Source organism: Lithobates pipiens, unplaced genomic scaffold (genome assembly GCF_037356315.1).
Source record: "Lithobates pipiens isolate NorthernLeopardFrog02 unplaced genomic scaffold, aLitPip1_a1.2 Scaffold_16, whole genome shotgun sequence".
Classification (NCBI taxonomy): Eukaryota; Metazoa; Chordata; class Amphibia; order Anura; family Ranidae; genus Lithobates; species Lithobates pipiens.
In genome coordinates this window covers 242,876,285-243,020,463 of record NW_027507748.1, presented here as the reverse complement: position 1 = coordinate 243,020,463, position 144,179 = coordinate 242,876,285, and the positions used below count along the sequence as shown (strand labels likewise).

General features: G+C 46.1%; 1 protein-coding gene across 2 annotated transcripts; it reads right to left on the bottom strand.

The window, feature by feature from the left end:
* Nucleotides 1-59,778: 59,778 nt before the first annotated feature.
* SNRPE (small nuclear ribonucleoprotein polypeptide E) lies at nucleotides 59,779-112,230 on the bottom strand. Of its 2 annotated transcripts, none has more exons than XM_077481234.1 (5): nucleotides 112,080-112,230; nucleotides 111,716-111,742; nucleotides 111,546-111,608; nucleotides 74,956-75,034; nucleotides 59,779-59,987 (listed from the first exon to the last, which is right to left on the bottom strand). In XM_077481234.1, the coding sequence occupies exons 1-5, from the start codon at nucleotides 112,131-112,133 to the stop codon at nucleotides 59,932-59,934; spliced, it is 279 nt and encodes a 92-aa protein (XP_077337360.1). In that variant the 5' UTR covers nucleotides 112,134-112,230; the 3' UTR covers nucleotides 59,779-59,931. The 2 variants fall into 2 exon arrangements, with proteins under 2 accessions (XP_077337360.1, XP_077337359.1); XM_077481233.1 differs by lacking the exon at nucleotides 112,080-112,230 and adding an exon at nucleotides 111,931-112,028 and having other exon boundaries at nucleotides 111,716-111,768.
* Between the last annotated feature and the right edge of the window lie 31,949 nt (nucleotides 112,231-144,179).

The window sequence follows — 144,179 nt, the reverse complement described above, 5'->3', positions numbered from 1 at the left end:
GGCCCAGAAGCCTGAACACCTCCGGATGCAACGACCTGTCAGAAACCATGAATCAGGCTGGGACAGAAGTACAATTAAATCACACTTGTTTATTAATAAAAATAAAAAGGTTATTAGAAAAAGCGTAGTTAAGCATAGCCAGAGTCCAGTAACCAGATCAGGTAGTCGGCCTGGCAGAAGTCAGGGATCCAAGTAAAGCACAGCAAGCAGGATAAGGAGCCAAAAGGGATGTCAGCAAGCCAGTCTTTAAACAAACCGCAGGAGATGGTTTCTAGTGATGTGACCAAGGCGAAGGCAGAGGTGAAGTGAGCTGGAAGACTTTAAGTAGGCAGTTCAGACAAGCATCATCAGGAACAGCTGGTAACTGTGGAGAGAGAAGAGAGCTGGCAATTAGCCGACAGCTGAGCGGCCAGCCCAGAGAAGGAAGGGCTAAGCCAGCCCTGACAGTACCCCCTCCTCAATGACCCCTCTCCCTCGGAGGGTCACCGGGCTTGAGGGGAACCGTCTATGGAACTCGTGGAGGAGGACAGTGGCTTGTACTTCAGAGGAGGAAACCCAGGAGCATTCCTCCAGACCGTACCCCTTCCAATGCACCAGGTACTGTATGAGCCCACGGAACCTACGGGAGTCAACAATGGATTGTACCTCATACTCCTCATGGTTTTCAACCTGAATAGGGTGAGGACGTGGCACCGAGGTGGTAAATCGGTTACAGACCAACGGTTTCAATAAGGAGACATGAAACACATTTGAGATGTGCATACTAGGAGGAAGGTCCAACGCGTAAGCCACTGGGTTAATCCTGCGAAGGATACGGAAAGGCCCAATAAACCAAGGTGCAAACTTCAGTGAGGGAACACAAAGCCGGAGGTTGCGAGATGACAGCCAGACCCTGTCCCCAACCTGGTAGGAAGGCGCAGGCAGGCGTCTTCTGTCAGCATGGAGTCTGTACCTATCATTAGCATGACGCAAAGCCTCCTGGACTTGTACCCAAGTGGAACAAAGACCACGGAGGAATACTCTGCGGAACAAACGAGTCAGGCAACATGGAAGGTTGGAAACCATGATTCGCCATAAATGGAGACAATCGGGAGGCAGAATTCAAGGCACTGTTGTGAGCAAACTCTGCCCAAGGTAATAGGTCCGACCAGTTGTTATGATGGTCAGAAATATAGCAACGTAGGAATTGCTCCAAGGACTGATTGGCACGTTCTGCGGCCCCATTAGACTGCGGGTGAAACAGAAGAGAACGCAATCTGGATTCCCAACTGTGCACAAAAGGCTTGCCAGAACCGGGAGAAAAACTGACTGCCCCTGTCCGAGACAATCACCTTGGGTAGCCCATGTAAGTAAAAGATCTCCCGAGCAAAAATGGAAGCCAGTTCCTTAGAGGTGGGCAACTTCTTAAGTGGAATACGATGGCACATCCTTGAGAACCGGTCAACCACCATAAGGATAACAGTGTTGCCTTGGGAGTTGGGCAACTCCACAATGAAATCCATAGACAGGTGAGTCCAGGGCCTCTCTCAATTGGGTATGGGTTGTAGGAGGCCCACTGGAAGGTGTCGTGGATTCTTACTCTGAGCACACACAGGACAGGCAGCTACGAAGGCAGTAACATCAGCCAAAAGACTAGGCCACCAGAATTGTTGGGAAATGGCCCAAATGAGTTGATTCTTCCTAGGATGGCAAGCTGCCTTGGGAGAATGGTAAGTCTGGAGCACAGCAGTACAGAGACTCTCAGGGACAAAGCAGCAGTCACAAGGTTTATCAGGAGGAGCATGGACCTGGGCAGCAAGAATTTTGTCACCCAAAGGAGAAGTAAGACTGGTGCGAACCGTAGCCAAGATACGATCAGGAGGAATCATAGGAACCGGAACCGACTCCGACTTGGAAGTGGAGTAAAATTGTTGTGACAAGGCATCAGCCCTTACATTCTTAGTACCGGGTAAGAATGAGACAATGTAATTAAAGCTCGACAAGAAAAGAGCCCATAGCTCCCTTCTGGGAGAGATTGGCTTAGCCTCAGACAAGAATGGCAGATTCTTATGGTCGGTAAGAATAAGAACAGGCACAGTGGTACCTTCAAGGAAATGTCTCCATTCTTTCAGGGCTAAAATGATCGCCAACAGCTCTCTGTCACCAATCTCATAATTGCACTCAGCAGGTGACAATTTCTTGGAAAAGTAGCCACACGGATGCATAGCGCTCTCAGACCAGCAGTGGAAATGACATAGCCCAGGAATGTAACCTGTTCACGATGGAACTCGCACTTCTCCCGTTTCCATTAGAGATTGTTCTCTCTTAGATTCTGAAGCACACGATAGACATCTGTGTGGTGGCTCTCCAGGGACTTGGAAAATATGAGGATATCATCGAGATAAACCACCACACACAACTGCAACAAATCTCGGAGGACATTGTTAATAAATTCATGGAAAACTGCCGGGTATTACAAAGGCCAAAAGGCATTACCAGGTATTCATAATGGCCTGTTCTGGTATTAAACGCAGTTTTCCCCTCGTCGCCCTCCTTAATGCACACAAGATTGTATGCTCCTCTCAAGTCAAGCTTCGTGAAAACCATTGCTCCCTTGAGGGGGTCAAATAACTCTGTAATCAATGGAATCGGGTAGGCATTCTTAATCTTATTTCACAATTGAGACCCCTATAATCTATACAAGGTCTCAGTTCACCACTCTTCTTTTTCACAAAGAAGAAACCAGCACCAGCAGGAGACAAGGATTTGCGGATGAAACCTGGAGAAAGTGCGCCAGCAACATACTCCATGGCCTTATCCTCCAAGACTGACAAAGGGTAAACCCGGCCACGAGGAGGTATGGCACCAGGATGGAGGTCAATTGTACAATCACAATTCTGGTGTGGAGGCAAACTGCCGGCTTGACCTTTATCAAAGACATCGCTATAATCACGGTACTCCTCCGGCAGGGAGGAGAGTGAAGAGATGCACAGGACCTTGGATACCTTCAGGAAGCATGTCTCACTGCATTGTGGTGACCAGGAGAGAACCTCAGCATGGAGCCAATCAAAAGAGGGGTTGTGCCTCTGGAGGATAAGGAATAACCAGCGGAAACCTGGGTGAGGAAATAACTTGGAATTGGATTATCTCGTGGTGAAGAGCCCCTATGGCCATGGACAACGGAACCGTCTCATGAGTCACATGGGCAGGCTGTAAAGGTCTCTCATCAAGAGCCTCAATGGCAAGTGGAGTGTCACGCAGCTGCAGAGGAATCGAGTGCTGCAAAACAAATGCAGCATCAATGAACAGGCCTGCAGCCCCAGAGTCGATTAGAGCCTGTATCTCGATGGACGACTCAGCCCAAGAAAGGGTGACCAAAACCTGGGGCTTATCCTTCTGGATAACTGGGGATGAAACAACGCCACCTAAGGTATGTCCATGACAGGACCTCAAGGTTCAGGCATTCCCTGGACGGGTAGGACAAGACTTCAAAAAGTGACCTGCCTGGCCACAATAAAGGCACAATCTCTCCCTCCTCCTAAAGGCTCTCTCATGCGCAGAGAGACGCATGAAGCCAGAGTGCATGGGTTCATCTTCACTGACCAACTCGGTACCAGGAGACATGGGAGGTGAGGGAGGCATGGGTGGGACTACAAAGCTCAGAGGCAAACATACAGGAGGCTTCCGCAAGTGCTCTTTAACCTCCCTTGCGGTATGATTCATTCTGGTTTTAGGTGCTGAAAGTGGTACAATTATTTTGCATGGAAATTTGGCGTTTTATATTGTAGTCCTGCAATTCTTAGGAATAACTCTCTTAAATCTGTTCAAACCAGAGTCTAGTAGACATCCCGGGTATGATAACGTTTATAATATAATAAAGAATAATAAAAATTATTCAATAATGTAATCAAATCCTAAAACACTGAAAAAGGCACTTTTTGGTTGCTATGGACAGTCTCCAAATTTCAGGCAGAAAAAAACGTATTTATAATATTTCCGGTTGCCAAGAATGCGGTGACGTAAGCCGCGTACAGCGGCACTAGAAAAAGGAAGTTCAGCACCACGTCCGGCACCCTTTGGGCTCCTTCTGCTGATCTCGTGTCTATCGCGTGTTAGTAGAAGTTTGGTGAGAGACGATTCGCACTTTTCAGATTTGTGATTCAATTCGGTACTGCTCTTCAGTTTCTGCTTGTCCTTGCGTATCTGATAATCAGTGCGTGTAGTCAGTAAGCATTAGTTTCTCATTGTGGACTATATCTTGGTATAGTATGCTTTGATTTGCATTGCTTATTGTCTGCTTGTTTCTGCTATTCAGGTCGTTCTTTCAGGCATTGCGGTTTATCAGTGCTTTCTGTTTTCCGTTCTGACCAGCCGACCATTTTCAAACCATGTTTCGTGTGCGTACTCGTCGTAGAGTTTGTGCTGTGCAGGGGCTTCTTGTTGGGGTTCTTACTTTGATACAAGCCCGGTCCATGAACAGGGAGGGGAGGCGTTTGTGGACCAAGAATTGGTTGCGCCAGCGTGACCAGTTCTTGCACATGCCTTTGCTCCGTGAGATCCGGGAGAATAATCCTGATGATTTCAGGAATTATCTCTGGATGACGGACCCCGTTTTTCACCGTCTGCTGGCTTTGCTGTCCCCTTATATAACCAGGCAGGATACCTGCATGCAGCAAGCCATCACTCCGGATCAGAGGCTCATCGTCACGTTGCGCTGCTTGGCGACAGGGAGAAGCCTTCAGGACCTGAAGTTCTCTACAGGCATCTCCCCCCAGGCTCTGGGGATCATTATTCCAGAGACCTGTTCTGCCATCATTCAGGTCCTGCAGAAGGACTATATGAAGGTAAGTTTTATCCTTTAACATCACATTCTATGTATTTAATGATTGCTAATGTCTTGCATTTTTTCCTCATTCCCTAATTACCATGATTGCAATATGCTCTAATTCATATGCTGTGCCCCTTTGTCCTCATGCATATTTTCCTCACTAAACCCCATCATGCTCTTCTTGGCCCATAAAACTATAGTCTAGTCACTTACCATTGTCTTTTGTCAGCTTCATAGTATTGCTTTCCCCTAAACACCCACTAAAATGTGTACAAATGTTCTGTGTGTGCTTCAATTCACGCAGAGTGACTTTTTTTGGGGGTTATGCCAAACTCATTAGGAACCCCCCTCCCCCCAACAGCTAGGTCAGCTGATAGCAATCCTCTATCTGCTGACTTTACCAAACCCAATACACACTCTACCTACCTTTTTGATGGTCACAGTTATGGAGGAGTTCACCAAAGCATGTAGTGCAAGGGCCTGCCTCAATACTTTCAAATTTTTCCCCTATTATTATCTTGATATGTAATAGCAGAATGTCAAAATGTGATTTCATTTTTTCCAAGTTCTGAGCGAGATGAGGTGACAGTCTCTTCTTCAGATAATCTTATTATGTTGTGGGTCTGCTACACACACACCTTGTTTTTGTTAATTAATGTATGTAGTGCATTACGGACCAAAATCTTGTTCATTTTCAGCACCATGGCAGAAATATGTGGGGTCATGAAAATGGCATGATTGTGAAAATTAACACATCACTGTGGGTGTTATTAACTAAAGGCACATCCACTATGCACTACAAGTGCACTGCAAAAGTGCACCTGAAACTGCACTTGTAGTGCAAAGTGGAGTTGCCTTTAGTAAATAACACCCATTGTCACGAAAACAACAATTTTACTCCAAATACTGCTTTTGGGCATTGAAAAAGGAAGCCACACATGGTTGATTTTTTAATCAATGCACACTCACATGCGCTTTTAGAAAAGGGTTTTACAACAAACCAACATATTGGGTGTATCAAAAGCATTATTTAAGGTCATTTTTGGGTAACTTGGTGTTTTTGTGTAAACAGGCATGTATCAAAGCGTAACATACAGAACACAGGAACTTACAAAGTTCAACTTTGAAAAGTGAAGACAATATCAGACATGAGTATGTACAAACTGGGCTGATATTGCCTTTATCACATGGGGTGTCACCCCAGGATCAATATGATAAAACTTGGACAACATGGAACTCATTTATGCACTCAGAGGAAGGGAAGAATCTGTTAGGGAATATAGTGGAGGATTGAGTCTGCACGTCTTTGAATGTGTCTGAATTCCTACGAGTGCTCAGAAAATACTGAGCCTGTAAAGAGCTTTGGGAATAGTGTTGGAAAGAACCTACCTCCCATATGGGGGTGAGGGATTAGGAAGAGGAGAAGGGAAGAGGGGGGGGGGGGGTTTAGTATAGATTATGAGTTGGGTTAAGGGGTATAAAAAGATAAAACGGAAGGGAGGTTTAAGATAGATCTGGACCTATAGTAGGGGAGGATAAGAATTATAATAGGTAGGGATGGAAAGAGATAGATAAGCAGAGTGGATAAGAAATAAATATATATAAATTGAAGGATACAAGTGAAGGTAGAATAACTATGTTCAATCTATAAAATGTTAAGAGAAGAATGGAACATGTTACATAGGAGAGTCTCTGGAAGTGAGTGTCCCTCACTGATGAGTACTTTGGGCAATGTAGCAGGAAGTGGTCCTCATCCTCCAGGACCCCCTGGTCACATTGCTGGCACAGTCTACTCTCCCTGGGCTTGTAGGTCTGTCTCTGTTGTCCTAACTGGATTTCCAGGCTGTGGGCGCTCAGTCTGTACAGGCTCAGGGTCTGTCTGTCTTTGGGGTCTTGTAGCACCTCCAGGTATGGGGCCAGTTTGTATTCTCTCTGTAAAGACTAGTAAACAGTTAGTTTTTTGGAGTTTGTTATTTCGTTTCTCCATTCTCCAACATATTTTTCTTTGTAGTCATTCATTATGTTTTTTATTTGAGATTTTGTCAGGCCGCATTGTTGAGAGTTTGGAATAGACAAGGTGATGAGTTGTTGCAGAAAACATGGTTTGGACTGGTCCTTACTGTCCAGTAAGGCTTTATGGTGGTATGAGTTGGGACTGCTGTTTTGTAGGTGGTCCCAGTATGATAGCGCTCTCTTCTGTACTGCGAGAGGTAAAGGAAATCTGCCCAACTCAGATCGGCAAGCACTGTTGGAGGTGCTCCGATGGACTTGGAGGAGATGTTTACAGAATTCTATGGCTGGCTTGAAACTTCCTTATTTGTTAATTTCGAGGGTATGTGTAGCTGTTAGTTTCATCAACAGTGCAATTGTTTAATTTAAAGGGAGGGCTCTTTGTTTGTTTTGCATTTTTCTTTTGGAACACCATGATTTTTGTTTTGCTTGAGTTGATTGGTAGTGCCCATGTGGCGCTGTATTTTTCTAGCACTTCCAGGCTGTCTTGTAGGCCTTTCTCTGTTGGTGACAGAAGTAGGAGGTCATCCGCATACAGCAGGAACTTCACCTCAGTGTCATGTAGACTCAGTCCTGGTGCTGGGGAGGACTCTAGGACTGCAGCCAGTTCATTGATGTAGATGTTGAAGAGGGTTGGACTTAGGCTGCAGCCCTGTCTGACTCCTCAGGCCTGCCGGAAATGTTCGGTTCTTTTCCCATTCACCTTTACGCTGCAGCTGTTCTCAGTGTATGAACTCTTAATAACATCATATGTTTTCCCTCCTATTCCACTCTCCAATAGTTTGAGGAACAGGCCTGGGTGCCACACTGAGTTGAATGCCTTCTTAAAGTCCACAAAGCAGGCAAATATCTTTCGCTGTTTTGTATTGTGGACATGGTTCTTGATGAGGCTGTGCAGGGTGTAGATGTGGTCTGTAGTGCGATGGTTTGGCATGAACCCTGCCTGACTTCTGCTGAGGACATTGTGTTGTGTGAGGAAGTTGAGGATCCGTTTGTTGAGGATACTTCTCTCTCGCTCTCTTCTCTCTCACTCTCTTCTCTCTCTCTCCTCCTCTCTCTCTCTCCCCCTTCTCTCCTCTCCGCTCTCGCTCCTCTCTCTCTCTGTCTCTCTCCCTCTTTCTCGCCTCTCTCCCTCTCTTCTCTCTCCCTCTCTTCTGTGTCGCTCTCTTCTCTCTCTCTCTCCTATCTCGCTCTCTCTCTCCTCCTCTCTCCCACTCTCTTCTCTCCCTCCTCTCTCCCTCCCTCTTCTCTCCCCTCTCTTCTCTCTCTCTCTCCCCCCTCTCTCCTCCCCCTTCTCTCCTCTCCGCTCTCGCTCGCTCACTCTCCCCTCTCTCTTTCTCTTCTCTCTCCCTCTCTTTTCTCTCCCTGTCTTGCTCTCTTCTCTCTCGCTCTCTTTACTCTCCCTCTCTCGCTCTCTCTCTCTTCTCTCCCTCTCTTCTCTCTCCCTCTCTTCTCTTCTCTCTCCCTCTCTCCTCTCCCCTCCCCCTCTCCTCTCCGCTCTCTCACTCCTCTCTCTCTCTTCTCTCCCCCTCTCTTGCTCTCTTCTCTCTCTTCTCTTTCGCTCTCTCCTGTCTCGCTCTCTTCTCTCTCCCTCTCTCTCTTCTCTCTCCTCCTCTCTCCCTCTCTTCTCTCTCTCTCCTTCTCTTCTCTCTCCTCTCCCCTCTCTCCCTCTCTTCTCCCTCCCTCTCCTCTCTCTTTCTCTTTTCAAAGACAAGTGTTTTAGTATCTTTTCAAAAACATACAATTCTTTTTTGTAATGTACAGTTTTCATGTGTTTGGAAGTTTGTCTCATGCTCTCTCAATGTCTCCTCCTCTCTCCCTCCCCCTTCTCTCCTCCTCTCTCTCTTCTCTCCCCTCTCTCCTCTCTCTCTCTCCCCCCTCTCTTCTCCCTCTTCTCTCCTCTCCGCTCTCGCTCCTCTCTCTCTCTTCTCTCCCTCTCTTCTCTCTCCCTCCCCCTCTCTCTCCCTTCTCTCCTCTCTCGCTCACTCTCTCTCTCGCTCCTCTCTCTCTATCCCTCTCTTCTCTCCCTCCTCTCTCCCTCTCTTCTCTCCCCTCCCCCCTCTCTCCTCCCCCTTCTCTCCTCTCTCTCTCCCTCTCCCTTTCTCTCCCTCTCCTCTCCCCTCTCTTCTCTCTCTCGCTCTCCCTCTCTCTTCTCTCCCCCTCTCTTCTCTCTCCCTCTCTCTTCTCTCCTCTCTCCCCCTCTCTTCTCTCTCCCTCTCTTCTCTCTCGCCCTCTTCTGTCTCTTCTCTCTCGCCCTCTTCTCTCTCGCTCTCTTCTGTCTCGCTCTCTTCTCTCTCCCTCTCTTCTCTCTCACTCTCTTCTCTCTCCCTCTCGCTCGCTCTCTTCTCTCTCCCTCTCTCTCCTCCTCTCTCTCTTCTCTCCCCTCTCCCTCTCTCTTCTCTCCCCCTCTCTCTCGCTCGCTCGCTCTCCCTCTTCTCTCCCCTCTCTCCTCCCCCCCTCTCTCTCCCCCTTCTCTCCTCTCCTCTCTCGCTCTCTCTTCCGCTCCTCTCTCTCCCTTATCTCTCTCCTCCCCCTCCCTCTCCCCTCTCTCCTCTCCTCTCTCGCTCCTCTCTCCCTCTCCCCTCTCTCTCTCGCTCATCTCTCCCTCTCTTCTCCCCTCTCCCTCGCTCTCTTCTCTCTCCCTCTCTCTCTTCTCTCTCACTCTCTCTCTTCTCCTCTCTCTCCCTCTCTTCTCTCTCCCTCTCCTCTCGCTCTTTTCTCTCTCGCTCTCTTCTCTTCTCTCTCGCTCTCTTCTCTTTCACTCTCTTCTCTCTCCCTCTCTCGCTCGCTCTCTTCTCTCTCCCTCTCTCCTCTCCCTCTCTCTTCTCTAGCTCTCTTCTCTCCCCCTCTCTTCTCTCCCTCTCTTCTCTCCCTCTCTTCTCTCTCCCCTCTCCCTCTCTCGCTGTCTTCTCTTTCGCTCTCTTCTATCTCCCTCTCTCTTCTCTCTCCCTCTCTTCTCTCTCTCGCCCTCTCTTCTCTCTCTCGCCCTCTCTCTCCCTCCCTCCTCTCCCCCTTTCTCTCATCTCCGCTCTCGCTTGCTCTTTCGCTCCTCTCTCCCTCTCTTCTCCCCCTCCCTCTCTCTCCCCCCTCTCTCCTCCCCCTTCTCTCCTCTCTCGCTCCTCTCTCTCCCTTTCTTCTCTCCCTCTCTTCTCTCTCCCTCTCTTTCGCTCGCTCTCTTCTCTCTCCCTCTCTCTCTTCTCTCTCACTCGCTCTCCTCTCTTCTTCTCTCCTCTCTCCCCCTCTCGCTCTCCCTCTCTTCTCTCTCCCTCTCTCGCTCTCTTCTCTTCTCTCTTGCTCTGTTCTCTTTCGCTCTCTTCTCTCTCGCTCTCTTCTCTCTCGCTCTCTTCTCGCTCGCTCTCTTCTCTCTCCCTCGCTCGCTCTCTTCTCTCTCCCTCTCTTCTCTCGCTCTCACGCTCTCTTCTCTCGCTCTCACGCTCTCTTCTCTCGCTCGCTCTCTCTCTTCTCCCTCTCTCCTCTGTTCTCTCTCCCTCTCTCGCTGTCTTCTCTTTCGCTCTCTTCTCTCTTGCTCTCTTCTCTCCCTTCTCTGTCCCTCTCTCTTCTCTCTCCTCCTCTCGCTGTCTTCTCTTTCGCTCTCTTCTCTTTCTCTCTTCTCTCTCTCTCTCGTCTTTTCTCTCTCTCCCCTCCCTCTCCTCTCTCTGTCTCGCTCCTCTCCCCCCTCTCTCTCTCCCTCTCTTCTCTCTCCCTCCCCCTCTCTCTCTTTTCAAAAACAAGTGTTTTTGTATCATTTCAAAAACATCCAAATTATTTTTGTATTGTACAGTTTTCAAATGTTATGAAGTTTGTCTCATGCTCTCTCAATGTCTCCTCTCTCTCTCACTCTCTCCCTGCTTGTTCAAAGACAATTGTTTTTGTATTCTTTCAGAGACAAATTTTTTATAAATGTATAACAATTTTTTTGTACAATCCGTCCATTGTTTGTTCTGCACATATTCATGTTTTATTTCAATTAAATAAAGAATTTAGTGTATTTTTTTGGTCTCTTTGTTTTTTCTTGTCAAATATATAAGATTTTATTTTAAAAATATTATTTAGATAAGTAGTCTCTATAAATAAGTCAATACAAGAGTTTGTGGGAATAGCTTGGTAAAGACTTGGGGTGCTGAAGCCAAGCCAAAGGGGAGAGCCACAAACTGTTAGTGGGCTTCCCCTAATGCAAATCGCAGAAACCTCTGATGCCTGAGGCATATGGGTATGTGTAGGTATGCGTGCTGGATGTCCAAAGAAGCCAGAGAGTCCCCCTGATGGAGTGCAGCAACAACTGAGTAAACTGATTCCATTCAGAACCTCTGTACTTTTACAAAGCAATTGAGGGCTTTCAGGTCCAAGATTGTAGTCCCCAAAAAAGGAAGGGGTATGTCCAAACAGTTTGGAGTAGAACTACTGAAACCTTTCCGATTCCGGAACAGGCACTATCACCCCCGTGGCTTAGCAGGTCCCTTACTGCCCCCAACAGGGCCTCCCTGCGAACTGGGAATAAGGGTATGCCGGAGGGAAAGAATCTGTTTGGTAGCCAAGAGAGAAATTATCTTGTAGCCCGATGAAATCAGTTTGCAGACCCATTGGTCGGACAGCCGAGAGGCCCACCGGGCTGCAAACTCCCAAAGGCATCCCCCCCACCCGAGTGATGGGCTGGGGCAAACCTTCATGCAGAAGCATTTTCGCTTGCTGACTTGTTAGGCTTGTGAGTCCAGGGACGCTTAAGTCCCTCAGTAGTCACCCTGTCGGACTGGAAGCGTTTAGCCGAAGTCCCAGGAGGATGAAAAAGCCTCTTTTGAGCGGAAAAAAAGGGCCATTGCCTGCAGCGTGGCTCCTTACTCTTCCTGGCCTGTGGGAGCAATGCGCTCTTCCCACCTGTGACATTCTTAATAATGTCATCCAATGAGGCTCCAAATTGCCGCTCATCAAAGCTTTTTTGGATGCCTGGTCCGCAGACCAGCATTTTAACCAAATCAGGCGCCACAGCACCACTGCTGACACTGAAGCCCTGGAGAGTAAGGGAAGTGTATCCAGGCCATGTCACAAACGTACTTAAGCACTAACTGGTCTGCTAATCCCACACAGACAGGAGTGGCCTGCTGCTCCTCCAATTCACGGTGCAAAGGTTTTGCCCATTCAGTAAGTGTTTGCGACACTAGTGCTGTGGCCAGTACTGGTCGTATTGCTGACCCCACAAACGTAAACAAGGAACGGGCCACTGCCTCGGCCTTCCTGTCGGTAGGGTCCTTAAATGCAGGAGTCCCCTCTACTGGGATTGTGGTTACTTTGTTTAACCTGGATACTCGGGGGTCCACGAGCCGACCATTTTTTAAGAAGGCTCTCCTCAAAGGAGTAGTGCACCGCCATTCTTTTAGGGACCGAGAAGGTCCGTTACGGGCTTCCCCATTCCTTATATATGAACTTATCTAAATAGGTCAAATACGGAAACACCTTTTTTTTTAAAGATATTTTTATTGGATTTATCACAAACCAACATACATACAAAAAGAAAAACAAAAAACAACAACAGATAGCCATAGAGCACACTCGGTCAGTCACTAGCATATGGCGGCAATCATCAGGCTCATACAATTAAAAATAAATGGTGATAAAGCAATCTAACAATAAGTATCTTAGTAAATAGTTTCAGCTAGCAATCAATTCTTAGTAGCTGCGGCGGCAGTCTAAAATTAGTATGTTGTGCAGTGACACGGCCCATAAGCAATCTGTAGTATGTACTTGTTTATTTGGAGAAGGTCAGGGGGCTAACAACCACCTATCCCAAATTTTATGAAACGTTTTTTTACTTTTCCTAAGCCAAAAAGTTTGTATAGCGGTATAGCATCATTAACCAATTTCAACCAAAGGATTTTTAGAGAGGTCTGTGCACCCTTCCATGATAGCAGTATAGCTTTTCTGACATAGAAATAGAGAATGCGTAGAAGTCTCTTGGCATGTGGGGATAACTGTATGTCACCAAATATGCCCAGAAGCCCGTTCTTAGGATGAACAATGTTAGGGAGGCCTATAGCTGAGGAGATGAAAGAACCTACTTCTACCCAGTAATCCCAAACCACAGGACAGGACCAGAAACAATGTAAAAAGTCGGCATTTTGGCCACAGCCACGAAAGCATCATGCTGTAGGCATTAAACCCATTTTATGTAATCTAGCCAGTGTAATGTGAGATTGATGAAAGATCTTTAGCTGTATGATACAATCCTGTGATGCGATAACTGAGGTCTTGTACGTTTCACTAAACTCTGTCCAGTCGTCCTCTGTTAGCGATATGTCCATGGAGGTCCATCTGGCCTGGGCCTTACTAAATCTGTGATTAAAATCAGTCATTAGAACAATGTAGTAAGCAGAAAAAAGTTTAGTGGGGTCAGGCTGTCTCAGCAGTTTCTCAAGTGGGGGTTGGTCAGTAGGGTCGTTCAGGGAGCCAAACTGAGTTTGGATAGCGTGTCTGAGTTGGTAATAATAGAACAGGTATGAACGTGGTAAGTCAAAGTCAAGTCTCAACTGCTGAAAAGATTTAAAGCCCTGTGCACTGTATAAGTGGCAAAGATATTTTACCCCCTTGGAATACCAGGGGTTAGGGTCAGGTAGGGAGTACAGCTCCCGTAGGGTGGGATTAAACCATATGGGGTTATTAGAGGATGTCGACCATGTATACCGAGAAATTTTTGTAGTGATGTATCGAAAAATTTAAAGGGATGTAGCCTACATGGCGGTGCCTGCCTCTATAGACAATGCTGTGAAGAGTTTCCATGGAAGATGCAATGGCTCCCTCTGTAGTGGTACAGGCATTCGCTGAGACTGGTTGCAGCCAGTCATGAATATGTACCAACTGAGACGCTAAATAGTATAGGAAGAAATTTGGAAACACCAAGCCCACCAAATGTGATGGCAACCTTAGCGTCTCGAGTGGCACTCTAGGGGAACCGCCATTCCACAGAAACGTGGTACAAATTGTGTCTATACGTTAGAAGACAGATTTAGGTATTTTGCAAGGGGAGTTAGGCAGAATATATAGCAATTTTGGTAGGTAGATCATTTTAAGTACATTTGCCCTCCCCATAAGCTCTAGAGGCAAGTCCATCCATTGTTTAGTCTGCTCCTGTAAGCAAATCAATAGTGGGTCTAGGTTATTGGTGGTATATGTGGATAGGGGCATTTGTACTAGAACCCCAAAGTATCTGAAGGAGCACACCACCTGTAGTCTGGAGTCTGGATGAATCTGAGAAATCGCAGACGAGTCCAAGGGAAAAAGACTGGACTTGTCCCAATTCACCCGGAAGCCTGAGAAATCCCTGAATTTATATAAAAAAATAAAAAAAAACTGGGCATAAAGCTCAGAACAACTAAGAAAGAATCTCGAAAAAGAGAATTTCCTAATAGTTCAGTGGGAACAGGGACTATTGCGGTATCATATGTTAGTCAGAGAGATCAATAAAATTCAATCATATTTTATTATAAATTAATCCACATAGAAAAATGACAAACAAACATTTACATAACAAAACCAAGATATATTCAATCCAATAAAAGGACGGAATAGGTTCAAAAATAATTTTAACATTAATTTCCAAACAAAGGGATTTTTTATGGGAGTGCAGAGTTGACGTATAAATCCGACCGGTTTCGCGGCACTAGAAACGCCGCTTCCTCAGGGAACGTCACTTTACAAATCTAATATATGCAAAGAAATATAATTTTTAATAAATACAATAGATAAAGAATTTTGTAGCCATAAATACAAAAAAAAACAGTACAATAAAGAAACAAAATTGATAATCATAATCCAGACATAATAGTTCATTAATAAAAACAATGATAGATCATGACTCACCCCTGGAGCTCCCAACCCCTCAACAACCAAGCGACCAACTTCGAGACCCCCTCAATTCAGGGTGCCCCATCTGGGGGCGGACACGGGGGGTATGTAATAGGTAGAGAGACTCTAGACAGCAAATAAGGGGACTAGAAAAAAATGGATAAAATAGTCCATTTAAAAAATATACAATATGTGAAAAATATGTCAAAGACCATGGGCTGAAGAGAAAGAGTTAAACTTATTAATAGATAGATAGATAGATGGAATCTATCACACCAAAGAAAGCACCCAGTGGTCCATGGTCTGTACAGCTAAGTGCAACTCAAAAAGGTATGGCCATTAAGCAAAACCTACCCCCACTCTGTCTGGTTGCTAGACAATGAATTGTATAGTATGGGCCCCGGCAAGTCTTCAATAAGAAGTACCAACAAGTTCAGTAGTAGATTTACTCTGGTTAAAAGTTTAAAAAATATAAAGACAATCAGCAAAGGACCTAACTCTATAGTTGGAAAATGACAAAAGGCAACACAGGGGTGTAGTGGGAGCTTTACCTTTAAGTCAGTAGCCATGAGCGTGTGTCCCATCAATACCGGCGTCGCTCTAAGAATCAAAATTCCAAGCGCGCCTTTTATACCCCCAACCCGGAAGTAGTCAGAGCGCAGATGTGCGCTCCTTATCCATGTCCCTCCATCACAGCGCAGGCGCGAGATCGCTCGTGCGCGGAGAAAAAGGGTCCCCCATTTCCCTGAGGAAGCGGCGTTTCTAGTGCCGCGAAACCGGTCGGATTTATACGTCAACTCTGCACTCCCGTAAAAAATCCCTTTGTTTGGAAATTAATGTTAAAATTATTTTTGAACCTATTCCGTCCTTTTATTGGATTGAATATATCTTGGTTTTGTTATGTAAATGTTTGTTTGTCATTTTTCTATATGGATTAATTTATAATAAAATATGATTGAATTTTATTGATCTCTTTGACTAACATATGATACCGCAATAGTCCCTGTTCCCACTGAACTATTAGGAAATTCTCTTTTTCGAGTTTCTTTCTTAGTTGTTCTGAGCTTTATGCCCAGTTTTTTTTTTTTATATATACATTATTTGGGACGATGGTATCTCGGTGAATTTTGAGGCTGTCATACTATCTACAAATCCCCAAATTTATTAATCTCAGCTAACAATGACTGGAGTGACACGTTGGTGTCAGCAAGGTACACGAAGGTGTCATCCGCATAAAGTGAAACTCGCTCCTCTATGGAGGCAACAGGGAGACCTTTAATGGTTGTAGAGAAATGGATGCGATCTGCTAATGGCTTCATGGCCAGGGCAAACAGGAGTGGGGACAGTGGGCACCCCTGCCTTGTGCCCCTAGTTATTGAGAGAGGAGGAAGGGGGCTCTCAGTGGATCAAAAGATTCTAGTGTGGTGGTCTCATCCCTGATACATTTTGAACAAAAAAATCCCCCTATATAAATGGGATTATAAGTGACCACCAACACCACACACAAATCAAAAACATGAATATTTTATTAACAAATACAGAACAAAAGATACACATAAATACATTAAAACCAGAGGGACTACTAAGCAAACAGTGTCCCAATGGTGTAGCAAAATGTTATAAACACATAATTACATTAAAAAAAACAACCAATAAATATTAATCATACTCTAAGCTGATGACCCCACATCCGACGCATTTCTAGTTGCTGAAAACTTTCCTCAGGGGCGAAGAGCAAAAAGTTGGGTGGTAAGTTGATAATTCTGAGATATTAAATCAAAGATAGATGTATTGGGACCATTACATACAAATTCCTGTCATTGGTTTGTGTGGCTTTGTCCCAGACTGGTATTTGGCCATGGCTACTCCCCTTTTGGTCCACCCTTCCCAATCTACTGTGTAAAGAAAGAACGGGTTGCACAAATCTGTAGGTGCCTCAATCCTCATATACAAAAGGTTTTACTCAAAATAAGCAAAAAGCCTCAATAGGCTCAAGATTTGCAAAGAGAATGTGCCCGCAGGAGAGACTGAAGGCAGGGGCTCGGCAATGCGGCCCATAGATTAATTGACAAGTCACAGAGTATTTCCATGTATGTGGCAAAGGGATGTGACTTGTCAATCTCTTCAACCGTGATAGGTGCCTCCAACTCAGTGCTCCGTTCAATCGAGAGAGACGGAAGAGAAATGTCCACTAGGTAGTCATTCAGTTGAGGTTCGGTGTAGTCAGCTCTGGAGGTGTATAAATCTTTATAGAAGTTTAAAAAAGCCTCCATGATATCCCCAGGGGTGTCACGGACTTGGCCCTGTATAGTAAGTATACGTGGGATAGATATGGGGGGGTTGGCCCGGTCTGGTTAGATATGCCAAGAGACGTCCAGCTTTGTTACCGTGCTCAAATGATTTCTGAGCAGCATGTAACGGATGGGTCCACTGTTCCCAGATTGTCTTTCCAGTAGCCCGTGATACCCTTCCTGCACTCTCCCTGCACCACCTCATCCTCCAGCCAGTAAGAATTCAAATGCCAGATAGCAGGGCCCGAGCCCGGGTGGATGGCAAGGTCCACAGAAAGAGGAGCGTGATCCGAGACACCCCTGGGCAGGTATGAAACTGCAGAAACAACGGGAAGAGTGTCTGCCGGGGCAAAGGCCAAATCAATCTGAGACATGGTGCGGAAGGAGTCTGAGTGACAAGAGTACTGGCTCCCGTCTGGGTGCTTCCAGTGCCACACCTCTGTAAGGTCATAAACCTGCATCAGATCTAGAAAAGAGGGAAATGGCCTTCCCCCACCCACCAAGCGGTGCCTAGCTGGGTCCAGTATGGCATTAAAGTCACCCACATAAAGTAGAGGCCCAGGGGTCTAGTCAGCAATTGAAGTGACAATTTGGATAAAATTTCCACTGAAAAAGGGGGAGGAATATAAACGTTTATGAGAGTAAATGTCACAGAGGAGATTTGTAAGGTAAGTATAATAAATCTCCCACCTGGATCTGACATGACTTGTAGGGTTTCATCTGGGAGGGATGTAGCTAGTAATATGGAGACCCCCCTGGAATAATTTGTAGGGGTGGTGTGATATGATTGAGCCAGTCATGAGCGTTTAAGAGCTCTCACCTTAGTACCAGTGAGGTGGGTCTCTTGGAGGTATATAATATGGGGATGACTTTTTTTAGGACTGAGAAAATCATGGACCGCTTCTGGGGTGCGTTCATACCTCTAGTGTTCCATGACACTATCCTTAACTTGATGCTGACCGCCGGCTGTCAAATGACGGCCAGGCGGCGCACCTATTGCGGCGGGAGGCTGTCATATGACGGCCTCCCGTTTAAACAGGGAATGCGCGCGATCGTGCGCGCGCATCCCTGTTTCTTTGGTGGCGGCGTGTCACGGAGACACCGCTCGCCAACGAAGGGGGTGAACAGCCATTGGGTATGGCTGTTTACCACGTGATCGGCCGTGATGAAGTCACGGCCGATCACAGATGGTCACACCCCCACTGTGCACGGCGCATGCGTATCTGTCACGGTCCATCAGAGTATCCGAGTATCTGTCACGGTCCATCAGAGTACCCGAGTACCTGTCACAGCCCATCTGAGTACCCGAGTACCTGTCACAGCCCATCTGAGTACCCGAGTACCTGTCACAGCCCATCTGAGTATCCGAGTACCTGTCACAGCCCATCTGAGTACCCGAGTACCTGTCACAGCCCATCTGAGTATCCGAGTACCTGTCACAGCCCATCTGAGTACCCGAGTACCTGTCCCAGTCCATCTGAGTACCCGAGTACCTGTCCCAGTCCATCTGAGTACCCGAGTACCTGTCCCAGTCCATCTGAGTACCCGAGTACCTGTCCCAGTCCATCTGAGTACCCGAGTACCTGTCACAGTTCATCTGAGTACCCGTCACAGTTCATCTTAGTACCCGAGTACCTGTCACAGTCCATATGAGTACCTGTCACCGCCCTTCAGAGTACCCAAATACCAGTCACCAAGCCATCAGAGTACCTGTCACCAGGCCATCAGAGTACCCGAGTACCTGTCACCAGGCCATCAGAGTACCCGAGTACCTGTCACCAGGCCATCAGAGTACCTGTCACCAGGCCATCAGAGTACCAGAGGACCTATTTGCAGCCCATGTCTCATAGAATACACGTTGGGGTGTTTGCTTTCCAAAATGGGGTCATTTTGTGGGTAATTTCACTGTCCTGGTGGTCCAGGACCTTCAAAAGTGTGATGGGTAGGAATGAAATGAGATGTGTCATTTATGCTCCTAGAACACCTGAACATACTACTTCAATGTTCGGCCTCTCTATGTGACCAGGCTGTGTAAAAGTCCTACACATGTGGTATCGCCATACTCGGGAGGAGTAGCAGAATATATTTTGGGGTGTAATTTTTGCTATATACATGCTATGTGTTAGAAATATCTTATAAATAGACAATTTTGTGTAAAAGAAAAATGCGTTAATTTTTTTCCACATATTCCAAAAACTTCTGGAAAAGAATTAACCATTCAAAAGACTCATTATGCCTCACAGATTATACGTTGGGGTGTTTGCTTTCCAAAATGGGGTCATTTTATGGCAAATTCCATTTTCCTGGTACTCCAGGGCCTTCAAAAGTGTAATAGGTGGTTGAGAAATGAGATGCGTCATTTTTGCTCGTAGAACGTCTGAAGGTACTACATCAATGTTGGTGCTCTGTATGTGGCCAGGCTGTATAAAAGTCTCATACATGTGGTATCGCCGTACTCAGGAAGAGTAGCAGAATGTATTTTGGGGTGTAATTTGTTGTATGCATATGCTGTGTGTGAGAAATAACCTGATAATATGACAATTTTGTAAAAAAAAAAAATAATAAAAAAAAATCTTCATTTTGCAAAGAATTGTGGGAAAAAATGACAACTTTAAAAAACTCACCATGCTACTTAATACCTTGGAATGTCTACTTTGTAAAAAGGGGTCATTTGGGTGGTATTTGTACTTTCCTGACTTGTTAGTGTCTCAAGAAATGAGATACACCTGATGTACTGAAGGCCTGATCAGAAGTGATCAATTTTCAGCGATTGGCACCATAGTTTGTAGACTCGATAACTTTCACAAAGACCAAATAATATACACTAATGTGGGTTATTTTTACCAAAGATATGTAGCAGTATAAATTTTGGCCAAAATTTATGAAGAAAAATTACTAATTAGCAAAAAATTATGACAGAAACAAAGAAAAAGGCATTTTTTTTCACAAAATTTACGTTTTATTTTATTTATAGCACAAAGAATAAAAAACCCACTAGTGATTAAATACCACTAAAAGAAAGCTCTATTTGTGTGGAAAAAAGGACGCAAGTTTAATATGGATACAGTGTTGGATGACCGAGTAATTGTCATTCAAACTGTGAGAGCGCTGAAAGCTGAAAATTGGTCTGGTCAGGAAGGGGGTGTAACTGCACTGTACTGAAGTGGTTAAGGGTTTCGCCATTCTAAGTTATACATTGCATCATAGTCATATAGAAGTATAAGTGCAATCATGTCTAAAACCTGGTCGTATCACCCTGAACATATTCAAGCAAATCTACAGTATATTGCATATGATTGTCTCCATATAGGTATAAGCTGTTAATGAATATGACAGAGCAAACCAATAGACCGCCCTGTGCAGAAACTTTGAAAAATACAGAAAATGAAAAAATAGTTAGTAAAAAATATAAAAAAGAAGCAAAAATTGAACCCCTGTAGAAAACCTCTAGCCCCCCACCCCACTCGGCCATCCCCAACTTAGTGAACCTTGGATCCCTGAACCTAGAAAACCCCTCTAATGTCAAAGGGGGTCCAAACTGTTCCGTGGCCTCGCCACTAACTGGTGAGGGGGTAACGTGGAGAGCTGTGCGGCTCCCAACTGGAAGCTAAAAGAAAAGGGAGAAAAGACATCATGTCCTGGTCCAGGATGTGTTTCACACGGATACAGGGGTATATGAATCAGTTGGCCAAAAAAGAAAAGCAGGTACATTGAAGGATAGTTCTGGGTTCAGGAGAAGGTCTGGAACACATATAAACTGTGTCTCCTGTTGCTCAGGGGAGATGTCCGGATAATCACTGAGTATATGTGCAGGGTGGTAAAGGCGACCAATTATAGTGGTATAGTCACAGCACAACGTAGTTTCATAGTTTCATAGTTAGGTTGAATAAAGACACCAGTCCATCCAGTTCAACCTCAGTGTCTACAATTGTCCCTATCCCTGTACATTGCACACTCGCATTGGTCCCTACCCTCAAGGAGCCCACAATCCAAGGCCCCCATTCATATACTAGGGCCAATTTTGGACAGAAGCCAATTAACCTACCTGCATGTCTTTGGATTGTGCGAGGAAACCGGAGTATCTGGAGGAAACCCACGCAGGCACAGGGAGAACATGCAAACTCCAGGCAGGTAGTGTCGTGGTTGGGATTTGAACCAGCGACCTTCTTACTGCTAGGTGAGAGTGCTAACCACTACACCACTGTGCTGCCCACTAGAGAGAAGAGTTTAGATTCATAGTAGGAATGCAGTCAGTAAGCTGGATTTAAGGAACAAGTGTTGCTGTCAGTTACCTCTGCGTCTGGATGTGGGTCCATAGCGGTCGTTCAGCCACACCATGGCTTCCTTAGGGTTAGTGTAAAAGTGGGCTTTACCTTCGTGGATAATGCGCAGCTTGGCTGGGAAAAGCATGGCGTATGACAGTCCCTCAGTACGTAGACGGGAATTCATGGCTGAGAAGGAGATACGTTGGCGCTGGACTTCAGCTGAGAAATCAGGATAAATCGATATGTTGTTACCATTATATTTGAGCGGGCCCTTCTCCCTTGCCAGGTGTAGAATGGCTACCTTGTCCTGGAAGTCGAGGATGCATGCAATAATGGAGCGTGGAGGGGTTCCCTCTGGAGGAGGCCAGGGAGGGGTGCGGTGTGCCCGTTCAATCTCATAAGAGAACGAAGGTGTGTCAGAGCCGAAAATGTCTCTCAGTAAATACATTTTTCAGGGTGGGAGCCTTCCGCTCGTTCTGGGAACCCGACAAAACAAAGATTGTTCCTGTGCGAACGATTCTCTAAATCATCGATTTTGGCACGAAGGGCTGCCATTTCCCCAGAAGTATCATGCATATTAACTGAGAGTGGGTGCACAGTGTCTTCTAGGGAGCTAATGCGTTCCTCCATGTCACCAGTTCTATCACGTAGGTTCTGGACATCCTGCTTCAGGAGTGAGAAATCCATACGTATAGAGGCTATTTGATTAGAGAGTGAGGCCTTGCAATCCTGTATAGCCAGCATAATGGTGGCCAGTGTAGGTTCATTAGGGGGAGAAACCTCTTCCTGGCCATTTTCAACAAGTTGCTGGGAATCCTGTGATAGCTCATTGTCCTGCAATAGCTGGGGGTCCTGTGCTAGCTTGGAGTTGGTTTGTGAGTAAGAAATAGCTGAATGTGGAGCACTCAACCCCTTAGCTGAACTCCGTTTTGCAGAGGATGCCTGCAGCATGTCCGGCCTGTGAGCCGGCGCCATCTTCCGGCCATTCGGTCCGCCGTGGATGGGGGCCAGGGCGGCCCTATTTTACCATCGCAGCCAGCCTGCTGTGTGCCCACCACGGTGGGGAATATTTTGAGACGTTTGGTGAGATCGGACACAGGATAACAGTAGGATGGCAGTTGGGAGCCGGAGCGGTGTTTCTATGCAGCCGCTCGCTCCACCATCAGGCCACGCCCCCATACGGAAACACCTTAAGTGCAGGGGCTGGCTTGCGGGACCCAAAAGGGGCCGCTACTTCAGCAGAGGATCTTGCTGTATCCTGAATTTTCAGGGTATCATGCACAGCTGTGATAAGTGCTCCAACTAAAGCTTTGTCTTGCGCGGACCCGGACAGGGAATCATCCTCACTGTTCGATTGGTCCTGGTCAGCATCATCTGATAGTTACATAGTTAGTCAGGTTGAAAAAAAGACACAAGTCTATCCAGTTCAACCTTAAAAACAAATAAATAAAATAAAAAATTATCGTACAATCCAATATACACAATTTTATGCCCACAATTGATCCAGAGGAAGGCAAAAAAAAAAAAAACAGCAGAGCATGCTCCAATTTGCTACAGCAGGGGAAAAAAATTCCTTCCTGATCCCAGAAGAGGCAATCGAATTTTCCCTGGATCAACTTTACCTATAAATGTTAGTACCCAGTTATATTATGTATATTCAGGAAAGTATCCAGGCCTTTCTTAACCACTTCAATACAGGGCACTTAAACACCTTCCTGCCCAGACCAATTTTGAGCTTTCAGCGCTGTCGCACTTTGAATGACAATTGCGCGGTCATGCTACACTGTACCCAAATGAAATTTTTATAATCTTTTTCCCACAAATAGAGCTTTCTTTTGGTGGTATTTGATCACCTCTACGGTTTTTATTTTTTGCGCTACAAATAAAAAAATACCGAAAATTTTGAAAAAAAAATGTTTTTTTTTGTTTCAGTTTCAAAACTTTGTAAATAAGTACGTTTTCTCCTTCACTGATGGGCACTGATGGGGCTACACTGATGGGCACTGATAAGGCGGCACTGATGGGCGACATGGACGGACACTGATAGGTGGCACAAATTGGCACTGATAGCTGGCACGGATGGGCGGCACGGATAGGCGGCACAGGTGGGCACTCATAGGCGGCACAGGTGGGCACTCATAGGCGGCACAGGTGGGCACTCATAGGCGGCATCGGTGTTATACTATAGTAATGGATGCCAATCAGTGCCAAACAATAATGCATGCCAATCAGTGATGCCCATTGTGGGCACTGATTGGCACCCATTGTGCTGACTGGCATCCCTGGTGGTCTAGGGAGGATTATGACCTTTATTACCTTTTCCTTGGTGGTCTGGTGGCGTCCCTGGTGGTCCAGTGTGGGCATCCTCGGGGGGGCTGTGCTGATAATCGATCAGCACAGACCCCCCTGTCAGAGGAGCAGCCGATCGGCTCTCCTCTACTCGCGTCTGACAGACGCGAGTGAGGGAAAGCCGATCACCGGCTCTTTCCATTTACACTGTGATCAGCCATGATTGGACACGGCTGATCACATGGTAAACAGTCTCCGTCGGAGACTCTTTACCGAGATCGTAGTTGCCGGGTGTCAGACTGACACCCCGCAACAACGATCGCCGCGATGCGCGCCCCCGGGGGCGCACAGCGGCTCATAATCCTGATCATGTCATATGACGTCCGGTCAGGATTATGAAACCACTTTGCAGCCGTCAATTGCCTATAGGGCGGGCGGCAAGTGGTTAAAGCAATCTACCGAGCTGGCCAGAACCACCTCTGGTGGGAGTCTATTCCACATATTCACAGCTTACTGTGAAGAAACCTTTCCGTATTTGAAGATTAAATCTCTTTTCCTCTAGACGTAAAGAGTGCCCCGGGTCCTCTGAGTTGACCGTACAGAGAATAACTCAACGCCAAGTTCACTATATGGACCCCTTATATATTTGAACATGTTGATCATATCCCCCTTATTCTCCTCTTCTCAAGAGTGAATAAATGTAGTTCCTCTAATCTTTCCTCATATCTGAGCTCATCTATGCCTCTTATCAGTTTGGTTACCCTTCTATGCACTTTCTCCAGTTCCCCGATATCCTTTTTGAGAACTGGTGCCCAAAACTGAACTGCATATTCCAGGTGAGGTCTTACTAATGATTTGAACAGGGGCAAAATTACATCTCTCTCTCTGGAGTCCATACCTCTCTTAATACAAGAAAGGACTTTGCTCGCTTTGGAAACCCCCAGATCCTTCCCCCAGTTGTACTCACCCTAGCATGTATGATGCATGCATATTCTTAGCCCCCAAGTGCATAACTTTACATTTATCAACATTAAACCTCATCTGCCACAGTCGCCCAATTAGACAGTGTATTAAGGTCGGCTTGTAAATTGCAGACATCCTGTAAGGACGTTATTCCACCGCATATCTTGGTGTCATCTGCAAAGACAGAAATGTTACTTTTGATCCCAGACCCAATATCATTTATAAAGATGTTAAAAAGTAAGGGTCCCAACACTGAACCTTGGGGTACACCACTGATAACCTTAGACCATTCAGAGTAAGAATCATTCATCCCTACTCTCTGAATTCTGTCTTTTAGCCAATTTTCTATCCATTTACAAACTGATATTTCCAAACCTGTAGACTTTCCCTTACACATGAGCCGTGTGTGGGGAACTGTATCGAACGCTTTTGCAAAATCCAAGTATACCACGTCCACCGCCACCCCTCTGTCCAAGGTTTTACTTACCTCCTCATATAAAGAAATCAGGTTTGTCTGACAACTTCTGTCTTTCATGAATCCATGCTGTCTGTTGCTTAAAGTGTTTTTGTTCAGCAAAAACTCGTCGATGTGGTCTTTTATTAAACGCGCTAGTATCTTCCCAGCTATAGAAGTTAAGCTAACAGGTCTATAGTTACTTGGTAAAGACTTTGATCCCTTTTTAAATATAGGCACCACGTTCGCCCTGCGCCAATCCAGTGGGACTATTCCCGTCATTAATGAGTCCCTAAAAATTAGATACAATGGCTCTGAAATTACAGAGCTCAATTCTTTTAGGATCCGTGGGTGGATTCCATCAGGGCCAGGTGCTTTATCCACCTTTATTCTGTCTAAATATTTCTGGACCATATCACTTTTGAGCCATTGTGGATCATTTGGGGCTGTGTCACTATCACCCCCATTATGGACATGCGCTCCCCCATGCTCTTCTCATCTGATCTATCACAGCAGGGGCCTCCAGTCCTTGCGGGGCCCGAACCTGAGTCAGAGCTCTCCCCGGAGGACGGGGGCAGGGGCCGCTTTTTACCACTTTTGTGCCCCGCACACCACCTCCATCCTGGCAAGGAACGTTTCAAGGAGGGCGGTCCCTCAGGCTACAGGCTACAATCCCCCACACTCTGCACTAGCAGCCTCAGTACGTCAACAAGCAGTACAACATAAAGAGAAAAAGGAGGGGTGGGTGCTGTGACGGTCAGTGAATTACAGAGAAAAGGATTTTACGGCGAGTACAAAAAATCCTATTTTCTATTATATTCACTGACCGACACAGCTCCTCTGTAACAAAATGGGACGTCCCTAAGCAGTGCCAAATGAGGGGTGGGAAAAAAACAGCATAAAACTTCATACACCATGGCAAGTGGGAACTAGGGAAACTATACCCACACAAAAAAACAGCAGTGCGTGAAAAAAAAAAACACCACACACAACAGGGTACCCTCGACAGGCGTGATCCCCAAGACCGCAGCGAATGCGGAAGTAATGCAAACAGTGCCTTAAAGTAACAGTACTGTGTTTTTATCAAAAACTAGGAAAAAACATGAATTGCATAGTCAATTGCAACTACACGGCCACCTGCAAAACTTTGCGGCCAAAACAGGCATCACCCGATGCACCGACGTCTACCTTGTAGAACTTGGTAAATGTATAGAATCTGTTCGCCGCTTTACACACTTGAGCAACAAATGCTTGGTGTCGGAAAGCCCAAGACGTTCCTATTGCCCTTGTGGAGTGGGCCGTGACTGGAAAGGGGGGCACCTGCCCCTTCAAGGCGTAGGCTTGTACTACAATCTGTCTGATCCACCTGGAAATGGTGACCGACAAGACCGGCATGCCCTTATTTGGACCAGCCACCGAAACAAACAGTGAGTCTGACTTCCGAAAGGGAGCCGTGGCAGACAAATACACCTTCAGAGCTCTAACCACATCTAGAGTGTGAAGGGCCACGTCCTTAGGGTGCTTCGGCTTAGGACACAGAGAAGGTAATACAATGTCCTCATTGATATGAAAAACCAAGACCACTTTCTGTAGGAAGGACGGTTGCAGACGCACCACCACCTTATCCCTGTGTATAACCAGATAGGGCGAATTGCAGGACAAGGTCGCCAGTTCCGAAACCCTCCTGCCACTAGGAATACCACTTTCTGGGAAAGAGTCAACAAGGGATATTTTCAAAATAGTGGTCTTTGAAGCGCCGACAACACCAGGTTCAAATCGCAGGGGGGTAATGGTGGACGCACTGGAGGGAATACGTGTCGTACCCCCTAGACAAAGGTACTCACTAAGGAGTGCGATGCCAGGGGTCGTTGAAAAAAAGACAGCTAAGGCTTAAATTTGTCCTTTGATGGTGGTTAATGCCAATCTCTGGTCAACTCCTTGCTGAAGAAAAAGCAGAATCCTGGATATGGCAAAGGAGCGCAGATACCATCCTTTCTCCTCACACATGGAGATGTAGGCCTTCCAGGTACGATGGTATATCTTCCGAGAAGAAAATTTCCATGCCCTTAACATAGTTGGAATCACCGAGTCCGACAGACCCCGGTTCCTCAACACCTGGCTCTCAATAGCCACGCTGTTAAAACCAGCGATGGTAAAGCAGGATAGAGAATTGGAAATTGACACAGGAGGTCCTCTCACAAAGGCAGTCGCCAGGGAGCGTCTGCCACCAGACGCACCAGGTCTGCATACCAAGAAGGCTGAGGCCAATCTGGGGCAACCAGTATTACCTGCATCTCCTCAGCTTCAAGTCTGCGAAGCAGACGTGGTAACAGTTTCAGTGGAGGAAAGGCGTAGATCAGCTGGTACTGATCCCACGGAGCCACCAGTGTGTCTGACACGTCTGCCCATGGTTCTCTTGACCTGGACACGAATCTTGGCACCTTCCTATTGAGATGGGAGGCCAGTAGATCCACATCTGGTGTGCCCCACTTCAGGCACAGCAGCCTGAACATCTCCGGATGCAATGCCCATTCTCCTGGGTCCAGCATCTGTTGACTCAGATAGTCCGCCTGCCAGTTCTCCACTCCCGGGATGTAAATGGCCGATAGGGCTGGTATGTGTCGCTCTGCCCACTGAAGTATGTGAGCGACCTCCCGTACAGCGGCTGAGCTTCTTGTTCCCCCTTGGGGATTTACGTACGCCACAGCCGTGGTGTTGTGTGACTGTATCCTGATTGGATGTCCCTGAAGTCTCATCGACCATGTGTGGAGACACAGCCTGATCGCTCTCAGTTCGAGCAGATTGATCGGCAACTCGGATTCTTCCGTCGACCAGAGGCCCTGAGCCGACTGAACCCCCATTACTCCACCCCAGCCGGATAGACTGACGTCCGTTGTGATCACCGTTCATTTCAGAGGAAGGAACGATTTTCCGGACTGAATCACCGGGGAAGCGGGGACCTCAACCCCCAGATCAGTGAATCCCTGACTGACTGGCTCACCTGGATCTGTCGATTTAGGGACAACTGAGATTTGTCCCATTTTGACAAGATCTCCTTCTGCAGAACTCTGGTGTGGAACTGGGCGTAAGATACTGCCTCGAAGGGGGCTATTATGAGTCCCAGTACTCGCATACAAAACCGGAGCGATGACCACTTGCGGTTCATCAGTAGTTTGACAGCGGATCTGAGAGTCTGCAATTTGTCTGAAGGGAGAAAAACTCTTGCTTCCCTGGAGGCCAACAGCAAACCTAGGTACTCCAGACGCTAGGTTGGCATGAGCACTGACTTTTTTAGGTTCAACAGCCACCCAAAATCTTGCAGGGTCTGCATGGTGATTGCCATATTCTCCTCTAATTCTGAGGCAGAAGATGCCCTCAGGAGGAGATCGTCTAGGTATCCCATGATCGCGATCCCACGTTGCAGTGATGCCAAAACTGGAGCCAGAACCTTGGTAAAGACTCGGGGGGCTGATGCCAGACCAAAAGGAAGAGCCACAACTTGGTAATGGGCTTCCCCGACTGCAAAACGCAGAAAATTTTGATGCCGGAGGCATATGGGTATGTGCAGGTACGCATCCTGGATGTCTAAGGATGCCAGGGAGTCCCCTTGATGGAGCGCAGCGACTACTGAGCGAACGGATTCCATTCTGAACCTCTGCACTTTTACAAAGTGTTCGAGGGCTTTTATGTCCAAGATTGGACGTACCCCTTCCTTCTTGGGAACCACAAACAGATTTGAGTAGAATCCCTGGAAGCGTTCCGAGTCCGGAACCGGTACAATCACCCCGCCATTCAGCAAATCCCTTACCGCCCTCAACAGGGCCTCCCGGCAAACCGGGGATACGGGTATGCTGGAGGGGAAGAATCTGTTTAGCGGCCAAGAGAGAAACTCTATCTTGTAGCCTGTGGAAATCAGATCGCAGACCCATTGGTCGGATAACCAGGAGGACCACCGGGCTGCAAATTCCCTGATGGCGACCCCCCACCCAGAGACATGGGTGGGGGCAAACCTTCATGCGGTAGCACTTTTGTTCGCAGGCTTATTAGGCTTGCGGTTCCAAGGACGTTTTTGACCGTCCATGGGCATCCTGTCGGGCTGGGGACGTTTTGTCGAAGCTCCTGTCGGACGAAAAAGCCGTTTGTGAGCGGAGAAAGAGGGCCCTTGTCTACGGCGTGGCTCTTTAGCTTTCTTGGCCTGTGGGAGCAGTGTACTCTAACCACCCATGGCATTTTTAATAAGGTCATCTAGCGAGGCTCCAAAGAGCCGGTCGCCAAGGAAAGGAAGATCCGTCAGGGCTTTTTTAGATGCCTGGTCAGCATTAAGCACCTCAGCACCACGGCTGACACTGAAGCCCTGGATAACAGTGGGAGAGTATCCAGGGCCGCGTCAGACGTACTTAAGGCCTTGCACTAGTTGGTCTGCTAGTTCCACGCAGACAGGGGAAGCCTGTTGCTCTCCCAATTCGCGGTGCAAAAGTTTTGTCCACTCAGTCAGTGTCTGTGACACAAGTGCGGATGCCAGTACAGGTCGCACTGCTGACCCCACAACCGTAAACATGGAACGTGTCACTGCCTCAGCCTTCCTGTCCGTGTAATCCTTGAATGCAGGAGTCCCCTCAACCGGGATCGTGGTTACTTTATCCTGGATACTGGGGGGGGGGGGGGGTCCATGACCGGAGGAGCCGAATATTTCTTGAGAAGGCTTTCCTCAAAGGGGTAATGCACTGCCATGTATTTGGGGGCCGAAAAGGTCCGTTGCGGACGACCCCATTCCTTGTAAATGAACTTGTCAAAATAAGTCAGATGAACATGCTGGCTTGCAGGACCCAAAAGGTACAGGTACATCAGCAGAGGGATCTGCTGGCTCCTGAATCTTCAGGGTATCACACACAGCTGTGATAAGTGCTCCAACAAGCGCTTTGTCACGCACGGACCCAGACGGGGACTCATCCTCACTGTCCAGACGGTCCTGGTCAGCGTCATCTGTCAAGACAGAGCAGGGGTCACCGGCCTCAGCAGGACCCGAGTCTGTGTCAGAACTCTCCCCAGAGGACAGGGGGGGGGCAGGGGCCGCTTTTTAGCACCTTTCTTCCCATGCACCACATATCTTGGCAACGAACAAATTGAGGACAGCCGTCAGGGTGGCCATGGGACTGCGCCATCCGCAGGTGACCCAGTTGCAATTGCCTGGATTTCCGGGGAAGAAACACCAGTTTCTGAAGCCATGCTGACCCTACCCTGTCTGCCACCCGAAGGGGACTTAGGACAGTGACAGTCCCACCCTCCTTGCTGCCGCTGACTGAGGGTTTCTAGCCCGCCGGACTCACCACCCTGAGGAGTTCTGCGCTGTTTACAGCAGTGCCTGTAGACCCCTAGTGCTCCCAGATGCAGAGGGACCAAAGCTGTGTCGTGGCAGTCCGTCAGAACGATCGATGAAAGATCGCTGAGCGATCTGAAAAACTTGCTCAGACTACATAGAAGGCTGTCCACCTCTCTGTAATAACAAACAGGAAGCTGAGGGCACATGAAGCTGCTGCTAGAGCACAAAAAACATAGTCCGGCTTCAAGAAAATGCCCGCCAGTGTTCTGAATAGGGAATCACCGGGAAAATGGCCGCTTGAAGCCCAGAAGCATGCTGTCCTTTGCCCACACTGAAAATGGCCACCAGCCAGTGCCATGAGAGACAGAAATAAACATGTGGCAGAGACACAGAGCTGAACCGACAAGGGGCAAACCTCACAGGCACCTCCAGGGAGTTTAAGCACTCAGGATCCAGGCACCCACAGTCAGCCAGAACCCAGGTGAGAGCCCAGGGGCACACACACACCGCTCAGTAGCCATGCACAGCCCCCCTCCGTGAGGGGGGGAAGGAGGGGAGATAGGGACAGGGGAGAGAAGAGAGGGGGATGAGGGGGCCCCCGAATCGACCTCCCAGGGAATGCCCAGCTGCTCAACCCTGCCGAGACCGGGAGAGCTGTACTTACCAGTCCTGAAGAGCTGGGAGACATTCCATTACAGCCAACGCCTGATCAGTACATGGAAGGTTACTGGCCCGGCGTACTGTGACGCAGACATCAGTAGCCCGGTCATATGTATGCCACGGAACATAAAAGCTCACGACCACCTCTGGAGCTGAGGTATGTTGTGGCCTGCCGAGCCGTAGCTGCAACCTGCACATGCTCGATGGCCGGACTGGGGAGACTACAAGGATAAGTGAACCAGCCTGTTCCCCAGCCAGCTGTTGATAGAAGATCACAGGATCATTCATCTTGTGCAAAAAGCCAAGCTTCTGCATTAAAAAAACACGGACCTATGGGCCCGCAGGGTTCCTAGGTCTATCACTAGGCAAAATAAAACTGAGGCTGTTAGTGTAGAGCAGGGATATGCAATTAGCGGACCTCCAGCTGTTGCAGAACTATAAATCCCATGAGGCATAGCAAGACTTTGACAGCCACAAGCATAACACTCAGAGGCAGAGGCATGATGGGACTTGTAGTTTTGCAACAGCTGGAGGTCCGCTAATTGCATATCCCTGGTGTAGAGTGTGGGGGATTGTATTTAAAAGAGAAAAACAATCAGCGCACACATGTATAATACGATAAACAAATTTGCAAGCTGAGCACCAAAAGGAGCAATACCAAGAACACCTTAATCAAAAGTCAATAAATATAAATAGTGCAGCGCAAAAATACAAAAGTCCACGTGTATTGATCTTATATGACACCACAAAGAACATGTAGAGTGAGAACACCACGTGGAACAGCCGCTGATTACTTGTATGTGACAAACAGCACAAACAGCACCAGGAGTCAGATATTCTAATCTGTCCAATAAATCAGTTTTTAACCCACCCAAAAACGATCATAGGCATGTAGAGGTATTTAAAAATATGGTGGCCAGTGACCTTGATACCATGAAAATTAAAAAGACACTTGATCCTTTATTTCTCAAAAAAGGCATTGCTTCCTTGGAAAAAAACAAGGATCTGGTCGTTCGCCCTGCCGATAAGGGGGGTGGACTGGTAGTCATGAACAAAGTATTTTACAAGGAAGAAATGGATAGGTTACTTGCGGATCGCTCTACCTATCAAGTCCTTAATAAGGATCCAGTTTTTCAATATAAAAATGAACTACATGCCCTATTACAGCATGGGAAGGGTACCGGGGTTCTGAATAAAAAAGAATCTCTCTACCTGGACCCAAGTGCTTGCAGAAGACCAATTGTTTATTTCTTACCCAAAATCCATAAGGATGCTCAGAAGCCTCAGGGCCGACCCATAGTCAATGGTATAGACTCAGTTACTGCCCGTTTGGGTCAGTATATTGACCTCTTTCTGAAACCACTAGTATGTAAAACTGTAGCATGCCTTAAGGACACCAAACATGCCATACAGATTATTGAGTCGACGCCTGCTAGTGACAGGTGTCTTCTGGTTACAGCCGACGTCGGCTCCCTGTATTCCATTATCAGCCATCAAGAGGCTATTCTTGCAGCTAGATGGGCCCTGGAAGGGTCTGACTTAGTGGCATCACAGAGGGAATTTCTCCTAGAAGCCCTGGATTTTTGTTTAACTAAAAACTATTTTTGGTATGATCATAAATTTTATGCACAAGTCCAGGGAGTTGCTATGGGTGCTCGTTTTGCGCCCAGTGTCGCAAATCTCTTTATGGCGTTGTGGGAGGAAGACACTATTTTTAAGAATAGACCCTCACAATTGAAATGTTACCAACGGTATATAGACGATCTGATTATGGTGTGGGAAGGTGACCTTTTGAGCCTGGAAATGTTTATGTCCAGGCTCAATGGGAACACCAAGAATATTAAACTCACCTGGAATGCAGATCCCTTAAGTATTACTTTTTTTCGATTTGAAAATCTTCAAGGAAGGCCCTTGCTTCAGAACCAAAAATTACTTTAAACCGACGGACAGGAATGGATACATACCAACAGACAGTTGTCATCATCGCTCTTGGCTATGTAACATTCCTAGGGGTCAGTTTATCCGGTTGAGGCGGAATTGTTCTCGTTTGGAGGACTATTCCGCACAATCGAACATCCTGGCCAAACGTTTTTTGCAGAAGGGATACAATCCAGAAATCATAGATAATCAAAAACGTGATATAGGTGGCCTAGACAGAGCGGCTTTGGTCGCTGATCTCCCTAAAATTAGCGATGAGTGTCGCAAAAAACCTATGAACAATGACTTTAGGTTGATCCTGGATTATAATATTCAACACAGAAAATTTGAGAAAATCATCATGAAACACTGGGATATTTTAAAGAAAGACCGTATTTTAGGCCCAGTTCTACCACCCCGACCGAGATTTATTTATAAAAAAGCTCCCACTTTGAGGAATATACTGGCACCGAGTGTAGTTGACCCGCCTGTCACGAAGGAAAATGGGATTTTTTCCTTTCTCACAGGGTTCTATGCATGTGGCAAATGTCCTGCCTGTAAACACTGTAAATTCAATATAAAGAGACGCAAGCAATTTATGGCTTCTGCCACAGAGACAACGTATCCAATTAAAAGTCTTATCACCTGTAACACTGAAGGGGTTGTTTACATGCTTGAATGTGATTGTGGTCTCCAATATATAGGGAGGACCTCTAGGTCCCTTGGAGTCCGCGTCGCAGAGCATGTAAACAACATCAAAAAAGGCTTACGTTCCCACAATGTTTCCAAACATTTCAGATATTCCCATGATAGAGACCCCCGATGCCTCAAGTTCTGGGGTGTTGAAAAAGTGAAGAAACATTGGAGGGGAGGTAATTTCATTCGAAGCCTGAGTCAACGCGAATCTTTTTGGATCCACGAGACCAGGGTTCTTATTCCGGGAGGACTGAACGTCGATTTCGACTTAAATTGTTTTATTTCTGATAAATGATTATGTTAAGTTCTGATGTATGATTTTTGACGGCGGGTGAAATGTCCATTGGTTTTTTTATTAAAGAAATATGGTATTTTTATTAAAGAAATATGGTATTTTTATTAAAGAAATATGGTATTTTTATTAAAGAAATATGCTATTTTTCTTTAAAAAAATTGGCATTTTTATGAAAATGGTATATATTTGCCTAAAATATATATATAATATTATATATTATATAATTTTTAATGCATATAGATTACATTAACCATTTGGTAATGGTAATTCTTTAGTAAGTTACACGCAATGGGTTGTTCCTGCTGCGTTGTCCTTTTTGTTTTTTAGTAATTTTTTAGTTTTATTATGGGAGTGTTTTGTGTGTGGATGCTTGGCTTTAAGTGTCCCCATATGCAAAGTAAGTTTTTTCTGGCTACAATATGGCGGCGGTCTTCCGTTTCCGGCCACCGCCGTCTGATTAGGCTGCAGGCTTACCATGGCAACGGATCACTACATAAATACGAGGGTGACGCTGTATAGCTCCACCCACCGCTGACGAAGTCCGTGATAGGACGTAACGTCACCCGCCGTCTAATCTATGTTGTTGCTTTCTGCTTCATACAATTTTTTCCTTTTAATGTATCTGGTGCTGTACCTGTTCCAGCCATTGACCTGATATCATTTGTGGAACACTACTGACATCTAGTGGTGTTAAGTCGTACTGTCAGCCAGTTATTGGTATTTAGCTAATTCATTTGACCATATTGTGGACCTTGATACTGAAGGATTTTTTCACATTTTGTCTGTGTTATATAAAAAATCCTTTTTACTTTTTTAATAAAGGGATCTATTTACTGCTACACTTAGATCGCCTTCTTGTACGTTTTCCTTTTTTGCTCCCGGATTTTTGTTTATGCAAACGCACCCACCGACATCTGGAGTGAATTCATTTTTCGTCCCCGGAGTTGGCTGCAAGTAACCTAAAGATCTGGCGTACTGCTGTATCTGTATGTGGAAATATCGAACCCTGCACACGGGGAGTGTGAACATGCGCATTTGACCATCTGAACACTCAGAGGTCCAACTGAGCTGGTAAGCGTTCACTACTACTGGGGGAAGGAGTGTCACATACAAGTAATCAGCGGCTGTGTCCACGTGGTGTTCTCACTCTACATGTTCTTTGTGGTGTCATATAAGATCAATACACGTGGACTTTTGTATTTTTGCGCTGCACTATTTATATTTATTGACTTGTGGGGGATTGTAGCCTGAGGGACCACCCCCCTGGGCAGAACTAAGTGTTCTGAAGTGTTGTATTACAACTTTGCCTAGAATCTCCTAGCAATAAGGGCTAACAACCCATTTTGTTACAGAATGGAGCTGTGTCGGTCGGTGAATATAAGAAAAATTTTGTTTGATTTAAATAGTTTTATTAGTGATTTTTAGGTCTTAACCTCTCCCGTATTAATAAAGAGATTGTTATGTTTTTTTTCCTCTCTCTCTTGCCTATGATAATATGTACATATGGAATTTACGATATTGCGACATCATTTCCAGAGTCCAATATATAGTTATTTTTTTTAGATTTTTTTAATATATGGTAAGCAGTTTTTCCCTTATTTTTAATAACCCAGTAATTTTATGGATTTATTATATATTGCCTATTTTAGAATGTTTAATTAAGTCGGACATAAAATAATTTTTTCTAGTAAACTAGATTATATCCCTGCTGGTATATATAACCTATGTATATTTTCCAACATCGAGATGTCCAGATAACTATAAAAGACTGTTTTCTTGTGACATCCTCTGCTGACACCAGCAATATAGAAGACTTTGTAATCATTTCATATGAATTTTGTACCAAATGTTGTATGTATTTCCATTTATCTAGTTTCAATAATGTACACCAGAGCTTGAATTTTAAAATCATTGTGGTTACAATGCTTTTTGGGTTAATAAAGTAATCTTATTTTTATCTAACATTGTCTCTCATTGCTGTTCTAAACTTATATATCTTATATTGTAAAGCGCTGCGTAAATTGCTGGCGCTATATAAATCCTGAATAATAATAATAATACCCCAAGGGGAATTTATTGTATATTTTGTATAATTCTATTCGGGGTGTGCAGCCAGCTCAAAATTAGTATTCCTTATGCACTTTCTCTTTACATGGTTTTGTATATATGTGGGTGCTGTAGACACCGAAGGATCACCAACACTTTGAACTACTTATCTGGTTGCTGTGATCACTGTTTGCTTTGTTGAAGCACTTCGTTTGCACACTGCACTTTGACTGATCAATTGTTCACCGTTGTGTGTTTTGAATTTTTTTTTTTATCATTTTACTTTATTTTTATCACCACATGCTTTATTTATTTTTTTATTTAATATTTGTTTTAATTTGGGATTAGTAGCATATTGATTCTTTCAACTTTATCACATCATCACGTGTTTATATGTCAGTATTGGTTTACACTGGCTTTGTTTGTAGTATTGATATATTACTAATTAATTGATTGAATATTTGTCTATATATTGATCATTGATTTATTTAATATTGAGTTGCACACTGGAAATCTATTTACTCATCTAATATTTATTAGCACATTGGCACTTTAAACTTGATTAGTATATTGTAGCATTTTTTGCACATATCACCTTACAAGTGATTTTTTTTAATTATTGGGAGCGCAACACCATCACTTTTTAAATTTTATTATCACTTAGTGGTTTAAGGTGGCAAGGAATTACATTTTAATTATTTTTTTCAGTTTTTTTATCACTTTATGATTATATGAGTAAAGTAAAATTCAGAGATTTAAGGTTTCCCCCTAAGACAGGATAATGTGGCGAGAATATCACATAGGCAAAAAGTCACTCTATACTTATAGCACAAAATAAGATACAATACAATATGACACAGGGGTTAAGGGAGGAGTTGTAGTTAATTACAAAATTCCCCCTAATTTTTTCTATTATAAAAGTTCTTTTTTTTTTTACCCCCCCCCCCCCCCCCTCCTCTAGGATAAGCTCACATGTATGTGGAAGTAGATCTATAGGGCATAGAGGTTGGGTCTTTAGTAGAGATAAAGATTTGAGGAAACCCCCATTGATAGACCAAAGTAGGAGAAATGGAGGAAGTGGAAGAAGTTTTTATTTAGAGGTATTTTGACCCTCACATGTTAAACTATATATTTTATTGAATCCAGATTGCTTCTTGTTCCTCTCCTATATCCACAACTTCCATTTTTTTTCTTAAATTTTTCCTCTCCTATGTATTTCAGATATAAATGAAATAAGAGCAACAATGATGTTGATATTGAAATTGTGTTAAACTGGTAAAAGATACTTTATTTTTTATTTTTGCTGGAGGGCAAAAGTAGGGACCCTCACAGCTCGGACATCTCAGACCACTCTCCCAGTTAGGCCTTCGCCTATATGGTCCAGTAAGACCAGAAGATGGTGCTTTCCTGAGGGTAATTAGTGGAGAATAGTTCCCTTCCCCCCCCCCTCCCCCCCTTTTTTAATCTCCCTCCCCTTATTCCTAAAATGGCGCTGGATAGTATAGTAGTGATATCCCTGAATGCTAAGGGTCTTAACATACCCGAGAAACGACGTATGCTACTACATGATCTGAAACATATCCGTGTTGATATAGCTTTTATTCAAGAGACACATTTCAAGACAGACAGACTTCAATATCTCCACAACAGATTTTACCCGTTGACATACCATGCTACTAATTTGATGGCTAAATCAAAAGGGGTCTCGATATTAATTTCTAGTAAAATACACTGGCACCATCAAATATTGATAGACCCTACGGGACAATATATTTATATAAAGGGCCTCCTGGGGAACAAGCAGATAACACTGGCAACAACCTATACTCCCAATGAAAAGCAGGCCTCTTTTCTAGATGAGGCATTAGAGAAGCTTTTACATTTTGCAAAGGGGCAGTTGATACTAGGAGGGGATTTTAATACACTTTTGATACCATCAACAGATACCTCCACAGGGGTATCATCTATCCCTCCTAGCCAACTGAAACATACTGCAAAATAATTTCACAAAGTTCAATTGATTGACCTATTGCAACATTCTGGGGAACGAGATTACTCATTTTATTCACCCGCACATAAAATCTATACCAGGATAGATTTTTTGATTCCCCATACTTGTTTACATGCAGTCTGGGCTACATCCATAGGAAATATTATATGGTCAGACCATGCCCCTGCATTCCTGACTTATTATCTGGCAGGAACTCAAACATCGCTATTGGTGACTTAACGAAAGTCTTTTACAGATACCAGAAGTCTTAGAGGATGTGACTAGAGCCGACATTGTACTTTCAGATAAATGTCCTACCAAACTGTGACCCAGGAATTTTATGGGAAGCACAAAAGTTCTTAGAGGTGTTTTTATTAAGCATGGGGCTCGTATTAAACGAGAACAAATGAAACAGCTGACTGAATTACTAGATAAATTAGCGATTGTGGAATATAGTCATAAACGTGCTCCTAATAAGACTCTGGAAACAGACTTGGTGGTACTGAGGAAACAAATTACCGACTTGCTTCACTACAAGGCGAAAGCAGTGTTACAGTTTTGCCGTAAGGTGAATTATGAATCGAGTGATAAATGTGGGAAAGTATTGACAAGAAAAGTGAGAGAACAAACAGTCAACATATATCCCCCAAGTTGTGAATGGGAACAGGCAAAAAGTAAATTTTACCAACGCATATCTCCCAGGAATATAAAGAATTCTATTTACACCTATATGATCTAGCATTACCTACTGTATATAGCCTCAATCTGCTATAGATGAATATATTTAAACATCTCAAATGCTGTGCTTAGCCCATGTGATATGTATGAAACTAGATGCCCCCATAACATTGTTGGAACGTCAACAAACATTGGGGTCTATGAAATCAGGGAAGGTCCCGGGCCAGTTTACTGTACAATACTATAAAATGCTATTTGAAATATTAGGTCCACGCTTGATTAATTTATTTAGTTCGATCAACTCTGGATCTTCATTTGCTAGGGATACTCTGGGAGCCCACATTACTGTAAAATATATAAAGACCCTACTGTATGCTGTAGCTATAGGCCTATCTCACTTTTGAACGTAGACCTAAAGCTCTCTACTAAAATCTTGGCTACCTGGCTGTCAAACCATTTAAAAAAAATTAATCCACTTAGATCAGGTTGGATTCATCCCGACATGTGGAGCGAGGGAAAGAACTTAAGTGCTGAATAGGGATAAGCCGAACACCCCCCGGTTCGGTTCGCACCAGAACTTTCAGACGGACTGAAAATTTGTGCGAACTTTAGAACTCCATTGAAGTCTATTGGACTCGAACGTTCGAAATAAAAAGTGCAAATTTTTTTGGCTAATATGCAAGATATTGTCCTAAAAAGGGTTTGGGGACCTGGGTCAATGGCAAAATTGTTTTTAAAAAAAGGAAGTTTTTTTCAGGAACACTGATTTTAATGACGATTAAAGTGAAAAAAACTTGAAATATTCCTTTAACCACTTAACAACCGGCCCATAGCCGAATGATGGCTACAGGGCGGTTGTTTAACTCTGAGAGGCCTTCATATGACATCCTCCCAGAATTCCACTCTCAAGCGCACACTCAAGAGCATCCATGACCATCGGGTCCGCAGGACCCGGCACATCGCGGCCGTTTACAACGTGATCGCTCCGTCAAATGACAGACCGATCATTTGTAAACAAACCTGTTATGGCGCCGGTTCCTCCCACCCCTCTCTGTACCGATCGGTACAGCGGAGGGGGAAGAAATCAGTGTTAGCAGCGCTGTGGCCTGCATCTGCAGTGCCCACAGTGCTGCTCACCGAAAATTAATTCCTCAATTCCCTGCCAATACTCTGCAATACCCAATACCCTGCCAATACTCTGCAATACCCTGCCAATACTCTGCCATTTTTTTTATTTTATTTCAGGCTTCCCAGCCTAGAGGTGAGATGCGGGGTCTTATTGACCCCATATCTCACTGTAAAAAGGACCTGTCATGCCATATTCCTATTACAAGGGAGGTTTACATTCCTTGTAATAGGAATAAAAGTGATCAAAAAATGTATTTTTGGGGAAAATATGTCAAACCCAAATAAATAACGTAAAATGAACAAAAAAATAATAATATTTAAAGCGCCCCTGTCCCCATGTGCTCGCATGCAGAAGCGAACACATACGTAAGTCCCGCCCACATATGAAAACGGTGTTCAAACCATACATGTGAGGTATCGCTGTGAACGTTAGAGCGAGAGCAATAATTTTGGCCCTAGACCTCCTCTGTAACTCAAAACATGTAACCAGTAAAAAAATGTAAAGCGTTGCCTATGGGGATTTTTAAGTAGCGACGTTTGGCGCCATTCCATGAGCGTGTGCAATTTTGAAGAGTGACATGTTAGGTATCTATTTACTCAGTGTAACTTCATCTTTCACATTATGCAAAAAATTGGGCTAATTTTACTGTTTTTTTAAGCACAAAACTGCTTTTTTTCCCCCCCAAAAAAAAATTGCTGGGCAAACACCGTGCGTGATAAAAAGTTGCAACGACCACCAATGTATTCTCTAGGGTCTTTGCTAAAAAAAAAAAAAAAACATATATAATGTTTTGGGGTTCTATGTAATTTTCTAGCAAATAAATGATGATTTTTATATGTAGGAGAGAAATGTCAAATGTTATTTTATTTTTTTTAATGGGATATTTATTATGACAAAAAGTAAAAAATATAGTTTTTTTCAAAATTGTCGCTTTTTTTATAGCGCAAAAAATAAAAACCGCAGGTGTGATCAAATACCACCAAAATAAAGCTCTATTTGTAGGAAAATAAAGGACATCAATTTTGTTTGGGTGCAACGTCGCACGACCGCGCAATTGTCAGTTAAAGCGACGCAAGGTGCCAAACCGCAAAAAGTGCTCTGGTATGGAACGGGGTAGAATCCTCCGGGCCTGAAGTGGTTAAATATCGTGCCTGGGGGGTGTCTATAGTATGCCTGTGAAGTGGCACATGCTTGCCATGTTTAGAACAGTCCCTGCACAAATTGACATTTAACGGAAAAAAAGTCACTTAAAACTGCTTGTGGTTTTAATGTAATATCTGGTTTCGGCAATATGGATGAAAATCATTGAGAAAAAAGGCATGGGTAGCCCCCCGCCCATTACCAGCCCCTTTGGGTCTTGTATGGATATTAAGGAGAACCCCGTACCCAAATTAAAAAACGGAAAGGCGTGGGGACCCTAGGCCCTATATACTCAGAACAGCAGTATACAGGCGGTGCAAACAATGTGTTTGCTGTGTTAAGTAGAAACTGTTTGTAATTTTGAACTGGTACATTTTAAAAGTGTAGCTCCAATCAAAAAATCTATTTTTAAGATTCTTGGAAAACATAGGGAAGGGTTATCACCCCTGTATAATTTTTTGGGCCACCCATCTTTTTCAGCTCACTTCCTGTTGTCTCCTTCCGTTTGCAAGTAGGAGACATTTGTAATTTGGATGTTTGAAAGTAGGGGCCTGCCCTGTATGCTCTGCAGAAATGGCGGAACAAGGTGTTGGTGTTGCCACAACACTGTAAGCCCTCAAAGTGACTCTTGGTGGGCGCTGGAGCGTCCTGCTGTGAACAATTATATCAAGAATTGTAATAACATGCCATTGTTGAACAGTGGTAAAAAAATTGGGCCTTTGGTGGTGGTGCTGATGCCAAAACACTATAAGTACTCACAGTTACTATTGGTGGGCACAGTAACGGGCCCTGCTGTGAAATATTATATCAAGGGGGCTGAAAAATTGGGCCTTAGGCACTGCTTGCTGGTGCCACAAAACTGCAACCTCTCCCATATGCTCTATTTGGAGTGCAGGAATGAGCCCTGCTGCAAAGCATTGCATCAAAAATTGTAATTACATGCCCCTGTTAAGCAGGGGCTGAAAAATTGGGCTGGTGGCATCACCCAGAACGAAAAATGTTCTTCCAAGATATCAGCGGGATCATTAAGGAAGAAGAGGATAGTCAGTCAACATAACAGGACAGTCAGTCAGCATCAGCATAGGCAGTCTTGAAGGGATGTGACATTTCCCCAAAAAAATGATGTAGTTACATCAGCTTCAGGTGCTTGGTAGCTGGTGGTGATCTAAGACCGATTCATCTTTATGAAGGTCAGCCAATCAACTGACAGGCGCGCCCTGTGATCGGTAACAAAGCCACCAGCAGCACTGAAGGTGCGGTCGGAAAGAACGCTGGATGCAGGACCGGCCAGTAGCTCAATTGCATACTGTGCAAGCTCTGGCCAGTGATTCATCCTCAAGATCCAGTAAGCCAGAGGATTTTCGGTGGGAAAGGTGTCCAAGTCTGACCTTGCCCCTAGGTATTCCTGCACCATGTAAATTAGACGCTGGCGATGGTTGCTGAAACCGATCATACCTTGGGGCTGCGGACTAAAAAAATTGTCTGAACGCATCGGTCAGACGGCCACCTTCTCCACCGCTCCTTCTGTGACTGACTGAAGCCTCAGCAACACGTTGTCCAGGACCAGTTTGTAACCTCCCAGTCTCTGGAAACGTGTCGCACAGACCTTTCTGCAAGGCCTCCAAGAGATGTGTCATCCTCTGCAACCTTACCCTTGTACCGTGGATCAAGGAGAGTGGCCAGCCAGTAATGGTCCCTCTCCTTGATCTGAAGAGTACGAGGATCCTTCCGCAGGCTTTGCAGGATCACGGAGGCCATGTAGCATAGGTTAGCTGAGGCATTCGGTGCGGAGCCCTCAGGGTCACTAAGGACAACATGATCCGCAGACACCTCCTCCCACCAACATACAAGTCCACGGGTTTCTTGGGACTGTAAATCATCCCTACAAGACTGCTGCTGCTGATGCGGAGTGCCAGGCTCCACCTCCATGCTGACACAATCCTCCTCCTCCTGTGTGATGGGTGGGACAGCAGGGACACTGTCTGGATAAAGGGGGCCTTGAGAGGCAAGGAAGTCTTCCTCTTCCTGCCTCTGTTCTGCATCAAGTGCCCTGGCCGTTATTCCATGCAGCGTATGCTCCAACACTGATGCATGCACTGTCACTGCTCACCATCCTTGTGGCCTCCTCAAACAGTGACAGGACAGTGCATGCATCCCTGATCATGTCCCACTGGTGTGGTGAGAAAAAAAACTGAGCTCCCCTGACCCTGTCCTGGTGCCGTAGTTGCACAGGTACTCATTGATGGCCCACTGCTGCATGTGCAGCCGCTGCAGCATGGCCAACGTTGAGTTCCACCTGGTGGGCATGTCACATTTAAGGCGGTTCTTGGGCAGGTTCAACTCCTTTTGGAGCTCAGTCAGCCGAGGACTGGCATTAAATGATCAAAGGAAATTCACACAGACTTTCCTGGCTTGCTGCAGGACATCCTGTAAGCCCGGGTACCTGCCCAAGAACCGCTGCACCACAAGGTTAAGGACGTGAGGCACACAGGGAACATGGGTGAGTTGTCCCTGGCAGAGGGCGGAGAGGAGGTTGGTGCCATTGTCGCAAACCACCATTCCTGGCTTAAGCTGGCGTGGCGTCAACCACCTCTCGGCCTGCCCCTGCAGAGATGGCAAAATATCTGCCCCAGTGTGGCTCCTGTCCCCCAAGCAAACCAGTGCAAGCACGGCATGGCATCTTTTTGCCTGCGTACTTGCGTAGCCCCTTGAATGCCTATGGAGCACCACTGGTTCCAAGGACAGAGCACTGGAAGAGGCCATGGAGGAAGAAGAGGAGGGGGTGGAGGAGAGAGGTGTGTCACAACCAGTAGTAGCATTTTGGAGGTGTGGTGGTGCAACAACCTCCAACACTACTGCACCTTGTCCTGCATCCTTCCCAGCTGCCAGAAGAGTGAGCCAATGGGCTGTGAAAGACAGGTAACGTCCCTGTCCATGCCTGCTGGACCATGAGTCAGCAGTAATATGCACCTTACCCGCTGACCGCCCTGTCCAGCGAGGCAAGGACATTGCCTTCCACAATCTGGTAGAGAGCCGGAATCGCCTTCCGTGAGAAAGTGGCGTTTGGGGACCTGCCACTGAGGAACCGCACATTGCACAAACTCACAGAAGGGGGCAGAGTCTACCAACTGAAAAGGCAGCAGTTGAAGTGCTAGCAATTTAGCCAAGCTAGCATTCAACCACTGGGCATGTGGATGGCTAGGAGTGAACTTCTTTCGACAGTCCAGCAGCTGGGGCAGGGAAATTTGCCTGCTACAATCGGACGCGGGTGTACTGCTAGCAAAGTGCCCGCAAGCACTTGGCTGTGACACACCTAATTCTACACCTTCGTTCCTCTCAGTGCAGGTTTCAGAGAGGACTGAAGGTCTAATGGGGTTGGAGATCCGAACGGATGATGAGCAATGAGAGGTCCACTTTGTTCTTTGGTGTGCCAACGAGCTGCATGGCAGGTCAACATATGTCTGGTCAAGCATGTGGTGCCCAAGCGGCTAATGTTTTGGCCACGTGAGATACGCTTGAGAAATATGTTACAAATAGCAGCGGTGCGATCTGATGCACTCGTCTCAAAAAAGGTCCACACCAAAGAACTTTTGGAATAACGCACAGAGGCAGCGCCCTGCACAGGCGGAGCTCTGCGGTGTAATTCAGTTGGTGTGCTGCCCCTAAGCTGACCCCCGGAGGGCATCCTGTCTCGGAGATGCGCCTCCCCCTCTCTCCTATCAGGCATCCACATGGAGTCAGTGACCTCATCATCCCCTCCCTCTTCATCACTGGAGCAAACCTGGCAGTATGCTGTAGCTGGTGGAACATGACTGCCAGATTGCTGTTCTTCTTGCGCATCCCCTCTCCCTGCGCTGACGCTACTGCCTTCCTCTAGCTGAATATCATCAGAGCCTTCAAAACACTGGGCATCTTCCTGAAGCATGTACCCAACACTGTGCTCAAACAGTTTGGGGGACTCCTCAGGGGGACATGGTGGGTCTAGGGAAGGAGTCACTGATGATGACATTGAGACGAGGGAAGAGGATGCATTGGCAGCTGCTTTGCTAGTACCCTGAGCCTGGGTGAGAAAGGATGAGGAAGATGAAGGGGGCTTGGTCATCCACTCTACCAAGTCTTTGGCATAATGCGCCTCAACACATCCAGCTGCCGAAAATAAGGACAAGCGTGTCCCATGGCCACGTGCTGATGACGATGCACCGCGTCCACAACCAGCAACTTTGTCTCTAGACACAGCCTGCTTGCCCTTGTATTGGCTTGTGACTGTCTGCCTCTCCTTGTTGGCCTTTCAGACATAGTAATGGCCTGCAGGGAGATGGGAAAACCAGTAGTTGGGTAGTGTATATTGTACTGGAGGCACACAACACCCACTAACTCCTGCAGATGCCTGTATGATAGAACACCAGCAATAAAGGGTATATACACAGGTGTATGCTGCGCAGGAGGCACACAACACCCACTAATTCCTGCAGATGGCTGTATTAGAGAACAGCAGCAATAAACGGTAGATACAGGTGTATACTGTGCTGGAGGCACACAACACCCACTAACTCCTGCAGACACCAGAACACACTACACAAGGCCGTCACGCTGGCGGCCTTATATAGTGTGGGGCATGTACTAAACCCCCTGAGATATAATTACCCACAGGCATCCTGCCTGTGGCAAATTATGGCTCTCCTCACTGCCGGCGCTGTGATTGGCCAAGCATGCGGGGTTACAGTGCATGCTTGGCCAATCATGAGCCAGCAATGCACTGCGGTTGGTATTCGCCGAACGTGCAAACAGCCGACGTTCGAATCGAACACCAAGCTCATTCCTAGTGCTGAACCTACTTCACGTGACCAAAGCCACGAAAACTGTCTTTTTAAATAAAGATGCTGAGAAAGCATTTGACCGAGTAAGTTGGCCATTTACACTCTCCGTACTCAGACATATTGGACTAGGGGAGGTGATAAGCCATATAGCCAAGATATATTTAAATCCGACCGCACAGGTTAAGGCGAATAGGGTGCTCTCAGTTTTATAATTAGGAATGGTACCAGGCAGGGATACCCACTGTCCCCTCTTATATGCCCTTTCCTTGGAGCCTTTTCTCTCTATGATCAGGATATACAGGGAGTGACAGTGTGCAATACATAACAAGGTCTCGGGTTATGCCGATGACCTATTTTCTTTAACGAATCCAGCAGTATCTCTACCAAATCTCCATAAACGATTTGATTTATATGGTGCCTTATCAAACTTCGAAATACATTTTTCTAAATCAGAGGCAATGGGGATTGCACTGCCAGTACGAAATCTTACACAAATCCGACGAGGCTTTCACTTTAAGTGGACTACAACTGCCCTGAAATTTAGGCACAAAAATGCCAGCAGATTTAACCCGTACGTATGAGCTTAATTTTCCACCATTACTTAGAGTCCAGACTGCTATTAGATAAGGGGCACGCTAATTTACATTCTTGGATCGGTAGGTTTAACCCCTTCCCGCCGAGCGTACACAGATGTGCGTACTCGGCTTCCGGGGGGTATACCGTGATGATGCCCGCACCTGCAGGCATCATCCCGGTACCGTTTTGTTCAGCTGGCGATTGGCTATCCAGGCATAACAACCAATGCGGCTAAAAGCCGCTCGGCTGTTATGCCGGAGGAGCCGTCCCCCCCCTCCCGCCGCCTCCCGCCGCTGTTACCGGTGCTCCCGCTCGATCGGGAGCACTGATTCAAATTCTGCTGCCTTCGGCTGCTGGGCAGGGACTGGAATGAAGCCGTAATCGGCTTCGTTCCAGTCTCCTCATCGTAAACACGGAAGCGACGTCATGACGTCACTTGCCGTTTACTCGGCTACCAATGGCGCCGGTTTTAAAAAAATATCCGGTATTCAGAATCGCCGTTTTCGGCGATCTGAATACATTGAAGTGTAAAGGAGGGGTGGGGGGGTCTTTTAGACCCCAGATCCCTCCATAAAGAGTACCTGTCACCACCTATTACTGTCACAAGGGATGTTTACATTCCTTGTGACAGCAATAAAAGTGATACATTTTTTTTTTTAAAACAATTTAGTCATTTTAAAATAAATAAAAAAATAAAAAAAAATTTAAAGCGCCCGCCGTCCCCACGAGCTCGCGAAGCAAAGAAAACGCATACGGAAGTCGCGCCTGCGTATGTAAACGGTGTTCAAATCACACATGTGAGGTATCGCCGCGATCGTCAGAGCGAGAGCAATAATTCTAGCACTAGACCTCTGTAACGCTAACCTGGTAACCGTAAAAAAAATTTAAAGCGTCGCCTATTGAGATTTTTAGGTACCGTACTTTGTCGTCAATCCACAAGTGCGCACAATTATAAAGTGTGACATGTTTGGTATCCATTTACTCGGCGTAACATTATCTTTCACATTACGCAAAAAAAATTGGACTAATTTTACTGTTTTTTTTTTTTGTTTTTTTTTATTCATGAAAGTGTCCCTTTTCCCAAAAAGTTGCGTTTAAAACACCGCTGCGCAAATACCGTGTGACATAAAATATTGCAACAAGCGCCGTTTTATTCTCTAGAGTCTCTGCTAAAAATATATATATATATATATATAAATAAATACATATAAAATGTTTGGGAGTTCCAAGTAATTTTCTAGCAAAAAATATGGATTTTAGCTTGTAAACACCAAATGTCAAAGATAGGCTTAGTCATGAAAGGGTTAACTTAATAAGGATGTGCATTTTGCCAAAACTTTTATACTTATTTCAGGCCCTTCCGATACAGATACTGCTTTCTTATTTTAAGCAGGTGCAGGCATTGTTTACAAGGTTTGTCTGGGCGCATAAGAAACCACATCTTTCACGCACCTTATTAACCCTACCAAAAACAATATGGTGGCTTGGCATTGCCAGATGTCAGGCGATATTACCAAGTAGTTCAACTTGGTAGAGTAATCGATTGGCAACACCATAGTGACCTGAAGCTGTGGGTGCAAGTAGAATAGTGCCAATCCCCAATAACGCTGAGGGCGCTGTGGTGTTGGGATTTTGTACCGTCAGATCTAAAATCTCATCCCTTGATCGGGAACACTTTGAAACAATGCCTACACGCTATTACATACGCGGAACAAATGACAAAGACATCTTCACTGACAACGATAATTGGGAACCCCAAAATGTATTCCAGGCCTTTCAACCATGCAATTTTTGACTCCATGGGAGATTGAGTAACCTATTGCATCACCGTTTGTGACGGTAGATAGATGGCCTATGGAGGAGCTGACTAATCCCGAGGGCCCCTACCAACTTGCGTTCTGAAATGCAGCTCAATTATATTATTTTCGTCAGACTATACCAGACCCGCAGGCATATAATAGACAATTGACAAAATTTGAGAAGCATTGCACGGAAACCATTGTCTCACGTCCTCTCGGAGATGTAGAAGTTACTTAACTCCCCTAGGGAGCAACCAGAACTGGCCTGTGTTAAAATGGAGTACAGATCTGCATCGCACATTTACTGATTTACAAATTCAAAATATGATTGATCTCTCTCATTAATCTTCAATCCGTACCAAAATACAGGAAATTATAAGATATTTACAAGATGGTATATGACACCTAGTCGACTTCATGCTATCTTTTCAGATGCGTCAGAGCATTGCTGGCGATATGGTACAGATAAAAGGGACGATTTTGCATATATTTTGGACGGGTCCTATGTTGACTTCTTTCTGGGCAATGGTTCAAACGATTAGTACAATCCAGTACTAATCTTGAAATCCCGAATTACCCGGCTTTTTTTTTTTTTTTTGGAATAGTGGTAATATGTAAAAAAAATAAAAAAATAAATAAATAAAAAAAAGTCCTATGTGATTTACTAAACGCAGCTAAATCCTGTATACCTTTGATGTGGAAACAGAAGAATTCACCGACCACAGCATTATGGCCGAGGAAGGTGGAAGATATTAGAAAGATGGAAGACCCGATATTGACAGCGACTGATAGACAGGCGATATATAAAAAGGCATGGACCTCTAGGAATTTTTTTTATTAATTCAGAAGAGGGCTGTGAAACACGGATAAGTCTGAGTTAAGAGATATGATGGATGTGCGATCAAAGAGACATCAGATGCGATACCAAGCGTCATTTTTGGAATCCGTCCATTCCCCCCCCCCCTCCCTTTTTTTTTTTAATCTCCTCTTGTCCTCTATTTAGATTTTTTTTTTAAGTTATAGTATACAGAATGAAGCAGAGGTGCTTTGTCACATATGGTGATAAGAAGCAGGAACTTAGATTACAGTAGCAGTGAGATACTTACATTTTTGAGTTCTTGTATGTATAAATCTATTATATGTTAAATTTCTTTTGTAATATATGCTTATTTTAGGAGACTATGATCTCCCATTCTGTAAACACTGTTAGCCCTTGTACACACGGTCAGAGAATCCGTCGGAATGTGTCCTATCGGACCGTGTTGTCGGATAATCCGACTGTGTGGTATGCATCGGACTGATTTAGTCGGACCCAATTTTCCAACTTGTTGGAAATTTTTCCTGACCAACTGGGCCGATCGGCCATACTTCGATCATGTGTAGAGAATTTTGATCGGACCAAGTGTCACGCATGCTCAGATCAAATTCCTACATCAAAGCTATTGTCTACTAGCCTTAATGTAGTCCCATCGTAACGAAATTAGGTCATCACGTTCTGAAAGATCGGATTTTGACAACTTTGTCTGACCGCGTGTATGCAACAGTTTCGTACAAAATCCGACGGATTTGGTTGTCGAAATCTCCAACCGTGTGTACAGGGGCTTAGAGTATATATATGCAATTCATTCTTTATTTTTTTTTATAAAATCATATTTGGAAAAAAAAAAAAAAAAAAAAAAAAAAAAACACCTTCAGGAGCAGGGGATCCTTGAGGAAACCCACAATCCTGGACCTGCAACAGCACCCTGCCAGTAAAAACTTTATGGCTTTACTACCAAAAATACTGGATTCCAGGGTCCAGCTCTCTAAAAAGAAGCATTCACAGGCAAAACCTTGTTTCTTCGTGTACAAGGCCCGGGTATCATTCAATCTGGCCAAAAATAAGACACTTTGAATGGACCCGGTCAGCATGGCTAGCCCCAGCAAGGATTGCTCCAGTGGAGCTCAGCACAGCACATCTTTACTCGTGACCAACACAGACACTGGCAAAAAAAACTGAGGTACTTCCAGTGGTGGGAGGGGTTATATAGGGAGTGCACTTTTTGTCCTAGTCTTTGCCAGTGTCCGTCACCTGAAGGTGGCCTATAAACCACATAGCAACTGCAATGGCTCTGTGTCCCCTGATGTATGAAAAGAAAATAATGATTTGATATGCTTCTGGATGCATAGAATGCTCTTTTTGGTTAAGTTGTATTGGCAGATAAAATTAGACATGCTATTTGTTTTCTCTTAATGCACAATTGAAAAAAATTTTGGCGAATAATACTTGGCTATGTATTTTACTTCAAATTAGTTTGGGGAGGAGGGGGCGGGGTGTGGAGATGAGACGCGCTGTGTGAGCGCGCGGTGAACCTCCGGGCTCTAGGGAAACTGAGCCGAGCAGTACGGAGCTGTAGTGAGATGCGAGACGGACCTCCCACTTCCTGGACCCGGGCTCCTCCGAGACTCCACCCCCGAGACTGAAGCCATGGCGACATGCCGGCGCACCGCTCCGCAGTCTTGCGGTAAGGGGAAGCCTCAGACGGGACAGCAGACTGGCGGCCTGAGAGCATATTTGCCCCCACAGAGCGCGGAACAAGGAAAAGCAGCCCGGAAAGGATTAGAGCCAGGCGTGAAAGTCATCGGGTCTCCTGAATGCAAGATTAACCAAGTAAGGCACAGGTATGAAAAAGAAATGCAAATGAAGGGTCAAGGCCCACCAGGATTTGAAAGAAGAAGTTTAACAAGTCTAACAGTGGCTGGAGATAGACTGATTGGAGAGCTGGGGATGGAGGAGCAAGACAGCATGGCCGGGAGGGAAAAGCATATGAATGCAGCTGGGGACTGTAAAATAACTTATCAAGGTATAGAGACTGAGTTTAATAAAGGAGCCCAGGGGCAGTATGGGATACAGGACACCCCGGGAGAAGGGACTAGAGGGTTGAGAAATGTGGACCCCTTAAAAGAAAATATTCAAGGGATGGACTGTGAAGGGAGAACCCCCAATGGGGGAGCGGGAGGTGTGAGCCCCGATAAGTCCCCAGAAGGAACCCCAGGAAGGGACATAAGAAAACAAACATCACAACCTATATTACAACCCATACCACTGACAAAGTCCCTCATTAGCGCAAATAGTGTTCCAACCAGAGGCAATAGGTGCGACAATGGATAAAGAGTTACGCGAACTATTGAGAGCCCTCCCCACAAAAACTGATATACAATCACTAATTGCAGCAGTGGAGCTATCATGTAAACAAATGAGACGGCCTGAAAGAGGATATAGTAGCCTTGGGGCATAGAGTGGAAGAGGTGGAGACAAGCCAAGATGGGATTAAACTGGCAGTGGCGGACACACAGGAGATGGGAAAACACCATGAAGGAATAATAAACTCACTATTAGATCAATTGAATGATCAAGAAAATAGGGATCAAAGGCAAAATATTCGTACAAGAGGTCTGGCTGAGGCAAATGTGGGTATGGACTGATTACAGACAGTGACAAAACTGTTTAATCAGATTCTGGGGCCTCAGACAACAGAAAAGGTGGAAATAGACAGGATACATCGGCCCCTGTCTCAACCCTCCCAGAGTACGGACAGACCTCGAGACATTATATGCAAATTGCACAAGTATACTATGAAGGAGGCAATTATGAAAGCAGCCCGCAACAATCCTAATATAGAGTTTGAAGGTTGCCAGATATCCCTATTCCCAGATCTATCATACTGCACATTAATGCAACGTAGGACTGTCCGGCCTTTATTGGAGGTGATGCGTACTGCAGAGGTTTATTTATTTTTTTCGCTCTTGCCCCTTCTCCTGCCCTTTTTCTCCCGACTTCGGATATAGCCAGAAGAAATCAACAAAAAAGCAAAAGGGCAGGAGGAAATAAGTAATGGAAGAGGTTAGGATAATATCCTATAATGTAAGGGGACTGGGTTCTCCATGTAGAAGGGGTTGGCTCTGGTGCGAACTGCGTACCCTGGGAGCAGAGATAGTGTTCCTTCAGGAGACACACTTTGAAACAAGGGCAACCCCACGGTTGCCATGTTCATTGTTTAACCAGTGGCATCATGCAACCTCCCCTATTAAGGGAGCGAGAGGAGTCTCAATAGCGTTCCATAGACAATGCCCCTTTTTCTGTATGGAAGTAGAAGCAGACCCAGAGGGACGTTATTTGTTTGTGAAGGGGAAAATCTATGGGCAGTGCTGTACATTTGCGACAATTTACACCCCTAATAATCGCACGGTGGACTTTATATCAAAAACATTGAAAAAATTAGGGAAGTTCAGGGAGGGGATTATAATGCTAGGGGGATATTTAATCTCACACTAGATCCCGAGATGGATACCTCATCTGGTAAAACACCATTATCATTTAGAGCACAGACACTTTTAAGAGTCTGAGAATGTTACATTTGGTAGATAGTTGGCGGACACTACACGCACGAGAGAAAGATTTCAGTTATTATTCTAAGACACATAACACATATTCACGGATTGACCTATTTATGCTAGATCAGTTCGATTTACACAGGGTGCAATCCTCTAAAATTAGATCACAATTTCAGATCACGCTCCAATAGAATTGAGCATGAGGATGAGAATGGTAGGTAGTAAAGGGAAAACGTGGCGTTTAAATTAAAATATATTGGATGACAAGAGCTTTTGAAAAATTATATAATAATAATAGGTTCGTTGTTTATTTTGAAGATAACGCAACAGGTGAGGCGTCCGACCAGGCGGTGTGGGAGGCCCATAAGGTAGTAATGAGGGGGGGAATTGATTGCGCAGGGCTCACACATTAGAAAGGAACGGCAAAAGGAAATGGAGCTCTTAGATGAAATACACAAACTAGAAATTAAACATAAAAATTGCCTACAACTTGTAGAGGCGAATAGATTGGAGGAACTACGACTGAAATTGGCCCAATGTTTAGATCAAAAAGTGAAAAATAAGCAAAGGTATTATGCACATCGCTTCTATGAGCAAGGTAGTAAAGGAGGAAAGTTATTGGCCAGACAGTTAAAAGACAAGAACTAAAGCATGTCCATAATTTGGTAGTGAATAAGAAACAAATAAGACACCCAAAAAATTGCAGCAGAGTTTCAAAAGTATTATAAATCATTGTATAATATAGAATCGAGTCCAGTGAGGAACGGGGAGGGGAGATTAGAGGAAAAGAAAAAAAAAATTGGAGAATATTTAAGGGAATTGCCTACTATCCCGAAACAAGCACTTGAGGAAATGGAACAAATAATTACGGAGGAAGAACTAAACAGGGTGAGAACGAGTTTAGCGTTAGGTAAGTGTCCAGTACCGGATGGCTTTACAAATGTATACTATAAAAGATTTCTGCCAGTTTTAAGTCTCCCCTTATGTAACTATTTTAATTTGATTAAAACTTCTAATCCCCTACCACCTGAGGCACTATTGGCATACATAACAGTGTTGCCAAAGGGGGGGGGGGGGGGGGGGGAAGGACCCCCAATACTGTGCAAATTATAGGCCCATCTCCGTTTAACTCGGACACGAAGAGCCTATCTAAAATACTGGCCCTTCGGATACAAGACCAGGTAGCAAAAATAGTCCATCTGGATCAGACAGGATTTATAAAAGGTCGTGAAACCAGAGACAATACCATAAGAGCCTTACACATTTTGCACTGGGAGCAAAATGGACCGGATAAAATGCCGAGGGTGGTATTGTCGATGGACGCCAAGAAAGCTTTGATCTAGTTAATTGGATCTTTATGTCCGAGGTCCTGAGGGAGGTGGGCCTGGAAGAACGTATGATGGGATGGCGTTATATACTAGCCCCAAAGCAAGGATTAAGGTGAATGGGGGGTTGTCAGAGTATGTGAACATAAATAATGGGATCAGACAAGGGTGTCTCCTTTCACCTATGTTTGCTCTAGTTCTGGAACCCTTCTCATGTCTGATTAGGAGGAATGGGGGTGTCACAGGGATTCGGATTGGGCAGTGAAGCACAAGGTCTCTGCATATAAATATTGGGAAATCACTCGCGAGATCCTATATACAACTAAATTTTCCCTTTATCTGGAGTCCAGAATCACTGGTATATTTGGGGATACATACAACGCCTAACTTAAAGAAGCTATATGAATTAAACTAGGACCCCTTTTTAAAAAAAGTAATAAAAGACTTACAAAACTGGAAGGGCCTTGCTTTGACGTGGTTTGGAAGAGTGAATGTTATTAAAATGAATGTGCTGCCAAGAGTTATTTATGTATTATCAACAGTACCTGTGACACTCCCACAATTTTTTTTTTTTTTAGGGAAGTGAGAAAGGCCCTTTCAAATTTTATGTGGGGGGATAAACATCCTCGGGTATCATATGACACCCTAAAGGAGATCAAAATTGGAGGGGGGGGGGGGGGGGGCTTGGATTACCAGACATAATTATAAAGCGGTAGCTCTGGCAATAATGAATTGGCGTCATGACTCCTCAAATAGGCTATGGGTGAATTTAGAGAAAATGATAGCAGGTAGGAAGTTAGAGGGAGCCCTGTGGATACCAACTGCGAATAGAGGGTTATCAGAGTGGACATCACCGCTAACTAAGTCAACATTATCAATATGGGATAAGTTGAATGCCCAGGGCCAATTTACCCCCTATGATATCCCCTTTAACACCAATAGAAGGATACCCTTGGTTTTACCCAGGGGAGGATGGGAGGAATCTAGGGAGTAGGAACAGAGAGGGAGGGGCTACATGTGCTAGAATCGCCCCAAAGGGTGTCGTGGTACCCATAACAGAATTAGTATCGATATGGGGGGGGGGATATCCCAATGGCTACCTGGAGATATTTTCAAATAGATTTTTGTTAATAAAAAGGAAAAATTTGATGAGGTCACCACGTTTAAATCATGGTGTATAAATAATCCTGAGGCTAAACATGTACTATCTAGGATGTATAAATTGATATTTAAGATGATGAACATGGCAACACCTTATTATATAAGAGAATGGGAAAGAGAAATTGGGCAGAAGTTTACGACTGCACAAATACAAAGGATGATAAAAAAAATAACACATGGCTCTTCTATTAGCTCCCAAACTCAGGAGATGGCATACCGTATATACTCGAGTATAAGCCGAGATTTTCAGCCTCTTTTTTGAGGCTGAAAGTGCCCCCCTCGGCTTATACTTGAGTCATCGCCGTCTGCCTGCCCCGATCAGCGTGTCGAGCAGACAGACGGCGGCCATTCTACTATTCAAAAGCCGCGCCTCCCTGTCTGTGATAGGCGGAACACTCAATTTCCCAGCAGTCAGTGGTCCGCCTATCACGGACATCCGCTCATCCTCATACTACGGACGAGGATGAGAGGATGTCCGTGATAGGCGGAACACAGACTGCTGGGAAATTGAGTGTTACGCCTATCACAGACGGAGGCTCGGCTTTTGAACAGTGGAATGGCCGCCGAGGCGCCGACGCCGTCTGTCAGACGAGAAGAGCGGCGATCCCGGCATGGCAGAAGCACACAGGCTCGGGACGCAGGTAGGCTGGACACACAAGGCTGCACACACAGGGATGGACGGACACACAGGGATGGACAGGCATGTCTCACCCTCGGCTTATACACGAGTCAATAAGTTTCCCAGTTTTTTTGTGGTAAATTGGGGGCCTCGGCTTATATTCGGGTCGGCCTATACGGTATACATTTTTAATTAGATGGTATCGTACCCCAGCACGTTTAATACAGATGTTCCCGAAAGCAGATGCAAGATGCTTGAGGGGGATGTGTGCAGAAAGGCACGTATCTCCATATATGGTGGACGTGCCCCAAGATTAAAAAATTTTGGGAGGCAGTGGCTCCGTGAGTCAGGAGGTTGACCCTGAAACCTATAGAATTCTCGATCGTTCACGTTCTGTTCCACGGGATGCCATCAGCAAGTAAAGTATATAAAAGCATCATCACACCACATCTATTGACCGAGGCAAAGGTACTGATACCATGATATTGGAAGCAGACCAATTGCCCTACATTATTAGAATGGAAAAAGGAAGTAGATAAAATAATGGAAGCCGAAAAATGGTTACATGTGATCAGAAATAAACAAGATGAGTTTAACACTATTTGGGAAGGTTGGAAATATTATTCAACGGAGATAATACAGGGATTAAATTAAATTGGATTAGAGGGGGAGGGGGGGCAAAGGTGGGGTTTATTTTTTTTTTTCCTTCTTGGATGTACATGGGTAAATATAGGGGATAAAAAACGGAATGTATGTATATTGTATAAATGAATATGATTAAAGAAAATAAAATGTGTAACGGCACCCCTAATATAATGTGGGTTAACGCCGTTTACGATGTTCCCTCTCCTAGACACACATCCACTCGCTACCAATATCCACAGCTAAACGACCCTTTCCTATAGGAGCCGACCCCTCTGGCAAAAGGACGAGACGCACTGTCTCTTCTGTAGTAGGAATGACCTTATTAATGAGAAACATTGTAACTTTATACACAATTCAAGGCACATGCTTTAACATGAACAAGGGCCCAGCTCCACCCACGCATCCCAAGACTCAACACCTCATCCTGACGTCTGCTAGGCTTCAAACGATCCCACCCAATACACATCTTTTCACAAAGGGTTGGCAGCCAGTCTGTCTGGCACTTTACAATACACACAAGGACAGACTTAAATGAACAATAGAAATGCAAAACAACTTAATTCCTCACAGCAATGATACTTAACCCCCATATACAGTATACATCCAATCTATATACAATGTATATACAGCCTTGAATATGGCTATCACAGACCATATCGGGGGTTTCTTTTATTCACCCTGTGTCCAAAGTGACCCCACTGTCACAAAATGTTATTAAAAAAATAAAAATTACAGTTTGGGAGTAGGCAGTTGCACACAAAAATTTTTTTTAACAAGGGACACCAACATAGTTGTGTAATCTAATCTTAAAAAAACGATGGGATAATGGTGATGTCGTAACTTGCAAATAAAAAAAAAAAGCGTAACATTGATATCACTAGAAAAAAAAAAAAGCCTTTGAAAATGTGTTTGCCATAACTCATTGGTATCACCAGCACAGCAGCTTATTATCCCATTAAAGAAGAGAAGGGGTGCTGCATTTCGAGATTTCATAATTTGCCAGGTCGCAAATTTTAATTCTGCATTACAAACGCTAGTTTACAAGACAGACCCCTTCTGGCCCGTCCTTCCTTCCGAGCATGCATTTTTGTACTTTGGACTTTTGTACACATGATTGGAAAATCCGACAACAGACATTTGTCCAAGGAAAATTTATAAGCCTGACATCCAACATTTGTCCGCAGAAAATCCGACAATTGTCCAATGGAGCATACAAAACAGTCGGATTTTCCACCAACAGTCTGTCATTACAAAATTTCCGTTGTGTGTACGAAGCTTAAAGGGGAGGGCCACCCTGAAAAACAAAAAAAAAATGTTAAAAATTACAAAAAATCTAAAAAAAAAAAAAAAAAAAAAATGAAAAAAACATTTTTTTTTTTTTTACTTAGCAGAAATGCCTGTTGCTAGGCACTTTCTCCTAATCTTCCTCCTCCGCGGAGATCTTCTGTCTTCTCTCTTCGTCGCGGCGCCTTCTGGGTAATGAGTCGCGCTGTGTTCTGGGAACTGTGTGTTCCAGAACACAGCGCGTCCCATTCAGAAAGCGCTGCGGGACTCGCGCATGCACAGTAGCTGCGGGACTCGCGCATGCGCAGTAGGAAACGGGCAGTGAAGCCATAAGGCTCCGCTGCCTGTTTCCCTTACAAGGGATGGCGGCGCCGGGACCCGAGAGCCGAGGGACGGGTCGGCCTCGGGCGGCCGACATCGCGGGCGCCCTGGACAGGTGAGTGTGTTTATTAAGTCAGCAGCTGCAGTGTTTGCAGCTGCTGACCTTTTTTTTTTTTTATAACCGGCCCTCCGCTTTAAGGAGACAACTGTGCTGGTGATCTTTGACTTCTCCCATGTTGTTCAGGTAGAACTCCACCTCTTTAAGGTTGCTTACCCCTGCCCTACAGTCAAACCTGTGGTTGTAGGAAAGAAATTTGCTTCATGTATAGCCGGCCTTAAAGTAGAACTATAGACACTTTATTTTTTTGGATTGAGAAAGAGGGTTTTAAATCTTTGATTTTTTTTTTTCCCCACCGTGTCCCATTGCAGAGATTTCCTTTCACTTCCTGTGCCATAGCCAGACAGGAAGTGAGATGAAATCACTGCAAATTAAGGGAATTTCTTGAGGACCCCTATATCACCAGAACTAGTGTACCCATTAGAAGATCTCCCTTTCTATTACATTTCTTGGAACAACTTTTACTTTCAATGATAATAGTAAACAGGACAAAGGAGGATGAATCTCCTTAACCCTTTCATGACTAAGCCTATTTTTGACATTTGGTGTTTACAAGCTAAAATCCATATTTTTTGCTAGAAAATTACTTAGAACTCCCAAACATTATATATATTATATATATATATATATATATATATATATATATATATATATATATATATATATATATATATATATATATATATATATATATATATAGCAGAGACTCTAGAGAATAAAACGGCGATTGTTGCAATATTTTATGTCACGCGGTATTTGCGCAGCGGTGTTTTAAACGCAACTTTTTGGGGAAAGGGACATTTTCATGAATTAAAAAAAAAAAAAAAATGTAATTAGCCCAATTTTTTGCATAATGTGAAAGATACTGTTATGCCGAGTAAATAGATACCAAACATGTCACACTTTATAATTGCACACACTCGTGGTATGACGACAAACTACGGTACCTAAAAATCTCAATAGGCGACGCTTTAAAAAAAAAAAATTCCGGTTACCAGGTTAGCGTTACAGAGGTCTAGTGCTAGAATTATTGCTCTCGCTCTTGACGATCGCGGCGATACCTCACATGTGTGATTTGAACACAGTTTACATATGCGGGCGCGACTTCCGTATGAGTTTGCTGCGCGAGCTCGTGCCGAGGGGGGCCTTTTAAAAAATTCTTATTTTATTAATTTTTAAATTAATAAATTGTTTTAAAAAAAAAATGTATCACTTTTATTGCTGTCGCAAGGAATGTAAACATCCCTTGTGACAGTAATAGGTGGTGACAAGTACTCTTTATGGAGGGATCGGGGGTCTAAAAGACCCTCGATCCCTCCTTTACACTTAAACGTATTCAGATTGCCGAAAACTGTGATTCTGAATACTGTAAAAAATTTTAAAACCCGCGCCATTGGCAGCCGAGTAAACAGGAAGTGACGTCATGACGCCGCTTCCGTGTTTACAATTAGGAGACTGGAATGACGCCACTTATGGCATCATTCCAGTTCCTCCCTAGCTGCTGGAAGCGGCGGACGTGAGATCACCGGGGGGCGTCCCCTCCCGCTCCTCAGGCATAACAGCCGAGCGCCTTTTAGCCGCATCGGTTGTTATGGCTGGAAAGCCAACCATCTGCTCTAAAAAAATGGTACTGGGACGATGCCTGCAGGTGCAGGCATCATCCCGGTATACCCCCCGGAAGCCGAGTACGCACATCTGCGTACGCTCGGCGGGAAGGGGTTAACAGGGGCTCAGACGGCAATAAAAACCGACAGGTGTTCTAGGCCATCTGCACTCTATCCAAAACTAAAAAAAAAATTGTTTTGCCTTTAGTTATAATTTAAGGTGAACATTTTCATGCAGTTTGCGCTTTGGTCTTTTTCATTGACTTTCAAAAGGAAACGGCAAAGTTAGTCTGAAACAATGGAATCAGCAGAGGTGATAAAACAAGCACTGAACACAGATAAGAGTACAAGATGACAGTTTGAAAATCTTTATCAAAAACAAGTTTGTACATGCAACTACAAAAAACAGTCTACAATGTTTTTGTTTTGTTTTTTTAAAACCAGATAACTATTTCTTTATACATAATGAAAAAAAAAAAAGTTAGGGGAAAGAAACTTCATTCCATTAATTCACAACACTTTGTAACAATGTGATGTTGTCTCCTTTCAGCATGATGCGACCTATAAAAGCAAAAAACAAAGCATAAGTACTTAGTGTATACAGTTTTAAGAAATCTGAAACTACATTATGTAAAGTAGTTTTTACCTGACCTGCATTGACTCAAAAAAAGGTCAAATGCATTACTTGCCTTGAAGAAAAGAAAAAAAACCCTCACCTGATTCCAATATTACATCAATTACAGTTGAAACATAATAAAATCAAGAAATAAGTCTGACCACGACCCTAAAAAAAGGAAATAGACTTGGCTGTAAAGTCGGTATCTTGAAGTACGGTACAGGACAGACTGGATATTCATAAAGGCTACCATCTTCAAGTGCTGGACACTGGCAAAGCTTTGGGTGCGTCTCTTCCAGTTTTTAGCAAACAATGCAGAGTAACACAGGAACAGAGACAAGGGGAGTCTGTACTGTACAAGATAAAAGGAATTGCATATTCCTAGACCCTGGGATGTTACCAAACAATAAATCAGAAGGGTGGCCAACGACAAGGAAAACACTGTGCCAACGGGTCTAACCGATGAGGGGGCATTGATAGGCGGTGCTGATGGGTACTTATGAGTGGCACCGATAGATTTAACCGATAGGCATCACTGGTGGCACTGCCAGGCATTTTGGTTTGGCACCGACTGGCAGCTGCCTGGCACTGATTGGAATCCCTTATGGTCCAGTGTGGTGGCCATCCCCGGTGGTCCTGGGCGGTCATCCAAGGGGGACTGCACTGAAACAATCAGCACAAACCCCCCCCCCTCCTGTCAGGAGAGAAGCCGATCAGCTCTCCTGTAATCGAGTCTGATAGACGTGAGGAAAAGCTGATCAACGGCTCTTCCTGTTTACCACGTGATCAGCCGTGTCCAATCATGGCTGATCACGATGTAAAGAGTCTGTCAGACTGACACGCCACAACAACAATTGCCACGATGCGCGCCCCCCCGGGCTTGATATCCTGAAACTTTTCATATAACGTCTGGTCAGGATATCGCAAATCACTTTGCCGCCATCATTCTGCTATATGGTGGGCGCCAAGTGGTTAAAGAAATAATTGACATGTATAAAACAAGACACTCAATTTATAGATTGAGCGTCTTTGTTTTATACATGTCAATTGAATATGCCAGCTGCATGGTGCTTCTGAGCTGTATTGCTTCAATGTTGTTAATGCAGTGCAAGCATGAGAGTGCCTGTAAAGTGGCCCTAATGGGCTCAAAGGGTGTTTTTTGCAGGACAGGACAAAATTAAGATCAAGGAAAGCGCATGGTCTGATTCTTGAGGCACCTTGAATATTTCACAAGAGATGAGCCAAAAGCTCAGGTTTCAGCCTTATCCATCCTATGCCAAGAGTACGGCACTTACAGCTAAGTTTTTGGCTTAGCCAATATACGAGGTACCAAGTAATCTCTTGGGTTAAAATGCTTGTTTACACAAGGTGGGAAAAGGGGCTCCAGGTATGGTGGTAGATATTTTCATAGTTTCATAGTTTGTTAGGTTGAATAAAGACACCAGTCCATCCAGTTCAACCTGAGCGAGTGTCTACAATTGTCCCTATGCCTGTACACACTCATTTCTGTCCCTACCCTCAAGGAGCCCACAATCCTAGGTCCTCATTCATATACTAGGGCCAATTTTTGACAGAAGCCAATTAACCTACCTGCATGTCTTTGGATTGTGGGAGGAAACCGGAGTACCCGGAGGAAACCCACGCAGGCACAGGGAGAACATGCAAACTCCAGGCAGGTAGTGTCGTGGTTGGGATTTGAACCAGCGACCCTTCTTACTGCTAGGTTAGAGTGCTAACCACTACACCACTGTGCTCACCATTTTCTTGAAGTGGCTTTTATGGCTTGAATTCAGGAATAGGAGGGTCAGATATACATATGCCGTTGAAGACCTGGTTTCAACAGCCACGCCGTTAAGCCAGTGACTAAACGCTATAATACAAGGGGCCTTGGGACAGCAGGATTGACCAGTTTTCGGCAATCAGAATCCCTATATAAAAACGTAAAAAAAAAAAAAAAAAAAATTACACAAACTTTCCTCACTACCCACTCCTACTGGCTGTACACATCAAAACCATAGCTCATAGCATGGCGTCAATCATATAGGAGAAAAAAAAAATAGTGCAAAGCGCTTGTAAAAAGTATTTCCATATAAAAATCCACTCACATTTCAGAAGTAAAAAAATAGGCATACAATCCTCGGCACGATTACATCACCACCCACCTCATGCGTATCACCCAGTGGGCTTTCTTCAGTAGCCTGAACCTTTGAGAAAGCCCATTCATGTTTAAATGGGAGGTGACATAATTGTGCTGTGACTAGGTGAAGCCGTGTATGCCCAGGATTGTATTGAGAAATTCGTTTTTTACTCCTGAAACGGGAGTGGATTTTTATATGGAAATACTTTCTATTGGCGATATTCACTCCCTGATATGTAAACGGTGTTCAAATCACGCATGTGAGGCATCGCTGCGATTGTCAGAGCGAGAGCAATAATTCTAGCACTAGACCTCCTCTAATTCTAACCTGGTTACCGTGAAAAAAAATAATTTAAAGTGTCTACGGAGATTTTTTCGTTTAATTATATAAAACCAATAATAAATATAAGACCAATATTGCATACCGTATTTATCAGCGTATAACACACCCTAATTTTAAGAGGGGGGGAACCCTTTCCACAGCCCCCTGCACAGCACACAGACTCCTTCCATTATAAAGCCCCCCTGCACTCCCAGGAGACTGCCAGCATAGTCTAAAGTTGAGAAATCATCACTGCCAGCCCATACACACACCTCTCTCCTTTGTAACTGACTCATTGTAAATCATTACTGACAGACCTTTCTCATACAACGTTCCTCCTGTGTCACTCTCAATGTAAATGGCTGCTCTTGTGGACCTGTTTATGCGACTCTACCGTTTCATTGGTCACATGACCGCTCTCCTCCAATCAAAAAGGTACACTCTAGGAGAGCGGCCAGAACGAGCGACGTTACTTGAGATATTACAGGCTTCCATTTACATTGAGTGACACAGGAGGAATGTTGTATGAGAAGTGGCTGTCAGTAAGGTTTTTCTTATCTTTAAAGTATGGCAGTGCTGTCCCAGGTCCAGGAAAGGCGGGGCAGCTGGCCTGACACCCCCCCCAATGGGTGGCACCTGGGCATCAATAGCGTCCATGTAGGTATATATCCAACCATGGATCCCATCACACCGCGTGTGAAATTTCGTCTGATAATAAACGCACCAGATAGACCCAGAATATGAGCCTGTATTGATTTGTTCTTTACATGCGAGAATATGCCATTTAGATGTCACTCGCAACTAAAAGATGTGAACATATCGTAATTCCATAACAAAAGTTTTATTAAATCCAATCCCCCCATACAAATGTGCACTTACAATTGTACAAAATCATTAAAACACATAAAATGACAATCCTGTCTCACTTGCCTGTCTCTCACCACTCCACAGATCTCTGAGAAAGGTGTACCCAGGTTGAGATGACCACTGACAGTGTAGGTAGCTGTGTTTTGTCATCACTTCGTCAGACAACGTGTCCACACAGCACAGCTCCTTCCATTTATAACGGCTAGTGCCAGGTATTAGCCCTGTAATGGGTCGCTAGCTCTATTTAAACCAAAGTACTGTGGGAGCACATCTGTTTACACAACATCTCTGCATATAACAAAGATATATAACTTATTATAGAATACCCATCAGTGTTCTTTCTTGGTCACCCTCAGATCTAAACTTAATGTTTTAACATCGCTGCTAACCCCAGATCGGCTATTACAGCTCTAATTGCCCAACTGAGTTCTGATCGATATCACTCAATCATATCATGTATGAACTCATTGTTAAATAAACTACATTTAAAATGAAAAAATAGAGTTATGAGGTATTCTTGTGCCAAAAATATGTATTAAAATTTAAATTAAGCTATGGTTGCAGCAAACCACCGACAGGGGTACAAACCCTCCCCAAGTGTGTAAGTGAAAAATAAATCAATATATGGTGTTGCGCTCCAAATATGTAGCCAATATCACTACTAAGTAAACATATCAATACTCTGTAAATATAATTTATATAAAATTATATCGTGCCTATATCCTAAATAATACCATATATATATATATATATATATATATATATATATATATATATATATATATATATATATATATATATATATATATATATATATATATATATATATATATATATATTGCAAATTGTGCTACAATACTAATTACGACTGCTTCGTATATATTACTCTTCTAAAGTGCATAAGTGCCTTATTAAAAACATCCAATAAAGTGCATAACCAAAACTAATTGATACAACACATTGTTCGGACACTGTGGCTGATAATCGTATACCATAAAGTGCATAAGTGACAACTTAAATAAAATAAAAATGTCCAATTAGAATTTGAGGTGTCTAAATCCACAGCAGCAAACTATATACATCAAATCATGCAGTCTGAGTCCGCACAGTGCCAAAACTAGGAAACTCCGGGAAAGGTAAGCGATTCCAAAAGGTGATCTTGCAATTCCTCAGTGTGCACACAATGGGTGCAGTGGCCACCTTACCTTACTGCTGTAAGGTAAACAGCATTATTAACTCCAGGGATATGGGCTTGATAGTGCTGACAACTGCTGCAAACAATGCAGATAAATCCCCACTAGATGCTCAGGCAGCATAGCGTGGTTACCATAAAAGGAAGAGGGAACTCCAATAGTGAAGTATGCAATAATATATACATTTATTCATAAGGACAAAATCCTGGGTACTCAAATTTAGCAACAAAAAGCATAACTAAATACAAAACTAGCACCGCGCTCATGCTCCGGACGTCACTTCCAGTGTCCTCCTAGGAGGACGTGACGTGGGGATCCTAGTTTTGGCACTGTGTGGACTCACAGATTGCATGATTTGATGTATATAGTTTGCTGCTGTGGATTTAGACACATCAAATTCTAATTGGACATTTTTATTTTAAGTTGTCACTTATGTACTTTATGGTATATGATCAGCAACAGTGTCCGAACAATGTGTTGTATCAATTAGTTTTGTTTATGCACTTGGTTATGCACTTTATTGAATGTTTTTAATAAGGCACTTATGCACTTTAGAAGAGTAATATTTACAAAGCAGTCGTAATTAGTATTGTAGCACAATATATATTTTTTAAAGGGTATTATTTAGGATAAGGCACGATATAATTTTATATAAATTATATTTACTGAGTATTGATGTTTACTTAGTAGCGATATTGGCTACACATTTGGAGCGCAGCACCATATATTGATTTCTTTTACATTTAAAATAAATAAATCAGTCCCGCTATATCAGTTCCTCAATTATTAAAATAAGTAGAAACATGAGCTCATGAAAATCTATAAACCACATTAACGGTACATTTAACATTGCTAGCAGCATAAATTTTAATTAAAAAAATTCATTCAGCATGATAAATAAAACCATGTCCATGCAGCCTGATGTTTATCGACTAAAAGATTGACACGTCGCTGTTTCCGTCACCTGGTATGGACTAAAGGGAGAAGCCCCATGCCGTGGGGGTCCCCCCCTAGGTCCATATCAGACCCTTATCCGAGCACGCAACCCGGCCGGTCAGGAAAGGGGATGGGGACGAGCGAGCGCAATCAATGTACCCCTACCCATTCACCTGTGAAAAAAAATTTAAATAAAACACAACACAACACACCACACAAGGGTTAAAAATAATTTATTGCACAGCTCCAGGGATCTTCTTCCGTCTTGGAGGGGGGGGGGGGTCTTCTCGCCGGACTCTTCCGCTATCTTCTGCTCTTTTGCTAGCAGAGGAGCCCGGCTTTCTTCGTCGCAATTCAGGGGTCTAGTCCCCCCTCTTCGGTTCTTCTTGCCGGGCCTCCGCGCCTTCTTCCAGCTCTTTTGCAAGCGGTGGCCCGGTCTTCTATTGCCGCCGCCTTCTCATTCTTCTTGAGATGTTGACTCGCTGTCTCTGGCCGCAATGACAGGGACGCGGCATGCTGCAACTTATATAAGGACATCGCCTGGTGATGTCGCTGCCCATTATGATGTCAAAGTCCCACAGTCTGGGACCGTGACATCACCCGACGATGTCCCTATACAAGTTGACGCATCCCTATCAATACGGCCAGAGACAGCAACGAGTCAACATCTCAAGAAGAGAAGAAGAAAAGAACAGAAGGCGGCGAAGACAGCGGCGACAGAAGACCGGGCCACCGCCAGTAAAAGCTGGAAGAAGGAGTAGAGGCCCGGAAAGAAGAACTGAAGATGGGGACAAGACCCCTGAAGTCGGAAGAAGACCCCCAGGCGGCGGCGAAGAAGGCCGGGCTCCTCCGCTAGTAAAAGAGCTAACAAAAGAGCAGAAGATAGCGGAGGAGTACGGCGAGAAGAACCCCCCCCCCCCCCCCCCCCAAGACGGAAGAAGACCCCCGGAGCTGTGCAATAAATTATTTTTAACCCTTGTGTGTTGTGTTTTATTTAAAAAAATTTTCACAGGTGAATGGGTAGGGGTGCATTGTACCCCGTACTCATTCACATAGGGTGGGGGGCCGGTATTCCGAGGGCCCCCTTATTAAAGGGAGCGCCCGGATTCCGATAAGCCCCCCGCCCGCAGACCTCGACAACCAATGGCCAGGGTTGTCGGCAAGAGGCCCTTGTCCTCATCAACATGGGGAGGACATGCGGCCTGGTACGGCTCGGCGGGGGGGGGGGGGGTGGCGCTCGCTCGTCCCCACCCCCTTTCCTGACCAGCCAGGTTGCGTGCTCGGATAAGGGTCTGATGTGGACCCCCCGCCACCCCCCCCCCCCGGTTTTTTTTGGCATAGGGCTTCCCCTTTAAGTCCTTATAGGTGACAGGACCAGGGACGTGTCAATCTCGCCACTGAAGGCGGTGACATTGACTTCCTTCTCTAGTCCCGGCTACCTGGAGCCGTGTTCAAAATGAACGGACTTTCCTCAGTGAGTGGGCAAGTCCTTTCATTTCAAAAGTCCGGCGGATAGTCCTACGTGTGGGCAGGTCCGCTCGTTTGGACAGTCCAGCGGACATTACGGCGGTTTGTCTGGCAGACTAAGTCCGCCGGATAGTCTGACCCATGTGTACGCAGCATTAGCGAACTGTGGGGAAAAGGGTATTTGAACATAAATATTAAAATAGAGTATAAAAAAGCACAGCATGTCAATGCATTTTTAAACACACAACAGGTACCTTTCAGGATTTAAAAAAAAACGAATTTATCCATTTAACTGACACTTTAGGTCCTAAAGGAATGAATGTAGTATTGGACCTTAACTGTTATTAGTGACTATTAAAGAGGAGGTCCGCCCACCGCTGAAAAAATTAAAAGCCAGCAGCTGCTGACTTAATAAATTTGGACACTTGCCTGTCCTGGAGTCCAGTGATGTCAGCATCGTAGCCAGGGCCGCCATCAGAAATTTTGGGGCCCCTTACACAGTTTTAGTACTGCCCCCCCACCCCCGGACCTGACCATCAACATTCCATGGGGCCCGCCCACTGGCAATCCCACTGAGTCCCATCCCATGTCCTCCTCCTCCAGTCCCATCTCCTTCATCCCACATCCTTATCCTCCTCCAGAACAAAATTATTACAGTGCACACATGCAAAAGACATTTACCTCCTGCAAGGCTATTTAAAACACCTAGGCATTTTCAAAAAACATGAAAAAATATGGGGATTTGGTCACACTATATTGCTATATGGTGCTTAAGCCCACTTACTGCAACAAAGTACCCTATAATTATTGGGTCCTAAGCTATCCATAGACTGGGAGATGCTGCTTTTCTGAACCATGGGAGCCATACACTCCTCTATATGAGAGAAATAGAGGTCTCCACCTATGACACAGGTGGACACTAATGATCCCATGGTTCAGAGAAGCAGGATCGCCCAGTCTATGGATAGCGTAGGACCTACCTACCATGGGGTACTTTGTTGCAGTAAGTGGGCTTAAGCACCGTATAGCAATATGGTGTGACCAAATCCCCATATTTTTTGAAAATGTCTGTTTTAAATAGCCTTGAAGGAGGTAAATGTCTTTTTTGCATATGTGCGCTATATTTTGTTCTGTTGTATGGTCTTTTATGGGGAAAAAAAAAAAATGGCTTACTTTATATACGCTTTTTTTTATACATAACTAGAACATCTAATAGGGTTATATCATTGCATGATATTTCCCCTCGCTTTCTGTCTTGGTGTCACCAGAACAGGAAGTGGGGGAATTGCTTGCAATTGTTGCCTTATAATGTCCAAATTAGAAATGTATATTAGATGTTCTAGTTATGTATAAAAAGTATATATAAAGTAAGCACTTTTTTCCCCCATTTTGGCCAAATTATGATTTCTTCCGGAGACTGCCGAACGGGCGAAGCAGTGTATGGAGGTGGTCGGCAGCACTCAGAAGTACACGGGAATAGTCGAGAAGAACCGAGGAGAGCCGAGTACAGACCGCAACTCACAAGTGGACCGGACAGTCCTGCACTATACACTGCACTGAGGATTGGACTCACCCTACTCTAAATCGGCTCAGAAAAGTAACAGCCTATACAATATTACAACTGAAATAGTTTATACTGAGATTGCCTTGCTTTTGAAGCTGCGGTGGAGCTAGCTAAAGAAATCATTGAATTGAGGGTGGAGAAGATGAGACAGTGACACTAAGATTAAAGAGCTCATAGAGGGAAAGAAAGTAAAGATACTGAGGAAAAGGCTGCTCCATTCTGTGAAGAGAGAGAAGAGGAGAGTTTGTTATGTTTTCTGCCCCCAATATTTTTTCTTAAGACATAGTCCAAGGTAGTTTGATTAAAGTAAAAAAAGGGGACATATAGGTAAATGAAACAATTGGACTAACAGAAACTAACTGCACATAATACTTCAACCGGCAGGGTTTTTTTTTTTTTTTTTTTTTTTTAAGATGAGAGGAAAAACAAGGAGGGGGAACAACTAAGTCGCCACGGACTAGCCTGGGACCCAGCCTAAGCCCAGGCCCTATGGGAAGATACCTACTGCAGGGAGAAGGAGAAAAACATCAGAGTGCGAAGGGACGGCAGCAGGAAACTAGAGAAAAGAAGGAAAAAAAAGGGTCAAAATAAGATAATAGTAGATAGCAGTTTACCCCCAGAAGTAAGAATGGAACAAGATTTGGAAGAGTTGGAGAGGGAGCCTCTAGAGGAGCTGAGGTCCTACACCCATACCAGTTCCCAACAAAAGGGGACATGGAAAAGATGTTTGAAGCCCTGGAAATTTCACTGAAAGCAGAAATGACAAATCCATAAAAACTTTGGGTTTTTGCTCACAAGATTTGAAGAAATAGAAACGTCGTCGCTTGCCCATACAGAACAATTAAGGAACTGAGAGGCGAATTAAATAAAAATAAAAACGAACAGGAACAAACGTATAAAATGGAAGATCGAGAAAATAGAGATCGGAGGAAAAAATAAAAAATAAATCCCCTAATCCGTGGCTTGTCAGAATCGGTACAAGACGACAAACTGGCAGAAACAATAACAAATTTATTAAATCCAATGTTGGGTAATGACGGAACCAACATAATAGAATTAAAAGGAATATACAGACTAAGAAAACCGCCAGGACTTCCCAAGGAAAAACCTAGGGACGCAATTGTACATTTCAGAAAATGGGAGGATAAGAACTCAATCTGGAAAAATTTAAGGAGGAACCCACCAGTTGAATATAGGGGCAATACTATACAATTTTTTCAGGATTTGGCACCAGAGACTCTAAGAAGGCTCCTTCTAAAAACACTTCAAGAACAAGAAATACAGTATAACTGGCGGTTTCCTGCTAGCCTGAATGTGATAAGAAATGGAATTAGTACTAGTCTGAGATTTATTGAAGAAATCCCAGACTTCTGCAGAAAATTGGAAATCCCAGTGCTGGGGGGTGGGGAGGGAGTGGTGACTGCGGGGGGGCTAGGGCAGAATGGTGAGAACGTGCAGGTGATGGGGGGGGGGGGGGGCGGTTGTTCACCGTGCAGGTAAGGCCACGCTCCTTGACAACTACAAATGGTATTTTAACCCTAAGGTGGAAATCTAACAGGGGGGTGGGGGTGGGAGGGCAAGAGGTCCTATTGTTCGACCTTAAAAGAAAAGTGGAACTCCTTGCCAAAAATAGGAATAGGAATAGCTCAGTGTGGCTCCGTGTGGGGATCCAGCCCGAACCTCCAAATGGGGGTGGGGAGGCCCACTGGGAGACGCGTGGGGACTTAAACAGAAATGGAGGATAAGGATAGTATCAAAGCTGTGTCATCATGTACTAAACTCACCAAGGAAAAGACATAATTTTGAGAGAATTCGAAAGCTATGCAGCTGAAATAGTATTTTTACAAGAGACGCATATTACACAAGATTCAAGTACTAAAATATGTTTAAGAGCCTTACCAACATGGTTCTACGGAGATTCACGATAAAGATAAGACCAACTGCTCCAGCTACAGACCCATTGCCCTCCTAAATGTGGACATAAAAATGTATGCAAAGATCTTATCTACCAGATTGAAAAAGCTAAATACCATACTGGATAAACCCAGATTAGACTGGGTTTGTCCCGGGTAGAGAGGGAAGAGATAATAGCCTCAAAACAATCCTGATGTTAGGGAAAAGTAGTATGAGTGGAGCAGCTCTACTCCTGTCATTAGATGCGGAAAAGGCATTTGACAGGGTAGACTGGGGATTCATGATGGAAACATTAAGATACCTGGGAATAGAACCAAGGTATATGCAATGGATTAAGAACTTATACAATGGGCCAACTGCTATGGTAAGGGATAATGGGAGATGGTCTCCCAGCTTCGAGATGGGCAATGGTACACGTCAGGGCTGCTCGCTCTCAACTCTCCTATATGTTCCATCAATGGAACCCTTTTTGGCGACCCTAACAACCGGGATATAGGAGGGGTGAGAGTGGGAGAAAAGGTATATAAAATAGCGGCATATGCAGATGTGTTGATGTATGTGACAAACTCAAAAGGTGACTTTGCCAAATATATTGAAATAAGTTAAATATGGGGAACTTTCAAATTTTAAAATAAATCCTATCAAAACAGAAATATTAAATATAGGAGTGGAGGAAAAGGAGGCCAGATTCTTCAAAATACACTTCTGTTTACCTGGGTTAAGGAAGAGCTAAAATACCTAAAAATTAAAATAACTCCTACTGTTGACAAATTATATGTCGCAAACTATATCCCATCAACGAGGTAAAGTCGGACCTGGCGAGAACAGGCCCACGGACACTGTTGTGGATAGGCAGACTTGTTCAAAATGGTTACTCTTCCAAAATTAATGTATGTATTTCAGATGCTACCAATAGGGATACTGCAGAGCTTTTTCAAGATAATGAAAAAACTGCTGATAAAATTCATATGGCAGAATAGGAAGCCTAGAATAAACTACTTATCACTTATCACTAGGAAATGGGAAAATGGTGGACTGACAACCCCAGACATACATAGATATTATAAAGCAGTAATACTGGCACGGTTGATAGAATGGACGAAAGAAAATGGTGAAAAAAACATGGGTCGAGATAGAAGACACATTAAAGCGGGAGTCCACCGGGACTCCGCGTTTTTTTTTTTAAAAGCCAGCAACTACAAATACTGCAGCTGCTGACTTTTAAAATAGTGACACTTACCTGTCCAGCGCGCCGGCGATGTCGGCACCCGAAGCCGATCTCTAGGTCGCCTGTCGGGTCCTGCCGCCGCCATCTTGGGTATGGGAATCAGGAAATGGAGCCTTTCGGCTTCATTTCCCGGTTCCCTACTGCGCATGCGCGAATCGCGCTGCGCAATAAGGACGCTCCCCGCTGCCTCTGGGATCTGTGCGTTTCCCAGCAGGGAGCGGGGCACTTGCGGGAAGGGGCGGGCACTTGCGGAAAGGGGCGTAAGTTACGCCCCTTTCCGCAGAGAGCTATCCCGGAAGTGGGTGCAGTTACCTGGATTATCCAGGTAACTGCACCCCCTTCCCCCCTGAAAGGTGCCGATTGTGGCACCGGAGGGGGGGGGGGGGGGGGGAGGGTTCCGATGAGCGGAAGGTCCACTTTAGGGTGGACCTCCGCTTTAAGTAGGAGTACGCTACACAAAAATATCTGGGTATCTAGGACACTGGATCAAGATACACACTGACCGAAAACTTGTTTAAAATTTGGGACACAATATGTCCGAAAGAGAATTGGAAATACAATTCCCCGTTAATGGCACTCACGGGAACTAACTTTTTTGCACTGGGGAACGAGAAATTCAATGTACAGAAAACAAAAAACCCACAATAGAAAGAGGTGGTCACGAAGGGAAAAGTCAAAATACGATATGAAGAGATATGAATACCATCGAGATGAATTATAAACTGCTGGCCAGATGGTACTGGACACCAGTGAGAATAAACCAATGTCAGTCGGAGAGTTCCCCTTTATGCTGGAGGAAATGTAGTCAAAGGGCAACAATGGCACATCTGGTGGGAGTGCCCGAAGATAAAGGAGTATTGGCAAGAGATTGTGAATAGTATAAAAGAAATAACAAAAGGAGAACATAGAATGTAACTTTCAGACGTGTCTGTTTCAGAACTTTGAAAAATCTATGAATCAGATAAGGAAAACAATTATTCCAATACTCTTTAACACGGCAAAAGGGGTGATCCCGAAAAATTGGTTAAACAGTGAAAAAACAGAAGAGCCTGGTATGATAAAATAGAGTATCATAATAAAATGGCACAGTTAGAGACGATCTCGGACCTACATTGAAAAAGTTGGGAGAAATTCAAATCCTCAGAAAAAGAAGATAGTAGGCAGAGGAAGGTAACCTACGAGAGAACACAACGAACAGGGACGGGGGGGAGGGAAGGGTTGGGAGGGGTAGGGGGCTAAATTAGGGAGTAAAGACCCCTGTTTAATTAAAGTTTAATTCAAATTTAATTAATTTAAATTTTAATTAAAAAAGAGGGAAGAAAGGAAAAAGGGAAAAAAAAAAAAGTTTGAAAAGTAAATATATTAAAGTACAAAAAACGAACCCACGATGATGTGAAAACGATTAGAGAGAAGAGACAAAAACCTGAACTGGGAAAGTTGAGATAAGTCTCTCTGGGAATTTCGCTGAAGTGGTAAAAAATAATCGGCCAACTGATTATGGCAATAATCATTAGCTGCAGCCCTAGATGAGTAAATAATTCCTTCAGAGTATCATACAAACATTGAACAGGTGAGAGAGGGTGGGTTATGATTTGCCACTTTTTCACATTGTCCCCCCCCCCTCCCCAAATCACTAACACTTACCTGAAGCCTCAACTGTCCACTCATTTCCTGGTTTCACAGGAAAAAACGGAGGGCAACGGGAGCCATATGCTCCTGTCAGTCAAAGTCCTGTGAGGAGGCAGTAGGGGCATGGCTTACCAACTCTGTGCGCATCTGAATGCACACACCACAGCTCAGGAACACGCATGCAGAGATGCTCACAGAACATACCACTTGGTAGAGGAGCCACCTGGAGCAGGGAGAAGCAGGCAGCTACAGCGAGGGGACTTCAATAAGAGGTGTGAAGGGGCCACTATGCCAGAGTGTTGCACAGTATGGGGGGGCAGAACTGCTTTGATTTCATTAATAACCCTTTCATGACTAAGCCTATTTTTGGCATTTGGGGTTTACAAGTTAAAATCCAGATTTTTTTGCTAGAAAATTACTTGAAACCCCCAAACATTATATATTTTTTTTAGCAGAGACTCTAGAGAATAAAATGGCGATTGTTGCAATATTTTGTCACACGGTATTTGCGCATTGGTGTTTTAAAAGCAACTTTTTGGGAAAAGGGACACTTTCATGAATAAAAAAAAAAAAAAAAAACGAAACAGTAAAATTAGCCCAATTTTTTGACATAATGTGAAAGATAATGTTAGGCCGAGTAGATAGATACCAAACATGTCACACTTTAGAATTGCACGCACTCGTGGAATGACGACAAAGTACGGTACCTAAAAATCTGAATAGGAGACGCTTTAAAATTTTTTTTTTTTTTTACGGTTACCAGGTTAGTGTTACAGAGGTGGTCTAGTGTTAGAATTATTTCTCTCGCTCTGACGATCGCAGCGATAACTCACGTGTGATTTGAACACCGTTAACATATGCGGGCGTGACTTCCGTATGCGTTTTCTTTGCTTCGCGAGCTCGCGGGGACAGTGGGTGATTTAAAAAAATTTATTATATATTCATTTAAAATATAATTTATTTTAAATGAATTTTTTATTTTTTTTTAATTGATCACTTTTATTGCTGTCACAAGGAATGTAAACATCCCTTGTGACAGTAATAGGTGGTGACAGGTACTCTTTATGGAGGGATCGGGGGTCTAAAAGACCCCCGATCCCTCCTTTACACTTCAAAGTATTCAGATCACCGAAAACTGCGATTCTAAATAGTGTATATATATTTTTTTTTAAACCAACACCATTGGCAGCCGAGTAAACGGGAAGTGATGTCATGACGTCGCTTCCGTGTTTACCATTAGGAGACTGGAATGAAGCCGCTTAATGCTTCATTCCAGTCCCTGCCCAGCAGCGGCGGATGTGAGATCATTAACAGCTGCGGGGGACATCCCCTCCCGCTCCTCCGGCATAACAGCCAAGCGGCTTTTAGCTGCATCGGTTGTTATGGCTGGATAGCCAATCGCCCGCTGTAAAAAACAGTGCCGGGAAGATGCCTGCGGATGCGGGCATCATCCCGGTATTAAACCCGGAAGCAGAGTACGCACATCTGCGTACGCTCCGCGGGAAGGGGTCAAGTTAATATCGCTTTATGGCTATATAAAAAATAAAAAAAAATAAAAAAAAAAAGATACCCCTTTATTCAAAAAAAGTTATCCTTTATATATCAAATCTTCTAATTTCACCCTATACAGTACTTCATAGAACAAAAACACCTTACCAAGTTGTTTACGAGACTTTGTTTTTAGATGGATTTCTTCTGCATCATCCAACACCAAGTTCATATATTCATCAAATCCCTGGATATGAAAAAAAAAAAAAAAAAAAAAAGAGATAGATACAAAAATGTAACAAGCTATTGTGTAACATTTAAAAGTTAGCTTTTCTTTTTAAACAGCAACTGTTTTTGTTCAAATGGTATTTTGGAAGTACTTTGCATACTGTCTCAGGAACTAAAAACGACAAAATAGGATTTTTGTACTCGCCGTAAAATCCTTTTCTCTGAAATTCATTGACTGACAGCTCCTTTAAATCTTGACCGTAGGGTTATAACGCCACCTTCAGGAGAGGACTAGGCAGAACATGTAAAAACAGCAAGACTGCATAGCTCCGGGTCCCTCTGGCTATAACCCCCTCAGCCTGCTTCCTGAATCCAAGTACGTCAACAAGCAGTACAACATAAAATAGGAGGGGTGGGTGCTGCGTCTGTCAATGAACGTCAGAGAAAAGGATTTTACGGCGAGTACAAAAATCCTAGTTTCTCTTTCATTCATTGGACACAGCTCCTTTAACCACTTGCTTACTGGGCACTTAAACCCCCCTCATGCCCAGACCAATTTTCAGCTTTCAGTGCTCACACTTTGAATGACAATTACTCAGTCATGCAACACTAACCAAATGATTTTTTTGTCCTTTTCTTCATACCAATAGAGCTTTCTTTTGGTGGTATTTGATCACCTCTCGTTTTTTTATTTTCTGCGCTATAAATGAAAAAAAGACCGAAAATTTTCAAAAAAAAATGAATTTCTGCGTTTCTGTGATAAAATTTTGCAAATTAGCAATTTTTCTTCATAAATTTTGGCCACAATTTATACTACTACACATCTTTGGTAAAAATAACCCAAATGATTGCATATTATATGATCTGTGTGAAATTTATAGAGTCTACAAGCTATGGTGCAAATCAAAGATTTGCAAAAAAAGATCACATCTGATGTACTAAGGCCTATCTCCATTCTTGAGACCCTAACAAGCCAGGAAAGTACAAATGCCCCCCCAAATGACCCCTTTTTGGAAAGTAAACATTCCAATGTATTTAGTAAGAGGCATGGTGAGTTATTTTAAGCTGTCATTTTTTCCCACAATTCTTTGCAAAAGATATTTTTATTTTATTTATTTTTTTCCACAAAATTTTCATTGTAATAGCTTATTTCTCCCACACGGAATGTGCATACCACAAATACCGTATATACTCGAGTATAGGTCGACTCGAATATAAGCCGAGGCCCCTAATTTACCACAAAAAAACTGGGAAAACTTATTGACTCGTGTATAAGCCGAGGGTGAGACATGCAGCAGCTACTGTTACAGCTTAAAAGAGTGGAAAAGAGGGTCAACAATGCCCATCTGCAGCTGTGTCCATCCCTGTGACCATTGCATGCCTCCGTGTGCCAATCTGCAGCCTCTGTGCCATTTTGCACCGATCTGCATGAATAAAAAACATACGGCGGCAATGCCATTCAAAAGCCGCACCTCTCCTCCTCGTCTGACAGACGGCGGCCATTCCACTGTTCAGAAGCCGCGCCTCCGTCTGTGATAGGCGGAACACTCAATTTCCCAGCAGTCAGTGGTCCGCCTATCATGGACATCCTCTCATCCTCGTCCGTAGTATGAGGATGAGCGGATGTCCGTGATAGGAGGACCACTGACTGCTGGGAAATTGAGTGTTCCGCCTATCACAGACAGGGAGGCGCGGCTTTTGAATAGTGAAATGGCCGCCGTCTGTCTGCACGACACGCTGATCGGGTAGGCAGACGGCAGTGACTCGAGTATAAGCCGAGGGGGGGCACTTTCAGCCTAAAAAAAAAGGGGCTGAAAAACTTACTCAAGTATATACGGTAACACCCCAAAATACATACTCCTACTCCTCCTGAGTATAACGATACCACATGTGTGAGACTTTTACAGAGCCTGACCACATACAGAGGCCTAATTTTGAAGTAGCACCTTCAGGCATTCTAGGAGCATAAATTACACATTTCATTTCTCAACCACCTATTAGTTTTGAAGGCCCTGGAACACCAGGGCAATGGAAACGTCCAGAAAATGACCCCATTTTGGAAAGCTAACACCCCAACGTATAATCTATGAGGCATAGTGAGTCTTTTCAATGGTTCATTTTTTTCCAGAAGTTTTTGGAAAATGTGGAAAAAAAAAAATGAACCCATTTTTTTTTTTTTTTTTTTTTTTTTACACAAAGTTGTCCGTTTGGAAATATCTTATAAACGCATAGCATTTACATAGCAAAAATAACACCCCAAAAATACATTCTACTACTCCTCCTGAGTATGGCAATACCACGTGTGAGACGTTTACACAGCCTGGCCACATACAGAGGCGCAACATGCAAGGAACACCGCCGGCGTTCCAGGGACACATAGCCTGCACATACCAAGAATTACACCCCCAAATACATTATGCTGAGCAAAGGGTAAAGAAAAGATTACCTGTGGTTTTAGAAGCGCAGTTGTCCACAGGAGGATATCACTGGTCCAGGCAGCAGGCAGGGACTTGGTCAGCAACAGCGAACACAATTTGTCAGGCAGGGATACTGTCCATATACAGTCCAGGGTCAGTGCAGAGATATTGTCAGCAGTGCCAAAAATATTGGTCCTGGTAGTAGGCAGGTCCATGTGGTGTGGTCAGTGCGGCATGACGGCAGTAAGTCCTATAGGCAGCAGACAGAAGTAGAGCCTCGTTCAGGACAGAATGGGGATAGGGGTAGAGGCTTCTCCCTCCCAAATCTCTTTGAAGCCTCTGAGTCTCCAGACCCTAATCTAGGAATAAGAAAAGAAAATTGTTTTCTTCATCCAGAAAAACTATACTGGAGCCCCTCATGTGTGTGAGACCCCGTGTTGAATACCACTAGTCCAGTTGCAGAATACAAGATCAGTCCAAGAGGCAGGCAAATATCGTGGTCAAACAGTCCAAGGTCAGTTCCAGATCAGGCAGAGGTATGTACAGGATCGGCAGGCATAAGAGTGGTCAAATAACAAGCCAGGATCAGTTACAGAGCAGGCAGTGGCATAAGGGGTGTGATGGTGTATGAAGGCAGGAACTGAGGATTATGCTTACCATACTTCACTAAAAATTTATTGAAGTATGGTAACGCCGAAAACAGTCACCTATGCAGAGGCCTGGTTGGGAAGGACATTGTGCACAATAAGATGCGTCTCTTCTGACTCTTGCTCTGGTACACACCTTACATTTTTTGATGTCTTTGGCCTGTTGGTTTGGGAGGGATTTTAATCGGGAAAGTAGCGCTCGGAGAGTCGACTAAACATCTGATCGGATATTTTCTGGTGGGCCGTTTGGGAAAATAAGGGCAGTGAAAACTTCCTCCTGGTAGCCAAAGAAACGTTTGGGGTTTTGGGTGGAGTTGCGGTAAATGACATAGGAATTGTAAATGGCCAATTGAAAAAAATTGCTACTTTTTTGTACCAATGGTATGTCCGTCTTGTGGCAAGATATGGTTCCATCATTTGGTTGTTGAAGTCGACTCCCCCCCATGAACAAATTGTATTCATAAATGCATTTTTTTTACGGGGCCATTCCTTCTGGGGATTTCCACGAACGTATCATTGTGGATAGAAGACAACATATACACATCCATTCTGTCCCTCACTTCACTGCCAGAACCTCCTTGTTTCTCAGACTTGCGGTTTCTCCTTATTCACAAGACTGAGGAAAGCCCTTCCGATTCCTTTTTACGGTGCCACATGCTGGCGTCTTCTTCCGGTGAAGGTTGTGGAACAGGGGCAGAGATGTGTAGAAGTTAACTACATACAGGTGGTAGCCTTTATCCAATAGGGGGTATATGAGGTCCCAAACAACTTTTCCTCTGGATCCCAAGTAGTCCGGACAATTAGGGGGCTGCAGCTGGGTGTCCTTCCCTTCGTACACCATGAATGAATATGTGTACCCTGTGGCTCAGTCGCATAATTTGTAGATCTTCTCCCCATAGCGGGCCCTTTTGCTGGGCATAAATTGCTTAATTTTAAGCCTACCACTAAATTTAATAAAGGGACTCATCCACATAGGTGTTGGTCCAGGGTAAACAATTTGGGGAATGTTTGTGAAAAATAAGTATTGGACGAATTTTGTAAAGCCTGTCGTAATTTGGGTCATTTCGTGGAAGGCACTGGGTATTGTCGCTGAAATGTAAGAACCTCAGGATCATCTGATACCTGGTTCTGGGCATTACTATGGAGAAGAGCGGTGTGTGGTGACCAATAAGTACGCAATTGATTTTTTTTTTTTTTTTTGAGTCCCATGTTAAATGTGAGGCCTAAAAAAAAAAAAAAAAAAAAAAAAAAAAAAAACATTGAACTCCTCCACCGTTAGGTCTCTCCATTCGTAGGGACGGGCATAATAAGATGACGGATTTTTCAAAATTGTTGTGCATACAGGTTGCACTGGGCCACAATTGACGACAACATATCCTCCGTAAAAATTAAATTAAAAAAAATCTATTGGGGTAAAATTCTCCGTGTCCACCTGGACTCCTGGCTGGGCAGTGAAAGGGGGAACATTGGCCTCTCCTGAATTAGGAGGAAGCCACAAGGGGTTCTGAAGGGCATAGGGAAGGCCGGCATGGGTCCTAACCCTTTGGGGCTGAGATGACACCCCACTGGTACTTGGTCTTTCTTGCCGGGGCACTGCGGTGCTGGTGGAGGGCACTGCGATGCTGGTGGACGGCACTGCCTCACTAGAAAGCCTTCATTTGATGGGCCGGATATCTTCCTCCTCGGATTCAGTCAGTGTTTCACTGCTGAGGACTGGCTCATAATTTATGTCAGCTTCAGAATCCGAAAGAATCTGAAGAGGAGAGCTCCCCGTTGCTCTCGTCGGCCGTGGAAAGAATACGCCTTCTCCTGGGCGGAAAAGACTCGTTTAGACATGGTTGCTGGTGTTAAGCCGGCACAGATGCGCACTGATGAGTCGGCACAGATGCGCGCTGATTGTACAGATGCGCGCTGCTGAGTCGGCACAGATGCGCACTGATTGTACAGATGGGCGCTGCTGAGTCGGCACAGATGCGCACTGCTGAGGCGGCACAGATGGCACAAAAAACACTTTTTTAACTCACAGAATCTCTCTCCTCACACGTTGTCTGTGTGAGGAGACAGATTCGGCAATGGGAGATGATCTCATTTGTTGACATTTGAGATCACCCATTGGAGGCGGCGATCGCGCTGTAAACGGCCGCTGTGATTGGCCGTTTACAGCGATCTGTGATTGCCTGTGTCCAGGGGACACGGCCAACACAGATTTTCCCCGATGCGCGCTCCCGGGAGCGCGCAGGGAGCCATTAAAGGGGACGACGTCAATAGACGTCATCCCGGCATTCGAGATCCGCGCTGTAGCCGTCATTTGACTATAGTGTGGATCTCAAGTGGTTAAATCTTGACCGTAGGGACCTTCCGAAGCAGTGTCAAAACAGCAAAACAACTTCCCCCACAACCAGAGGAACGCATCAACAGAGGAGTTGGCATCTGAAACGGCCGCACCAGAACTTGCGGCCAACATATGCATCAAAAATGTGTTTACAACAAAATTGGTAGTCTTTAAAAAAAAGTTACAAAGTGTAAATTACAACTTTACACAGCCGCCTGCAAAACTTTGTAGCCAAAGCAAGCATCCAAAGATGCGCTTGCATCAACGTTGTAGCATTTTGTGAAAGTGTGAACGGACGACCAAGTCGCTGCCTTACACACCTGGGAGACAGACGATTGATGTCAGAATGCCCAGGAGGTCCCAATTGCCCTGGTGGAATGGGCCCTGAGAGGAAAGGGGGGCACCTGCCCCTTCAAGGCATAAGCCTGGACCACGATCTGTCTGATCCACCAGGAAATGGTGGTCGAGACCGTCAGACCTTTTTTTCGGACCAGTCAAAGAAAAACAGAGTTTGGCTCCGGGAAGGGAGCCGTAGTGGACAAATATACCCTCAGATTCCAGACCACGTCCAGGGAATGTAGGGCAACTTCTTTTGGATGTGAAAGCTTAGGACAAGGGGATGGTAATACAATGTCCTCATTGAGATGGAATGCAGAAAACACCGGAAGAAAAAAGGCTTGGGGACGTAGCACCGCCTTATCCTTGTGGATAACCAGACAGGGCGACTTGCAAGACAGGGCAGCAACTCAGAAACCCTCCTGGCAGATGTAACGGCCACTAGAAAGACAACTTTCTGAGAAAGAGTCAACAAGGGAATCTCCCTCATGTTCTCAAATGGCGGTTTCTGAAGCACCAATAGCATCAGGTTCTGATCCCATGGGAGGTAGGGATGGTCGAACCGAAGGGACTACATGCCGAACCCCTTGTACAAAAGGTGCTTGCCAATGAGTAAGACGCCAAGGGGCATTGGAAAAAAAAGACAGCCAAGGCTGATATCGGTCCCCTGATGGTGCTTAAGGCAAGTTTCTGATCCACTCCTTGCTGTAAAATCAGCAGGATCCTGGAAACTGAATAAGTGCACGGATGCCAGCCCATCTCCTCACACATGGAGATGTAGGCCCTTCCACGTATGATGGTAAATCTTCCAAGAAGGATGTGAGTAACCTCCTGTGCTGTGGCTGAGCTTCTTGTTCCTCCTTGATGGTTGGCCTATGCCACTGCTGTGGCGTTGTCTAACTGGATCCTAATCGGATTCCCTTGTAGCCTCGTTGACCATGTGGAGAGGCACAGTCCAAATGCCTGAAGTTCGAGCACACTGATCGGCAGCTGGGATTCTTCCCACAACCAAAGGCCCTGTGTTGACTGTACCCCCAGCACTCCACCCCAAATGGTCAGGCTGGCATCTGTTGTGATAACCATTCAATGGAGAGGAAGAAACGATCTCCCAGACCTTAGGGTCAGAGACCTCAGCCACCAGGGAAGGGAATCCCTGACTAACTGACTCACCCAGATCTGACGATCCAGGGATAATGGAGATTTGTTCCATTTGGACAGGATCATCTCCTGCAAGACTCGGGTGTGAAATTGGGCGTACAGTACTGCAGAAGCACAGCGAAGACCACCTGCGGTTCATCAACATCTTCACCGCTCGGAGAGTCTGCAGTTTGTCTGGAGGGAAAAAAAAAAACACAACTCACTTCCACGGAGTCCAGCAGTAAGTCCAGGTACTCCAGGTGTTGAGTCAGCACGAACACCGACTTCTTTAGGTTCAGCACCCAAACTCCTGTAGCGTTTGCATGGTGATCGCCACATCCTCCCTTAATTCTGAGGCGGAAGCTGCTCTCAGGAGGTCGTTTAGGTAACCCATGATTGTGATCTCACATTGCCTTAACAGCGCCAGAATTGGAGCTAACACTTTGGTAAATACTCGGGGTGCTGATGCCAGGCTAAAAAGGGAGAGCTACGAATTGGTAGTGCTCTTGCCCAACTGTAAATCGCAGAAACCTCTGATGCCTGAGGCATATGGGTATATGCAAGTACGTGTCCTGGATACCCAGAGGCGCCAGGAAGTGCAGCGACCACAGAGCAAACAGATTCCATCCTGAACCTTTGTACTTTCAGAAAGCAGTTGAGGGCTTTTAGGTCCAGGATTGGACGTACCTCTCCCTTTTTGGACACTACAGATTGGAGTAGAATCCCTGAAACCTTTCCAGCTTCAGAACAGGCACTATCACCCTGCTTCCTTTACGGCCCCTTACAGGGCTTCCTGGTGAGTCGCGAGTAAAGGTATGCTGGAGGGAAAAAAAAATAAAAATCAGTTTTTCCTGTCCACCAAACAATCTTGTAGCCCGATGAAACCAGTTCACAGACCCATTGGTCAGACAGCAGTGAGGTCCACCGAGCTGCAAACTCCCGAAGGCGACCCCCCACCTGTGTCAGGTGAGGGTAAACCTTGATGCGGTAGCATTTTTGCTCAGACTTGTTTGGATTCCGAAACCAGGGGCACTTTTGTCCTTCAGCAGATGCTCTGTCGGACTGGGAACACTTACCTGTCAACCGTGGCAGGCAAAAAGATGTTAGAGCAGAAAAGGAGGGCCCTTGCCTACAGCGTGGCCCCTTACCCTTCCTGGACTGCGAGAGTAACATGCTCTTCCTACCTGTAACATTCTTAATAATGTATAATCTTAATTGTGGGCTCCTTGAGGGTAGGGAATGATGAGAGTGTGCAACTTACAGGGATAGGGACAATTATAAACACTCACTCAGGTTGAACTGGACAGACTGGTGTCTTTATTCAACCTTACTAACTATGCAATGTCATCCAGCAAAGCCCCAAACAGCTTCTCACCAAGGAAGGGCCGCAGACCAGCATTTCAGTCAAATCAGGCGCCGTAGCACCACTACTGATACCGATGCTCTAGACAGCAGGGGAACTGTATCCAGGGCTGCATCAAAGACATACTTAAGTCCATGCACTAACTGATCTGCCAATTCTATGCAGACCAGGGGAGACTGTTGCTTCTCCGATTCATGGTGCAATAACTTTGCCCACTCAGTAAGTGTCTGCAACACAAAGGTCGTGGCCAGTACAGGTCAGGCTGCTGACCCCACTGCCTCGGCTCTCCTGTTGGTAGGGTCCTTGAATGCAGGCGCTCCTTCTACCGGAGGGGTCAACGACCAGAGGAGCCTCTCCTCAAAGGGTTAATGCACCGCTATCGTTCTTGGGACCGAAAAGGCCAGTTGCGACCTTCCTTGTACAACTTATGAAAATAAGTTAAAATACGGAAACACCTTTAGGTGCATCGGTCGGTTTACGGGACCCAAAAGGGACCGACACCTCAGTAGAAGATCCTGCTTCATCCTGTATCTTCAGGGTATCCCGCACAGTGATAAGTGCTCCTACTAGCGCTTTTTCCTGCGCTGACCCGGACACGGAATCATACTTTCCAAATGGTCCTGGTCTGCATCCTCTGACTTGTCAGAACAGGGGCCACCAATCACTGCAGGGCCCAAGTCCGAATCAGAGCTTTCCCCAGAGGACGGGGGGGGGGGACGACTTGTTTACCCCTCTTGCGTCCCCACGCCACCTCCACTCTGGCAAACGTTTCCAGGACGGCCGACAAAGCGTCCATAGGCACTGCATTGTTGTTAGCAGCTAAGCCGGTTGCAACTAAAGGGATGTCTGGGGAAAAAGCGACAGCTTCTGACGCCATGCTGACCCACCTCACCTGCCACACTTGGGGACTTAGGACAAGGTACACAATCCCACCCGCCTAGCTGCTAACAGACAGAGGGGCCCTACTGCAGTACTCCCCACCCTGACTGAGTGCTGCCGCTGACCACTGTTGTGTCCATTCACAGGTGCCCAGAGTGGAGGGGAGTGCTGTTCTGACGTAAAACTGCGCTGAGGCTACAAGAAAATGGCCACCGGTCGTTTTTGTAAAAAAACACCAAGAAGGTGGCTGTCAGACCTCTAGAAAATGGCTGACAGCCATGCTCTGCATAAAAATATTACAGGAAAATGGTGGCTGCACATTCGGAGGTCAATTTTACACAGGCACCTCACATGCAGAGAAAAGGAGCAGAAAGACAAAAACTGACCCAGACAGCATAGCCTCTGCCAAGGTTCAGAGACCCCCAGAGGATCCCCGGCCCAGATACATACACTGCACCTCATGCTCAGTGATGCAGCAGCCCCCGCAGGGGGAGGAGGGAAAAAAGGGATAGGGAGAGCAAGAGACCCCCTAATCGAGCTCCCAGGGAATGCCCAGCTGCTCTATCCTGCTGAGGCAGGGAGAGCTGTACTTGCCCATCCGGTCGGAATAGCTGGACGCATTCCACCACAGACCCATCACCCGAGCAGTACAGGGTGGCTGCTGGCCATGGCATACTGACACAGACAGCAATAGACCGGTCATGTGTGACCCAGAGCATATAGCTCACCGGCCGTCCCTGGAGCAGAAGGGGCATGTCATGGCCAACCCAGCTCGTAGCTAGGGCCTGTTCACGCTAGATGACCAGGCTGGAGAGACTACAAGGATCTATATTATCCAGCCTTTCACCCAGCCGGCTGTTGATAGATTACAGGATCAAAATCTTGTGGAAAAAAAAATAAAAAATTAAATCCCCAGGACCAATGATCCCCTCAGGGAGCCAGGTCCTTCTTCAGTAGACAGAAAAAAACTGAGCTGCAGGAAGCAGGCTGAGGGGTTATAGCCAAAGGGACCGCTCCCTGGGCGGACCTATGCAGTCTTGCCATTTTAAGTGTTACATGTTCTGCCTAGTCCTCTCCTGAAGGTGGCTCCTACGGTCAAGATTGAAAGAAGGGAAAAAAAAAAAAAAAAAAAAAGGAGAAAGTTGAGCAAAAACTTTTTTACGTGTTCTTGTTGCTGATCTCCTACCTTCACCAAATATGGAATCCATCTTCTTGATATTTCAGTTTTACTAATAGCCTGAAGATTTTTAAGTAAAACCACTACTTCCCAGGGGTTTCTGGTTCGCAAGACCGGTGACTGGTATTCCTCCTGTACCTCTAGCCACTGGTCTTGGCACTTACCTTGTCTACAGCAAGCAGGGATTTACTGCCGTCCCTGCTTACTGTAGTGGGTGGAGGGGTCTCACAGACCTTCCGGTCTGCACAGACCACCATAGAGTCCAGCCAAAAACTGTATTGCCCCGTCAGCCTCCTCTCCCGCACCAGTTAACTCCTCGTCTAGTCATTCCCCTTTTGCAACCTGTCACTGCCACCCAATATCTTCCTCTCCACCTGTGGTTCTGGATGTTCCCCCTCATTTCTTATGCTGCCAATTTTGGGCCTGTGTCTATAGTTCGGTAGTAATTAAATAAAGCATGCAGGGGCAAATTAAGTTTATCTGCTGTTGTGGCTGAAGGGAGAGACACGACGTGAAAATTGCAGGCAGTAACAAAAAAACCTAGAGAAGGGAAAATTCAATATTTGATGAAAGTAGACTACATAGAATGAACTAAACATTGTGCAAATGCATTCTTTACATTTATCAGACTTATCTGTGTGCTGAGCAGTGTGGCTGTGTGATTTATGTTGAAGTGGGCTAGTTCACATTTAACATGTACAGGCCTGGTGTACCCACCCACATTTACTGCAATTCCCAAAAGGGTCATGGTAAAATGACCAGTTACACTAAACAACAGTATTTCTGGGAAGCCTTCCAGGACAGCACCCTGAGGGATGACTGGTCCCAATCAAGATAGAAGTTAAAAACCCCCACCCCTCCCTGTGCTCCTCAGTTGTAAAAAAGTACTGACCCACACCAGTGCATGAGAGTGAAAACACCTCCAATGGTCAACTAATTAAACAAAAAAGGGTGTGAAGTAGGCCTGCCATCCTGGAAAACTTCCCAGAAACACTGTTATGACAGTGTAACTGGTCATTTTCTCAAGTAGTCTTCCAGGACAACACCCTGAGAGAAGAGCAAGTAGCTCAGGCCTACCTTAGAGCGGGACAACAGCCTGTAGGACCCATTTGCCGAAAGCCAGATACTGAGGTGACAGAAGTTACACTCTGTAACGTCTCAGAAATGTGTTCTGATTTGACCATGTTGCTGCTCTGCAGATCTGATCTACCGATGCTCCAGCCCTTTCTGCCCAAGAGGTTACCAGAGACTGTGTAGAATGGGCTTCGAGATTGGCTGGGACTGATCTCTCTTGTTCATAAGCTATGGAAATGGCTTGTCTGACCCATCTAGCTATCGTTTTAGAAGCCTGCTCACCCTTCTTTGCGCCACAAAAACTAACAGATGATATGAGATCTTCTGAACTCCTTTACCCTGTCTAAGTAAAGGAGCAGACACCTAACGTCTAGTGAAAGTGGTGTTCCGCAAAAAAAAAAAAAATTTTAAATTTTTTTAAAAATGTATGCTTAAAAATTCCTAAAAAAATTTGATCTCACCTTTAAATGCTTGTTGCTCAGGGGTCCCTCGTAGTCTGCCTCCTCAAGTGCCTGGGCTCCTGACGTCACTTCCCCTCGGCGCAGGAAGGGCTCAGCTCCGCCCCCTCCAGTCAGTCATCTGGGACACGTGACAGGTCCCAGATCACTGCTCGGCGCCGCTTGCGCATGCGCAGTGGGTGCCTGGCTGGGAAGCCACAGCCGGGTGCCCACAGTTGCAATGCCGGCGCCGCCGAGAGGAGCGGGGGGACAAGCAGGGCTTCGTTCCCCCACATTGCTGGACCCAGGGACAGGTAAGTGTTCGATTATTAAAAAAGTCAGCAGCTGCAGTCAGCAGGGTTGATGACCACTGCGTTAAACGGCTGTCATCTGAGAGATTATTCCAAAAGTTGCTGCTGCTGTGGTATGCCTTCTACTGGCTAGCCACTGTATGTCAGAAAGTATAGGCTTGCGAGATGACTGCTGGTACAAAATTAATGTGCAAGCACTGCCGAAGATCGAGGAGGATCGTTTTTCTCCAGAAGACATCGGCTCTGTGTGGGATTTCCCGTGCTGTCCACACACGAGGACGCTCTACCGCCTCGAGGGACCTTGGTGGAGTGCGCACCTAGGAAAGACACGCTTATCCCCGCAGAGGGTTATATCTGCCAACATTACCGACTCCAATTGTTTGGGAGTCCATCAGCTGCAGTAAGGGTCCACATTTACTCATGTTGCTTGGAAGTTAATGGTTCAAGACTTGGGAGCTTCATTTTAATTTAACCCGGAGAAAGATTGAATACAATTTTTTGGGACTTTTACGTGTTTTGCATATTTGTCTATCACTTTTTGAATTATATGCACAGGTTCATCTTTTGTTTCACTTTAGCACTTGATATTCAATATGGACCCTATATAGTATTCTGGTGTATTCACTTTTCATTATAATTTTTTTAAGTTCAATTTTGATTGCTTCACAGCACTTGTATATCTAGCGCAACATTATATATTTTCAGATTTTTTTCTCCATAGTGATATTTGATGGTGTTTTAGTTGCAGCTTTTTTCAACTCTCTAGCGCGATATTCTTTTATTTTTTAATCCCTGTAAGTGCAGGCAAGAGAGGACCTCTGCGAGAATCCTTTGTAAAGACTCGTCGGGCTGGCTGCCAGTCCGAAGGACAAATCCCAGATCCGCCAGTGCTGGGTACCCTGATCTGTGTGAATTGCAAAGTGCAGAAATTCCTGATGCTCCGGGGAAATGGGGACATGAAGATATGCATCCTTTAGGCCTATGGTGACCATAAAGACCTCCTTCAACAGATGCTTCCTGACCGTGTTCAACTCCATACGAAACTATTGTAGGAATGTGTTTAGCTTTCTTAGATTTAAAATCATGTGGCATTTCCTGGAGGGCTTCGGGACCATGAAGAAATGGGAGTGAAATCCCCATCCACATTGACTTGCTGGTACTAGGAGGATGACCCCCTGGTCTGCCAACTCTCTAGCATTCTCCAAGAGTCCTAAATATTTTGGTCTGTCCCTGGATAGGTGGGTTAGAAGAAAAGATTGGAGAGGTCTGGAAACAAACTCCAGTCTGTAGCCTTCTCTTATACACTGAAGGATAATAGGATTTTAAAACCAGCTTACCTGTAAAATCCTTTTCTTTGATGTACATCAGGGGACAAAGAGCCATAGTACTATGTGGGTTATAGGGCCACTGATGGACACTGCCACGCCCCATCAGTGGCCCTATAACCCCACAGACAGTACTATGGCGCTGTGTCCCCTGATGTACATCAAAGGGTTTTACAGGTAAACCATTTTAAAAATCCCATTTTCTTTTCTTACATCAGGGGACACAGAGCCATAGTACTTACTATGTGGGATGTACCATAGCAATGGCAACTGAAGGCAGGGAGACACCAAAAAACAGGAGGCCAGAGGACTCATACTGCAGCATAATGCGCCAAAAGACAATATCCGCATGACCTTTAATATCAACAAGAGGTTTTTTCTTCTACCATTTGTAATTTGGAAAGAAGCTTCATGCTATGTCTCCCCATATTGGGGCTAAACATAGCAGATTCCCATCAAGTGTTCAGGACCCTCTTATTGAGGTGCAGGAGGCTGGGGATCAGGTAGATCTTCACAAATATTTGGAACATACTTACTATCCTCTTCTGAGGATCCTAATATGGAAGGAGTAGCATCATAAGACAGGTTGCTTGTGTACTCCCTTACTCAACCTTTTTGCTGCCTACAGCGCAGGCTCTTGAAGAACCCGCCTCTAATTGGATTCATTATAACCTCCCTCATCTAGGGATTTTTTTCCTATTCATGCATGGCTTAAAAAAAGCTTGTGTTTTTGAATGGGGACATCCGGATGAACAAGATTATCCTCCCAAGAAATTCTCCACACTTTATCCTATGGAAGAGGATTTCTATGCAATTGAGGCCGCAATCGCCTCAATGAGCAAGAATCTCACATGTCCGGTGGATAATGCACTGATGTTAAAGGATCCAACCGATAAAAAGTTGGAACTTCTTTCTAAAAACAATGTCTTTTGCAAGTTCAGTAGCGCAGCCGATTCTTGCTGCAATTGCTGTATCTCAGTCCATTAACCTCCCTAGCGGTGATCCTGAGTCTGGCTCGGGCTGGGATTTCAGTACCACGAGCAGTAACCCCGAGCCAGACTCTGGATCGCATCGCTGGATACAGGGAGATGTTACTTACCTTGTCCCCTGGATCCAGCGATGTCCTCCACTCTGTGAGCGATTCTCACAGTGCCAGAGTGCTGCCGAGCTCCGTTCCCTGTGACGTTACAACGCACAGGAGCGGAGATCGGCGCCAAATTCAAAAAAGTAAAAACACACAACGCATACAGAACTGTAAAACAGTACTGTGTAAAAAAAAAAAAAAAAAAAAAAAAATACACACCCCCTTTGTCCCTAGTGGTCTGTCCAGTGACCTGCATGCACTTTTATATTATAAATACTATTTTTTTTTTTTTTATGCTTGGAATTTGGAGATTGTCCATAGCAACCAAAAACTGTCCCTTTTTTATGTCAAGTGATTCAACTAGAAAATGGCGATAATAAATTAGAATCACTTGCAGAATTGAGCGGATTTGTGGGGAAATTAGTCATCAAAACACTAAATCTAATGACCGCAACAATTCTGCAAATTAGAAAATTTCTGTGTTTTTGGATTTGATTACATTATTGAATCATTTTTATTTATTATTAATTATATTATAAAAGTTATACCTGAGATGTCCTACTAGACTCTTGTTTGAACAGGTTTAAGAGTTATTTCTAAGAATTGCAGGCCTACAATATAAAACGCCAAACTTCCATGCAAAATAATTGTACCGCTTTCAGCACCTAAAATCAGAACTACTCATACCACCAGGGAGGTTAAGAAACAGTTTGTGGAGATACTTAAAATTCTGCCTGATCAGCAGGCCCAGCAATGGGCTGGTGTATCAGACGCAGGTAGATGCTATGAAAGACTTATCTTTTAAGCCTCATGGCTTATGCTTGGACTAGTGCATTCTCGCGGAATTCTGTGGCTGAAAAATTGGTCAGCCGAAGCACTGTGTAAAAAGCTCTTAGCCAGTTTCCCTTTCATGGTGAGCGGCTATTTAGAGACTATCTGGATAAGTACATCCAAAGGATCTTTAACCACTTCACGACCAGCGCACGGCGATGTACGTCGACAGAATGGCACGGGCAGGCATATTGGCATACATGTACGTCCAATATTCGTTGCCGCCGTGCCATCGGGAGCGCGCCGCCGGCGGCGCGCTCCCGCGCTGGTCGGGACCCCCGTGAGTCCGGTCGCGGGACCCGCGGACTCTATCGCCGCGGGCATCCCCGCGATCGTCTCACGGAGCGGCCGAATGGAGGAAATGCTGTATAAACAACATTTTTCCATTCTGCCTAGCAACTAGTGACGCTGATCTCTGCTCCAGAATCTTTTAAGTCGCGCTGTACTTCTTCCTACTGCGGGTGAAACGTGGCGGATAATCCAAAAATTCTGTGATTCCAAGCCCCTCTCCATTAACGCCAGTGATTGTCAATCCGGCCTTTAGCCCGGGTGTTAGCGACCCCAATTTCCAGAATCTAAAAGGAGGTGGGCAGATGTCAACTTCGCCACTTCATCAGTCACAGTAAGTGGATGACCAGGGAGAGCATCATGCTGGATCCCCTTTTTGTGAAACTCACATTCTGGCAGAAGCTCCAGTTGGCTCACGGCCCACCCCACCCCACCCCCTACGGGAGGGCCCTGACGCCCTTTGAACTTGTGCTCAGAACAGGGAGCAATCCGCCATACCAAGTCCTCGTTACACCTCCAGAGGGTTACAGACCCCCCCTACATAGCCAAGTGGGAATGTGACTTGGATATACAGTTAAATGAGAGACAGGTGGAGAGGCTGTTCCTCTTCTCAAGTAAGACCTCGGTATGTGCCCAACAGCAGGAATCGGGGTACAAGATATTGTCTAGAAGGTATTACATCCCTCTCCCTCATAAAGCTCAGCTATTTTCTCAACACCCCTTTAACGAACGGATGACCCGCGGGTTATCCCTACCCCTAGGTGAAAACTAGTGGACTAAAGAGTCACCGCTAACAGGATACAGTGTGCCCTTGGGCCAAACTTGAGTACCACCCTATCTGGCAGATCATAAAAACACAGGTAGTTACGATTTAGCCACTGCCAATGGTGTTATGTTAACTCTGTATAAATGGGTGACATCCCCGGTATTAAGGATTGTGCGGCGATTCCTGTAAATGCATATGCTTATGTTTGTATCTGCAATTTATCTCAAAGAAAAATAAAGGAATTGTGAGAAAAAAAAACCCTTTAAAAGCCTCACCATGCCTCTTACTAAAGACCTTGGAATGTCCACTTTCCAAAAAGGGGTCATGGGGGGTATTTGTACTTTCCTGGCTTGTTCAGGTCGCAAGAAATGATAGGCCACCAGTACATCAGGTCTGATCAATTTTTTATGATTTGCACCATAGCTTCTAGACTTTCTAACCTTTCACAAAGACCAAATAATATCCACTCATATGGGTTATTTTTTTTAGCAAAGATATGTAGCAGTATAAAATTGTGGCCGAAATTTTAAAGAAAAATAATTAGCAAAATTTTAATCACAGAAACAAAGAAAAATGCATTTTTTTTCAAAACATTTCGGTCTTATTTATAGCGCAAAAAAAAAAAAAATAGGATTTTTGTACTCCCGTAAAATCATTTTCTCTAATTCACCAACGGACACAGCTCCTCTCTGTAACTAAATGACTATGTTAGCCTGCCATTAGGAGAACTAGGCAAAAATTGTAACAATACACAGAATTTTAGTCCCGCCCCGGGGGGGCGGACCCTGTGCCAACAACCCTCCCTGCTGCCCCAGCAGCCTCAGTACATCAACAAGCAGTATAACGTAGAGAAAAGGAGAAGGGGTGGGTGCTGTGCCGGCCGGTGAATTACAAAGAAAAGGATTTTACGGCAAGTACAAAAATGCCATTTTCTCTTATATTCATGGACCAACACAGCTCCTCTCTAACTAAATGGGACGTCCCCAAGCAGTGCCAAAACGAGGGGTGGGGGAAAAAAAAAGGTGTACGGAAAAACACCGCCATATAACCGGGCATTCTCAAAAGGAGAGATCCAACACCGCAACCTTTTTGCGGAAGTAATGCAACAGGGCATTAACAAACAGTACTGCGTTTTTAATCGAAAAACCAGGAAAAAAAAAATCTCAATTGCAACTACACGGCCGTCTGCAAAACTTTGTGGCCAAAACAGGCATCAGCCGATGCACTGACATCTACCTTGTAGAACTTGGCAAACATATGGACAGACGACCAGGTCGCCGCCTTACACACCTGAGCGACAGACGATTATTGTTGGAAGGCCCAAGGACGTTCCGATTGCTCTTGTAGAGTGGGCCGTGACTGGAAAAGGTGGGCACCTGCCCCTTCAAGGCATAGGCTTGGACTACAAATCGGTCTGATCCACCTGGAAAATGGTGGCCGACGAGACCACCATGCCTTTCTTTGGACCAGCCACCGAAACAAACAAACAGTGAGTGGCAGACAAGTACACCTTCAGAGCGTGAAGGGCCACCTCTTTGGGGTGCTTAGAACAACGATGGTAATACAATGTCCTCATTGATATGAAAAGCCAAAACCACCTTTGGTAGAAAGGACGGTTGCGGACGCAACACCACTTTATCCCAGTGGATGACCAGATAAGGCGACTTGCATGACAAGTTCACCAATGCCGAAACCCTCCTGCCTGATGTGATGGCCCCTAGAAAGGCCACCTTCTGTAAAAGGGTCAACAGGGGAATTTCCCCAATATTCTCAAACGGCGGTTTCTGAAGCGCCAACACCAGGTTTAAATCCCATGGGGGCAACGGTGGACGCACTGGAGGGACTACATGGTGAATCCCCGGAGCAAAAAAAGTACTCACTAATGAGTGAGACACCGGGGGGGGGGGGGGGGGGGTCGCAAAATAATAAATACATTTCTGGTCTACACCTTGCTGAAGAAACAGCAGGATCCTGGATGCCACCCTTTCTCCTCACACATGGAGATGTAGGACTTCCAGGTACGATGGTATATCTTCCGTGAAGAAGATTTCCACGCCCGCAGCATATAGTTGGAATCACCGAGTCCGACAGACCCCACTTCCTCAGCACCTGGCTCTCAATAGCAATGCCGTTAAAGCCAGCGATGGTAAAGCAGGGTGAAAGATTGGACCTTGAGATAGGAGGTCCTCTCGCAGCGGCAGTCGCCAGGGAGCGTCTGCCACCAGACGCACCAGGTCTGCCTACCAGGGCCGCTGGGGCAACCAGGATTACTGGGATCCCCTTGGCTTCCGCTCTGCAAAGCAGACGTGGCAACAGTTTTAGTGGAGGAAAGGTGTAGATCAGCTGGTACTGATCCCACAGAGCCACCAGCGCGTCTGAAGCGTATGCCCACGGATCTCTTGTCCTCGACACAAATCTCAGCACCTTCCGATTGAGATGAGAGGCCAATAGATCCACATCTGGTATACCCTATTTCAGGCACAGCAGCCTGAATATCTCTGGATGCAACGCCCATTCTCCTGGGTCCAGCCTCTGACGACTCAGTTCGCTTGCCAATTTTCCACCGCCGGGATGTAAATGGCTGACAAAGCCGGAATGTGTCGCTAAGTATGTGAGCAATCTCCTGAGCAGCGGCTGAGCTTCTTGTTCCCCCTTGGCGATTTATGTACGCCACAGCCATGGCGTTGTCTGACTGTATCCTGGTCGGATATCCTTGAAGACAAGTCAACCACGCCTGGAGGCACAGCCTGATCAGCAACCTGGATTCGTTCGTCGTCCAGAGGCCCTGAGCCGACTGAATCCCCATCACTCCACCGCAGCCTGAGAGACTGGCGTCCGTAGTGATCACCGTCCATTTCAGAAGAAGAAACAATTTTCCAGAATGAATCACCAGGGACCTCAACCACCATATCAGAGAGTCCCTGACTGGCTGGCTCACCTGGACCTGTCGATCCAGGGACAATGGAGATTTGTCCCATTTTGTCAAAATCTCCTTCTGCAGGACTCGTTTGGAGCTGGGCATAAGGTACTGCCTCAAAGGAGGCTACCATGAGCCCCAGCACTGGCATGCAAAAACGGAGCGACGACCACTTGCGGTTCCTCAGTAGTTTGACCGCAGATCTGAGAGTCTGCAATGTGTCTGAGGGGAGAAGGACCCTTGCTTCCCTGGAGTCCAATAGTAAACCCAGGTACTCCAGATGCTGGGTCGGCACAATCACTGACTTCTTTAGATTCAACAGCAACCCAAATTCTCGCAGAGTCTGCATGGTGAACGCCACATCCTCCTCTAATTGTGAGGCGGGCTCTCAGGAAATAGTCTAGGTAACTCACGATCGCGATCCCGCATTGTCACAGTAACGCCAATACTGGAGGCAGTACTTTGGTAAAGACTCGGGGGCTAATGCCAGGGCAAGCGGAAGAGCCGCAAACTGGTAATGGGCTTCCCCGACTGCCAAACACAGACATTTTTGATGCCAAAGGCATATGGGTATGTGCAGGTACGCATCCTGGATGTCCCCTTGGAGTGCAGCGACTACTGAGCGAACGGATTCCATTCTGAACTTTGCACTTTTACAAAGTGATTGAGGGCTTTTAAGAACAAGATTGGACATATCCCTTCCTTCTTGGGAACCACAAACAGATTTGAGTAGAACCCCTGGAAGCGCTCCGATTGCGGAACTGGTACAATCACCCCGATTCAGCAAGTCCCTTACTGCCCCTAGCAGGGCCTCCCGGCGAACCGGGTATGCTGGTGGGAAGAGAAACCATCTTGTAGCCTGTGGAAATCAGGTTGCAGACCCATTGGTCAGATAACCGGGAGGCGCACCGGGGCTGCAAAACTCCCGAAGGCGACCCCCCCACCCAATACGTGGGGGGGGGGGGGGCAAACCTTCATGCAGTAGCACTTTTGTTCACAGGCTTGTTAGGCTTCTGGTTTCAGGACGCTTTTGACCGTCTGTGGACGTCCTGTCGAAGAAAAGGAGGGCCCTTGCCTGCGGCGTGACGCCTTAGCCTTCCTGGCCCGTGGGAGTAGTGTACTCTTACCACCTGTAGTATACTCTTACCACCCGTGGCATTTTTAATAATGTCATCCAAGGAAGCTCCAAAGAGCTGGTCGCCAAGGAAGGAAAAATTCCGTCAGGGCTTTTTTGGATGCCTGGCCAGCAGACCAGCATTTAAGCCAAATCAGGCGCCTCAGCACCACAGCTGACACTGAAGCCCTGGATAACAGGGGAGAGCATCCAGGGCCACGTCACAAACATACTTAAGGCCTTGCACTAGTTGGTCTGCTAGTTCCACGCAGACAGGGGAGGCGTTTTGCTCTCCCAATTCGCAGTGCAAAAGTTTTGCCCACTCAGTGTCTGACACCAGTGCAGATGCCAGTACTGGTTGCACGGCTGACCCCACAACCGTAAACCAGGAACGAGCCACTGCCTCGGCCTTCCTGTCCGTGGGATCCTTGAATGCAGGAGTCCCCTCTACCGGGATCATGGTTACTTTATTTAACCTGGATACTGGGGGGTCCACGACCAGAGGAGCCGACCATTTCTTGAGAAAGCTTTCCTCAAAGGGGTAACGCACCACCATGTTTTTGGGGACCGAAAGGGTCCTTTGCGGCCAACCCCATTCTCTGTAGATGAACTTGTCAAAATAAGTCAAATACGGGAACACCTTAGGTGAACGTGCTGGCTTGCGGTACCCAAAAGGGATCGATACATCACCAGAGGGATCCGCTGGTTCCTGTATCTTCAGGGTATCACGCACAGCTGTGATAAGTGCTCCAACAAGAGCTGTCGCACCCGGACCGGGAATCATTCTCACTGTCCGAATGGGTCCTGGTCAGCCTCGTCTGATAGGTCAGAGCAGGGGTCACCAGCCGCAGCAGGGCCGAGTCTGCATCAGAGCTCTCCCCTGAGGAGGGGGGGGGGGGGGGGTGTAGGGGCCTTTTACATGCACCTTTCCTTCCACGCACCGCCTCTATTTTAGCAAAAAAAGAGTTAAAGACCACCATCAGGGGTCCATGGGCACAGCGCTAGCCGCAGGTGACCCGGTTGCAATAGCCTGGATTTCAGGGGAAGAAACCAGTTTCTGAAGCCCTTCTGACCCTACCCTGTCTGCCACCTGCAAGGGGACTTAGGACAGTGAAGGTCCCACCCTTCTGCTTCCGCCACGTGGGGGGGTTGGGGTAACTTGCGCCAGAATCACCACCCTGTGGCGTTCTGTGAATGTTACTAGCCATGCCTATAGTCCCTAGGTGGTTACCTAGTTGCCGAGTGAAGAAACTGTCGGCAGCAGCTGTATAGAATAGCGGTGAAACGATCTGCAGAGCTTGCAGCAGCGTTCAGGGAAGACTCATCCAGCGTTCTGTGGACACAGGTAACAGCATGTGAGAGCACATGTAAAGCTGTCACAAGACAACTGCGGTGAAAAGAGCGCTCAGGCAAAAAAAAAAAGCCTATAGAAAATGGCCGCTGAGGCTCACAAGGGGAACCTGCTTTGCCCACAGTCAAAATGGCCGCCGACAGCGCCATGCACTGAGAGGAAAAAAATAAAATAAAAATTATCACAGAACAGTGCTGCCTGGCTTCAGCCAGAACACCTCCAGACACCTTTTGGGACCCCCCGGACCAGGACAAACACTAGCCGCACAGAGCCTCCTACAGGTGGGAGACCCAGCAAACCACACACACCGCCCGCAGCACATGGGGGGGGGGGGGGGGGGGAATAGGGACGTGGGAGAGAAGAGGTGGTGAGGTAGCCTCCAAAATCGACCTCCTAGGGCAGTGATGGCGAACCTTGGCACCCCAGATGTTTTGGAACTACATTTCACATGATGCTCATGCACTCTGCAGTGTTGTGGAGCATCATGGGAAATGTAGTTCCAAAACATCTGGGGTGCCAAGGTTCGCCATCACTGTCCTAGGGAATGCCCAGCTGCTCACCCCACCGAAGCAGGGAGAGCCGCACCTACCAGTCCTAAAGAGCTGGGAGACATTCCATCACAGACCTACTCCTGCGCAGTTACAGGGTGGCTGCTGGCCTCGGTATACTGTGATCCAGACATCAGTAGCCCGGTCATATGTATACCCCGGAGCACTGAAGCTCACGACCACCTCTGGAGCTGAGGTATGTTGTGGCCTGCCGAGCCTTAGCTGCGGCCTGCACACGGTCGATGGCCGGACTGGGGAGACTACAAGGATAACTTAACTAGCCTGTCACCCAGCCGGCAGTTGATGAAAGATCTTGAGATCTTCTATCTTGGGCAAAAAACAAACCTGCATCAGAAAAAGTTGACTTAAGGGCCCGCAGGGTTCCTAGGTCATTCTCGTTCACTAGGCAAAATAAAACGGAGGTGAAAAGGGAAATAGACTTGGCGCTATACCTTTATGTTTAAATACTAAATGGTGAAAAAACGAAATCAGAATTGTGAAAAAGAAACTATCATTTAACTAGGGTATACATTTTCAGCATGCTGGTAAATAAAAAAAACAAAAAAATTATTTTGTAACAAACGTTGGTGTCTAGTGTTGTTGGAAAATTCCATATAAAATCACATGCCTCTTTGTTAATACCATAAAAGTGCAAGCCTTATTATAAAAAATGTACAGTAAGCGAGTATACAATTGCAAAAAACTGATAACTGAAATACAAGTGACAACCGTGCAAATCCCAAGTGAGATTTGAGCATAAGAGAGAAAATGAAAGGATAATCTTGGAAAAAAAATAAAAAATTTTTTTAACAAAACAATATCAAACCATATTAAGAATATTAATCTGTGAAAGTCCCACGTTTATAAAAATCAGTGTGCTAAGTGACATCATAAACAGCAGGTGAATGATAATAGTGAGAAATAAACAGTGCAAATCCTCCGTGAACATCTGGCAGCTCCAGATGACGGTGTGATGAAACGCCCAGTTCACACTGGTTAGACATTGAGAGCACAAGTCGCATTACATGACAATATCAATAGTTCCCTACGAGAGCCATCTTAACTGGTCCGACTTGTGTCCGTCGGACTTTAAAAAAAGGTTTCTGCACTACTTTTGTCCAACTTGGGCATGATTTCAGCCCTTTGATTTGAATGCAAGTCACATCCAAGTCGTATCACCTTAACTGATCCAACTTGTGCTCTGAGGATTTTGAACGGGAATCCCATGCCAAAAAAAAAAAAAAAAAAAAAAAAAAAAAAAAAACCTGCTGTGCCTCCCTGAAGTTGCAGGGTAAAGTCAGATCGGAATTAGTGCAACTTCCGTGTTGGGGCAGTGTGAACCCAGCCCAACAGATTAAAAAGCAAACAAGTGAGATGGGAACATCTTCATTTAGTTACATAATTCTGCACACAGATATTCTTCTAAAAGCAAAAACTTTTACTTTCTTAAATATTCAGGTTTGAGGTTTACCATTTTGGATTGAGAGAGAGTACGGCAGTTGTTCAACAATAAATCGAATCCTCAAAAAACTGGGGAAAACTGGAGTTAGTACTCACCGGTAACTCCTTTTCCAGTGGTCTTCCAGGACAGCCCTCGAGAGATGGAGTCCCTCCCATCGACACAGGAAACACATTGCCAATCAGTTCAAAAGGCGGACCTTCAGGTCCCTGGTCAGTCATTTACCAAAAACCGAAGGATGGAACTGTAAAAAAACAACAACAACCACAACAAGCAATATCGTTATTGTATTAAAACGTATGAAAAAAATAAAAATAAAGGGTGGGATCGTGCTGTCCTGGAAGACCACTGGAAAAGGAGTTACCGGTGAGTACTAACTCCAGTTTTCCCCAGTTGTCTTCCAGGACAGCCCTTGAGAGGATCCAAGTACTCACCAGATTAGGGTGGGACCAAGGCCTGGAGGACTTTCCTCCCAAAAGCCTGATCCTGACTGGACATTAGATCCAGTCGATAAAGTTTTGTAAAGGTGGAAAAGCTTGACCACGTGGCTGCTTTACAAATTTGCTCCGGGGAAGCACCAGCCTTTTCTGCCCAGGAAGCCACCAATGCTCTTGTGGAATGGGCCCCAATACCCCCAGGAGGGTCTTTGTTCATTACTCTATAACCTTCTGCTATAGCTAACCTGATCCACCTAGCTATGGTGGCTTTTGAGGCCTTCTGTCCTTGGCGTTGACCTGAAAAAGAGGACGAAGAGGGAATCTGAGATTCTAAACGGACTTGTTCCTTTAAGGTATTCTAAAATGCAACGTTTTACATCCAATGAAAGGTTTCCTCCTTATTTGATGCATTCTGACAGAAAGAAGGAAGGACAATATCCTGCGACCTGTGAAATTTAGATGCCACTTTTGGAAAGAACCCAGGGTCTGTCTTTAAAATAACTCTATCTTCCAAAATCTGTAGGAACGGTTCGCTTATAGAAAAAGCTTGCATCTCACTAATCCTACGGGCTGAAGTGATTGGTCACATTCAAGACAGTCCTGTTGGTAGCAGTCTTAGAGAGGACTCCGATATAGGTTCGAAAGGAGATCCTAAGAAAGCTTTCAGTACGACAGCTAAATCCCAGGAAGTTTTGTTGACTGACTGGTTTACGTCTAGAGATTGCTTTACAAAACCTAGAAATGAAAGGATCTTCCTACAAACGTTTTTCTAAGTACACACTTAGAGCAGCTATCTGAACCTTGATAGTACTAGGGGTTAACCCCTTGTCTACCCCCTCTTGTAAAAACTGAAGGATATCAGCTGTGTCCATGCCCTACCTCCTACAGCTGTCCGACTATTGAATTTTCTCCAGACTTTCCTATATATAGCCCTGGTAGTTGGCTTTCTACTCTAACAGGGTCTGACGGACAGGGTGATTCAGACCCTTACTTCTCAAGATTTCCTCCTCAGTAACAACGCTGAGAGGTTCAACAAGGTTACCCGAGGGTGAAAAAGAGGTCCCTGCAACAGGAGATCTCATCTGCAGGGAAGTCTCAGTGGAGGCTGGTCCAACAACTGCAGCAGCGTTGTAAACCATGGCCTTTTGGGCCAAAATGGTGCCACAAGGATTAAGCAAGTTTCCTCCGCAAGGAACTTTGCTAGAACCCTTGGGATAAGGTGGAGTGGCGGAAACGCATATGCCAGGCTGAAAGTCCATGGAGTTTGTAAAGCATCTACTGACTAAGGGCGATCCCCTGGGCATAGAGAGCAAAAATTTTGAACTTTTGCATTCGACCTGTTTGCAAAAAGATCCACTACTGGCCTTCCCCAGTGAGTTACTATCAGATTGAAAACTTCTGGATGTAGCAACCATTCTTGATTTGAAACTTGTTGTCGACTCAAGATGTCTGCAGTGCTGTTCATCTCCCCCTCCAAACGAATCACAGAAATGGATTTTAGATTGGACCCTGCCCACCAAAAAATGTGCCTGGCCACTGACATTAAACGAGGACTTCTGGTACCTCCTTGTTTGTTTAGATATGCTACAGCCGTCATATTGTCTGAGCGGACCTGTAGATGACCCTGTAGCAAGTCTGGAAAGCCACTATAGCTCCAAAGATTGCCGCCAACTCCTTCCAATTGGAAGAGAGAAGCCTCTCTTCCTGAGTCCACCGGCCCTGGGCCCAGTCTGAGTTGAGATTAGCTCCTCAACCCCAACTGCTCAAATCTGTGGTCAGAGTAGAGGTGATGGGCAAGACCCAGAGAACCCCTTTGTTTAGGTTCCCTGCGTCCTTCCACCACCAGAGGGACTGCTTTACTCTTCTGGGGATTGATACCTCTTCCTCCAATTCCTTGCCCTTTATGTGTTCTAGCAAGAAACCCTGGAGGTCTCTTTGATGGAACCTGGCCCATTGCACAGCTGGAATGGCTGCAGTCATGAGGCCTAGCACCGACATGATCTCTCTTACTGTGCACTTGGAAGAGGTTTGGAGAAAAGAGATTCTGTACCATAGGTTCAAAATCTTTTCCTCCGGTAGTAGTATCGTCTGCTCCACTGAGCTGACTTTGTAGCCTAGGTATAGGATCTCCTGAGTAGGAACAGTCTTGGATTTTTCCCGATTGATAATCCATCCCAGCTGACCTAGACTGAGCTGTGTTAACTCTAAGTCCTGAGAGAGCTTTTTCTCTGAGTGGGCCATCAGCAGTAAGTCGTCTAGATATGGAATGATCGAGACCGACTGAAGCCTTAACGGAACTAGTGCTTCTCCGAGAACTTTGGTAAAGATTCTCGGGGAGGCCAACAGTCCGAATGGAAGAGCTCTGCACTGAAAATGATGCAAAAATGTATCTGAATAGCCATGCGAAGAAATTTCTGGCATTCCTTCCTTATAGGTATATGCAGATAGGCGTCCCTTAAATCCAGGGTAGCCATAAATACCTCCTTTTGGAGGAGATTCTTTACTGAATAGATCGACTCCATCCGAAACTTCTTGTACCGGATGGATAGATTCAGAGGGTGGAGGTTCATAATCAGTCTGAACTTCCCGGACGGCTTTTTTACCACAAATATATATGAGTGTAAAAACCGTCCCCCTGCTTCTGAATGGGGACTGGTGTCAATACCTCTTGATCCACCATTTTCCCTATCAACAAAGGTAAAGCCCTGGCCTTCTCTGAATGGCTCGGGAGCTGTTACAAGAAATCTTGAGGGTGGGCAGCTGTGAAACTAGCGCATACCCTCTTTTTATCATGTTTAAAACAAACTTGTTTGAGGTTTTCTCCCATTGTGGAAGAAAGCTTGATAATCTTCCCCCCCACAGGGAGCCTGATGTCACTGGGGCTTAGGGGTCTGACTGGGGCGGCTAAAAAGTAAGCCCCCCTTTTCCCTTCCCTTTTTGACCCGTCCAGTGCTTTTTAGGCATGAACTCCTCCCCTTTTGTGGGTTCCTTAAAGGTACAAAAAAATTATTTTTGATGGGAAAAGTCTTCTTCCTGTCTGCCGTCCTTTCTAAGGCGGTATCTAATTCAGGGCCAAAGACCAAATCCCCTGTAAAAAGGGACACTACACAAGCGAGTTTTGGACGCCATGTCACCACCCCATGTTTTCATCCATACCGCTCCTGGCTGCCACTGAAAGTGTGGCCGTTTTAGCCGTAAATTTCACTGAATCAGAGGAGGCATCAGAGATAAAACTCATGGCCTTAAAGAGCATAGGAAAGGTCTTTAATAGCTCAGCCCTAGGAGTGCCTGCTTTCAGATGCTCCTGCAGTTGTGATAGCCAGAATTCCAAATTTCTAGCCACACAAGATGTGGCTAGAGCTGGTTTTAAACCGGCCATGGAGGCATCCCAGGCCCTCTTTAGGGCCACATCTGCCCTTCTATCCATTGGATCCTTCAGGTGACCCATGTCCTCGAAGGCTAAGTCAGACTGCTTTGAGACCTTGGAAAGAGGTGCGTCTAGTTTTGGAATCTTATTCCAGACCGCCTCTGGGCTCTCGTTAAAAGGGAATCTTCTTTTTAAGGAATTGGGAAAGAAGACTGTCTGGTTCAGACCACTCCATAACCACTACAATACAGGGCACTTTCACCCCCTTCCTTCCCAGCCCAATTTTCAGCTTTCAGCGCTCTAGCGCTTTCAGTGACAATTGCGCGGTCATGCTACACTGTACCCAAATGAAATTGTTATCATTTTTTTCGCACAAATAGCTTTGTTTTGGTGTTATTTATTCACGACTCCGTTTTTTTTGCGATATAAGCGCAAAAATAGCGGAAATTTGGAAAAAAAACAATATTTTCTTTTTTCTATTTGAAAAGAAATCCAATAAAATCAAATTTTGTCATAAATTTAAGCCAAAATGTATTCTGCTACATGTGTTTGGTAAAAAAAATTCCGTTAAGTGTATAATTGGTTTGTGTGATCACGGACATATGTACGCAAATGATCATGTACATATGTGTGCAGGTGATCACGTACATATGTGTGCAGATAATCATTGGGACATGTGATTTTAGTGGGACATATGTGGGGGACATGTTTTTATTATTAGGGACATGCGTTTTTATTATTTGGGGACATGTGTGGGGACTGTGTTTGTACTGTGTGGTGTGTTGTGTGTTTACACTACACTGATGATCAGTGAGTAAAAAGCTGTAAAAAGCAGCCCATACTCACTGATCATCAGCCGGCTGCAGCGTTCTGCTCTCCTCTCCTCAGCGGTGACTTCCGTGTGAGGAGAGGAGAGCCGATTGCCTAGCAACCGGCTGTTTGTTTACATCACATGACGGCCAATCACAGAGCCCTCCTGCCGATCTGAGATGTGCCGTGTCCGGGAGACACGAGCACATCGGGATCGCGCCGCTGCGCGAGCGCGCGATCCCGCTACTCCTGAAGGACGTTCCTGAACGGCCTATCAGGAGTAGACGGCTCCCACCCGGCCGTATATATGCACTGGCCGGGTGGGAAGTGGTTAAAGACCAGATCAGAAAGTACCTTATGTATGGGAAAAACTTTCGCCTTGATTTTCCCCAGAGCCTCATACATTAAATAATGCCTGGATAATCAAGTCTTTTTCATCAATTTTCAGCGTATCAAATGGCACTTAATAGCTCCTCTACCTCCTCAAGAGAAAGCTTATACCTTGCGCCTTTGTTAGCTACAGCCTGATCCGAATCAATGTCAGAGGATTCAGGACTAACGCTGGGCTATGCTCCCCAACTATACGGGGCTCCCCGGAACTAGGTGTTGTAAGGCATGGTGAGGAGGAGATTGTGGTTGCCTTAGTGGTGGAAACAGCTGTACCTACGTCCGTAATTAAATCACGAAGGGATTTAAAAGTTGAAGCCATCTCTTCTTTAACCACTTGCCAACCAGCGCACGACGATGTACGTCAACAGAATGGCACGGGCAGGCAAAAGGGCGTACATGTACGTCCCTTTAAATTTGCCGCCCTGCGCCATCGGGACCCCCGTGAGTCCGGTCGCGGGACCCGCGGACTCGATCCCCGCGATCGTCTCACGGAGCGGCCGAATGGAGAAGTGCCGTTGTAAACAACATTTCTCCATTCTGCCTAGCAACTAGGGACGCTGATCTCTGCTCCATGTGATTGGAGCAGAGATCAGTGTTCACTAAATGAAAGCCCAAACCCCCACAGTTAGTAACACGCCCCTAGAAACACTTAACCCCTACACTGCCACCCACTGGTTAACCCCTTCACTGCCAGTGTCATTTACACAGGAATCACTGCATTTATATAGCAGTGATTACTGTATAAATGACAATGGTCCCAAAAATGTGTCAAAAATGTCCGATGGGTCCCCCACAATGTCGCAGTCACAATAAAAAAAATAAAATAAAATTCGCTGCCATTACTAGTAAAAAAAAAAAAAAAAAAAAAAAAAAAAAATTTAATAAAAATGCTCTAAAACTATCCCTATTTTGTAAACGCTATAACTTTTGCGCAAACCAATCAATACTCGCTTATTGCGATTTTTTTACCAAAAATATGTAGAAGAATACGTATCGGCCTAAACTGAGGGGAAATTTTTTTTTTTTTTTTTTTTATATATATTTTTGGGGGATATTTATTATAACAAAAAGTAAAATAATGCGTTTTCTTCAAAATTGTCGCTCTATTTTTGTTTATAGCACAAAAAATAAAAACCGCAGGGGTGATCAAATACCACCAAAAGAAAGCTCTATTTGTGGGAAAAAAAGGACGTCAATTTTGTTTTGGGAGCCACGTCGCACGACCGCGCAATTGTCAGTTAAAGCGACGCAGTGCGGAATCGCAAAAAGTGGTCTGGTCTTTGACCAGCAAATTGGTCCGGTCTGAAAGTGGTTAAAGGAGCCAAGAAACTTAGCCAAGGGGGAATCTGCCTCTGTTTTAAGAATGCCTGCAAATACACTGTTTGCATAAAACTTTACCAGAGCCTGAAGATAACCTATTTCCAGTTAGGGCATTTTTTGCGGCCCGACTTATCTTCCCTTGGGGCTTCCTTAGTCCGAAACAAGAAAGAGGGCATCCTTAGTAATTAAACTTAATACCCAGGGAACACCTGTGCTGAACCACCACCGCAAACAATCACCCGACCTGTTAAGTGAACACCGCCCTGGTGTACTACAAGTCCCAGCCTTAATACCACCACCAACCACCAGTGTAATTTGACTGGTGCCTGCGTCCTGGGGATTAGCCTCCATGGTCCCCTTGAGATCCGGATCCTGCCGCTAGTCTGGTGCAGCTGGACGCTGGCGGGATCGTACAGGCACAGCATGGGCTTCCCTCTTCCTCCCTGTGCCTTCAGAGACATGGAAGTCTCGGCACACAGGGATGACGCAGTTCCGCCGGAAATGACATGACGGCGTCACCGACCATCAACCGCCATCAGCGCAGAGGACACAGACTGCCACACTGCTCTCAGGGGGAACTAACGCCATCCTGACGCTGGCCACCTCGGCACTGGAGAGAGAAAGGGAGGGGGTCTGCTCCTACAACGCCGGACGGTACCCGAGCCCCTAATAAATAGCATATGGACTAGTAGAGAACCTGCCAGACAGGACCCGGTCCCCCAGCGCAGGTTCACACTCTTCAGGCAGCCCCTGAGAGATGTAGTCCTCCTGGTTCCTGGCAACATGTTCCTCTGGAGAAGGAAACACAAATGACTGACCAGGGACCTGAAGGTCTGCCTTTTGTACTGATTGGCAATGTGTTTCCTGTGGCGATGGGAGGGACTCCATCTCTCAAGGGCTGTCCTGGAAGACAACTGGGGAAATACAACCTGACTAATAATTGTGCATACAGTGTATATAAACCCTCAGGCCGCAGACCAGTGCCAATCCTTGGCCTGTTGATGACCGGACCACACAGCAGGTGGTGAGCGACACAAGATTTAAAGACTCACCTTCTGCTGTGCAGCCATGCCCATGTGCCCTCACGTGACTCCTCCAGGCAGCCAATGATGTCAACCTATTGGCAGGGGGCCAGAGGAACTGCAGATCGGAATAGAGAGCTCCTTCCACCCTCTGTCCTGCTAATAGGATGAAATTGTCGGCTGGACTGGTGGGAGCCGACACACAGACTGGCAACAGGTAAAAGTCCTGTGCAAGAGATGCAGAGTCTGGAATGGGGAAATGTGTTAGAGAGGAGGTGACAGACTGCAGGGGCACTGTGATGGAGAAGGCTGTGCTTGCTAGGGGTACTGTAAGATAAAGGGGACTGCACTGTAATGTATAGGGGTCTGTGATGCGAAGGGGAAATGAGGACACTGTAGGACTGCTTCAAAAGGTGGAACTGCTATTTAAAGGGGGTTGTAGTGTGAATGGGGCCCGAGGACAGACTCCATGAATATCCCAACTCCTGACCCATTCACCACAACCCCCCCCCCCCCCTCCCCCACCGGGAACATTGGCTGCCACAAAACCAGTCCTTGGTGCCAAAAAGGTTACAGGGCCGCTTCCTTAACCACTTTCAGACCGGACCATTTTGCTGGTAAATGACCAGAGGTCTTTTTACACTTTGGCACTGCGCTGCTTTAACTGGTAATTGCGCGGTCATGCAATGTTGTACCCAAACAAAATTTGCGTCCTTTTCTTCCCACAAATAGAGCTTTCTTTTGATGGTATTTGATTGCCTCTGCGATTTTTATTTTTTGCGATATAAACGTAAAAACACCGCAAATTTTGAAAAAAAAATGATATTTTCTACTTTTTGTTATTAGAAAAATCCAATAAACTCAATTTTAGTCATACATTTAGGCCAAAATGTATTCAGCCACATGTCTTTGGTAAAAAAAAAGTCAATAATTGTATATTTATTGGTTTGCGCAAAAGTTGTCACATCTACAAACTAAGGTACGTTTTCTGGAATTTACGCAGCTTTTAGTTTACGACTGCCTATCTCATTTCTTGAGGTGCTAAAATGGCAGGGCAGTACAAAACCCCCCCAAATGACCCCATTTTGGAAAGTAGACCCCCTAAGGAAATTGATAAGAGGCATGTTGAGCCCATTGAATATTTTATTTTTTTGCCTCAAGCGATTGAATGACAAAAAAAAAATATATATTTTTTTTTTTCACAAAGTTGTCACTAAATGATATATTGCTCATGCATGCCATGGGCATATGTGAAATGACACCCCAAAATAAATTCTGCTGCTTCTCCTGAGTACGGGGATACCACATATGTGGGACTTTTTGGGAGCCTAGCCGCATACGGGGCCCCGAAAACCAAGCACCGCCTTCAGGCTTTCTAAGGGCGTAAATTTTTGAGTTCACTTCTCACTACCTATTACAGTTTTGAAGGCCATAAAATGCCAAGATGGCACAAAACCCCCACAAATGACCCCATTTTAGAAAGTAGACACCCCAAGCTATTTGCTGAGAGGCATGTTGAGTCCATGGAATATTTTAAATTTTGCCACAAGTTGCGGGAAAATTACAAACTTTTTTTTTTTTTTTCACAAAGTTGTCACTAAATGATATATTGCTCACGCATGCCATGGGCATATGTGAAATGACACCCCAAAATAAATTCTGCTGCTTCTCCTGAGTACGGGGATACCACATATGTGGGACTTTTTGGGAGCCTAGCCGCGTACGGGGCCCCGAAAACCAAGCACCGCCTTCAGGCTTTCTAAGGGCGTTACAGTTTTGAAGGCCATAAAATGCCAAGATGGCACAAACCCCCCCCAAATGACCCCATTTTGGAAAGTAGACACCCCTAAATCTAGGGGTACACTAGTGAGACTAGGTAATAAATGGCGGGTGCCCTGAAACTATAAAAAAATAACTAACCAACCAGCGTCACCTGTAACAGTTATATGGTGATCACTGGTGAAAGGGTTAACTAGGGGGCAATCAGGGGGCTTTATGCGGTAGTATATGGGGGTCCCTGGCGCTATAAAAAGCTGCGGCCAACCTAAATACCTACCTGCCTAACTAGCGTCACCTGTGACACTAATACAGCGAACAGAAAAACGATCGCTTATTAGGCTGGGTTCACACTGGAGCGATGCGGGAACGCCACGAATGCGCGGCAGGTTCCCGCATCGCATGCCTCCCGGCGGCAGTTCACACTGCCCTATGCGAACTGCTGGGAGTGTCAGTGAAATGTTAATGACACCCCCAGATCAGTTCGCATATCGCAGTGCGATCTGCAAACTTGGATCGCATGGTGTGAACACCCATGCGATCCGATTCTGCTGCGGACCAAAAAAAGGGTCCCGTGCGAGTTTGCGGCGGGTGCGACACGAATTCAGCCATACTATCTGTATAGCTGAACTCGAATCGCACAGAGATCGGATGTGATTTGCACTGCAGTGCGGTGCGAATCACATCCGTTCTCATAAACCGCTGCAATGTGAACCCAGCCTTAGTGACACTGGCGACGGGGGTGATCACGAGGTTAAACCTTTATTGGGGGGGTTAGGGGGTACCTTAGAACTAAAGGGGGCTAACCCTAACTGCCCTAACAGTTATTAGTCACAAATGACACCCGCCGGGTGATCAGGGGGTTAAACCTTTATTAGGTAATAAATGGCGGGTGCTCTGAAACTATAAAAAAATAACTAACCAACCAGCGTCACCTGTAACAGTTATATGGTGATCACTGGTGAAAGGGTTAACTAGGGGGCAATCAGGGGGCTTTATGCGGTAGTATATGGGGGTCCCTGGCGCTATAAAAAGCTGCGGCGAACCTAAATACCTACCTGCCTAACTAGCGTCACCTGTGACACTAATACGGCGATCAGAAAAATGATCGCTTATTAGGCTGGGTTCACACTGGAGCGATGCGGAAACGCTGCGAATCCGCGGCGGGTTCCCGCATCGCATGCCTCCCGGCGGCAGTTCACACTGCCCTATGCGGACTGCTGGGAGTGTCAGTGAAATGTTACTGACACCCCCAGATCAGTTCGCATATCGCAGTGCGATCTGCAAACTCGGATCGCATGGTGTGAACACCCATGCGATCCGATTCTGCTGCGGGCCAAAAAAAGGGTCCCGTGCGAATTTGCGGCGGGTGTGGCGAATGGCTGAACTCGAATCGCACAGAGATCGGATGTGATTTGCACTGCAGTGCGGTGCGAATCACATTCGTTCTCAAAAAACCGCTGCAATGTGAACCCAGCCTTAGTGACACTGGCGACGGGGGGTGATCACGGGGTTAAACCTTTATTGGGGGGGTTAGGGGGGTACATTAGAACTAAAGGGGGCTAACCCTAACTGCCCTAACAGTTATTACAGTCACAAATGACACCAATGCAAAAAAAAATAAAAAAATGACATTGGTGTCACTGTGACTGGGGGGCAGGGGTAATTGGGGGGGTTATCGGGGGGGTGTGAGTGTGCCTGGCATGTTCTACTGTGTGTGTAGAGTGTTGGTGCAACTCACCGATCCGCTCTCCTCCGTGTCGGAACGAAAAATACCGACACGGAGGAGAGAATACATCACTTCCTCTCCTGTGTTTACATTACAGGAGAGGAAGTGATGTCACGGGGGATTCCTATTCGTCGGGAGCGATCGCGAGGGGGTGGCCATGAATGAATGGCCGCCCCCTCGTCCCGGATCGCTCCCAGACGAAAACCGACCGCCGCAGGCACCGGGCGGGGGCCCGATCGGGCCCCCGACCCGCGGGAGGCAAGGGACGTACATGTACGCCAATATGCCTGCCCGTGCCATGCTGTCGACGTACATCGTCGTGCGGCGGTCGGCAACTGGTTAAAGTGGTTGTAAACCCTTACAAACCACTTTGACCTACAGGTAAGCCTAGATTAAGGCTTACCTGTAGGTCCAAGCAATATCTCCTAAACCTATATGGTTTAGGAGATATTTGCCCGAAAACGGGCACCGCTATCTACAGCGCATGCGCCGTAGACAGCGCGCAGGCACACTGAGCGCGGCATTTCCAAGAATGGAGCTGCCGCGCGTGTCGACTCCCGTGCGCATGCGCGGGAGTGACGTCATCTCGGCTTCCCCAAATGACAGCGGCGGAGCTGCGCGACCCCACCAATAAGATGGATGCGGCGGACTACAGGGGACAGCGGCGACTTCGCTGGCTCCTGTGTCAGGTAAGTGACACATAATGGGCTACTATGCGATGCATAGTAGTCCATTATGCTTTGCAGGGAATGAAAGAGGAAGTAAACTCATCAGGGTTTACTTCCTCTTTAAGGTATATGTGACTGCAACATAAAGTGCCTAGTACAGTAAATTGACCAATCATGTGATCTTGTGAACAATGGAAACTCCCCAAATTAGTAGTGTTCCTTTTAAAAATAATTGACATACACACACACACACACACACACTCTGTCACCAGTAAGCATCCTCGATCACTGCCACACCAGTCATATGACGACGCTTGTACTGCACTGGTGACAGTAAGTGGAAAAACAACACACACACACACACCCTGGCTCTTACTACATACCTTGGACAGTCTACTTTTCAAAAAGGAGTTTGGGGGGGGGGGGGGGGGAGTAGGGAAGAGAGAATTTTTGTACTGACCTGGTATTTTAGGGTCAAGTACAGACATGAGTACATCAGGATTGATCAATTGTAGACTCTAGAACTTGCACATATACTACTATACACGGATTCTATTACTTTTACCAAAGAAATTTAGCAGATAACATTTTGGCAGAGCAACAGCCAGTTAAAAGCAGAACAGCGTTAAACAGTAAAAAAAATTAAAAATAAAAACACCCTGGTCATGAAGGGGGTAAAAACAGTCTGAATATCAAGTCGTTTAGAAGATCTTGTATATACATAAAAAAAAACAAAAAAAAAAAAAAAAAAAACACCGCAAACACCAAAAGCACATTTATTTTTTAAAAGGGGGGGGTGACATTAAAGGCTTTTTTTATTTTAAATAATAAACATGTCATTCTTACCTCAGTGCAGCTAGTTTTGCACAGAGTGGCCCCCGATCCTCAACTTCTGGGGTCCCCTGGCGGCTCTTGCAGCTCCTCTGCAACAAATAACCCCCTAGGAGATTTGATTGGCTCCCGCTGCTGTCAATAGCTGAGGTGTTGTAATCTAATCAAGAACCAGGACCCTGTGCAGAGACAGACAGCACGTCTCCGCTATGGGAAATACAGGGCTCATGTAGGTAAAACAGCGGTGGGGCGGGGGGGGTTGGTCACTGCCAGAAGGTTTTTTTTTACCTTAATGCATATGAAAAACCACAAGGTTTTACAACCCCTTTAAAATAGGGGGGGGGGGGGGGGGGGGGAGAAATGGAAGAAACAAAACCACACACTTACAATGATGCAACCTTCTATGCGCATGCTCACTTGCTCGTAAAGCCACACTTGGATACGTGATCTCTGGAAGAATGCAGAGAAAAATATTTACCATAAGATTAAAAACACACAAAAAAAAAAAAAAAAAAAAAAATACTAGATCAGGGAGGAAAAAAATAAAATATACCCACATTTTGAAGATATCTGAAGATCAGGTTCTGGTAAAATTTAGGATTAAGGAAAACTGAAGAAAATAAAAAAAAAGAGGGTGGGGGAGTGTGTCGACTGCAGCACATATATTTAAAAAAAAAAAAAATAAATAAAAAAAACTCAATCTGGATCAATAGTAAAAAGGTACTGCAAAAACTCAAACCCACACATCAACTATCTCTCATGAATTATTTACCAAATAGAAGCACTGGCAAGACACAAAAGCCGCAAAAACACGTGCACTCGAACATTCTTCCTTCACTTGCAAAGTCATTTTCCTAACAACGTTAAAAAATCCGCCATTACAACATCACGACAGAGACACACATAAAAAAAAAAAGATACGATGGGCTGAACCATCACTTTCTGCACTTTTTGTCCCTGTCCACGGTAAGCCATTCTCGTCGAGAGGTTTGAAACTGTTCTAATGGCCGCAATCCTTGACTCACACAGGAAACGGAAGAACAGGAATATGCGAAATGATTCGTCAGATTTGGCGACCCGTCTGCCGGAAGTGACGTTTCGTCGCCGCCAACTTGCTACACCCCGCACTTGTCCCCGATAAAGGCAGTGAGAAGGCGGCAAGCGGCCATCTTATTACACCCACCGGAGTCTTGCATTACAAATACAAACTTATTTTTAACTTAGCTCATTTAGTGAAAATCAGTATTTTCAAATCCATCAGACTGGTTTTATGTTGATTTTTCAAAGCAGCGGTGTTGTGTGATATTAGCAAACCTGTGGGATCAGCAGGCTCGCCGCTGCTTTTAAAATGCAATATTTAAACAGTCAGACGGATATTTAAATACTGTATTTTACTATATAAACTGACGGGTCTCCTAATCTGACGAAACACCTGTTTTCTGTCAAAATAGCCAATTCAGCAAGCTCTCTAAGTACGTCACTTCATGTTACTGTAAACCATCATTAATTGGGGATTTTGATAGCTTGCCATTTTGACACAACACTGGCAAGCATGTACAGTGTGGAGCATACAGTGCTACAGTGTGGTCCTATGTTATATACCGAACAGTGCAGTCTTTATAGTGTCAAACTCGATGGCTCTATAATGTACTGTGGAGTACAAATGAGATGAGAGTTTGAGACAATGCTGGGTTCCAGGAGATAACTGTCACTTGCCCAATGTTATCATATAGGGAGCTTGTTAGCTCCCTGTGATGGCAATAAAGTTACATTAAAGTGGTTGTATCCCCCCTACTTGGACATTTTTACCTACAGTAAGTATAATAAGGCTTACCTGTAGGTGAAAATATTATCTCCTAAACCTGCACAGTTTAGGAGATATTGAGCCTGCATGCAGCCCCTGTCGTCAGCGGTGCATGCGCTCTGCAGGTTCAGCGCATCCCGCCGGAACAGCGTATATCGCAGTCGGCAGCAATCCCGTAAGAAATGCTAAGGGAACATGTCAGCTCCCTTAGCGATGACTGCCCGGGAGCCGCTGCAGCAGGGTTGCCAACTGCTAGTAAATTTACTGACAGTTCGTAAAAATCAGTGATTTTTTTTACAACTATCAATAAATATCAGGGGCAAGGTATGCTGGACCTTCAGAGCACATGCGCCGGTGACGTTACTGGCTGCATCCAAGGTGAGTAACTCCTAAATTGTGCACATTTAGGAGATATTTATTTTACTTACAGGTAAGCCTTATATGTAGAAAAATCACAAAGTGGCCTTTACTACCGCTTTAACCACCTCAATACAGTGCACTTACACCCCCTTCCTGTCCAGACCAATTTTCAGCTTTCAGCGCTCTCACAGTTTGAATGACAATTACTCAGTCATGTAACACTGTACCCATATATAACTTGCGTCCTTTTTTCCACACAAATAGAGCTTTCTTTTAGTGGTATTTAATCACTAGTGTTTTTTTTTATTTTTTGTGCTATAAATAAAAAAAGCATACATTTTGTGAAAAAAATGCCCTTTTCTTTGTTTCTGTCATAATATTTTGCTAATTAGTAATTTTTCTTCATAAATTTTGGCCAAAATTTATACTGATACATATCTTTGGTAAAAAAATAACCCAAATTAGTGTGTATTATTTGGTCTTTGTGAAAGTTATAGAGTCTACAAACTATGGTGCCAATCACTGAAAATTGATCACATCTGATCAGGCCTTCAGTACATCAGGTGTATCTCATTTCTTGAGACACTAAGGCCCCTTTCACACATGGGGACAGTATGTCCGTATTTCATCCATCCGTATGCGGATGAAATACGGACATAAATGCTTCCCCGTGGGATAGCGGGTGTCTGTGGATGCACATCCGCAGACACCCACTATTGTCCGCCTCCTCTATGGTCCGATTCTGCAGACGGAGGAAAAAACTATTTTTCTATCCGTCTGCAAAGCGGATCGGATGAACACGGACAGACGGTTCGTGCTCATCCGATCCCCATAGAGGAGAGCGGAGAGCTGACAGGGCGGTCCCTGCACAGTGTGCGGAGACCGCCTTGTCTGCCGCCGGCTCACCGGGGACAACGGAGCGATCCCCGCTGAGCGAGCGGATCATCATGGGACGGATCATTACTGATCAGTTCCGTGTGAAAGGGGCCGCCTAACAAGTCAGCAAAGTACAAATACCCCCCAAATGACCCCTGTTAGAAAGTAGACATTCCAAGGTATTAAGTAAGTAGTATGGTGAGTTTTTTTAAGTTGTCATTGTTTTCCCACAATTCTTTGCAAAATGAAGATTTTTTTAACATTTTTTTTTTTTTTTTTTTTACAAAATTGTCATATTATCAGGTTATTTCTCACACACAGCATATGCATACAACAAATTACACCCCAAAATACATTCTGCTACTCTTCCTGAGTATGGCAATACATGTGTGAAACTTTTACACAGCCTGGCCACATACAGAGGACCAAAATTGAAGTAGCACCTTCAGGCGTTCTACAAGCAAAAATGACACATCTCATTTCACAACCACCCACGTGCACACTTTTGAAGGCCCTGGAGCGCCAGGACAATGGAATTGCCCACAAAATGACCCAATTTTGGAAAACAAACACTCCAAAGTATAATTTATGAGGCATAAGGAGTCTTTTGAACGGTTAATTTTTTTCCAGAAGTGTTTGGAAAATGTAGAAAAAAAATGAAAACGCATTGTTTATGTCAATGTTTATGTCAATTCCTTTATTCAAAATGTCTTCTTCTTTCCCCGCTTCTTCCTCCATCTTCCTCTACTTTTTCCTCCATTCTTCTCCAGCTTCCTCCGGCTTCTTCTTCCTTTGGTCCGTCCTCAGGTCTATCTCCTCCACCTCTCCCGCCAACACTCCCATTGAACATTCAAAAAATGAGCCTCCTCCAATGCTGCTGATGATGTCACTCCAAAGACCCCGTCCCTTGTGACTTTACCGTATGGGGCATGATGGGTCAGTGATGTTACTAGGGGGCGGGGTCTCCCCCGATGACGTCATCCAGCTTCCATGCCCCATAGTTACATATGATATGTGCGCTATGGAAGTGGACAGATCGGCTGGCTGCAGCGTTGGAGGAAGTTCGTTGTTTTCATATTCACCAGGTCGGTGCCGGGAGCAGCGGAGGAGAAAGACCGGAGAACGAAGCGGGGGAAGAAGAAGCCAGAGGAAGATGGAGAAAAATCGGCTATTGTCACGGGGGCCACGTACCTGATGTGGGACCGAAGGAGTGGGGAGGCCTCCATTACCCCTCTGGTCCATTAAGCTTCTGGAGATGGAGGCAGAGACTTGGTAGACACCCAGTGGCAAGGGTGCGGACCAGCATGCAAGCCTTAGTCCATGATCCGAGCCGAGGTCAAGTCCAGTGTCAGGGCTGGCTTAGCCCTTCCTCCTCTGGGCTGGCCGCTCAGCTGTTGGCTAATTGCCAGCTCTCTTCTATTAACAGCTGTTTCTGATGATGCTCGTCTGGTCTGCCTATATATAAGTCTTCCAGCTCATTTCTCCTTTGCCTTCACGTTTGGTCACATCACTAGAAACCATCTCCTGCTGTTGTTTCAAGACTGGCTTGCTAACATCCCTCCTGGCTTCTATCCTGCTTGCAGTTGCTCTCCGTAGATCCCTGACGTCTGGACTGATTACTAGTGATAGCCGAACAGTTCGCCCGGCGGTCATTTCGTGGCGAATTTCGGCTGTTCGCGGTCCACCCGATCGGCGGACTATTGCCGCCGTTGGCCCGGCGGACTTCCGTGTTTACTGTGTAAAAGAACTTTGACCTATGATGACACATCCATCATGGGGTACAGGACAGCCAATTGAGACATTACAGCACATGGACACTTGGACATTCCCCCTAACTTATGAATAGACCCGATCCGGCAGCCATTTTACATTCTTTCTTCTGTCACTATAGGGAGAGGTTGCTGTGTGGAGCAGGGAGAGATTGCAGTGACCCAAATCGCTAGCTATTTGGTACACAAAAGTTCTTTTCAGGACTGGTATAGGTGTTAGGTGTAGTTCAGGATATAGGTTTGAGGCACTGCTGTGCTACTGATTGTTGCAGCAGCCTGTCTCTTGTCAGTGTAGAGAGAGTGACAGGACGCTCTGTGCTGCAGGGACAGTCAGTTTAATCATTAGCTGTTACTATTAGGTCCACAATAGTGCTATTCAAGTTATTGTTCCAGCAGCCTCTGTTTTGTCAGTTTATATAGGGACAGGCAGGAAGCTGTGTGTGAGGCAGTGAGGGTCAGTTTAATCAGTAGCTGTTACTATTAGGTCCACAAAGGTTCTTTTCAGGACTGGTATGGTAATAGGCTTGTACACGTATAATATTCTTTCTTCCAAATATAGAAAGAATATTATACTTGACTGCTGCCCTTCTGCTGCAGTCTGCTAATCATTCACAACCTACTTGTTCCACAAAGGTCCTTATAAGGACTGGTAACTTGGTCTAGGGTGCTGCAGTACATAGGGTTGAGTGAGGTACAGTCTGCTATTCCATAAGGACTGGTATAGGTCCACAATATATAGGGTTGAGGTGCACTACTGCTGACCGCTGCCCTATACTGCAGCAGTCCTTCATCAGTATAGGGACTGACATACAGTCTGCTAATCAGTCACAACCTAGTTGTTCCACAAAGGTCCTTATAAGGACTGGTAACTTGGTCTAGGGTGCTACAGTACATAGGGTTGAGTGAGGTACAGTCTGCTATTCCATAAGGACTGGTATAGGTCCACAATACATAGGGTTGAGATGCACTACTGCTGACCACTGCCCTATACTGCAGCAGTCCTTCATCAGTATAGGGACTGACGTACAGTCTGCTAATCAGTCACAACCTACTTGTTCCACAAAGGTCCTTATAAGGACTGGTAACTTGGTCTAGGGTGCTACAGTACATAGGGTTGAGTGAGGTACAGTCTGCTATTCCTTAAGGACTGGTATAGGTCCACAATACATAGGGTTGAGGTGCACTAATGCTGACCACTTCCCTATCCTGCAGCAGTCCTTCATCAGTATAGGGACTGACGTACAGTCTGCTAATCAGTCACAACCTACTTGTTCCACAAAGGTCCTTATAAGGACTGGTAACTTGGTCTAGGGTGCTACAGTACATAGGGTTGAGTGAGGTACAGTCTGCTATTCCATAAGGACTGGTATAGGTCCACAATACATAGGGTTGAGGTGCACTACTGCTGACCGCTGCACAATACTGCAGCAGTCCTTCATCAGTATAGGGACTGACGTACAGTCTGCTAATCAGTCACAACCTACTTGTTCCACAAAGGTCCTTATAAGGACTGGTAACTTGGTCTAGGGTGCTGCAGTACATAGGGTTGAGTGAGGTACAGTCTGCTATTCCGTAAGGACTGGTATAGGTCCACAATACATAGGGTTGAGGTGCACTACTGCTGACCGCTGCCCTATACTGCAGCAGTCCTTTATCAGTATAGGGACTGAGAGTTTTGTCACAGGGTCATTTAAAAAATGACAGGCAGAGGAAGAGGCAGGCCCTTCCGCAGGGGTGGTAGGGGTAGGGCAGGAGCAACAGGCTTGAGCCAAAGTGGGAAGTTGCAGAAGGTGCGTTCAATTACTTTAAAGGACGCACCAGACTTGGTTGAGTGGCTCACTCAGCCTTACTCTTCTGCACCCTCCTCATCCTCTCGATCTGCACCCTCTTCTTCACTCTCTGCCATGTGCACCCCCAAAGACACTACCACCAACAACACCACCACCACCACATACCTTCCGCTTGAGTCACAGGAATTATTTTCCGATCCATATTAAGACATTTCTGATGCGCAGCCACTCTTGGTATTGGATCAGGAAGAGGAGGTAGCAACAACCGCTACTCAGCAGTCTGACGACAGTACCCAGATCAGCCCAAGGAGGAGGTTGGTCCCCGGTGTTGCTGCCTACTCCGAGATCTCTACTTATAGCGGTGGGGAAGGTGACGTTGATGATGACGTGTCTAGTGATGTCACGTGGGTGCCCACAAGAGAGGAAGAGGAGGGGAGTTCAGAGGGAGATATGGACCAGCAGATAGGGAGGAGAAGCAGGAATAACTTACATTGCACAGGAGGGACAAAGCAGACTGCTAATGTATCAGGAGCGAGTCATCGACCATGTACGGTCACATCCGGCGCTCCCAGGACACCGGCACATGGCTCCGCAGTGTGGGCTTTTTTTAACGTGTCCGCTGCTGACAATAGCGTTGCCATCTGCAATCTTTGCAGTCAACGCATTAGTCACAGTAAGCCCAACACTCACCTAGGGATGACCGCCTTAAGAAGGCACATGAGCAGCCATCACCAAGCCCAGTGGGAGCAACGGAACACACAAAGCCACACTCCAGGCTCTCACCGTCCAGCCTCGTCTTCTACTTCTCCTTCTCCTCTCTCCTCACAATTGTCCTCCACTTCACCTTCCATCACGCCAAGCTCACATTTTTCTGCAAAAAGGCAGGCTTCCGTGGGCCTAATGTTCGAGCGTAAAAAAATGATAACCCTCTTGCCCAACGGTTGACGGCTGGCTTGTCAGAACTCATAGCCCGCCAACTACTGCCATATAAACTGGTGGACTCGGAGGCCTTTCGAAAATTTGTGGCCATTGGAACACCACAATGGAAGGTCCCAGGAAGGAAGTATTTCTCAGAGAAGGGCATCCCAGAGCTATATGGCCATGTTCAGCGGCAAGTGAATGTATCTCTGGCACACAGTGTCGGTGCCAAGATACATCTGACCACAGACACGTGGTCTAGCAAACACGGGCAGGGAAGGTATATCACTTTTACTGCCCACTGGGTGAACCTTCTGATGGCCGTCAAGCATGTAACTCGTGGCACCCGTGTAGATTTGGTTTTACCGCCACGGATTGCATGCAGGCCTGGCCCTTCTTCTCCTCCTCCTCCATCCTCCTCCCTCTCCTCCTCGGCTGACTCCTCCTTTTCCGCTGCTAGCGTCTCTTCCGCTGCGCCGCCCAAGCTCCCCAGAACCTATTCGACATGCCAGGTGAGACGTTGCCATGCCGTGCTGCGTCTGTTGTGCCTGGAAGCAAAGAGCCACACTGGCCCGGCACTCCTTTCAGCTTTGCGTTCACAGGCAGATCAGTGGCTAACACCGCTCAATTTGACAGTTGGTAAAGTGGTGTGTGACAACGGTGCCAATCCGCATTGAAACAGGGCAAAATCACGCACGTGCCATGCATGGCACACGTCTTAAACTTGGTCGTGCAGCGATTCGTTGTCAAATACCCTGGGGTCCAGGACATCTTGCGGCAGGCAAAGAAAATCTCGGACCATTTCAGAAGATCTTACACGGCCATGGCTCGCCTTGCTGACATTCAGCGGCGACACAATCTGCCGGTCAGACGTCTTATTTGCGATTGCCCGACGCGATGGAACTCAACCTTCTATATGCTTGATAGGCTGCTTCAGCAGAAACGTGCAGTTAACGTCTACCTGTATGAACTCTGCGGTAGAACAGGTTCTGGGGAGCTTGGTTTTTTTTCACCGCGCCAGTGGCTGCTCATGCGTGACGCATGCAGACTTCTGCGGCCATTTGAGGAGATCACCAAACTGGTCAGTCGCAGCCATGGCGCCATCAGTGACATGGTACCTTATGCCTTCTTTATGGAGCGTGCATTGCCTCGTGTCATTGATCAAGCTGTGGAGGAGCAGGAGCGGGAAGATGAGGAAGTCGCAATGCTGGATGAATTCCCAGGGGGGGGGGCTACTCTATCTGAGACAAGTGAACAACAGGAGTCTGAAGAGGAGTCAGAGGAGGATGGTGCCGGGGCGGATGAGGAAGAGCAAGAAGAGCATGCTTTAAACCTTTCTGGGATCCCTGTTGTTGTGCGTGGATGGGGAGAGGAGAATGAAGAGGACGACATTATCCTGGATGATGAGCAGGAGCCAGGCCACCACACCGCTTCCAGTTTAGTGCAAATGGGGGCCTTCATGCTCCAGTGTTTTAACAGGGACCCCCGTATAAAAAGCATAAGGGTCAAGGACCAGTACTGGGTGGCAACGTACTTAGACCCCCGGTACAAACACAAAATGGCGGAAATGTTACCACCGTCACAGAGGGCTGTCAGAATGGAGCACTTCCAGGCCTTGCTTCGAGAAATGCTGCATTCTGCTTTTGCGTGCGCTGGCAGAGGAGCAATTCCCACTACCAGAGAAGGAGTTGCGGGTACCAATCCAACAGCGCCTGCAAGAAGAGGCCGGTTTGAAGATGTGTTGGTGACTTCGGATATGAGATCATTCTTTCAGCCGACCCATCGACAGGTGTCATCCGAATCCAGAATCAGGGAACGCCTAGACCGTCAGGTGTCCGACTACATCGGGTTAACGGCCGATGTGGACGTTCTGAGGAGTGATGAACCCCTGGACTACTGGGTGGGCAGGCTTGACCTCTGGCCAGAGCTTGCCCAATTTGCAATCAAACTGTTGGCTTGCCAGTGTCCTGTCCGAAAGGACGTTCAGCGCAGCAGGGGGGATCGTGACCGATAAGCGTACTCGCCTAGCTCATGACAGTGTTAACTACCTCACATTTCGAAAAATGAATGAGGCATGGATCTCGGAGGAATTCAACACATGTGACCATTAGACCATGTATATGTCTATAAACAATTTTTTTAATTGAGCACACAGACCTTCTTTCTTCATTTGGCTCACTTCCTTGTCCAAAAAAAGCACACCGTACTATATGCCCGTACCCTCCTCTTTGAAGAGGTTGAGCGGTGTCATATTTCTACTGGGGCTGCTTATTATGAGAGGCTCCCACCATCCCTGTGCTGTGCTGACTTCCTCCTGGGGCTGCTTATTATGAGGGGCTCCCACCATCCCTGTGCTGTGCTGACTTCCTCCTGGGGCTGTACCTCTGCTGTGCATATTATGAGGGGCTCCCACCATCCCTGTGCTATGCTTATTATGAGGGGCTCCCACCATCCCTTTGCTGTGCTGACTTCCTCCTGGGGCTGCTTATTATGAGGGGCTCCCACCATCCCTGTGCTATGCTGACATCCTCCTGGGGTTGCTTATTATGAGGGGCTCCCACCATCCCTGTGCTGTGCTGACTTTCTCTTGGGGCTGTACCTCTGCTGTGCATATTATGAGGGGCTCCCACCATCCCTGTGCTATGATCATTATGAGGGGCTCCCACCATCCATGTGCTATGCTCATTATGAGGGGCTCCCACCATCCCTGTGCTATGCTCATTATGAGGGGCTCCCACCATCCCTGTGCTATGCTCATTATGAGGGGCTCCCACCATCCCTGTGCCATGCTGACTTCCTCCTGGGGCTGCTTACGGTGCAGGTGTCAGTACTCTCTATCACGGTGCTGCTGTCAGTGCTGTATATCACGGTGCTGGTGTTAGTGCTTTATGTCACGCTGCTGATGTCAGTGCTCTCTATCACGGTGCTGGTGTCAGATCACTCTATCACGGTGCAGGTGTCATTGCTGTATGTCACGCTGCGGATGTCAGTGCTCTCTATCACGGTGCTGCTGTTAGTGCTGTATATCACGGTGCTGGTGTTAGTGCTTTATGTCACGCTGCTGATGTCAGTGCTCTCTATCACTGTGCTGGTGTCAGATCACTCTATCACGGTGCAGGTGTCATTGCTGTATGTCACGCTGCTGATGTCAGTGCTCTCTATCACGGTGACATAGTCCATGTTGCCTGACTCGTTTGTTCCACAGAGTATTCCTGCATCTCCGGGGTCTTCGTTCCACTGGGGTACAAGTCCAGGAGGCTTTGTGTCATGCTAATGATAGGTACAGACTCCATGCTGACCGCAGACGCTTGCCAGCGCCTTCCTATCAGGTTGGGGACAGGGTCTGGCTGTCATCTCGCAACCTCCGGCTCCATGTTCCCTTGCTGAAGTTTGCACCTCGGTTTATTGGGCCTTTCCGTATCCTTCGCAGGATTAACCCAGTAGCTTACGCGTTGGAACTTCCTCCTAGTATGCGCATCTCAAATGTGTTTCATGTCTCCTTATTGAAACCGTTGGTCCGTAACCGATTTACCACCTCGGTGCCACGTCCTCACCCTATTCAGGTTGAGAACGATGAGGAGTATGAGGTACAATCCATTGTTGACTCCCGTAGGTTCCGTGGGCGTATACAGTACCTGGTGCATTGGAAGGGGTACGGTCCGGAGGAACGCTCCTGGGTTTCTTCCTCTGATGTACATGCCCCTGCCCTCCTCCGCGAGTTCCATAGATGGTATCCCCTCAAGCCCCTGTCAGGGCTGGCTTAGCCCTTCCTCCTCTGGGCTGGCCGCTCAGCTGTCGGCTAATTGCCAGCTCTCTTCTGTTACGAGCTGTTTCCGATGATGCTCGTCTGGTCTGCCAATATATAAGTCTTCCAGCTCATTTTTCCTTTTCCTTCACGTTTGGTCACATCACTAGGAACCATCTCCTGCTGTTGTTTCAAGGCTGGCTTGCTAACATCCCTCCTGCTTGCAGTTACTCTCTGTGGATCCCTGACATCTGGACTGGCTGATTACCCAATCTGGTTTATGAACTTTGGACTGGCTGGCTACCCGATCTGGTTACTGGACTCTGGCTTGCTTGACTACGCTTTTCCCTATTTATCTTTTTATTTTTATTAATAAACAAGTGTGAATAGATTGTACTTCTGTCTCTGTCTGTTTCATGGTTCCTGACATCCAGTTGGGCAATGAAGCATAAAAGAGTTAATCCGAAGAAAAATGGTCGAGATCCAAGCCGGGTCAGTTCCAATCTGGCAGTACAAAAGGGGCAAGCCGGACTAATGTACAGCTTTTAATGCAATTTTGCAGGATTTTTGTTTGCAAGATGGAGCGGTTTGCTATTATGGACATGGAAAGCCCCAGCAACCTTTCTTTTTCAGATAAGGGAAGCGTGAAATCCCGAACTGACTTTATTTTAGGTTCCAGGCACTGAAGGTTGCAGAGTGGAAGCAATGGGAGGTGTCTTTCTCCGACCACCAGGTTTTGATGGGAAAGTTTATTTTTGATCAAGATGTCAAGACTCGGAGAGGAATCTGGAAATTAAATAATCTGCTATTGGAAGACCAAGGGATTTTTGATAAGTTTGCTCTACAATACAAGGTGTGGTTGGGAAGGAAGGGGGATTTTGAATCCTTTTTCGAGTGGTGGGAAGGAGCGAATCAAGCTCTTTCTTCAAGCAGGAGTAAAGAAGGCAAGGACAGAGAAGCAACAAGGGAGGGCTCTCCAGCATAGGTTGAGACCCCTGCTTAAATTAAGGCAGGGGAACTGGGAGTTAGAAGAGGAGATTGGAAAGCTTGGTTAATGTACAAATTTGAGGTCAATGGCTGAACAATCAAGAGTAGTCAAATAGGTTTCCAGGTCACAACAGGTTCAGACAGATCACACACTAGCACAGGAACGAGGGGGGACTGAAGATAATCCAGCCATTTGGCAGTTGGTTGGTGGTTGGTGTTGGGCCATCTGCCAGTTGAACGGTAAATAGCTGGGGCTGCTTGCATAGTGGGATTCCATACTTTTTGGAGAAGTGGATGTCAATAAAGCAGCTGCAAGCCCCAGAGGTGGAGGCAGAGCAGGAGAGTCAATATGTAGATGAGGAGGTTGGTGAGTGGGTTGAGGATATGGAGGTGCTAGAGGTGAGGAGGAAAGAGGGGTCAGGATCAAAAGACCTTTTACCGGCACTCAAAGACCAGAGCCTGAGGTGGAGCAGGGGAGTGAGGCATGGAGAAAGAGACCTAAATAGGACTTGTCTCTTGGTTCAAGCCCAGGTGGTGTTGGGTGTGTACTGCCAAGTTTAAGTATGGATTTACAAGTGTCAGATGATTCAAGTGGAGCAACGTCACCATTGGGCTTGGTAGATTCTCCTGCCATGCAGTATTTGGAGAGTGAATCAGTTGATCCTCTTGTAAAAGGTACAGGGAATGGAAGTGGAAAAGAGCTTCTTGATGGAGGGATTTAGTGTTTTCTGCAAGTTTTTTTGATCCTTCTCATTTCTTTGTCTATATGTAGTGTGAATGTGCATTCGTATGGATCTGTCTATTGTCGTGCAGCTATTTTGCCTGAGTTGGCTAAGATTGAGAGTGATGTCTTGTATGCATTAGTTCCATCTCACTGCAACTTGCAAAGAGGGTCTCCTAAATACAGGGCCTTCTATTGACTGGTTGGTCCCTAGACATGCACTGGAGACTGTAATTATGGAGCACAATCAGTCCTACATCCCATATGCATAACACAGTGAATTTTCGCCCCCCAGCAACCGGAGCAGATATTCCTCTACCATGTCACTGCAGCGCTCTGGTTTCCATTGACCCCACGCTGTACTTTTGGTTCACAGTACAAGAAAAGCCTGTTGCTCTTGTTTCGTGGGACTCAGGTCACCTGCATTGTGCATGCAGACCGATCACCACAGTCTATTCACATAGCAGCAGGACACTATGCATTTACCTGCTCCCGGCTGTCATTTACTTTTGGATTTTGGATTCATACCCGCATCAGTTGGGGAAGATGCAGGGTGGGGAGGGGGGAGGGGAAGGTTAGTTTATACTTGATGGAATGCAGTACAACAGCATGCAAGTTAATAATTATAATATATAGATGCAAATCTATGATATACACAATGCTTTCACACTAGATGAGGAATGTGGAGTATATGCCCAATTGAGTGAGGAACGGGCCAATTCTGTTACACGCTAAGTCTCAATCTCTGACCTATGGCCACGATAAAACTGCTTACTTGGAATGTATGTGGGCTTGGGGACAGGGTAAAGAGATCTGCAGTTTTCTCATTCCTCAAAAAACAATGTGCCAACTTTGTGGTGTTGGTGGAGAAACATGTGGAGGGTTGGCTCCAAATGTCACTCCGCCGGCCATGGATCGGACAGGCCTATCATTCATCCCACTCCTCCCATGCACACAGAGTCTCAATCTTGATTGTCAAGACGGTCCATTTTAAGCTATGTGATATTCAGTCTGACCCACAGGGACGATATGTTTTTCTTTCTGTTATATTATACGGTGAAGGGGGGCATGTCTGGATGTATACCAGGAATGATGTGCTGACTAAGAGCTCCGCTGATCCTGAAGGAATCCGTCGTCATTCTGCACAATAACACACACTGGTGAGCCTCAAAACAGCCCTACATGTTCCTGGTCATCCCCTGCCTCCATCCCAGCAAGAATCGCAGAGGCCGGCTGACTGAGTCACCGTCCGGTGCATGGCCAGTTCCATACACTCGAGACCACTGCCATCTTGCGGCCTATTATGGAGCAGCCAGTGTCCTCAGTGCTCAGGGCCCACCTCTTCATCCAACTGTGGCATCACCTCCGGAGGGAACTGTTTGGGGGCATTGATCGGGGGGGGGGCAGAGGGTCCCAGACGCCGGCTACTGACTCCCGCAGCCCGCCGCCATTTTGAGGCCTGCAGAGCCTCCGGCATCCTCAGAGCTCGAGATCCGTGGAACCCACTCCCTCGTCCATTCGGGGCATAATCTCCAGAGGGGACCGTTTGAGAGCATAGATCCAGGGGCAGTCAGAGGGTCCCAAACACCGGCTCCACACTCCGGCGGCCCACTGCCATTTTGAGGCTTGTGAAGCCTGCAGCATCCTCCCTGCTCAATTGCCTCATTAGACTGTGGGGACAAAGGTTGCCCTTAGCCCTGGGTCATTACAACTGGAGGGGGGCACACAATAACCATTGAGCTTCAGTGTGGATACTCAGCACTACACCAGCCTCAGATGCCTGCCATCACTACTTAGGAGTCTCCCACACTGCACACCACAGGCTCCTAAAAGGGGCACACACGCCTCCCTGCAATTTTATAAGAAAACTCCCCCAGAGCACTCACTCATGCCCTCAAAGAGCAAAACAGTGACCAACACAGTGTCCCAGCACCATTCTGGACCAGCTTAGAGTGTTAATTGCAGACATGGACAGGCAGCAGGCCCAGCGTCCGCTCCACCCTGTCAGGAACTTACCAGCAATAGACAGGCACAGCTGCGTTCACACAGGCGTCGACGCGTCTTCCCTGCGCGTTCGCGTACGCGTTCGCGTGCGCGTTCGTTTACACGTTAGTATGTATCGTCGTATGTGCCGTTCGTGCGCGCGCTCGTTCGCGTGGACGTGAGTGGCGTTCGTGCGCTACTTCCCGCCACTGAACGTTTAAAGGTTCCTCAAGCGCGCCGGTGCGGCGCTGTTTCGTCTCAGCTCCTGTGTGCCTGAATACCTGATTCTGAACCTGATTACCTGCTACCGTTACCGACCCGGCCTGTTTGACTTCTCTGCCTTCTCCGAACCCGACCCGGCTTGCCTGACCTCGCTACCTCTCCTGCCTACGATTCCATTGCCGACCTCTGCCAGTTTTACCGACACTTCTTGCCTCCTGTTGCCACCTGCCTACTTACCTTGACCCAGACCGTCTGACTCTGCTCCAGCCTTCTGCCTGTTCAGTGATCGGCTTCTGAAGCTACTGTCTGCATTTCTCAGCCTTCCAGCAATCTCCAGTCGCTCAGCCTTTCCAGAGGATCCTCCGCTCTACTACCAGCTCCAGCGGTCCTATCCAGCAGGCACTCCTACCCACTGTGCTCTCGAGACCGCTGTCTCCATTCCAGCGGCTCCTGAACCAGCGTTGTAAGAGAGGTCTGCTCCTACAAGTCGGGCTTCCACACCTGGACCCTAACAGTACGAAACAGCCATGACTGAGCCCGCAGGAGAGACCTCTCCCATGAAGGAGATCTGCACGCATCTGTCGGCCCTTACCCAAGCTGTAAAATCGCTGCAGGATGGCTACGCCAGACTTGAAGGACAGGTCCAGAACCTTACTGATACTGGTCACGCGGCTCCTGCTCCTTCCTCCCCACCAGTACAGCCTGCCGCCTCACCATCTGTTGTCATGCTTCCACCTGAACCAAGGGTACCCATCCCAGAGAGTTCTCTGGGGATCGAACCAAATTTCGGGGCTTTCGGAACGCTTGTCAACTGTATTTCGCCCTACAACCACGGACTTTTTCCCTAGAAATTACTAAAGTAGGGTTTGTAATCTCCCTCCTGCAAGGAGAACCCCAGACCTGGGCCCACCGCTTACTTGAAGGAGATTCAGTCTCGACCTTCTCTCTGCAGTCCTTTTTCGAGGCCATGGCCCAGCTTTACGAGGATCCCCAAAGGACTGCCACGGCTGAGTCTGCCCTGTTTGCGCTCCAGCAGGGCCGCAGACCGGCCGAGGATTACGTTATGGACTTTCGACGCTGGAGCGCAGACACGGAATAGAATGATGCAGCTTTGAGACATCAATTTCGCATTGGGGTTATCCGAGGGGCTTAAAGATGAACTTGCTCGAGTTGGCATACCAGAAACTCTGGAGGCCCTGATCTCCTTGGCAATCCAGATTGACCGTCGTCTCCGGGAGCGAAGATCAGAGCGCTCCGCTCAGCAAGGCCGCCCAGTTTGGATGACAGCAGAAGCCCCAATGCCTGCTTCCCGTTATGTACCTCCGACCAGCTCCATTCCGCCTTGTACGACTCCTGACACCTCTGAGCCCATGCAATTGGGACTAATGCGCCCTGCTTTACTCCCGGAGGAACGCGCACGTCGTCGGCAGCAGAATCTCTGCCTCTACTGTGGTGGTTCGGGCCACTATGTCTTCAACTGCCCTGTCAAGACAAGTAAGTGTCTATCTCCTGCTTCTGCCAGTCTCTCTGCATTGTCTGCCAATTCAACCCACCTTGCTGTTCCTCTTTTACTACAGCTCCTAGGAAGGACAGTGACAGTCAACGCTATCATTGACTCCGGGGCGTGCAGCTGCTTTATTGATTCCACCTTTGCTGGCCAACAGGGCATCCCGTTACGAGGCAAGGCTCATGAACTCTCAGTTTTCCTGGCCGATGGGTCCAGCATCAGTTCTGGGAAGGTAATCCAAGAGACTCTTCCCCTGTCTGTCACCATCTCCTCTCTGCACAAGGAATTCCTGACCCTTGATGTGATCTCCTCTCCAATGTTCCCGATCATTCTGGGCATACCTTGGCTCCAAGCCCATAACCCCTACATCAATTGGGTTACTAGAGAAGTCACGTTTCCTTCTTCCTATTGTTTGAAGCACTGCCTAACAGACTCCACCAAACCTTCTGCCACCCTTTTATGTGTAGACTCTGACCAAGATCTACTTCAGGCTGTACCCAAGCATTACCACGACTTTATTGATGTTTTCAGTAAGAAGGGAGCAGACACTCTACCTCCTCACCGCCCCTATGATTGTCCGATTGAACTACTCCCTGGGGCCGAGATCCCTTTCGGACGCATTTTCCCTCTATCAGAAAAGGAGCAGGGGGCACTTAAGACCTACTTGGACGAGAACCTAGAGAAGGGGTTCATTCGCCCTTCAACTTCCCCAGCAGGAGCTGGAATCTTTTTCGTCACCAAGAAAGATCAGACCCTCCGACCATGTGTGGACTATAGGGAGTTAAACAAGATTACGGTTAAGAACCGCTACCCCTTACCCTTGATACCCGAACTCTTTCAGAGACTGAGGTCCGCTATCATATTCACCAAGCTTGACCTAAGAGGAGCCTATAACCTAGTTCGCATTCAGGCCGGGCACGAATGGAAGACAGCCTTCCGGACCCGATTTGGGCATTATGAATACCTAGTAATGCCCTTCGGGCTCTGCAACGCCCCGGCCACGTTCCAACACCTAATCAATGATGTATTCAGGGATTTCCTTGATGTTTTTGTGATTGTCTACCTGGACGACATCTTAATATTTTCCAGCTCCCTCGATCAGCATCGGGAACATGTCCGCAAGGTCCTAAACCGTCTTCGCCAACATCGACTCTACGCAAAGGCTGAGAAATGCGAATTCGAGTTACAGAGCATCCGATTCCTGGGACTAGTGATCTCCCCAACGGGCATCAAGATGGATCCCCAGAAAGTGTCTGCTGTGCTAGACTGGCCAGCGCCTCCGGATAAAAAGGGCGTACAACGCTTCATCGGCTTCGCGAATTTCTATAGAAAATTCATAAGAGGCTTTTCAGCTATAATTGCGCCCATCACGCAACTGACCAAACAGAACTCTCGCTTCTGCTGGACTCAGGAGGCCCAGAGTGCCTTTGAAGAACTTAAAAGACTTTTCATGTCTGCCCCAATTCTCAGTCACCCGGACCCGTCTCTACCCTTCATCCTCGAAGTAGACGCTTCTGAAGTGGCTATAGGAGCGGTCATTTCCCAACGTCGAGGCAACAAGGACCTAATGCACCCTGTGGGGTTCTTCTCCAGGAAACTTTCTTCCGCAGAGAGAAATTACGACGTGGGCGACCGAGAATTGCTTGCTATTAAAGCAGCCTTGGAGGAATGGAGATATCTGTTGGAGGGCGCTGCCCACCCGGTACTAATATATACAGATCACAAGAACTTAGAGTACCTAAGGTCTGCCAAGCGACTAAGACCCCGACAAGCCCGCTGGGCCTTGTTCTTCTCACGTTTCTCCTTTCATTTCACGTACCGGCCCGGATCGAAGAACGTGAAACCAGATGCGCTGTCACGAATGTATGACAACCCCAAGGACTCATCTGTCCCTGATACAATCCTGCCTGCCGGAAATTTTTTACTTTTACAGTCAGACCTACTTTCCCTGATCAAGGAAGCATCCTCTGACTCCTCAAAACCCCCCGGAATCACCCTAGTGTCCAGAGACGGCCTGTTCTGGAGGGGAAGTCAAGTTTTCGTTCCCAAAGATGTCCGAGTCAAAGTGTTGCCCCTTCTTCATGACCACCCGCTGGCAGGCCACTTTGGGGTCCGTAAGACCCTTGAGCTCGTACGACGCACGTTCTGGTGGCCCAATCTGAAGGACTTTTGCGAAAAGTACGTCAGCTCCTGTCCCGTTTGCATTCAGAACAAGACGCCAAGGAATCAGGCTTGGGGACTGCTAAAACCCTTACCCGTGCCCGACAGACCCTGGAAAATGATTAGCATGGACTTCATTGTCGAGCTCCCATGTTCTGAGGGGTGCTCGACTATCTTTGTGGTGGTAGACCGGCTATCCAAAATGGCCCATTTCTTACCCCTAAAAGGGACCCCATCTGCCGTGGAGACTGCCCACGTATTCATTAAGGAGATTGTGAGGCTACACGGAATTCCAGCAAATATAGTCTCCGACAGAGGAGTGCAGTTCACCTCACGTTTTTGGAGGGCCCTGTGTGAAATCCTGAAAATTGAGCTGGCCCTGTCCTCGGCCTATCATCCCCAAACTAATGGGCAGACAGAAAGGACCAACCAGACTCTTGAGCAGTATATTAGGTGCTTCACATCATTCGTACAGAATGATTGGGTGCCCCTGCTGCCTTTGGCAGAATTTGCCTATAACAATGCTTGTCATTCGGCCACCGGTCAGTCCCCTTTTTTCGCCAATTATGGCTTTCATTTAACCTTTTTGCCTGACTTTCTTTCAGAAACCTCAGTTCCAGCGGTCCAGGAGACAGTGGACTTCCTCAGCCACAATAACCGGGTGTTGCAGGAGGCAGTGGCTAAGGCCCAGGCAGACGGTAAGAGAGCCTTTGACCGGAAAAGAAGAGGGGAACTGACCCTACAACCTGGCGACCAGGTATGGCTTTCTACCAATAACATTAAAATGGCTTGTCCTTCCAGGAAACTTGCACCTAAATTTATGGGACCATTCCCGGTGAAGAGGAAAATGAATGAAGTTTCCTATGAGTTAACCCTGCCCGAGTCGCTTAGGATTCACCCTGTGTTTCACGTGTCACTGCTGAAACCTGCCGTCCCTGATCCTTTTCCTGATAGAGGAACTAGACCTCCAGAGCCCATCCTAGTGGATGGAAATGAGGAATACGAGGTGGAGGCCATCCTCGACTGCAGAAGAAGACAGGGACGTATTCAGTTTTTGATCAAATGGAAGGGGTTTGGGCCAGAGAACAATTCCTGGGAGCCGGACAGCAATATCCATGCCAGGCGGTTAATTCGTGCATACCTGTCTGCCCATCCAGAAAAGAGGGACCTGTTGGGCATCCGGAGGCTGCCCCTTGGGAGGGGGCAATGTCAGGAACTTACCAGCAATAGACAGGCACAGCTGCGTTCACACAGGCGTCGACGCGTGTTCCCTGCGCGTTCGCGTACGCGTTCGCGTGCGCGTTCGTTTACACGTTAGTATGTATCGTCGTATGTGCCGTTCGTGCGCGCGCTCGTTCGCGTGGTCGTGAGTGGCGTTCGTGCGCTACTTCCCGCCACTGAACGTTTAAAGGTTCCTCAAGCGCGCCGGTGCGGCGCTGTTTCGTCTCAGCTCCTGTGTGCCTGAATACCTGATTCTGAACCTGATTACCTGCTACCGTTACCGACCCGGCCTGTTTGACTTCTCTGCCTTCTCCGAACCCGACCCGGCTTGCCTGACCTCGCTACCTCTCCTGCCTACGATTCCATTGCCGACCTCTGCCAGTTTTACCGACACTTCTTGCCTCCTGTTGCCACCTGCCTACTTACCTTGACCCAGACCGTCTGACTCTGCTCCAGCCTTCTGCCTGTTCAGTGATCGGCTTCTGAAGCTACTGTCTGCATTTCTCAGCCTTCCAGCAATCTCCAGTCGCTCAGCCTTTCCAGAGGATCCTCCGCTCTACTACCAGCTCCAGCGGTCCTATCCAGCAGGCACTCCTACCCACTGTGCTCTCGAGACCGCTGTCTCCATTCCAGCGGCTCCTGAACCAGCGTTGTAAGAGAGGTCTCCTCCTACAAGTCGGGCTTCCACACCTGGACCCTAACACACCCCCTCAGGTGTCACAACAAGCAAATGATACCAATGTTATTCTCCCGGCCATAGAGCAAAGTAGAACCTCCTTACTGGTCCGAATCGACCATCTGGCTGAGGAATGTAACCTCATCAGGGCGGAGTTGGATAAATTCCGGGGCAGACTCTCTGAGACTGAGTCGCGGATCTCTACCACAGAAGATCTTACTGCCAGACATGGTGATGCCCTCCATACACTGCAGTGCACCGTCCAATCCTTGGTGGCCAAATCTGACAATGCCAAAAATGGCCTTCAGAGGAATAATGTCAGGGCCCTCAGTCTCCCGGAGGGAGCGGGGGGGGGGGGGGGAATCGGCCAGCCCAGTTTGCAGAGGCTTTCTTTAAAACACTCCTGAATCTGACCGAGGTCTCCCTGACCTATGTGGTGGAAAGGGCCCACAGAGCCGGAGCAACCCAAGACCCTTCCTGGTGAGGTCTCTTAAATACAGAGATCACATCCTCAGCGAGGCCCGCAAACATCCCACCCTTCCCTATGAGAATACAGCAGTGCATCTCTACCCTGACTTCTCTGTGGATTTACAGAGACGTCGCAAAACCTTCACTGATGTCAGAAGACGATTCCGGGAACGAAATGTCAAATACTGTACCTGCTCTACCCAAGTCGCCTGAGAGTTCAACATGGCGGATCGGTGAAGTTCTTTGAATCCCCTGAAGAGGCAGATACCTGGCTACTGTCTTTGCACTGATCCTTATTCTTCCTCTCCAACTTACAATCCTGGCTGTTGCTTTTTACCCCAGGGACCGTTTGTTCAGGTTTCATAGCGGCTCTCCCGTGGATGGGACACACAGGAATACTCCTTTAACCAAGCATTTGACACAGATTTCCATTCTAGTGACCACCTTATGGAACTACCCAAATGTCATCTAGGGGGCCCCCAATCTGGGGGCAAACTGGTCTCCCATGCACTGGTTCATGTTGTTCCCAGGGTCTCACTGTGGGCCCCTTCCATGGCGGGCAATGGGCGACCCCCTCATGCTCTCCCCTAATCTTACTTGATCCTTGTCGATCAGAGCTATAGCAAGACAATTCCAACACACCTTCCCAAAGACACAATGCCCTATAGGGTATCGGTGGACTATCCGGTCCCCTACCGGATGGGAAGGGATCCACGTCCCCCCCGTACCCATCTACTGTTAAAGGCCAGATACTGACAGGAACCCTTCCTGGAACCTTGAGCATCACTATAGGAAAACCCAAATATGAGATAGGTGAATGTGTACATTTCCAGCAATCGTTAATATTCAATTTCTTCAAGCTTCTAGATACATAGATACAAATGAGTTTAAAAATGATCATTATCTGGTCATGGTACTCATACACTTCTCTTCATCTTCCAATATGGTACACACACACTGAGAAGGTACCAGATATCCTACCCTGTTCCTTTCGTTGGATCCATTCATAAGTGGATAAGGTACGGGTCAGTATAAAGTAAAGCAACAGAACAATACTTGCCAAGCACAGGTGGATTCTATTGTCCACAGGAGTTATCGCTCTTTTACACTGTGAACCATGCACCCAGTATTTGTTTTCCTGGTTGATGCATGGGTCTCAGGGGTTCTCAGGTGTGGAGCCAAGGGTACTCGTGGGAGCATCCATGTGGGACGGGCCATACCAGATCGTTCCCTGCAATGTTCTCTGATTTTGCCATCAATTTGGATAGCCTACTGAATTGTAGGTTCCAAAGTATCAGGGAGCCCCACTCTTGCTAATTAGTCTTTGAGGGGCTCGGACAGGCCCAAGCGAAACCGATGGCACAAGGCAGCATAGTTTCATGCAGTGTCTGCAGCCCACATGCGGAATTTCCGTTACATAGTCCTCAACAAGGCATTTCCCCTGTTGTAGAGAGGTCAATACTGTTTCAGCCATGGTGGTTCATTGTGGGTCATCATAGAGGATTGCCATGGCATCAAAGAAAGAAGACTGAGTATAGGACTCTCCCTTTCCAATAGCTGATGAGCCCATTCTTGAGATTCTTCTGTAAGTAAGGCTACTACAAACCCGACCTGTGTATCCTCTGAAGAGAAGGTCCTAGGCTGTAAGGTAAAGTATAGCCGACAGGTGAAAGCCCAGAACTTGTGGCATACCCCTGAAAAGCATTCCGGCATAGGAACCCATGGTTCAGGAGCTGGAGTAGAGATGGTTCCGCAGGGCCATTGCAGTCATACGACCTTCCAGTTGAAAGTACCCCTCTTGTATGGTAGTCAGGGCCTGAAACACAGAGGCCACTTGTTGGCACCTTGAAGGCGGAAGCACTCAGACATGACTGGATTATTATTATTATTAGTTTTAAGGGCCACGTACCTAATGTGAGATCGAAGTAGTGGGGAGGCCTCCCTTGCACCTTGGGTTCTTAAAGCCTCTGGAGATGGAGACAGAGACTTGGTGGACACCCAGTGGCAGGAGTACCAGGGGAGCCTTAGTCCGAGCCGAGGTCAAGTCCAGTTGTGCAATGAAGCATAAAAGGGTTAATGCGAAGAAGAATGGTCGAGATCCAAGCCGGGGTTAGTGTTAGCGTTAGAGTAGTCAAATAGGTTTCCAGGTCACAACAGGTTTAGACAGACCACACAGTAGCACAGGAACAAGGGGGGACTGAAGATAATCCAGCCATTTGGCAGTGTCTGGGCTGGGCTTATATAGGGAAGTTTGAGCTCACTTCCTGTGCGCCTCCTGGGTATTTTCCCGCCTTTTCCCATCAGGTTTAGGTCCCTTCCTGTGCATGTCCTGGGCATTTTCCTGCCCTTTTCCATCAAGTCTTCTGCGCAACTGTGGGTTGGTGCCCTGAGGGGTCTTTGACGCGTGCTCAGATGGCACAGATTTCCTCCTGCAGCAACACGCCATTGGTGCATGCGTAGTAAGACCTGGACTCTTACAGCTATTGTTTTTTGTCATGATTCAATGCTTTTTTTGGTGAATGTGTAGGGGTACAATGTACCCGATACCCATTCACATGGGGGGAGCTGGGATCTGGGGCCCCCTTAGGGGGCTTCCAGGTTCCAATAAGCCCCCCTCCTGTTGACCCCCACAACCATGGGGCAAGGGTCGTGGGGATAAGGCCCTTGTCCCCATCAACATGGGAACAAGGTGTTTTGGGGGTGACCCCAAAGCTCCCTCTCCATTTCGAGGGAATGTGGCCTGGTACGGTTCATGTTCTCATCACCCCCCTCTTGTCCTGCGACCTGCCAGGTTGCATGGTCGGATAAGGGTCTGGCATGGATTTTGGGGGGACACCCACGCCATTTGTTTTTTACATTTTGCCGTGGAATTCCACTTAAAGTCCATACTAGATCTGGGGGGCCTGGTATGCACGGGGGGGGGGGGACCCTAAACCTTTTTTCCTTGATTTTTGAATAGCTGTTTTTTTTTATTCCACACCATAATATTATTGAATAATTACATACCATTGCATGCTTTTGAAGAGTTAAAATGATGGAATAAACGAAACTGATTTCCATTCGCTAATTATGCTTCTGAATACAATGCAGGGCTTTTTTTCAGGGTGAACTTGGTGGAACTCAGTTACGCCACCTCTTGCCGAGACCCTTTGGTGCCTGCTCACCACAATCACTTGTAAACACAGAAGTCTGGCTTCTGTGTTTACAAGTGACAGCTCTGCATTCTGTATGTAATGCAATACTGGTATTTAATGCCCCTTTAAGACCCTCCTACTGCTTTTGTGAAATTTGACTGAACACACCCACTATTTGATATGATTGGGAGGGGGGGGGTGGGTTCGTGGGGCCGTGGTTAAGTTCCAGCACCTATTGTTTGAGAAAAAAAGCCCTGATGCAATGTACGTTTTCAGCAGGTGATACCATTGGTGGGATTCAAACCCATGGCTTGAACCTTTGAAGATAACAGGGCATACCACTACGTGGATCTGAATCATACATAGAAAATACTATTACTAATGATTGATTGTTTTCATTCTATACAATAATGTTTTGTATTTGAGGCATTAATATTATGGTACCAACCATGCTCATGTGCCATTGGGTAAGGATGAGCCAAATGCCCCCGGTTCGGTTCTCACAAGAACTTGCGAAGAAGCCAAAAATTTGTGCCAGCATTGTTAGTCTATGGGACATGAACATGGAAAATCTAAAGTGCTAATTTTAAAGACTTATATGCAAGTTATTGCCAAAAAAAGTGTATGAGGATCCTGCCCCAGGGGACATGTATCAATGCAAAAAAAGTTTTAAAAATTGCAGGTTTTTCAGGAGCAGTGATTTTAATAATGCTTTAAGTGAAACAATAAAAATGAAATATTACGTTAAATATCGTGCCTGGGGTTGTCCTTAGTATGCCTGAAAAGTATTGCATCTTTCTCATGTTTAGAACAGTACCACAGTAAAATGAAATTTCTAAAGGGAAAAAAATGTAATTTGAAACTGCCTGCGGCTGTAATGTATTGTCAGATCGGAATCTGCAAGCCCCCTTTAACAAGGGGACTCCCAGATCCCGGCCTTCCCCCTATGTGAATGGGTATCGGGTACATGGGTACAATGTGACCCCCTATGTGAATGAGTATCGGGTGAATGGGTATCGGGTACATTCCCCATATGTGAATGGGTATCGGGTACCCATTCACAAAAAAAGCAGTGAAATGTGACAAAAAACAATAGCCGGTTTTTGACAATTCAGTTATTGTAAAATAGCTCTGAGTGGTCTTCTCCCCCAAGCCGTGTCTCTCGTCATCATCTTCTCCTAGTGCCACCATCTTCTGTCGCCGTCTCTCCCGCCACTGCCTACTTCTCCCACTGCTGTGTTCTTCCTTGCTGCCGCCTTCTTCCTCGCCACTGTGTTCCTCTGTTGTGTTGTCCCATGCTGTCTGGCGTATCTTACACAGCTGTTAAGGGTACGGCAGTTGGCTTCCCGGTCCCCCAGTTAGCAACCAGCTATATATACAGTGTTAAAATAATAACCGCAAAACACATCAAAAATCACATCACAAACACAACAGTTGCATTTCCGGTGCGGTTCCATTGAAATCTATTACCCGCAAATCGCGTCAAAAAAGTACCCACCATTTCCAAAAACACACTGGCTGCAAAACCCATAGGTGTGAACTAGTACCATAGGAAACCATGTTAAATGGACTGTAGAGTGTTGCAAAGCGCACTACAAAATGCATAGGTGTGAACCTAGGGTCAGGGCCAGTAAACACTGAAGTAATGTGGGAACCCTGCGAACTGCTGCGAGTGTCGGTAGAAAGAAAATGACACCCCCAAATCAGTTGGCATATCGCAGAGCGAACTGCAAATTTAGACAACACCCATGCGATCCGATTCTGCTGCGGACCAAAAAAAAGGCTCCTGTGCGAGTTTGGTCTGAATGTGATGCAAATTCAACCATACAATCTGTATGGCTGAGTTTGCATACCACAGACATCACATGTGATCTGCAGTGCGGGGAAAATCACTTCCGATGTCGGAAAGCACAGCAGTGTGAACCGGCCTTAAGGCCCCTTTCACACTTGTAAAACTTGTCCTGTGACTCCTGCAGGACCTCAAGATTACACTGGCATTGCTTCAAATGACATAAAATTTGTGGCAAAAAGCAATGCAAAATCATGGGACTGGGTCCTCAAGTATTGACCTCAAGTTTTATGAAAAGTCGGCCAAGTGTGAAAGGAACCTTTGAATTAGGCCCCATTTGCACTTGGGCGACCAACGTCTGCATAATCTTGCTGTATGGATCTCAAGTCGCATCAAAGTCTAACCAAGGTAGTGCATCTACAGGCTATCAAAGCCCTTAAGGTGGGAAAATGTCCGGGCCCTGACGGCTTTACACCCCGGTTTTACAAAACTTTTGCCCCCCAACTTGCACCCCTTCTGACAAAAGCCTTTAATTCGGCAGACAGCTCTAACCTTCCTTCCAAGGACTCCTTATCTGCTAACATCTCTATTATCCCTAAACCGGGCAAGGACCCATCCCAATGCAGTAGCTATTGGCCCATCTCCCTGCTCAATATAGATATTAAGCTATTCGCAAAAGTTTTAGCTACCCGTCTGTCCCCTCTACTGCCTAAAATTATTCATAATGATCAAGTGGGGTTTGTCCCTGGCAGGGAGGCAAGGGACAACACCACCAAGACGATACATCTTATTTCCCTGATCCAACGTAAAAACCTGAGAGCTTGCCTCTTATCTTTCGACGCTGAAAAGGCCTTCGATAGGGTCAGTTGGAGGTTTCTACAGCTGTCTCTAGAACAACTTGGCCTCGGAGCTCCCTTCATCTCTAAAGTTATGTCCCTATATTCACAACCCTCAGCTGCGGTCCTGGTCAACGGAACCGCATCAGCCCCCTTTGATATTGCAAATGGCACCAGACAGGGCTGCCCCCTGTCCCCCCTCCTCTTTGTCATCATCATTGAACATTTAGCCTGTGCCATACGACAAAACCCCTCCATCCTCGGTATTCAAACTCCGTCTGCACATCATAAACTCTCCCTGTATGCCGATGACCTCCTTGTGTATATTCAGAATCCACACATCTCCCTACCATCCCTACTCAGGGAATTTCAACGTTTCGGTGTCCATAGTAACTTTAAGATCAACATCTCTAAGACAGAAGCCCTCAACATATCCCTCACCCCCTCCACGCTGTCCCTTCTAAAGTCCAACTTTTCATTTAAATGGCAAACCAAGGGGATCTCTTACCTAGGGGTCATCATACCCTCCAACCTGGCTGATTTGTTTTCCCTGAATTATATTCCCCTGCTTAGCCGTATACGGAAGGACCTTGAGGAGTGGGGGGGATCTCCTTTACCCTGGTTCGGAAGGATTAATATCCTAAAGATGGACACTCTACCCAAGTTCCTGTACTTATTTCAAACGATCCCCATCCACGTCCCCAAATCATTTTTTATCTCCCTACGCTCGCTAGCTATCAGATTCATGTGGAACAGGGGCCTCCCCAGAGTTAAATTTAAACTGCTTACACTCCCGAAGACTATGGGAGGTACCGGCCTCCCTGACTTTGAGACCTACTACACAGCTGCTCATATGTCCCGCATTATAGAATGGTTCCCCCGTCCTCCTTGCAAGGCCTCGGTGTCCGTTGAACAGGACCTTTCTCCTGTGGATCTCCGAGCTCTTCTATGGGGATACAAACGAGACTACTCTCGTATGACCTCCTTATCCCCACTGACCTTGGCCTCCTTGAAGCTATGGTATATGACAGGGCTAAACACCACCCTTTCCTCCGATCCAGGCCCCCTGACGTCCCTCTTTGACCATCCTGCCTTACCACAAAGTACGGGGGCAGCCTCCCTAGGACCCTTTAGGCGTACGGAGTGGCCGCAAGCTCGCACATTTGTGCATCCTTCTCAGGGGACCTCGGTCCCCACGGCAGACTCCGGAGTTTGGCTCACGGCCCTACATGTGTCCACGTTTACCAAACGCCTACACTCCTCCTCTCAAATACATCGCAAGCTCACCATCTTCGAGGAACTGTGCTCGCTCCCAGAAACTCCCAAACACCTACTATCCTCCTTATATAACCTACTGCAGACGTTAGCACATGATCAACTCCCACATTACACTAGGCTGTGGTCTGCGGATTTGGGTGAAGACATCTCTGTGCCGGAATGGCAAACCTCTTTTCATTTCACACATAAGTCTACCATCTCCTGCTACTCTCAAGAAAAGAACTACAAGCTATTGTCCAGATGGTACAGAGACCCTGCTACTTTGCACAAAATCTTCCCATCTACGCCAGCCACCTGCTGGCGCTGTGAAGCTTCAGTCGGAACTTACATGCATGTCTGGTGGGACTGTGAGAGGATCCGCCCCTTCTGGACCCAGGTTTTTGAATGTTATAATCTCTTAGCTGATGTTCCGGTTCCTATCTCTCCGAAAATCGCATTACTCTCCATACTGCCCGGGTCTATTAAATCGCAGAGACAGAGATTGCTCCGCTTTTTTATGTCCTCTGCTAGACAACTGATACCTGCTTATTGGAAGACGACGAATACTCCCCCATTGTCACGGTGGGTATCGATCATGAATGACACCATGAGAATGGAGGAGATGTTGGCGCTGGACAATGACACTTACACCAAATTTATATCTCAATGGTCGATCTGGCTCCGCTTCTCCTCCTCTGACGCTTTAAAGAACCAAATCTTGAACGCATAAGGTCATTGTGGGCTCTCTCTCTTCCCTACCCCCCCCCCCCCCATGCCCCTCCCCCTTGCCTCCCCTCTCCTCTCCTCTTGCTATCTAGCTTTCCCCTCTACCACTTTGTTCCTCTTTATTTTGCTCCTTTCCTCCCTTTCCTCTTCTCTCTCTCTTTCTATCTTCTTTATGTTATTGATTAAATATTGTCTCATGTAGTAACCCATGAGTATTTTTCACTACTGGGGCCTCATGGATCGGAGAGCAGGCCGTTTTCCCTACTCTCCAAGCTTCCCATCGGGGACCGGCTGTGGCCGATAGTCATTAACCGACCCCCGTAAATGTATTCCTGTTACTGTTCCTGCTTGCATTTGCCTCATGATGGTTACTGTTTTATCGTTTTGTTTTTTACCTGACGTGTTTCAATAAAAATATTTTCAACACTAACCAAGGTAGTGCAGGGACGAATTTGATCCACTCACAGGATGCACAAGTGAGAATAGTGCCTAATTAAAAGGTATTATCCATGAATCTCATTCACACTGCTGCGACCTGAAAGTCACTATTTTGCTGCCACTTTGCTGCTGAAACTTGGCCCCAACTTCTGGGAAAGGCTGTGTAATATTGCGCCCTATGTACCTCAAGTCACATGAAAGTCACACCAAAGTAGTACAAGGACTACTTTAAAGTTGTTGCAACTTGAAGTAGCACAGATATGAATGGTTATCATTGAGAATCATGGGGTACAACTTGTCATGCAACTCGGAGGTACAAATTTGCTAAAAAAAAGTCACCCCACTGTGAAACAAGTCATATATTTTCATAAAAAGGAGCTCTCATTTATATTTGCATAGTCCTTACTGATTTACATCAGCAGAACAAATGCAGGAAGTGATGTGTGCACATGGGCTGGAAGCAAATGTGTGGTGATGCCAAACAAATCAATGAACCCCACTCACACCAAATCTAACTACCACATCCAACCCCACATTGAGTAAGTACATATCCTACACTTTTCCGGCAAATTAGCAGCAACTCTTTTTTGCTAAAGAGGGTATTCGCCATGTCCACCTAGATAGAGATCCTGACCAGCACAGGAACTTCCAGGTGTTTACAATGACTCATTTCCAGGTCAGAAGGTGAAACCTCTCTCTTTTGATCGCAGCTGTGAATATTTGATCGCAACCACGATTAGAATTATTTTTGTTTATTTGCAGATATGCAAATCTGTATTTCTACATATAATGATATTTGAAGGTAAACTTAAGGGAGTTTGATAAGAAATGGTGTACCTGGGATAGCAGCAGGTGAATTACAAAGAAAAAGGCCCAGTTTGAGCCCTGGTTCACACTGACAACAGGAGGAAACCGTGCAAGTTCAGCTGAACTCACACCATTCCATTCCCACATGTCAGTCCCGACTGCGGGGGGGAATTTCAGAGACATCTGTGCAGGTTTCTGCACTGATGTCAATAAAAAGCTCACCCCAAAGTCGCTAAAAAGTAGTACAGAAACTACTTTTGGAAATTGCGGCACTGCACCAATTATAACGGTGCAATTGCCACCGATTTGACATGTCAAATCCCACCAATGTGAACCAGGGCTGACACATACAACACTACCTATCCACCAGCTAAATTCATTACCTACAATTCTCCACATCTGTTATATATAAAGATTTAACCTTTAGACTCCATTCACACGGGCAACTTTGAATCCAACTTCAAGTCGCCTCAAGTCGCGCTACATGTAAAAATCAATGTAAGTGAATGAGAGCCGTCTTAATGCACACTACTGAACTCACTCCGACTTCAGAAAAGGTTCCTGTACTACTTCAATCCGACTTCTAGGCGACTTGTACCCATTGATTTCAATGGAAGTCACCTCCAAGTTGGATCTCCATCTATACTGAAGCGACAATGTCACCTCTCTTACAGAATAATCAAATTTTAAATAAAAAAAACAGCATGGGTTCCCCCTCCAGGAGCACACCAGGCCCTTAGGTCTGGTATGGATTTTAAGGGGAACCCCCCTTGCCGACAAAAACGGCATGGGGGTCCCTCCAAAATCCATACCAGACCCTTATCCGCGCAGGCAGCCTGGACTGTCAGGAAAGGGGGTGGGGACGAGCGAGCGCGCCCCCCCTGAACCGTACCAGGCCGCATGCCCTCAACAGGGGTGGTGGGTGCTTTGGAGAAGGGGGCGCCCTGCGGCCCCCCATCCCAAAGCACCTTGTCCCCATGTTAATTAGGACAAGGGCCTCTTCCCGACAACCAACGGCCAGTTGGTCTGTGGGCGGGGGCTTATCAGGAATCCGAGAGCCCCCTTTAATAAGGGGGCCCCCAGATCCCGGCCCCCCACCCTCTGTGAATGAGTATGGGGTATATCGTACCCCTTCCCATTCACCTGGGGAAAAAGTGTAAATAAAAAAAACACAGGTTTTTAAAGTAATTTATTAATCAGCTCCGGGGCTCTTCTTCCGACTTCTCCGCTCTGTTTGGCCTGGCCGTTGGTTGTCTGGGTCTGTGGGCGGGGGGCTTATCGGGAATCCGGGAGCCCCCAGATCCCCGCCCCCCACCCTATGTGAATGAGTATGGGGTACATTGAACCCCTACCCATTCACCTGGGGAAAAAGTGTCAATAAAAAAAACACAACACAGTCATTTATTAATCAGCTCTGGGGTTCTTCTTCCGACTTCGTGGGTCTTCTACTGGCTTCTCCACTCTGTTCGGCCTCTTCTCCCGCTCTCCGGCGTTGTCTCCTGCTCTTCTGCCGGCTCCTCCACTATCTTCTTGCAGCTCTTTTACTAGCGGAGGAGCCCGGTCTACTCTGTCCTTCTTCCCTCTTCTGTGTCCTGTCTTCTGTCTTCTTCCGATGTTGACACAATGCTCTCTCCCGCTGAAATGCAGTGTGCGACGTGCACAGTGACTTATATAGGTATGGGACGTGGTCACTGGGTGATGTCACGCGGTCACCCCGCCCCTTATGACGTCAAGTCCCAGGGCATGCTGGGACTGTGACATCATAAGGGGCGGAGTCACAGTGTGATATCACCTGTTGACCATGCTCCATACCTATATAAATCGCTGAGCACGTCGCACAAGCCGCTACAGCCAGGGCCGGATTAACATAGGGGCTATTGGAGCTGCAGCCCCAGGCCCCTCTCTCAAGATAGGCCCATTTGCCCAAAAAAAAAAAAAAAAAAAGATCGACTTCGAGGATTGTAGCTCGGCAATCAGGAGTCACAGAGACCCCACATTTGGGCGGTAGGTAGCTAAAGACGCACTCCAGAACTGGTTAAAATATGGAGCTGCTATCATCTATGGTTCCGGAGATACAGGGCTGCTTGCGCAGCCTGTCAGAAGCTACATACAGAGCAGCCAGTTTAAATACAAGCTGGAACACTGCAGCAGACTGAGAGGATGAACTCACAGTGCTTATAATAATTATTTGTATATTACTTATGATAATTAACCCCTTGCCACCCAGTCTAAATGGAATATATATATATATATATATATATATATATATATATATATATATATATATATATATATATATATATATATATATATATATATATATATATATATAGCATGGGTTGCGCTAACTCTACTTTTTATCTAAAATGCCAGACTCAAGCACTAGGCTATAACACCTACTTGCCTGTGAGAATTATTTTTTTTTTAAATAACAAAAAAAGGTATAAAAAAAACCCCTACCACCTGAAAGATACCCAATGTGAAACAGTATTCAAAATATATTTAGTAACAATGCCACCCAGGCCTATACTGAGACTTCTCTCCTACATGTAAAAATCATCATTTTTTTATGCTAGAAAATTACTCAGAACCCTCAAGCATTATATATTGTTTTAGCAGACACCCTATGGAATAAATTGGTGGTCTTTGCAACTTTTCATGTTACACGATATTTGCGCAGAAATTTTTCAAACTTTTTTTTGGAAAGAAACCGTTTCATTCATAATAAAAAAACCCACTGAAGGTAGCACAATTTTTTGTTGTGTGCTAAACGATGCTTAACATTTTTTTACAGGTTACATGTTTAGAGTTACAGAGGAGGTCTAGT

Excerpts from the sequence above, each read along its gene's own strand:
- SNRPE (XM_077481233.1), bottom strand. The coding sequence starts at position 111,985 with ATGTTCGAGTGCACGTGTTTTTGCGGCTTTTGTGTCTTGCCAGTGCTT. Across the intron at positions 111,609-111,715 it reads TCTTCAGATATCTTCAAAAT|AGATCACGTATCCAAGTGTG; the intron begins GTGGGTATATTT and ends GCATTCTTCCAG. Across the intron at positions 59,988-74,955 it reads AAAGTCTCGTAAACAACTTG|GTCGCATCATGCTGAAAGGA; the intron begins GTAAGGTGTTTT and ends TTGCTTTTATAG.